General features: G+C 45.1%; 5 protein-coding genes across 18 annotated transcripts in view; 1 reads left to right on the top strand and 4 right to left on the bottom strand.

The window, feature by feature from the left end:
- Positions 1 to 30,128: 30,128 nt before the first annotated feature.
- Positions 30,129 to 44,061, bottom strand: LOC110490816 (glucoside xylosyltransferase 1). The gene is made up of 7 exons (XM_036945234.1): positions 43,739 to 44,061; positions 37,882 to 38,068; positions 36,502 to 36,633; positions 36,025 to 36,276; positions 35,583 to 35,706; positions 34,764 to 34,936; positions 30,129 to 30,720 (listed from the first exon to the last, which is right to left on the bottom strand). The coding sequence occupies exons 1-7, from the start codon at positions 43,957 to 43,959 to the stop codon at positions 30,553 to 30,555; spliced, it is 1,257 nt and encodes a 418-aa protein (XP_036801129.1). The 5' UTR covers positions 43,960 to 44,061; the 3' UTR covers positions 30,129 to 30,552.
- Positions 44,062 to 45,388: 1,327 nt separating this feature from the next.
- Positions 45,389 to 70,661, bottom strand: LOC110490815 (YY1-associated factor 2-like). Of its 3 annotated transcripts, XR_005036201.1 has the most exons (5): positions 70,504 to 70,661; positions 69,996 to 70,121; positions 50,494 to 50,649; positions 46,187 to 47,365; positions 45,389 to 46,118 (listed from the first exon to the last, which is right to left on the bottom strand). XR_005036201.1 is itself a non-coding variant. In XM_036945232.1 (4 exons), the coding sequence occupies exons 1-4, from the start codon at positions 70,527 to 70,529 to the stop codon at positions 47,086 to 47,088; spliced, it is 588 nt and encodes a 195-aa protein (XP_036801127.1). In that variant the 5' UTR covers positions 70,530 to 70,661; the 3' UTR covers positions 45,389 to 47,085. The 3 variants fall into 3 exon arrangements, 2 of the variants coding, with proteins under 2 accessions (XP_036801127.1, XP_036801128.1); XM_036945232.1 differs by having other exon boundaries at positions 45,389 to 47,365; XM_036945233.1 differs by lacking the exon at positions 70,504 to 70,661 and having other exon boundaries at positions 45,389 to 47,365; positions 69,919 to 70,033.
- A 979-nt stretch (positions 70,662 to 71,640) lies between these two features.
- LOC110490715 (zinc finger CCHC-type and RNA-binding motif-containing protein 1) lies at positions 71,641 to 74,373 on the bottom strand. The gene is made up of 8 exons (XM_021564175.2): positions 74,220 to 74,373; positions 73,955 to 74,068; positions 73,581 to 73,609; positions 73,206 to 73,317; positions 73,009 to 73,116; positions 72,782 to 72,891; positions 72,478 to 72,550; positions 71,641 to 72,346 (listed from the first exon to the last, which is right to left on the bottom strand). The coding sequence occupies exons 2-8, from the start codon at positions 74,036 to 74,038 to the stop codon at positions 72,194 to 72,196; spliced, it is 669 nt and encodes a 222-aa protein (XP_021419850.2). The 5' UTR covers positions 74,039 to 74,068; positions 74,220 to 74,373; the 3' UTR covers positions 71,641 to 72,193.
- Positions 74,374 to 74,388: 15 nt separating this feature from the next.
- Positions 74,389 to 120,952, top strand: LOC110490714 (periphilin-1). Of its 11 annotated transcripts, none has more exons than XM_036945221.1 (11): positions 74,389 to 74,463; positions 75,068 to 75,138; positions 75,666 to 75,730; positions 77,941 to 78,159; positions 83,412 to 83,488; positions 89,672 to 89,809; positions 94,012 to 94,145; positions 94,920 to 94,952; positions 97,887 to 97,948; positions 102,476 to 102,607; positions 120,382 to 120,952. In XM_036945221.1, coding segments are annotated over exons 2-11 (1,065 nt in total). In that variant the 5' UTR covers positions 74,389 to 74,463; positions 75,068 to 75,137; the 3' UTR covers positions 120,586 to 120,952. The 11 variants fall into 11 exon arrangements, with proteins under 11 accessions (XP_036801116.1, XP_036801124.1, XP_036801126.1 ...); XM_036945229.1 differs by having other exon boundaries at positions 74,390 to 74,463; positions 89,675 to 89,809; XM_036945222.1 differs by having other exon boundaries at positions 74,417 to 74,512.
- Positions 120,953 to 123,220: 2,268 nt separating this feature from the next.
- The window catches only part of LOC110499701 (prickle-like protein 1), a 55,320-nt gene continuing 34,361 nt past the window's right edge, over positions 123,221 to 144,179 (bottom strand). For both annotated transcript variants that reach the window (XM_036945220.1, XM_036945219.1), the window contains exons 2-8: positions 143,325 to 143,795; positions 133,390 to 133,503; positions 131,846 to 131,983; positions 128,373 to 128,576; positions 126,431 to 126,617; positions 125,310 to 126,251; positions 123,221 to 125,040 (exon numbers count right to left, since the gene is read on the bottom strand). In XM_036945220.1, coding sequence (XP_036801115.1) covers positions 124,115 to 125,040; positions 125,310 to 126,251; positions 126,431 to 126,617; positions 128,373 to 128,576; positions 131,846 to 131,983; positions 133,390 to 133,503; positions 143,325 to 143,783 — 2,970 coding nt within the window. In that variant the 5' untranslated portion in view covers positions 143,784 to 143,795 and the 3' untranslated portion in view covers positions 123,221 to 124,114. The remainder of the gene's footprint in view (positions 125,041 to 125,309; positions 126,252 to 126,430; positions 126,618 to 128,372; positions 128,577 to 131,845; positions 131,984 to 133,389; positions 133,504 to 143,324; positions 143,796 to 144,179) is intronic.

The raw sequence follows: 144,179 nt of genomic DNA, 5'->3' as shown, positions 1-144,179 counted from the left end.
TCTCTTTTCCTCGCCTTCTCTTTTCCTCGCCTTCTCTTTTCCTCGCCTTCTCTTTTCCTCGCCTTCTCTTTTCCTCACCTTCTCTTTCCCTCGCCTTCTCTTTCCCTCGCCTTCTCTCTCCCTCGCCTACTCTTTCCCTCGCCTTCTCTTTCCCTCACCTTCTCTTTTCCTCGCCTTCTCTTTTCCTCACCTTCTCTCTCCCTCGCCTTCTCTTTCCCTCGCCTTCTCTTTTCCTCGCCTTCTCTCTCCCTCGCCTTCTCTTTTCCTCGCCTTCTCTTTTCCTCGCCTTCTCTTTCCCTCGCCTTCTCTTTCCCTCGCCTTCTCTTTTCCTCGCCTTCTCTCTCCCTCGCCTTCTCTTTTCCTCGCCTTCTCTTTTCCTCGCCTTCTCTTTCCCTCGCCTTCTCTTTCCCTCGCCTTCTCTTTTCCTCGCCTTCTCTTTCCCTCGCCTTCTCTTTTCCTCGCCTTCTCTCTCCCTCGCCTTCTCTTTTCCTCGCCTTCTCTTTTCCTCGCCTTCTCTTTCCCTCGCCTTCTCTTTCCCTCGCCTTCTCTTTTCCTCGCCTTCTCTCTCCCTCGCCTTCTCTTTCCCTCGCCTTCTCTTTTCCTCGCCTTCTCTTTCCCTCGCCTTCTCTTTCCCTCGCCTTCTCTTTCCCTCGCCTTCTCTTTTCCTCGCCTTCTCTTTCCCTCGCCTTCTCTTTCCCTCGCCTTCTCTTTCCCTCGCCTTCTCTTTTCCTCGCCTTCTCTTTCCCTCGCCTTCTCTTTTCCTCGCCTTCTCTCTCCCTCGCCTTCTCTTTTCCTCGCCTTCTCTTTTCCTCGCCTTCTCTTTCCCTCGCCTTCTCTTTCCCTCGCCTTCTCTCTCCCTCGCCTTCTCTTTTCCTCGCCTTCTCTTTTCCTCGCCTTCTCTTTCCCTCGCCTTCTCTTTCCCTCGCCTTCTCTCTCCCTCGCCTTCTCTTTTCCTCGCCTTCTCTTTCCCTCGCCTTCTCTTTCCCTCGCCTTCTCTTTCCCTCGCCTTCTCTTTTCCTCGCCTTCTCTTTCCCTCGCCTTCTCTTTCCCTCGCCTTCTCTTTCCCTCGCCTTCTCTCTCCCTCGCCTTCTCTTTTCCTCGCCTTCTCTTTCCCTCGCCTTCTCTTTCCCTCGCCTTCTCTTTCTCATCTCTTACTAAGAGGAAGAAGCAAACAGCTCCATTGTAGACTAATGAACACTGGGTGAATATTTTATGAACAGTACAGTTATCAAATGGAAGCCTCCGATTAGCATTCATGCTAACTACCTGAGGTAATGCTAGAAAGGTTAGCCGTTTCCTTTTCAAAAAAAAAAAATAAATAAAATTGTCACATGAGCCGAATACACCAGGTAGACCTTACAGTGAAATGCTTACTTACAAGCCCTTAACCAACAGTGCAGTTATAAGAAAAAAAATAAGTGTTAAGTGTTAATAAGTAAAAAATAGATAAGTAACAGTAACAAATAATTAAAGAGTAGCAGTAAAAAAAACAATAGTGAGGTTATATACAGGGGGTACCGGTACAGAGTCAATGTGGAGGCTATATACAGGGGGTACCGGTACAGAGTCAATAGTGAGGTTATATACAGGGGGTACCGGTACAGAGTCAATGTGGAGGCTATATACAGGGGGTACCGGTACAGAGTCAATGTGGAGGCTATATACAGGGGGCACCGGTACAGAGTCAATGTGCAGGGGCACCGGTTAGTCGAGGTAATTGAGGTAATATGTACATGTAGGTAGAGTTAAAGTGGACGCGACACAAAGTGGATGTGAGAGAACGTAAAGCCTGTAGAAATCTAAAGGATATTTTCTGAATCCCAATTTTCCAATTACAAATGATCATTGTGGGCGCAATCTGTTTGCCAATCTCACACATCCAAGGGGACAATACATCAAAATCACTAATTAGGAAATCTCCCCGTTCTCTTTCAATTTCCCTCCGCCACTGATGAGATAACAGAAGTTAACAGAATTAAACCGCTTATCTGTCCGGAACCAGGACAATTGTTATTTTGGTAAATAAATGCGGTAGAAAGGGTGAAGGCGTAAGAAGGAGGCCATTGTGACAAGCTGTGCTGTGAGCCTGATAAAGTGAGAGGGGGAGGACCACAAAGAGGAACTGCTATCAATTACCTTGCTATTGTTTCCCATTCATCCATAATTAAACGTGGACAAAGACATCCGTCCTCACTACCGGCAGAGGAAAACAAAAGGTTGGAAGACAGTGGTTTGTGTGTGTGTGTGTGTGTGTTTGGCATCGCTGCCTAGGAGAACAGAAGTCATGAATATTATAGACAAACAGCATTGAACATCACAACAGATAAACAAAAGCCCTGTTGTCATCTGTGGGCTTGTAAAGAGGTGGGAGTAAAAACTGAGAAACACAGAGACACAGATGAAGATATATCTACACATGTCTCTGAGGCAATGGCCGTTTCATTACATGCTTGATTTATACTATGTGTTGCATTGTGGGCCATAAGAGTGGCATAAATAATAATGTCGTCACACTGACAATGAGGAGTCACTCACAGAGTTAGAGGTTTAGACATACATTCTACTATCCTAGAAGTATAGAACAGAATATAATATACTATCTGAAATACATCGCTGCCGGCTCACCTGACAGGTACTCGCCACCCTGTGCCTTGTGAGTCGGATGACACTGCAATCACTGCTCCTCCTCCAAGGCACTCAGAATCACATTTATACACCAAATACATTTGCAAGGACTGTAGAGGAATTTGACTCAGTGAAATGATGCCGGAACAAAAAAACAGAACACACAGACGATAAACAAATGGAACATACAGACAAGGTATATAAACACAGAACATACAGACAAGGTATATAAACACAGAATATACAGACAAGGTATATAAACAGAGAATATACAGACAAGGTATATAAACACAGAACATACAGACAAGGTATATAAACACAGAACATACAGACAATATATATAAACACAGAACATACAGACAAGATATATAAACACAGAATATACAGACAAGATATATAAACACAGAACATACAGACAAGATATATAAACACAGAACATACAGACAAGATATATAAACACAGAACATACAGACAAGATATATAAACACAGAACATACAGACAAGATATATAAACACAGAACATACAGACAAGATATATAAACACAGAACATACAGACAAGATATATAAACACAGAACATACAGACAAGATATATAAACACAGAACATACAGACAAGATATATAAACACAGAACATACAGACAAGATATATAAACACAGAACATACAGACAAGATATATAAACACAGAATATACAGACAAGATATATAAACACAGAATATACAGACAAGATATATAAACACAGAACATACAGACAAGATATATAAACACAGAATATACAGACAAGATATATAAACACAGAATATACAGACAAGATATATAAACACAGAATATACAGACAAGATATATAAACACAGAATATACAGACAAGATATATAAACACAGAACATACAGACAAGATATATAAACACAGAATATACAGACAAGATATATAAACAGAGAATATACAGACAAGGTATATAAACACAGAACATACAGACAAGGTATATAAACACAGAACATACAGACAATATATATAAACACAGAACATACAGACAAGATATATAAACACAGAACATACAGACAAGATATATAAACACAGAATATACAGACAAGATATATAAACACAGAATATACAGACAAGATATATAAACACAGAATATACAGACAAGATATATAAACACAGAATATACAGACAAGATATATAAACACAGAACATACAGACAAGATATATAAACACAGAACATACAGACAAGATATATAAACACAGAACATACAGACAAGGTATATAAACACAGAACATACAGACAATATATATAAACACAGAACATACAGACAAGATATATAAACACAGAACATACAGACAAGATATATAAACACAGAATATACAGACAAGATATATAAACACAGAATATACAGACAAGATATATAAACACAGAATATACAGACAAGATATATAAACACAGAATATACAGACAAGATATATAAACACAGAACATACAGACAAGATATATAAACACAGAACATACAGACAAGATATATAAACACAGAACATACAGACAAGGTATATAAACACAGAACATACAGACAATATATATAAACACAGAACATACAGACAAGATATATAAACACAGAACATACAGACAAGATATATAAACACAGAACATACAGACAAGATATATAAACACAGAACATACAGACAAGATATATAAACACAGAATATACAGACAAGATATATAAACACAGAATATACAGACAAGATATATAAACACAGAACATACAGACAAGATATATAAACACAGAACATACAGACAAGATATATAAACACAGAACATACAGACAAGGTATATAAACACAGAACATACAGACAATATATATAAACACAGAACATACAGACAAGATATATAAACACAGAACATACAGACAAGATATATAAACACAGAACATACAGACAAGATATATAAACACAGAACATACAGACAAGATATATAAACACAGAATATACAGACAAGATATATAAACACAGAATATACAGACAAGATATATAAACACAGAATATACAGACAAGATATATAAACACAGAATATACAGACAAGATATATAAACACAGAACATACAGACAAGATATATAAACACAGAACATACAGACAAGATATATAAACACAGAACATACAGACAAGATATATAAACACAGAACATACAGACAAGATATATAAACACAGAACATACAGACAAGATATATAAACACAGAACATACAGACAAGATATATAAACACAGAACATACAGACAAGATATATAAACACAGAACATACAGACAAGATATATAAACACAGAATATACAGACAAGGTATATAAACACAGAACATACAGACAAGATATATAAACACAGAACATACAGACAGACGTTAAACAAATAGAAAATACAGACAAAATGATGAATTATGAAGTTAAATGCTGAATTATAAATAAAGTCAAATGTTAAATAAAGTAACATTTTGAATCATAAATTAAGTTAAATGTTGAATTATAAAGAATGATAAAGTTAAATGTGTAATGATAAATAAAGTTACATTTTGAATGACAAATAAAGTTAAAAGTGTAATGATGAATAAAGTTATACGATGAATGATAAATGTAAATGTTGAATGACAAATAAAGTTAAAAGTTGAATGTTAAATAAATGTTGAATGCCGACTGCAACAGAACACATCACTAATTAATGGAGAAATGTAAACTCCATGGATATTAAGTCCAATCAGAAGTTAATGAATGGATAAACACAAAATGATGAACATGAAATTATGAGGGCCTCCCTTGTAGAGATCTTAGAAACATGATTTACATCCCACTACATTAGGCTTTTATAGGGTGCTTCCCAAATGGCACCCTATTCCCCAGAGTGCACTACTTTTAACCAGGTCCCTGGTCTAAAGTAGTGCACTACATAGTGAATAGGGTGCCATTTGGGACACATGTGCACAGTACTTAATTTTTTTAATCCAGCTATAATCTGTCATAGTTTATTTGTGATGCCATGTTGAGTCCCATGGGGTTTAGGTTAGCATAATTACAATGACTTCTTGGACAACAATTAAACAATGTAATTATTCTCCACCCTGCACTGTACATCTAGACCATCCATATCTGTCATCTGGAAATCCCCGTGGCAGTCCTCTAGTGTCAGAGGTAACAATGATTAACTGATATATACTGTTGAACACCAAATACTGGATCCATTTGTAATCACCACTTTACAGTGTGTGTGTGTGTGTCTATGAACAGTCATCATGTGGTGGGGTTTGATTTGTTAACCACCATCAGATTTATTGCACCCTGGTGATGTTAAATCACTGAGAGTTATGTCCCTGGTAATGTTAAATCACTGAGAGTTATGTCCCTGGTGATGTTAAATCACTGAGAGTTATGTCCCTGGTGATGTTAAATCACTGAGAGTTATGTCCCTGGTGATGTTAAATCACTGAGAGTTATGTCCCTGGTGATGTTAAATCACTGAGAGTTATGTCCCTGGTAATGTTAAATCACTGAGAGTTATGTCCCTGGTGATGTTAAATCACTGAGAGTTATGTCCCTGGTGATGTTAAATCACTGAGAGTTATGTCCCTGGTAATGTTAAATCACTGAGAGTTATGTTCCTGGTGATGTTAAATCACTGAGAGTTATGTCCCTGGTGATGTTAATTAAATCACTGAGAGTTATGTCCCTGGTGATGTTAAATCACTGAGAGTTATGTCCCTGGTGATGTTAAATCACTGAGAGTTATGTCCCTGGTGATGTTAAATCACTGAGAGTTATGTCCCTGGTGATGTTAAATCACTGAGAGTTATGTCCCTGGTGATGTTAAATCACTGAGAGTTATGTCCCTGGTGATGTTAGGTCACTGAGAGTTATGTCCCTGGTGATGTTAAATCACTGAGAGTTATGTCCCTGGTGATGTTAAATCACTGAGAGTTATGTCCCTGGTGATGTTAAATCACTGAGAGTTATGTCCCTGGTGATGTTAGGTCACTGAGAGTTATGTCCCTGGTGATGTTAAATCACTGAGAGTTATGTCCCTGGTGATGTTAAATCACTGAGAGTTATGTCCCTGGTGATGTTAGGTCACTGAGAGTTATTATTTTTTTTTATTTTTTTGTTTATTTCACCTTTATTTAACCAGGTAGGCAAGTTGAGAACAAGTTCTCATTTACAATTGCGACCTGGCCAAGATAAAGCAAAGCAGTTCGACAGATACAACAACACAGAGTTACACATGGAGTAAAACAAACATACAGTCAATAATAAAGTATAAACAAGTCTATATACAATGTGAGCAAATGAGGTGAGAAGGGAGGTAAAGGCAAAAAAAGGCCTTGGTGGCAAGGTAAATACAATATAGCAAGTAAAACACTGGAATGGTAGTTTTGCAATGGAAGAATGTGCAAAGTAGAAATAAAAATAATGGGGTGCAAAGGAGCAAAATAAATAAATAAATTAAATACAGTTGGGAAAGAGGTAGTTGATAGGGCTAAATTATATGTGGGCTATGTACAGGTGCAGTAATCTGTGAGCTGCTCTGACAGTTGGTGCTTAAAGCTAGTGAGGGAGATAAGTGTTTCCAGTTTCAGAGATTTTTGTAGTTCGTTCCAGTCATTGGCAGCAGAGAACTGGAAAGAGAGGCGGCCAAAGAAAGAATTGGTTTTGGGGGTGACTAGAGAGATATACCTGCTGGAGCGTGTGCTACAGGTGGGAGATGCTATGGTGACCAGCGAGCTGAGATAAGGGGGGACTTTACCTAGCAGGGTCTTGTAGATGACATGGAGCCAGTGGGTTTGGCGACGAGTATGAAGCGAGGGCCAGCCAACGAGAGCGTACAGGTCGCAATGGTGGGTAGTGTATGGGGCTTTGGTGACAAAACGGATTGCACTGTGATAGACTGCATCCAGTTTGTTGAGTAGGGTATTGGAGGCTATTTTGTAAATTACATCGCCAAAGTCGAGGATTGGTAGGATGGTCAGTTTTACAAGGGTATGTTTGGCAGCATGAGTGAAGGAAGCTTTGTTGCGAAATAGGAAGCCAATTCTAGATTTAACTTTGGATTGGAGATGTTTGATATGGGTATGTCCCTGGTGATGTTAAATCACTGAGAGTTATGTCCCTGGTGATGTTAGGTCACTGAGAGTTATGTCCCTGGTGATGTTAAATCACTGAGAGTTATGTCCCTGGTGATGTTAAATCACTGAGAGTTATGTCCCTGGTGATGTTAAATCACTGAGAGTTATGTCCCTGGTGATGTTAAATCACTGAGAGTTACAGTGCATTTGGAAATTATTCAGACCCCTCGACTATTTTCACATTTCAGGCTTATTCTAAAATTGATTAAATCGCCCCCCCCCCCCCCCCCCCCCCCCATCAATATACACACAATACCCCATAATAAGGAAAGGAAAAACATAAGGAAAAACAGTTACATTTTTGGAAATGTATTAAAAATAAAAAACGGAAATATAACATTCACATAGGTATTCAGACCCTTTACTCAGTACATTGTTGAATGACATTTGGCAGCAATTACAGCCTCGAGTCTTCTTGGGTATGACGCTACAAGTTTGGCACACCTGGAGAGTTTCTCCCATTCTTCTCTGCAGATCCTCTCATTCATCCTCCTCCTCTCCCCTGTAACTATTCCCCAGGTCGTTGATGTAAATGAGAACGTGTTCTCAGTCAACTTACCTGGTAAAATAACGGATAAATATATATTTAAAAAAAATTAAAAGGACATTCAGAGACTTGTCCCGAAGCCACTCCTGCATTGTCTTGGCTGTGTGCTTAGGGTCGTTGTCCTGTTGGAAGGTGAACCTTCACCCAAGTCTGAGGTCCTGAGTACTCTCGAGCAGGTTTTCATCAAGAATCTCTCTGTACTTTTCTCCGTTCATCTTTCCCTCGATCCTGACTAGTCTCCCAGTCCCTGCCACTGAAAAACACTCGCACAGCATTATGCTGTGGACCAAAAGGCTCCTTAACAGCTTCTGTACACTGCTGACTCCTCGCTGTTTATCATCTATGCATAGTCACTTCACCCCACACCTACATGTACAAATTACCTCAATTAACCTGTACCCCCGCACACTGACTCGGTACCAGTACCCCCTGTATATAGCCTCCACACTGACTCGGTACCAGTACCCCCTGTATATAGCCTCCACACTGACTCGGTACCAGTACCCCCTGTATATAGCCTCCACACTGACTCGGTACCAGTACCCCCTGTATATAGCCTCCACACTGACTCGGTACCAGTACCCCCTGTATATAGCCTCCACACTGACTCGGTACCAGTACCCCCTGTATATAGCCTCCACACTGACTCGGTACCAGTACCCCCTGTATATAGCCTCCACACTGACTCGGTACCAGTACCCACTGTATATAGCCTCCACACTGACTCGGTACCAGTACCCCCTGTATATAGCCTCCACACTGACTCGGTACCAGTACCCCCTGTATATAGCCTCCACACTGACTCGGTACCAGTACCCCCTGTATATAGCCTCCACACTGACTCGGTACCAGTACCCCCTGTATATAGCCTCCACACTGACTCGGTACCAGTACCCCCTGTATATAGCCTCCACACTGACTCGGTACCAGTACCCCCTGTATATAGCCTCCACACTGACTCGGTACCAGTACCCCCTGTATATAGCCTCCACACTGACTCGGTACTAGTACCCACTGTATATAGCCTCCACACTGACTCGGTACCAGTACCCCCTGTATATAGCCTCCACACTGACTCGGTACCAGTACCCACTGTATATAGCCTCCACACTGACTCGGTACCAGTACCCCCTGTATATAGCCTCCACACTGACTCGGTACCAGTACCCCCTGTATATAGCCTCCACACTGACTCGGTACCAGTACCCCCTGTATATAGCCTCGTTATTGTGTGACTTTTCATAATTTTTTTACTTTAGTTTATTTGGTAAATATTTTCTTAACTCTTCTTGAACTGCACTGCTGGTTAAGGGCTTGTAAGTAAGTGTTTCACGGTAAGGTCTACACTTGTTGTGTTCGGCGCATGTGACAAATAATGTTTGATTTGCTGCCTCCACCATGCTTCACCGAAGGGATGGTGCCAGGTTTCCTCCAGAAGTGACGCTTAGCATTCAGGCCAAAGAGTTTATTCTTGATTTCATCAGACCAGAGAATCTAGTTTCTCATGGTCTGAGAGTCCTTTAGGTGCCTTTTGGCAAACTCCAAGCGGGCTGTCATGTGCCTTTTACTGAGGAGTGGCTTCTGTCTGGCCACTCTACCATAAAAGCCTGATTGGTGGAGTGCTGCAGAGATGGTTGTCTCCCATCTCCACAGAGGAACTGTGAGGGTTCTTGGTCACCTCCCTGACAAAGGCCATTCTCCACCAATTGCTCAATTTCGCCTGGCGGCCAGCTTTAGAATAATGGAGGCCACTATGTTCTTGGGGACCTTCAATGCTACAGATATTTTTTGTACCCTTTCCCAGATCTGTGCCTCGACACAATCCTGTCTCGGAGCTCTACAGACAATTCACTCTACCTCATGGCTTGGTTTTTGCTCTGACAATCACTGTCAGCTGTGGGACCTTATATAGACAGGTGTGTGCCTTTTCAAATCATGTCCAATCAATTAAATTTAACACAGGTGGACTCCAAGTTGTAGAAACATCTCAAGGATGATTAATGGAAACAGGATCCACCTGAGCTCAATTTCGAGTCTCATAGTAAAGGATCTGAATACTTATGTAAATAAGGTATCCGTTTTTTATTTGCAATAAATGTGCACAAATTTCTAAAAACCTGTTTTCGCTTTGTCATTATGGTGTATTGTGATGTCATTATGGGGTATTGTGATGTCATTATGGGGTATTGTGTGTAGATCGATGAGGAAAAAATGATTCAATACTTTTTAGAATAAGACTAACTTAACAAAATGTGGGAAAAGTCAAGGGGTCTGAATACTTTCCGAATGCACTGTATGTCCATGGGATCTTAAAATAATTGAGAGTTATGGGATCTTAAAATAATTGAGAGTTATGGGATCTTAAAAGAATTGAGAGTTATGGGATCTTAAAATACTCTGGATATCGTTATTTCTCCAGCTGAGAGTTACAGTAGTAGATAACTCCCTTCCAATCAATACAATAACATGAAAGCCCTGACCTTAGACAAATTATAAGTCTTAGTTTTACTGCCTTTAATTTCCCATCTCCTCATATCAAACATCATAACTATATCTTGCTAGCTGTGGTATTTAAGATATGAGAGGAGCTTTCTGGCCTCCTAAATGTTAATTAAATTATATAATTTGGATCGAGCCATGAAAAAAAGCCAACTGCAATTTCTATGATTAGGTTTAGCGGAAATGGAGTGTGATGCCGTGCTGATTTTATTCATCTTGGCTTTGAAGAAGAACACTAAGTAGGTGGTGTACATCGTCTGTCCCAAATGGCAACCTATTCCCTATGTAGTGCACTACTTTTGGCCAGAGCCCATATTCTGTGTCCCAAATGGCACCCTATTCCGTAGGGATAGAACACCTTCCCTGGACCATACAGTATAGGGATCTCTCTCTTTTTCTCTAAGCCTCTTCTTTCCTCTCCTCTCTTTCTCTCACTCTCCCCCCTTTCTCTCTCTCGCTCTTGGTCTCTCTCTCCCTCCTTTCTCTCTGTCTCTCTCGCTCACTTTCTCCCGAGTCCTGAGGGGTCCATCAGCATCAGAGCTGAGATACAGGAAGATGGAAACAGTCTGATTATGACCTTGGAACATCACAGATCTATCTGAGTTACATTTGACATCCTTCAGGTTTGTCTGTGTTCCTTTTCCATTTTTAACTGAGATTTTGGGTTAGGTACAGGCAGCCCTTTCAGTGTGCCACTCAGTGTCTGTCTCCTCTCTCCGTCTCTTCCATCTTTTACTTTATGTCAGTCTGACTGTCTCTACCTCTCTTTTTCAAAAAGTTATTCTTCCTCTTGTCAAGACGCTGTGTTCTGAGAAGCTGGGAGTATGTTTGTGTGTGTGTGTGTGTATGTATGTGCTGCTATCTTATATAATGTGTCAGGGTGACGGGATATTCAAAGGCCTCCCAGATCAAAGAGCACAGATCGCCCTGAAGTACTGAGGAGACCTCAAACACTAACTGAAGTACTGAGGAGACCTCAAACACTTTAACTGAAGTACTGAGGAGACCTCAAACACTAACTGAGGTACTGAGGAGACCTCAAACACTAACTGAAGTACTGAGGAGACCTCAAACACTAACTGAAGTACTGAGGAGACCTCAAACACTTTAACTGAAGTACTGAGGAGACCTCAAACACTAACTGAGGTACTGAGGATACCTCAAACACTAACTGAGGTACTGAGGAGACCTCAAACACTTTAACTGAAGTACTGAGGAGACCTCAAACACTAACTGAGGTATTGAGGAGACCTCAAACACCTTAGTTGAAGTACTAATGTGTCCTCACTAACTTTACCTACAGTAGGTGGATATAGGATCCAGTCTCCTAGAGACCGTCTCATTAGTGTACCAACACTTGAAGCCTGCCTGCCTGCCCTGCCTGCCTGCCTGCAAAATGAGCTGTAGATTGCTAACCTAAGTCCCCTAAAAACAGAATCTCTATATGGACGATAATTGGGTCTATCCTAATTATGCCCGTTCCATTTCCATTCCAATTCCCAGTATCCCCTCGTTAAGAACCTCGTTAGTCCTCAATGTCATTCGACGCTGCTGATAACGATTAATCTGACCGATATCACATCCTGAACATTACAATGTTGAAACATGATAACATCACTGATATCACTGGTGAGTGCATTGGATTACACACAGGGGCTTGGCACAGTGCCAAACATGCCATCTAGAATCCATTTAACCATTGACATCATTTAGCTCATTTGCATGATCAGGGATGCGTGGTTATGATGTACAAGCACCTCCTCTTAAAGCCATACTGTCGAGCCTGTTTGACAAACATCACCATTCACCTTGAACCTGAAAGACTCAGTAGTCAACAGTGATGTTATAGAAGGGAAAGGGGGAGACCTAGTCATCTGTACAACTGAAATGTGTCTTCCTCATTTAACCCAACCCCTCAGAATCAGAGAGGTGCGGAGGGGCTGCCTTAATGGACGTCCACGTCATCGACGCCCGGGGATCAGATGTTGTTGGGAGTTAACTGCCTTGCTCAAGGGGAGAACGGCAGATTGTTCCACCTTGCCGGCACAGGGATTCGAACCAGTTACTTTTTGGTTACTGGCCCAAGGCTCTTAACCGCCAGGGGATGTGGTGTAATATGAGACAAGCCCATGGATGGAGAGTAAAACCTAATGGTGATGTGTCAGATTGAACCTGTCCATCACTGTCTGCAACCAGGAAGTCGAAGCGGTTTAATTGATGGAGGTAGATCCTTATCGCCATGGGAACAGTCGTGGCAGGCGTATTGACACGTGTTGCCACCCTCGAGGCTCGACGCTCATTTATGTGGGAATTCTCACTCACTCACACAAGCATGCACACACACAAACACACACACACACACACACCTCTACCTCCAATCTCTCCCTAGCAGGCAGAAATCTGCATTGACTTCACAGATCTTCAGAACGTTACAGGTGTCCAGAAGGACAATCAATACCCAGCACAATAAAGGGAACCCAGGTGTAAATTAGCCTACTAGGGAGTCAGAGAGCCGTTTATTCTCAGTCAGAGGGGATCATTTACTAGTATTTAGTCTAACACACTGAATAATGTGTGTGTTTTAGGATATAGACTATCATTTGTTTAAGTTGAACAAGATGTGAAGTGAACACCCCACAGAAATAGCTGAGGATCACATTCAATGAATGAAACATGGTTGTGAAATGGATTGTTTGCCCTGCATGCTACAGCTACGTTGTAGTCATCATCACTCTACCATGTCTATATAGATGAACGTCTTCTAGATAGATAATAGAGAGATTAGAAACAGGCAGCATGAAAACATGTCAACAAGCAAACAAACGGATGAAAATAACCCTGTTGTCATGTCTCTGTGTTACCATCCTCTTCTACAACCCAGAATCCCCGTTTCCTCCCCTGCCTCCGTCCCTTCATCCATCCCTCCATCTATCTATCAGTCCCTTCATTCATCCCTCCATCTATCTATCAGTCCCTTCATTCATCCCTCCATCTATCAGTCCCTTCATTCATCCCTCCATCTATCTATCAGTCCCTTCCTCCCCTGCTATGTCCCTTCATTCATCCCTCCATCTATCTATCAGTCCCTTCATTCATCCCTCCATCTATCTATCAGTCCCTTCATTCATCCCTCCATCTATCTATCAGTCCCTTCATTCATCCCTCCATCTATCTATCAGTCCCTTCCTCCCCTGCTATGTCCCTTCATTCATCCCTCCATCTATCTATCAGTCCCTTCATTCATCCCTCCATCTATCTATCTATCAGTCCCTTCCTCCCCTGCTATGTCCCTTCATTCATCCCTCCATCTATCTATCTATCAGTCCCTTCCTCCCCTGCTATGTCCCTTCATTCATCCCTCCATCTATCTATCAGTCCCTTCCTCCCCTGCTATGTCCCTTCATTCATCCCTCCATCTATCTATCAGTCCCTTCCTCCCCTGCCTCTGTCCCTTCATTCATCCCTCCATCTATCTATCAGTCCCTTCCTCCGTCCCTTCATTCATCCCTCCATCTATCTATCAGTCCCTTCATTCATCCCTCCATCTATCTATCAGTCCCTTCCTCCGCCCCTTCATTCATCCCTCCATCTATCTATCAGTCCCTGCCTCCATCCCTTCATTCATCCCTCCATCTATCTATCAGTCCCTTACTCCCCTGCCTCCGTCCCTTCATTTATCCCTCCATCTATCTATCAGTCCCTTCCTCCCCTGCCTCCATCCCTTCATTCATCCCTCTCTCTATCTATCAGTCCCTTCATTCATCCCTCCATCTATCAGTCCCTTCATTTATCCCTCCATCTATCAGTCCCTTCATTCATCCCTCCATCTATCTATCAGTCCCTTCCTCCGTCCCTTCATTCATTCATCCCTCCATCTATCAGTCCCTTCATTTATCCCTCCATCTATCAGGCCCTTCATTCATCCCTCCATCTATCTATCAGTCCCTGCCTCCGTCCATTCATTCATCCCTCCATCTATCTATCAGTCCCTTCCTCCCCTGCCTCCGTCCCTTCATTCATCCCTCCATCTATCTATCAGTCCCTTCATTCATCCCTCCATCTATCTATCAGTCCCTTCATTCATCCCTCCATCTATCTATCTATCAGTCCCTTCCTCCCCTGCCTCCGTCCCTTCATTCATCCCTCCATCTCTATCAGTCCCTTCATTCATCCCTCCATCTATCTATCAGTCCCTTCCTCCCCTGCCTCCGTCCCTTCATTCATCCCTCCATCTATCTATCTGTCCCTTCCTCCCCTGCCTCCGTCCCTTCATTCATCCCTCCATCTATCTATCAGTCCCTTCATTCATCCCTCCATCTATCTATCAGTCCCTTCCTCCCCTGCTATGTCCCGTCATTCATCCCTCCATCTATCTATCAGTCCCTTCCTCCCCTGCCTCCGTCCCTTCATTCATCCCTCCATCTCTATCAGTCCCATCATTCATCCCTCCATCTATCTATCAGTCCCTTCCTCCCCTGCTATGTCCCTTCATTCATCCCTCCATCTATCTATCAGTCCCTTCATTCATCCCTCCATCTATCAGTCCCTTCCTCCCCTGCTATGTCCCTTCATTCATCCCTCCATCCATCTATCAGTCCCTTCCTCCCCTGCCTCCGTCCCTTCATTCATCCCTCCATCTATCTATCAGTCCCTTCCTCCCCTGCTATGTCCCTTCATTCATCCCTCCATCTATCTATCAGTCCCTTCCTCCCCTGCCTCCGTCCCTTCATTCATCCCTCCATCTATCTATCAGTCCCTTCCTCCCCTGCCTCCGTCCCTTCATTCATCCCTCCATCTATCTATCAGTCCCTTCCTCCCCTGCTATGTCCCTTCATTCATCCCTCCATCTATCTATCAGTCCCTTCATTCATCCCTCCATCTATCTATCAGTCCCTTCCTCCCCTGCTATGTCCCTTCATTCATCCCTCCATCTATCTATCAGTCCCTTCATTCATCCCTCCATCTATCTATCAGTCCCTTCCTCCCCTGCTATGTCCCTTCATTCATCCCTCCATGTATCTATCAGTCCCTTCATTCATCCCTCCATCTATCTATCAGTCCCTTCCTCCCCTGCTATGTCCCTTCATTCATCCCTCCATCTATCTATCAGTCCCTTCCTCCCCTGCCTCCGTCCCTTCATTCATCCCTCCATCTATCTATCAGTCCCTTCCTCCCCTGCCTCCGTCCCTTCATTCATCCCTCCATCTATCTATCAGTCCCTTCCTCCCCTGCTATGTCCCTTCATTCATCCCTCCATCTATCTATCAGTCCCTTCATTCATCCCTCCATCTATCTATCAGTCCCTTCCTCCCCTGCTATGTCCCTTCATTCATCCCTCCATCTATCTATCAGTCCCTTCATTCATCCCTCCATCTATCTATCAGTCCCTTCCTCCCCTGCTATGTCCCTTCATTCATCCCTCCATGTATCTATCAGTCCCTTCATTCATCCCTCCATCTATCTATCAGTCCCTTCCTCCCCTGCCTCCGTCCCTCCATCTCTATCAGTCCCTTCATTCATCCCTCCATCTATCTATCAGTCCCTTCCTCCCCTGCCTCCGTCCCTTCATTCATCCCTCCATCTATCTATCAGTCCCTTCATTCATCCCTCCATCTATCTATCAGTCCCTTCCTCCCCTGCTATGTCCCTTCATTCATCCCTCCATGTATCTATCAGTCCCTTCATTCATCCCTCCATCTATCTATCAGTCCCTTCCTCCCCTGCCTCCGTCCCTCCATCTCTATCAGTCCCTTCATTCATCCCTCCATCTATCTATCAGTCCCTTCCTCCCCTGCCTCTGTCCCTCCATCTCTATCAGTCCCTTCATTCATCCCTCCATCTATCTATCAGTCCCTTCCTCCCCTGCCTCCGTCCCTTCATTCATCCCTCCATCTATCTATCAGTCCCTTCATTTATCTCTCCATCTATCTATCAGTCCCTTCCTCCCCTGCTATGTCCCTTCATTCATCCCTCCATCTATCCATCAGTCCCTTCCTCCCCTGCTATGTCCCTTCATTCATCCCTCCATCTATCTATCAGTCCCTTCATTCATCCCTCCATCTATCTATCAGTCCCTTCATTCATCCCTCCATCTATCTATCTATCAGTCCCTTCATTCATCCCTCCATCTATCTATCTATCTATCAGTACATTCCTCCCCTGCTATGTCCCTTCATTCATCCCTCCATCTATCAGTCCCTTCCTCCCCTGCCTCCGTCCCTTCATTAATCCCTCCATCTATCTATCAGTCCCTTCCTCCCCTGCTATGTCCCTTCATTCATCCCTCCATCTATCTATCAGTCCCTTCCTCCCCTGCCTCCGTCCCTTCATTCATCCCTCCATCTATCTATCAGTCCCTTCCTCCCCTGCCTCCGTCCCTTCATTCATCCCTCCATCTATCTATCAGTCCCTTCCTCCCCTGCTATGTCCCTTCATTCATCCCTCCATCTATCTATCAGTCCCTTCATTCATCCCTCCATCTATCTATCAGTCCCTTCCTCCCCTGCTATGTCCCTTCATTCATCCCTCCATCTATCTATCAGTCCCTTCATTCATCCCTCCATCTATCTATCAGTCCCTTCCTCCCCTGCTATGTCCCTTCATTCATCCCTCCATGTATCTATCAGTCCCTTCATTCATCCCTCCATCTATCTATCAGTCCCTTCCTCCCCTGCCTCCGTCCCTCCATCTCTATCAGTCCCTTCATTCATCCCTCCATCTATCTATCAGTCCCTTCCTCCCCTGCCTCCGTCCCTTCATTCATCCCTCCATCTATCTATCAGTCCCTTCCTCCCCTGCTATGTCCCTTCATTCATCCCTCCATGTATCTATCAGTCCCTTCATTCATCCCTCCATCTATCTATCAGTCCCTTCCTCCCCTGCCTCCGTCCCTCCATCTCTATCAGTCCCTTCATTCATCCCTCCATCTATCTATCAGTCCCTTCCTCCCCTGCCTCCGTCCCTCCATCTCTATCAGTCCCTTCATTCATCCCTCCATCTATCTATCAGTCCCTTCCTCCCCTGCCTCCGTCCCTTCATTCATCCCTCCATCTATCTATCAGTCCCTTCATTTATCTCTCCATCTATCTATCAGTCCCTTCCTCCCCTGCTATGTCCCTTCATTCATCCCTCCATCTATCTATCAGTCCCTTCCTCCCCTGCCTCTGTCCCTCCATCTCTATCAGTCCCTTCATTCATCCCTCCATCTATCTATCAGTCCCTTCCTCCCCTGCCTCCGTCCCTTCATTCATCCCTCCATCTATCTATCAGTCCCTTCATTTATCTCTCCATCTATCTATCAGTCCCTTCCTCCCCTGCTATGTCCCTTCATTCATCCCTCCATCTATCCATCAGTCCCTTCCTCCCCTGCTATGTCCCTTCATTCATCCCTCCATCTATCTATCAGTCCCTTCATTCATCCCTCCATCTATCTATCAGTCCCTTCATTCATCCCTCCATCTATCTATCTATCAGTCCCTTCATTCATCCCTCCATCTATCTATCTATCTATCAGTCCTTTCCTCCCCTGCTATGTCCCTTCATTCATCCCTCCATCTATCAGTCCCTTCCTCCCCTGCCTCCGTCCCTTCATTCATCCCTCCATCTATCTATCAGTCCCTTCCTCCCCTGCTATGTCCCTTCATTCATCCCTCCATCTATCTATCAGTCCCTTCCTCCCCTGCCTCCGTCCCTTCATTCATCCCTCCATCTATCTATCAGTCCCTTCCTCCCCTGCCTCCGTCCCTTCATTCATCCCTCCATCTATCTATCAGTCCCTTCCTCCCCTGCTATGTCCCTTCATTCATCCCTCCATCTATCTATCAGTCCCTTCATTCATCCCTCCATCTATCTATCAGTCCCTTCCTCCCCTGCTATGTCCCTTCATTCATCCCTCCATCTATCTATCAGTCCCTTCATTCATCCCTCCATCTATCTATCAGTCCCTTCCTCCCCTGCTATGTCCCTTCATTCATCCCTCCATGTATCTATCAGTCCCTTCATTCATCCCTCCATCTATCTATCAGTCCCTTCCTCCCCTGCCTCCGTCCCTCCATCTCTATCAGTCCCTTCATTCATCCCTCCATCTATCTATCAGTCCCTTCCTCCCCTGCCTCCGTCCCTTCATTCATCCCTCCATCTATCTATCAGTCCCTTCCTCCCCTGCTATGTCCCTTCATTCATCCCTCCACGTATCTATCAGTCCCTTCATTCATCCCTCCATCTATCTATCAGTCCCTTCCTCCCCTGCCTCCGTCCCTCCATCTCTATCAGTCCCTTCATTCATCCCTCCATCTATCTATCAGTCCCTTCCTCCCCTGCCTCCGTCCCTCCATCTCTATCAGTCCCTTCATTCATCCCTCCATCTATCTATCAGTCCCTTCCTCCCCTGCCTCTGTCCCTTCATTCATCCCTCCATCTATCTATCAGTCCCTTCATTTATCTCTCCATCTATCTATCAGTCCCTTCCTCCCCTGCTATGTCCCTTCATTCATCCCTCCATCTATCCATCAGTCCCTTCCTCCCCTGCTATGTCCCTTCATTCATCCCTCCATCTATCTATCAGTCCCTTCATTCATCCCTCCATCTATCTATCAGTCCCTTCATTCATCCCTCCATCTATCTATCTATCAGTCCCTTCATTCATCCCTCCATCTATCTATCTATCTATCAGTCCCTTCCTCCCCTGCTATGTCCCTTCATTCATCCCTCCATCTATCAGTCCCTTCCTCCCCTGCCTCCGTCCCTTCATTCATCCCTCCATCTATCTATCAGTCCCTTCCTCCCCTGCTATGTCCCTTCATTCATCCCTCCATCTATCTATCAGTCCCTTCCTCCCCTGCCTCCGTCCCTTCATTCATCCCTCCATCTATCTATCAGTCCCTTCATTCATCCCTCCATCTATCTATCAGTCCCTTCATTCATCCCTCCATCTATCTATCAGTCCCTTCCTCCCCTGCCTCCGTCCCTTCATTCATCCCTCCATCTATCTATCTATCAGTCCCTTCCTCCCCTGCTATGTCCCTTCATTCATCCCTCCATCTATCTATCAGTCCCTTCATTCATCCCTCCATCTATCTATCAGTCCCTTCCTCCCCTGCCTCCGTCCCTTCATTCATCCCTCCATCTATCTATCAGTCCCTTCATTCATCCCTCCATCTATCTATCAGTCCCTTCATTCATCCCTCCATCTATCTATCAGTCCCTTCCTCCCCTGCCTCCGTCCCTTCATTCATCCCTCCATCTATCTATCTATCAGTCCCTTCCTCCCCTGCTATGTCCCTTCATTCATCCCTCCATCTATCTATCAGTCCCTTCATTCATCCCTCCATCTATCTATCAGTCCCTTCCTCCCCTGCCTCCGTCCCTTCATTCATCCCTCCATCTATCTATCAGTCCCTTCCTCCCCTGCTATGTCCCTTCATTCATCCCTCCATCTATCTATCAGTCCCTTCATTCATCCCTCCATCTATCTATCTATCCGTCCCTTCCTCCCCAGGCTATTGATGGAAGACCAGGCCTGCTGAATACGCCTCTCCCTGGACGCTGGCTGGGTCGCTGGCAGCACGGAGGACACAACACAATGTTCTTATCTTCTCTCTCTCCCCCTGTCCTCTCCTATCCCTAATCTCTCTCCTCTTCCTGTCTCCCCTCCCTCTTCTCTGTCTCCCCTCTTGCTCTCCCTCCATCTCCCTCCTCTCCTCTTCCAGTCTCCCCTCCCTCCATCTCCCTGTCTCCCCTCCCGCTCTCTCTCCCTCTCCTCTTCCCCCCTCTCCCTTCCCGCTCTCTCTCTCCCTCCCTCTCTTCTCTCTCTAGTATGGCAGGTAATTGCAGTCTGGGGAGGGACAGGTGCTCTCACAATAGAACCCCAGTGTCCAGGCTGTCTCCTTTCAAGAGCCATGTAATTACCTAATTGAAAAGCTCACAGGAGAGACAGAGGGAGACACACGGGAGACTGTGGGAGAGAGAGGGAGCGTGGAGGAGAGAGAGAGTGATAAGGTCGCTGGATGGAGAAGAGCAAAGGATGTTTCTATGTTGATCCAGAACCACCACCCCTCCTCCTCTTAACTCAGATCACGACAGAGGCAAACATTGTTGAGCAGGGATGGAGGGTGGGATGAATGGAGATGGGGGATTGTAATGAGAAATGTATTGTTAAATGATGAGGATGGTCACGGAAGAGTGAAACACAAAAGAGGCGTGGGGTCACTCCATTTCTGATGTCACTGCTCTTTTTCACCACAACACTTCTGTTGTGTTCACTTGACGAGGGCCCTATTGAGTCGGATGGAGAGGGATATGGAGAGATGCTGTCACAGTCTTCTTTAAAAGACCTCCTCATTTTTCTGTCCCTCACACACTGTTTCCACAAACTGAACGTCGAGTTGCCTTGAGGGGAGGGAGAGTGGCACGGCAACGTTCTGTGGTGGTGTTCTGTAAAGGCCCTGTTATATTTGATTCTACGTCTGTCCTACACAAACTGTCCTGCTTTGAGTGGCACCTGAGGAGAACTGATGGCTTCTATCACATAGATGTAGAGGGGTATAGATCAGAACGTTGCTTCTGTTGACTCTCGTACGTTTGTGTTTTCACTGTACAAAGAGATCCACAAACTGCCTTGAAGACTAAAAACATTGAAAAGCCCCATTTGGCTGAAAGTTTGGAGCTTTGAAGAAAGTTGAAAGCTTTGAAACAAGGACGTGAGAACTTACTCTCCCTTTGTCCTTGGAAGAGATTCTAGCGCTCATAGTCAGGTGCCATTTTTACTTCTGTTTGTCTTTGTATCAGACGTCTGTGGTTCTTGGTTCAAACGAGAGGAAAGATATTTCCCAAGGCTAGCATATTTAACTACCGCGGACTCAAGCTGCTTCCATTTAATGTTTGAGGCAAAACATTTTGTAATAATTGTCCTCTCTGGAAAGACAGATGTCTCACTCGCTTTTTTGATTGGCAACAGGCGCCGGAATCTTTAAATATTGTGAAAATGCTTGCCGACTTCATTGACAAAGTTATGTGAGTCACGGGAGCCAGACGCTGAATGATGGGGAAAGAGGCAGTAACACTGTGAGATGTGAAAGCATGTTTCCACCTATAATCACTGAACGCAATGACAACATAATCAGAGTGGCGTTAATGAGGCCCCGTTGACTGCAGTACCAGTCTCAATATCAGGAGGAAGCTGACATCACCATCTTGTTGAAGACCAAGCCATCCACCGACATGGAAATAAGCAACCGATGGGGTGCCATTTGGGTCACACCCTATTCCCTAAATAGTGCACTACTTTAGACGAGGGCCCATAGGCCTCTGGTCAAAAGTACATGCAGTACACTACATAGGGAATAAGTTGCAATTTGGGACTTACATATATCTATGAAGGAAACTCCCTCCCTCCCTTCGTTAGTTGTATCTCCATCTCTAATCCCCTGTCCCTAATAGCTGGGACAGAATCCATTTCCTCATGTACATCTAGAGACGGCATATGACAAGTACTTCAAATGCTATGTGAGGAAGTCATCCTATCAAATATGTTACATTTACTTCACAGCCAAGGGAGTCGAGTTGGGCGGGAAGGATGAATGGGGGTTGGCATGGAGGGAGGGACGGAGGGAGGAAGGGAGTTGGCATGGAGGGACAGAGGGACGGAGGGAGGGGGTTGGCATGGAGGGAGGGACGGAGGGAGGGAGGGAGTTGGCATGGAGGGACAGAGGGACGGAGGGAGGGGGTTGGCATGGAGGGAGGGACGGAGGGAGGGAGGGAGTTGGCATGGAGGGACAGAGGGAGGGAGGGAAGCTGGTAGCCTGTCCTCTTCATGAGCCCCTATCTTCAATGATTGATTGACAAAATACAGACAAAATGTCCCTCTGACTTCATTCATATTAATCCAGTCTTTAAGCTTTTCTGTCTTGACAGCCGACACTTATGATTAGACACTTGGCATCTAATCATAGGATGTGCTCCTGGGTAGGTACATGTGTATCCCTTATATCAACACTGTAATTACAGATCTGGTTGTTAACTTCAGGATCGGTGGGTCCCCCTACGAGACGGTTGAGCTAACGTAGGCTAATGCGATTAGCATGAGGTTGAGCTAACGTAGGCTAATGCGATTAGCATAAGGTTGTCAGTAACAAGAACATTTCCCAGGACATAGACATATCTGATATTGGCAGAAAGCTTAAATTCTTGTTAATCTAACCGCACTGTCCAATTTACAGTAGCTATTACAGTGAAGTAATACCATGCCATTGTTTGAGGAGAGTGCACAGTTTTGAACTTGAAAAGGCACATTTGGGCAGTCTTGACATAACATTTTGAACATTGAGAAAATTGAAAAAAGGGACGGATCCTTTCAAAGATTGTAAGTAGAATGTAACAAATGTAACTAACAGGGTTATACCTCATTTTCTCCTACATTAAAAAAAAATGGATTTCCTAATTTATCCTGGTAGCCTATTGTCTACAAAGGTTGTAGAGTCATTATAAAGGTTATACTCTACAGGGTTTCTTTTCACATGAAGTTGCTTGTTCCTAATTACAATATATTCTATGTAACTACATTGTTCAGATGACACTTGATTCATTATAGCCTTTGAGCCAGGTCATAACATAGAAACAAACTAATTGAACATGACGGGGTAAGCTGATGACAGGGTAAACTGATGACAGGGTAAACTGATGACAGGGTAAACTGATGACAGGGTGAACTGATGACAGGGTGAACTGATGACAGGGTAAACTGATGACAGGGTAAACTGATGACAGGGTAAGCTGATGACAGGGTAAACTGGTGACAGGGTAAACTGATGACAGGTAAAACAGGGTAAACTGATGACAGGTAAAACTGATGACAGGGAAAACTGATGACAGGGTGAACTGATGACAGGGTGAACTGATGACAGGGTGAACTGATGACAGGGTAAACTGATGACAGGGTGAACTGATGACAGGGTAAACTGATGACAGGGTGAACTGATGACAGGGTAAACTGATGACAGGGTGAACTGATGACAGGGTGAACTGATGACAGGGTGAACTGATGACAGGGTAAACTGATGACAGGGTAAACTGATGACAGGTAAAACAGGGTAAGCTGATGACGGGGTAAACTGATGACAGGGTAAACTGATGACAGGGTAAACTGATGACAGGTAAAACAGGGTAAGCTGATGACGGGGTAAACTGATGACAGGGTAAGCTGATGACAGGTAAAACAGGGTAAACTGATGACAGGGTAAACTGATGACAGGGTAAACTGATGACAGGGTAAGCTGATGACAGGGTAAGCTGATGACAGGGTAAACTGATGACGGGGTAAACTGATGACGGGGTAAACTGATGACGGGGTAAACTGATGACGGGGTAAACTGATGACAGGGGAAACTGATGACAGGGTGTGCCTTGTTACAATTGTTGTTACCAGGTCCTAGTCTATTTATCAACATGCCATGTGTAACACGGTCAGATGTTGGTTTAAATTATTAACATGGTAATTCACAGATTACGTTCAAACGTGTCATTACAAAACATTAGTTACATTGTGGAACCAGAATAACATCAGTAGCTACACATGTGGAATAACCTTCAGCAAGTGAATGTGTAATTACACATTCCTTGTTCCAATTGTGTATTAGCTGATTCCATAACAACCCTATGACCTTATAATGACATAGTAGTTCCATAGTTTTTACTATGTCATTACGTTATTACTGTTTTAGCTACATAGTAACAGGGGAAACGTAATGTAGAGAGTTAACAAGGTTATTACTGTTTTAGCTACATAGTAACAGGGGAAACGTAATGTAAAGAGTTAACAAGGTTATTACTGTTTTAGCTACATAGTAACAGGGGAAACGTAATGTAGAGAGTTAACAAGGTTATTACTGTTTTAGCTACATAGTAACAGGGGAAACGTAATGTAGAGAGTTAACAAGGTTATTACTGTTTTAGCTACATAGTAACAGGGGAAACGTAATGTAAAGAGTTAACAAGGTTGGTAATGTTTTAGCTACATAGTAACAGGGGAAACGTAATGTAAAGAGTTAACAAGGTTATTACTGTTTTAGCTACATAGTAACAGGGGAAACGTAATGTAAAGAGTTAACAAGGTTGGTGATGTTTTAGCTACATAGTAACAGGGGAAACGTAATGTAAAGAGTTAACAAGGTTGGTGATGTTTTAGCTACATAGTAACAGGGGAAACGTAATGTAGAGAGTTAACAAGGTTGGTAGTGTTTTAGCTACATAGTAACAGGGGAAACGTAATGTAAAGAGTTAACAAGGTTATTACTGTTTTAGCTACATAGTAACAGGGGAAACGTAATGTAAAGAGTTAACAAGGTTATTACTGTTTTAGCTACATAGTAACAGGGGAAACGTAATGTAAAGAGTTAACAAGGTTATTACTGTTTTAGCTACATAGTAACAGGGGAAACGTAATGTAAAGAGTTAACAAGGTTATTACTGTTTTAGCTACATAGTAACAGGGGAAACGTAATGTAGAGAGTTAACAAGGTTATTACTGTTTTAGCTACATAGTAACAGGGGAAACGTAATGTAAAGAGTTAACAAGGTTATTACTGTTTTAGCTACATAGTAACAGGGGAAACGTAATGTAAAGAGTTAACAAGGTTATTACTGTTTTAGCTACATAGTAACAGGGGAAACGTAATGTAAAGAGTTAACAAGGTTATTACTGTTTTAGCTACATAGTAACAGGGGAAACGTAATGTAAAGAGTTAACAAGGTTATTACTGTTTTAGCTACATAGTAACAGGGGAAACGTAATGTAGAGAGTTAACAAGGTTATTACTGTTTTAGCTACATAGTAACAGGGGAAACGTAATGTAAAGAGTTAACAAGGTTATTACTGTTTTAGCTACATAGTAACAGGGGAAACGTAATGTAAAGAGTTAACAAGGTTATTACTGTTTTAGCTACATAGTAACAGGGGAAACGTAATGTAAAGAGTTAACAAGGTTATTACTGTTTTAGCTACATAGTAACAGGGGAAACGTAATGTAAAGAGTTAACAAGGTTATTACTGTTTTAGCTACATAGTAACAGGGGAAACGTAATGTAAAGAGTTAACAAGGTTATTACTGTTTTAGCTACATAGTAACAGGGGAAACGTAATGTAAAGAGTTAACAAGGTTATTACTGTTTTAGCTACATAGTAACAGGGGAAACGTAATGTAGAGAGTTAACAAGGTTATTACTGTTTTAGATACATAGTAACAGGGGAAACGTAATGTAGAGAGTTAACAAGGTTATTACTGTTTTAGCTACATAGTAACAGGGGAAACGTAATGTAAAGAGTTAACAAGGTTGGTAATGTTTTAGCTACATAGTAACAGGGGAAACGTAATGTAGAGAGTTAACAAGGTTATTACTGTTTTAGCTACATAGTAACAGGGGAAACGTAATGTAAAGAGTTAACAAGTTTATTACTGTTTTAGCTACATAGTAACAGGGGAAACGTAATGTAAAGAGTTAACAAGGTTATTACTGTTTTAGCTACATAGTAACAGGGGAAACGTAATGTAAAGAGTTAACAAGGTTATTACTGTTTTAGCTACATAGTAACAGGGGAAACGTAATGTAAAGAGTTAACAAGGTTATTACTGTTTTAGCTACATAGTAACAGGGGAAACGTAATGTAAAGAGTTAACAAGGTTATTACTGTTTTAGCTACATAGTAACAGGGGAAACGTAATGTAAAGAGTTAACAAGGTTATTAATGTTTTAGCTACATAGTAACAGGGGAAACGTAATATAAAGAGTTAACAAGGTTGGTAGTGTTTTAGAAGATTTTCAAGTATCACAGCCTTGTCCTGTCCTGCTGTTCTCCACCTCATGGTCTCTGTGTTCCTCTCTATATAACTCTCAAGCTGTAGAATAATAGACAACCTCTCTTCTTGAGATAACCAAGGCTTCCACAGGACAAACTCGTTACCTTGTCAACCATTGAAAAGAAATGTGTTTATTTTAGATGGATAACACACACACACACACACACACACACACACACGCGTCCCTCTATTAGAGCATTGACCAGCAGTACTGACTGCTTGAGGTCATGTATTTATCTGGACCAGCTCCATCCCTAACCCCTGGTGAGAAATGAAATCATAGTTATTTATGAGGATATAAAACTTAAGAGTTTCAGGGAAGTAAAAACTAGCTGATAGAAAATATTGAATTTCTAACATTGTGCTCAAGCCCCTCCCCTTGTCTTCATCCCCTGGGAACCAGGGTGTTACTTGGTACGTTGGACCACAAAAGGTCAAAGTGATTGATAACCTCTTATAGATGAAGTGGTAAATGAAGCTTCTTCACGTTATGAATCAGACCACAGCAGTAAAGGGGTTACATACCAAATGGCTCTTCCTGGTTACAGGGTTGGACTAGTAACCCAAAGGTTTCTGGATCCAATCCCAGAGCTGACAAGGTAAACATCTGTGGTTCTGCCCCTGAACAAGGCAGTTAACCCACTGTTCCCCTGAACGAGGCAGTTAACCCACTGTTCCCCTGAACAAGGCAGTTAACCCACTGTTCCCCTGAACGAGGCAGTTAACCCACTGTTCCCCTGAACGAGGCAGTTAACCCACTGTTCCCCTGAACGAGGCAGTTAACCCACTGTTCCCCTGAACAAGGCAGTTAACCCACTGTTCCCCTGAACGAGGCAGTTAACCCACTGTTCCCCTGAACGAGGCAGTTAACCCACTGTTCCCCTGAACAAGGCAGTTAACCCACTGTTCCCCTGAACGAGGCAGTTAACCCACTGTTCCCTGGTCGCCGAAGACCAGGATGTGGAATAAGGCAGCCCCCCGCACCTCTCTGATTCAGAGGGGTTGTGTTAAATGCAGAGTACCCCCCTTTACTTTCCCTTTCTATCCCCCATTTAGCGCACTACCATTCACCAGGGCCCATGGGAACATGCTCAATAATAGTGCACTGCATAGGGAATAGGGTGGCATTTGGGATGAACTCATGACTATATAGATGGGAAGCTGCATTACACTAACACCATTCAATATGGTCAATGCCATGGCAGTAGAGCTGGGCGCCCTACAGCGTTATGTTAACGGCCCATCAGTTCCAGGTTATGAGCAGCTCAAAGCAGAGACAGACACCAGGGCCCCACACGGCCGGGTCACTGGGTATTTACTGTTACATTGATCTGTGAGGAACAGCTACAGAAACAGGCCATCAATCTGGCTCAAGTCCCTGACCTTCGCAGAATAAATGAAAAAGATGCTGAGTATCAGTGGAAATCTGATCATCTCATAAGGAACAGTCCCGGCGGTTAGGAGTTTGTTCCATCGTTTGCTTGAAGTGGAGGTGATGTGACACAATCAATGGAGACAATAGAGAAGCCGCAAGCCAAGCACAAGTTCACAAGAGTTATTAGGGCGATGGCAGGGAATATCAGGCATTCATATTGACATAGTGAATAGTTGTAAATACTACCTCCACTACGTAGCTGTTAACTGTAAGGACAATCATAAAGAATTTATACTTGATTTATTGACAGATTGACTCCCATCTGAACCACACAGGCAGCGCCCCATAACATTATTGCTGCATAGATATTTTGACGGCATACATTTAGTTACCGGTGTATATTTGTCCCACATTTAGTCATGAATCCCCCTCCATGTGAACCTGACAGTCTCTCCTCTGGTCCAGCTAACTGCTGTTCATGATGCAGCAATGCTGCCATCTGGTGGCAAGATATCAAATTGTGTACTACTGGATTTAACAGAATACAGTACGTGTTGGTTAAGATACAGTGACAGACATATTCAAAAAGGTGAGTACTACCTTTCTGCTACAAAATATACTGCATTTAATACACAAAGTAATCATTAGGAAGATAAGTATTGTAAAAATGACTAAACAATTTCAAGATCATTCTATGACGACAGAAGGAAGTTGTCTGTTTTGACGGTCAATGTTTCAAATATACATTCAACAGTGAAAAGAACTTTGGCATTAGCTATAAAACACAACGCAAATGAATGTACCGAAGACGATCTGTCGCCTGAACAACACATGAAAACTGACTGACTGCAGAGTGAAGTGGTTCTTCAAAGACAATGTTCCAGCATGTTTAAAGGAGGGAATTGAGCAGAACATCAGAGTAATAAAGACTGGTATGAATGTCTGACAATGTGTCTGAAACTGATCAGTGCAGAACGTACGGACGGCTTCATCCAGACCACATCTAATAAAACCCTTCACAAACAAAATAACACACAAAGAGAAGTACTGGTTGTAACTATTTCTCAAGTAAACAAATTGACACAAAAACTAAAGAACGACAATAAACTGTCAACATCCAGAACTCACATTAATCCGTATCTTGTTCCTCTTATCTTAAAATAGAAAGGGGAAAGACTGCCATTGAAAAAAGGGCATTTTCAATCAAGCAAACTCCAAAATAGCTTCCTGTCTGTGCCTCCTTCTTCTCCCATGGCACTATGCTGTTCACATTATGGCAGAGGGCTCAGTAGCTCTTTGTCAATAGGAGAGGTACCATTTAGCTTAGGAAGGCTGATTGAGTTTAGTCATGTTCTGCTGGCCGGATAAGACCAAATTCTCCAATATGGAGAGCAAGGCCTCTTGAATACAGCAGACAGCACTATTAAAGAAGAGCCTCGTCAGCATTGGAAATGTCATATAGCCTCCTAAACAGATGACTATGACCAGAGAAACGCTGAACAAGATGTGGGATCTGTAGTGATGACAGCGACATCATTCTTCACACTGTATGTATCTCCTGCATATGAAGTCCCCAACGTCCATCTAGTCTCTTCCTCCCGAGTGGCGAAGTGGTCTAAGACACTGCATCTCAATGCTAGAGGCGTCACTACAGACCTTGGTTTGATTCCGGGCTGTATCACAACCGGCCGTGATCACAACCGGCCGGGAGTCCCATAGGGTGGCCCACAACCGGCCGTGATCAGGAGTCCCATAGGGTGGCCCACAACCGGCCGTGATCAGGAGTCCCATAGGGTGCCCACAACCGGCCGTGATCAGGAGTCCCATAGGGTGGCCCACAACCGGCTGTGATCAGGAGTCCCATAGGGTGGCCCACAACCGGCCGTGATCAGGAGTCCCATAGGGTGGCCCACAACCGGCCGTGATCAGGAGTCCCATAGGGTGGCCCACAACCGGCCGTGATCAGGAGTCCCATAGGGTGGCCCACAACCGGCCGTGATCAGGAGTCCCATAGGGTGGCCCACAACCGGCCGTGATCAGGAGTCCCATAGGGTGGCCCACAACCGGCCGTGATCAGGAGTCCCATAGGGTGGCCCACAACCGGCCGTGATCAGGAGTCCCATAGGGTGGCCCACAACTGGCCGTGATCAGGAGTCCCATAGGGTGGCCCACAACTGGCCCAGCATCGTCCGAGTTAGGGGAGGGTTTGCCCGGGGTAGGCTGATATTGTAAAATTTACATTTGTTCTTAACTGACTTGCCCAGTTAAATAAAAATGTATAAATAAATTCCTTCAGCCATGTAGCTACATGGTGCCAAGTAGTCATGAAACAGAAGACGACAAAATGAAACAGAGTAGGCACTAGCTCAACTTGTCCAATAAGAAACACCCATTTTAGTTATCCGTTGCAAAATGTTTTGCTACAGTGTGCTCTAATGAACAGAACCCAGGCCACCACCTCTCTGAACATGACAACACTATAGGACAGCCTGGAGGCCCAGGACTTCAGACTACCGTCCATGTGGAGGCTGAGCATCTCTGTTGACGTTGGCCAGGCTGTGAGCCAGTCTCTTAGTGAACAGAACATGTGATTTACCACAGTATGAACGGGTCGTCTTCAACAGCTCTTCTTCCAGTGGGACCAGCAGAGAGCTCACAGGATCCTCCCTAAATGAGTACTGAGACATAGAGCATTCTGTTATCAAACAGGCACTACGTGAAGTCCACACTTCTAGATATCTACTGCAGCTGTGGCCAGAAATTCATTACATTTTAGTCATTTGGCAGAAGCTCTTATACAGAGCGTCTTACAATCAGTACAATTCACCATTTTACAATTCACATCATTGCCTGTTTTTAATGTGTGATCAAATAGACAGGGAGTGAAACATGTTTAATAGTTGTATAAAGCCTAAGAAAGACTTCCAACCTTTCTTTTCATTGGAATAAATGTCCATGAAGCTGCTGAGGTGATGTAGAGAGAGAAAAATCCCACCTTATTATCCTCCTCGGTCCAACTACAGACACAATCAGTCTCCTCTTCCCAATAATGGAAGTACCTTTACAGCTCTCACAGGAAATCAAAGGGGATGACTATTTTACGTCCTCTCGTTTGGTTTAGTCCCTGATATTGGGTTACTAAAAGTTAAGCCCCCCCCTCCGCTCATGAAGCTCCATTTCCAATGTGTGTGTTGTTTTTATGAGGATGACGGAGCACTGTGCCAGTGGAGGCTCTACATGAACCATCAGCACTAAAACTTTACTGCTCTTTCCTGAGCCTTGGTTTAACTGCGGCTTTAATACTCTCACATATTATGTATGAGGTGTGTGTGTGTGTCAGGCGTACTGAGAGGCAAGGACGAAATATTGACCAGGCATCTTTCTGATGGACGCTCGACCCTTAGTTATAGGAAAGCAATACGAACCTGGACATTGATGATGTCATTAAACACATGCCCAGTGTCATCGATATCATTAAAACAACTGTGATCAGTTAGAACACATCCTGATGAGGAAATCTGTTTCGCTCACCACTAAAACGTGTGGAGATCTGCATAGACGTGGTCTGGACGCACAAACAAACATTTCCTTACACACCTAATACACAATCAATGAAAGACAATCACGTTGTTTTACCATCTGTAAACCCTTATCTGTGATCGTTGAGTTGACCTGTCGTATGGCATCGTAGACAACACTGATCTGTGATCGTTTAGCCTACCTGTCGTATGGCATCGTAGATGGCCCAGAAGGCAGGCTGAAATACTGCTCTGTGATCGTTTAGCCTACCTGTCGTATGGCATCGTAGATGGCCCAGAAGGCAGGCTGAAATACTGCTCTGTGATCGTTTAGTTGACCTGTCGTATGGCATCGTAGATGGCCCAGAAGGCAGGCTGAAATACTGATCTGTGATCGTTTAGCCTACCTGTCGTATGGCCTCGTAGATGGCCCAGAAGGCAGGCTGAAATACTGCTATGTGATCGTTTAGTTGACCTGTCGTATGGCATCGTAGATGGCCCAGAAGGCAGGCTGAAATACTGCTCTGTGATCGTTTAGCCTACCTGTCGTATGGCATCGTAGATGGCCCAGAAGGCAGGCTGAAATACTGCTCTGTGATCGTTTAGTTGACCTGTCGTATGGCATCGTAGATGGCCCAGAAGGCGGGCTGAAATCCTGCTCTGTGATCGTTTAGTTGACCTGTCGTATGGCATCGTAGATGGCCCAGAAGGCAGGCTGAAATACTGCTATGTGATCGTTTAGCCTACCTGTCGTATGGCGTCGTAGACTACACTGATCCGTGATCGCTTAGTTTACCTGTCGTACGGCTTCGTAGACTACCCTGATCTGTGATCGCTTAGTTTACCTGTCGTACGGCTTCGTAGACTACCCTGATCTGTGATCGCTTAGTTTACCTGTCGTACGGTGTCGTAGACTACACTGATCTGTGATCGTTTAGTTTACCTGTCGTACGGAGTCGTAGACTACACTGATCTGTGATCGTTTAGTTTACCTGTCGTACGGTGTCGTAGACTACACTGATCTGTGATCGTTTAGTTTACCTGTCGTACGGCGTCGTAGACTACACTGATCTGTGATCGTTTAGTTTACCTGTCGTACGGCGTCGTAGACTACACTGATCTGTGATCGTTTAGTTTACAGTGCCTTGCGAAAGTATTCGGCCCCCTTGAACTTTGCGACCTTTTGCCACATTTCAGGCTTCAAACATAAAGATATAAAACTGTATTTTTTTGTGAAGAATCAACAACAAGTGGGACACAATCATGAAGTGGAATGACATTTATTGGATATTTCAAACTTTTTTAACAAATCAAAAACTGAAAAATTGGGCGTGCAAAATTATTCAGCCCCTTTACTTTCAGTGCAGCAAACTCTCTCCAGAAGTTCAGTGAGGATCTCTGAATGATCCAATGTTGACCTAAATGACTAAAGATGATAAATACAATCCACCTGTGTGTAATCAAGACTCCGTATAAATGCACCTGCACTGTGATAGTCTCAGAGGTCCGTTAAAAGCGCAGAGAGCATCATGAAGAACAAGGAACACACCAGGCAGGTCCGAGATACTGTTGTGAAGAAGTTTAAAGCCGGATTTGGATACAAAAAGATTTCCCAAGCTTTAAACATCCCAAGGAGCACTGTGCAAGCGATAATATTGAAATGGAAGGAGTATCAGACCACTGCAAATCTACCAAGACCTGGCCGTCCCTCTAAACTTTCAGCTCATACAAGGAGAAGACTGATCAGAGATGCAGCCAAGAGGCCCATGATCACTCTGGATGAACTGCAGAGATCTACAGCTGAGGTGGGAGACTCTGTCCATAGGACAACAATCAGTCGTATATTGCACAAATCTGGCCTTTATGGAAGAGTGGCAAGAAGAAATCCATTTCTTAAAGATATCCATAAAAAGTGTTGTTTAAAGTTTGCCACAAGCCACCTGGGAGACACACCAAACATGTGGAAGAAGGTGCTCTGGTCAGATGAAACCAAAATTGAACTTTTTGGCAACAATGCAAAACGTTATGTTTGGCGTAAAAGCAACACAGCTGAACACACCATCCCCACTGTCAAACATGGTGGTGGCAGCATCATGGTTTGGGCCTGCTTTTCTTCAGCAGGGACAGGGAAGATGGTTAAAATTGATGGGAAGATGGATGGAGCCAAATACAGGACCATTCTGGAAGAAAACCTGATGGAGTCTGCAAAAGACCTGAGACTGGGACGGAGATTTGTCTTCCAACAAGACAATGATCCAAAACATAAAGCAAAATCTACAATGGAATGGTTCAAAAATAAACATATCCAGGTGTTAGAATGGCCAAGTCAAAGTCCAGACCTGAATCCAATCGAGAATCTGTGGAAAGAAGTGAAAACTGCTGTTCACAAATGCTCTCCATCCTACCTCACTGAGCTCGAGCTGTTTTGCAAGGAGGAATGGGAAAAAATTTCAGTCTCTCGATGTGCAAAACTGATAGAGACATACCCCAAGCGACTTACAGCTGTAATCGCAGCAAAAGGTGGCGCTACAAAGTATTAACTTAAGAGGGCTGAATAATTTTGCACGCCCAATTTGTCAGTTTTTGATTTGTTAAAAAAGTTTGAAATATCCAATAAATGTCGTTCCACTTCATGATTGTGTCCCACTTGTTGTTGATTCTTCACAAAAAAATACAGTTTTATATCTTTATGTTTGAAGCCTGAAATGTGGCAAAAGGTCGCAAAGTTCAAGGGGGCCGAATACTTTCGCAAGGCACTGTACCTGTCGTACGGCGTCGTAGACTACACTGATCTGTGATCGTTTAGTTTACCTGTCGTACGGCGTCGTAGACTACACTGATCTGTGATCGTTTAGTTTACCTGTCGTACGGTGTCGTAGACTACACTGATCTGTGATCGTTTAGTTTACCTGTCGTACGGCGTCGTAGACTACACTGATCTGTGATCGTTTAGTTCACCTGTCGTACGGCGTCGTAGACTACACTGATCTGTGATCGTTTAGTTTACCTGTCGTATGGCGTCGTAGACTACACTGATCTGTGATCGTTTAGTTTACCTGTCGTACGGAGTCGTAGACTACACTGATCTGTGATCGTTTAGTTTACCTGTCGTATGGCGTCGTAGACTACACTGATCTGTGATCGTTTAGTTTACCTGTTGTACGGAGTCGTAGACTACACTGATCTGTGATCGTTTAGTTTACCTGTCGTATGGCGTCGTAGACGGCCCTGAAGGCAGGCTGTTTGAGGTCATGGTACACTCCTCTGTTCCCGTGCAGGATAAAGATACCCTCCTCCTCCGCGGAGCCACAGTTACTGCCGTAGATACAGTGGTCTGGACGGTAGTTCCAGTGGCAGGGGACTTCCAACAGACACTCTGGAGAGGGAGAGACAAGGGCTAGTTTAGAGGGGCACAAAGCCAATACGTCTGGTTGTCTTCTGGCCCTGGAGCTTAGTTGATCATCTCGACACACACCTTATTACCCAGGTAAACAATAAGACAAGACACTGCTGCCCTGCAAGGCTGGAGCTGGGATACCTGCCACAGCTATTACATTTAAAAGGTTCATGTTTCTAATCAAATCACATTTCATTTGTCACGTGCCGAATACAACAAGTGTAGTAGACAGTGAAATGCTTACTTACAAGCATATAACCAACAATGCTTTAAAAAAGTGTTATAGAAAATAAAATGAACAAATAATTAAACAGCAGCAGTAAAATCATATTGAATGGTGTGTTAAACAGCTGTGTGTTGAGAGTTGAGTCTCTCCAAGGTTGGGCCTCCTTTCTAGGGAATTGTTCCTAGCCACCGTCCTTCTACATCTGCATTGCTTGCTGTTTGGGGTTTTAGGCTGGGTTTCTGTACAGCACTTTGAGATATCAGCTGATGTAAGAAGGGCTTTATAAATACATTTGATTTGATGTTTCTACTATAACAACCATATACACTGGTATATGACTATATGTAATGTGTCTCATCATGTGGTGTAATAAGGGAGGTACTGAGCTGTGAGTCTCACCAGGGTTGTGATGGAAGATGATGTTGAGCAGGTCCTGGTCTCCCCAGGTCATGTTTAGTTTATATTTCTGCAGCAGGGGCATCAGCAGCTCCTCCCACCTCAGACCCACTGACGTCATGTCATTCTGATCACACAGAACAGGATAGAGGGTGTGTTACATTGTGGAAAACAAGCTAAGTGTCAAATCAAAGTGCCTGTGCAAACATCTTAAATTATGATGTTTGTTTGTCATTCATTCAACAAGGATACATTTATTGCAGAAAATCTCGATTCTCCCATCTCTGGATGACATTATATCTGAATATATTGCAAAGGGGACCTCTGCTGGTCAAAGTTTATATTACATCTGACTGTATTGCAATGGTGACCTCTGCTGGTCGAAGTTTATATTACCCCTGAATGTATTGCAATGGTGACCTCTGCTGGTCAAAGTTTATATTACCTTGAAGTATGTGGCCCTGATGCGTGTCATGTTCATGAGCATGACTCCAGAGTTGATGCCCGTCCTGCCATAGTAGGGGTGGCGGGCGAAGCGGCTGTACCAGGCGATGCGTGGCTCCTCGTGCTCCGGCGCCATGGCGGCCAGCTGGGTAGCGTTGAAGTGAGCTAGCAGGGACCACAGAGCGTCTACAGGCTGGAGGAACAAGATGTCCGAGTCCACGTAGACTAGAGAATCCACCTCCTTTAGGATGAGCTGGGGAACAGAAACAGAGGTTAGAGGTCAGGAACAAGATGTCTGAGTCCACCTCCTTTAGGATCAACTGAAGACAAGAGAGAATCAGAAACAGACAACCCATTTAGCAGTGTACACATGTACAGTAACATTTTTACTCCAAGATATTATTCTGAGGCCATGGAAACCATCATCACGCTAATATTTAATTAAACAAAATGGAATTTCTCCAGCTACGAAACTCACAGGCAGGAATAGTCTCTGAGAAGCACATGGTTTGAAGAGCTTCTTCCACTCTCCAGCATTCTCACGGGGGAAGGTGATGGGGTACAGAGTGTAGTTAAACCTGGAACGGAATGAACCTGGCCACGACTCTAACTAAACACAGAACAAAGCAAACAGACAAGTGTTATTACACAGAGGTTTTAAAAAGAGGTAAATACTCAGTTTATAGACAGGATAGATAACCTCTAGGCCACGGAGGTCTGAGTGTCGGCAGGTTTTCGCTCCTCCCTTGTACTTGATTGACGAATTCAGGTCACTAATTAGTAAGGAACTCCCCACACCTGATTGTCTAGGCCTTAATTGAAAGGAAAAAACAAAAACCTGCAGAACCTGGGCCCTCCATGGAGTTAGTTATTCACCCCTGGTCTAGGTTATACACTGAGTACACCAAACATGAGGAACACCTTCCCAATATTGAGTTACATCCCCCTTTTCCTTCAGAACAGCCTCAATTTGTCAGGGAATGGACTCTAAGAGGTGTGGAAAGCATTCCACAGGGAGGCTGGCCCACGTTGACTCCAATGCTTCCCACAGTTGTGTCAAGTTGGCTGGATGTCCTTTTGGTGGTGGATCATTCTTGATATACACAGGAAACTGTTTAGCGTTTTAATTTGATTTATTTAACCTTCATTTAACTAGGCAAGTCATTTAAAAACAAATTCTTATTTTACAATGACGGCCTACCCCGGCCAAACCCTCCCCTAACCTGGACGACGCTGGGCCAATTGTGTGCTGCCCTATGGGACTCCCGATCAGTCGGTTGTGATACAGCCTGGGATCGAACCAGGGTCTGTAGTGACGCCTCTAGCACTGAGATGCAGTGCCTTAGACCGCTGCGCCACTCGGAAGCCGTAAGCTCATCATATTAGCATTGCGGTTCTTAACACAAACCAGTACGCCTGGCATCTACTACCGTTCCCAATTCAAAAGGCACTTCAATCTTTTGTCTAGCCCATTCACCCTCTGAAGGCCACATATACACAATTCATGTCTCAATGCTTAAAAATCCTTCTTTAACCTGTCTCCTCACCTTCATCTACACTGATTGAAGTGGCTTTAACAGGTGACATCAACAAGGGATCATAGCTTTCACCTGGATTCACCTGGTCAGTCTGTTATGGAAAGAGCAGCTGTTCAGTGTTTTCTATTCTGTGTGTATCATGTACACTGGACCAAATGGGACTTTATTGAAGCCTATATGTTAGAGTTGTGATGTAGATGCTATTACATTATCATAGTAGGACATGATATTACAACGTCATTATCACATCTCATTACTACCACATTATTATGCTTCCAATCACAGGCTATAGGCCTTGTAGTGCATCCAGTCCAACTCACAGCTTCTATAAAGCTGGCGTGCAGCTGGTCTTCAGCGAAGATGTGTAGGCACAGTGGTTTGATGCTGAGCATAACAGCAGACTTCAGCATGGTGAGAGTCTCCTCTAGTCTCTGTCCGCAGGCCACGACAGCCAGGTGCATGGCTGCAGCCGTCCTCACACGGCCCTCTGCTTTCCTCATGATGTACCTGCCAATAAAGACAAGTATGCTACAGTCAAACCAACGTTTGTTTCATTTAAAAGGTTAAAACCTTTGTCAATGATTTGTGCCAGGTTCACCAACTGGTTCGGAGGATTTGAAAAGGCTATTCTTCTCCTCTCATCACACAGCAATCCAGATGCCTGTCACCGCCAGCTAAACCTGACAGCCGACAGAGATCCCTTGCTTGACTGAAGAGAGACAAAGCAGCAAGGTGAGCATTTAAAAGTTGTTGTAGGAGAGAAGGGGGTGTGTTCGTCTAGGCAACCGGATTATCTTGTTTGTCATTCACACTAGTTTGTTGACTGTAACAAACTGTTAAAGGCCATAAGCACCCGTTTAATTGCATATCCTGTTGCTTAGCAATCCAGCAGAGACCACTGAAGTTGGCCAACAGATATTTAACTTCCATTTCAACAACTGGGGCCTGTTGCACAAAAGTAGAATTAAGACATCCGGGATAAATGACTCAGCTGAGCTCAATGAAGCCAAAACATGTGCGTCCAGGCTTAATTGGTTGCACAAAGACCAAGCCAGGATGAGCAGACACGGATTCATTAAGCCAGGTGAAACCAATCCTGGATAGGTGCGCGCTCACGGCTCACTCAAATAGACCCCGCCACAGATCACAGATTAACTGATTTACCATGGCAACTAGAGCCGCGTACTTTTCCCCGTCGGAAGCACAAATCCTCATGGAGGCATACGAGGAGGTAAAAGATATAATTAAGAAGAAAGGCAACACCGCCACAGTGATAAAGCAAAGAGAAAAAGCGTGGCAAAGTATTGCAGACCGCCTGAATGCGTAAGTAGTGCACAATTACACACTCACCGCTCCGCTGAAACATCACAATTACAATTCAAATATTTAATTCACATCTCCAAAAATGCAGTTGTACTGTAATTATGAAACGGTTAATTTTTTTTATTGAAATGCACTGCAGATATGAGTGAAATTGTGTAAAGTAACTCCATCACACTGTATAAAGCTATGATAAAATTTTTGATATTTTTACTGAAAACAAGACAAAAATACCAAGTAATTTTTTGCAGTGTGACTCCATTAAGTGTGTGTGTGTGTGTGTGTAGATTAAACATGAACGGGCCAAAACGGACATGGCAGCAGGTCAAAATCAAATACAAGAACATTCTGCAGAATGGTATGGTCCCTGACTAATATTTAACAAAGCACAAGCATATATTGTACCCAGAAGGTGCCTGCTCACACATTGTCTGTACTGTTTTAGCAGTGAAAAAGAATACCCACAGACATGGCACGGGTGGTGGGTCACCAAAGGCTGACCTTACCCCAGCAGAGGACATGGCCTTGGAGCTAAATAAAGGCAGGCCCGTCTTAGAGGGGATCCCTGGGGGGAAAGAGACGAGCATAGGTTCCTCCCAAGATGCCACCCGCTTCATTCAAGGTATGTCCTTCCATCTCTACATGGGATACAACCACATTCATATTGAATCAATTTGGACTGTCTGACTTTGGTTTACCTATTGCCTTGCAGTGTCTGGCAGCACTGTGTTCCTGTTAGAGCCACCAGCACAAGCACCAGACGATGCTGATCCAGTGAGTACTCCATCAAAGGCATACTGTAGGCCTGGCATGTCTTGTCTACTAGCTTCAATATGAATCCGATTAAATGTGATAGGGTGAAGGCCCCAGTGCAGCAGCAACAGCACATGATGGAGACGATGATGAGGAGGAGACCATCTCTCTGGATTCCAGAAGGCATGAGGTATCATGTTAAGACTGTGAAAGTACTATTTACTCTACAATGGTGAGGAGTCCTCATCAAAATCAAAAAATCGAATTTCTTTTACAGGACCCAGATGCTATACAGTGGGAAAACCAGCCTGGCAACATAGTGCGTATTAATAAAAGGACACCACATCCTGCCAAATTCCAGCTGCGCTAATTGTATTGTGTTCACAGAGCTCACAAGCTATCAGAAAGTTGTATGGCAACCACCTCCGGTGCCAAATAGAACTGGCAGACATAGACATTCAGTACAAGAAGAAAAAGATGGAAAATCTTGCACTGGAGTTCGAAATAAAAAAGAGGACAATTAGGAAACTGGACCTTGAAATAAAAAAACTTGAGAGGGAGGTGAGATATGCCTTCAATGTACACTGTATGCTAACTGTAACACAAATGTATTAATCATTATTTTTCTTTCCTCCCCCAGCTCCAAGAAGATGACACAGCTCAAAATAAAAATTAGGTATATTCTCGTAAAGTCAAGTGAGCCATGACATATGAGCTCTTATTGTGAGCACACAGGACGGTGGCATCTTTCTAAGGTTTTTTTTATTTTCCCAGCAATCAGTACAACCAAGTCATCGTTATAAGGCATCGCCCTCTTTTGCCCACCCCCCCCCAGCACCAGGTGTGGCCACTAGCCTATATGAAGGCCCAAAATTGTGTGTTCCTTTCTGCTCTGACAATGGCATGCCCATTCGTGCGAGATGTGGTGGATGAAGAAGCACTTGTGCTGAGGAGAGCCTTCAGGTGAGAAAGGGTCTTCAGGGACCGGTTGGACCCACTGGCCTTCCCTGATGACCATCTATATGAAAGATACAGGTTTTCTGCAGATGGCATCAGGTATCTATGCAGACTACTGGGTCCCAGGATTAAGCACCGCACTGCACGGAGCCATGCACTGAGTGTGGAGCAAATGGTTTGTGTGGCCTTGCGCTTTTTTGCTAGTGGAGCCTTCCTGTACTCAGTGGGGGATGCAGAACAGCTGAACAAGGCCACAATTTGCCGCACAATAAGGAGTGTGTGTCTGGCTATCAAAGCATTAGCAGATGTCTTCATCTCCTTCCCTGGCCACAGAAGACTCTGTGACATCAAAGAGGAGTTCTATAGGATTGCAGGTAAGAGGATCTACAAATTACAGGACAACTGTTAACACATAGTAGGATACTCATTACTTTGTGTGACAGGTTTCCCCAATGTCATTGGTGCAGTGGACTGCACACACATAAGGATAAAAGCCCCCTCAGGTGCCCATGAGGCCGATTTTGTGAATAGGAAATCCTTTCACAGCATTAATGTTCAGGTGAACATAACTTTTTGATATTGTCCATTGACGAACACTCTGCATTGCCAGTGATGTGCATTGATTGGTGTAATATTCCTCATCTTATGATTTCAGATGGTCTGCAATGCTGACTGTGTGATCAGCAATGTTGTGGCAAAATGGCCTGGCTCAGTCCATGACTCCAGAATCTTTCGGGCCTCTGAAATCTATCAGTGCCTATCACAAGGTAAGCCACACAACCCCTATTTATAACCATCATGGCTGTGTCAAGAATATCACTGTGTTTATGAGGTAGTAATGATGAGATTTTGTGTTGACAGGTGAATTCTCTGGTGTGTTGCTGGGAGACAGGGGGTATGGCTGCCAGCCTTTTCTCCTGACACCTTTCACAGACCCCCAGGAAGCACAGCAGGCCTACAACCATGCCCATGCCAGGACCAGGGCCAGAGTTGAAATGACCTTTGGCCTCCTGAAGGCACGCTTTCACTGCCTTCACAAATTAAGGGTCAGCCCTGTTAGGGCATGTGATATTACTGTGGCTTGTGCTGTCCTCCACAATGTGGCCTGCCTGAGGAAGGAGAGGGCCCCCAGAGTGCCACCAGCCATGGACTGGGACAATCCGGCAATCTTCCCTGATGACGACAGTGGTCGGCTGCTGAGGGACCAATATGTGTTGAATTATTTTAGTTAGTATGTGTGCTTTCAATTTTGGTTAAATATGTCCTGCGGTGGCAGAGGAATTTGGGTTTTTTTGGGTTCGTTTTTTTGACGAATTTGGCCTCTTATGATGTTTGTGCGGTATACTGTGTGTAATACAAGGCTGCAGGGAGGCTACTGCATCCATTCATTTGTCTGTTCAGTTGATGTGTATGGATTTGTCCTGCATTTATTTTAGTGTGCAGACATGCAGGGTGTGTTATACACATTCAAAGGTCTGTATATGTATCATTTTGTATAATATGCTTAGATTCTGTGCTTTCCATCTTGTAGAGTCACTGTGACTTCAGTTTTGAAAGGAGCTGATGGTTTACCTGCTTTGTTTTGTCCTTATTCAATAAAGGAACATAATGTTACACATTGTGTTTTTATATTCATATGGAATGTGTATTTGTTTATATGACAGAGTACTAGGGCCACACTGAAGAAAAAGGATAAAGTCATAAATTTATGAGGCTGGTTCTTTCTGCAGAAAAGCTACATATTGTTTTTACAGTTTTGATACTTATGACAATGTGATACTTAATATTCTGGCACATCAGCATGTCTTTGTTTATGAAACCATACTGAAGTACAATTTCACGAAATGCCCCACATCTGTCATTTTAACAACTGTCCTCCTTTAAAACAACTGGTTACAATATTATGACTTGTGTTTTTCCCCTCTGTGGCCCTAATATTCTAGCATTTTATATATAGCCTTATAGTCTATGGGAAACTGTAAATTATCTAATGATAGCAACATCATCTAAAAATCATTTTTTATCCAAAATCATTGAAATTAATGATCACAAACGTTTAAATAACAGTGGGTCTAGTTATATGTGATAACAATGTATAGTGAGCAGTGAAATAACTATTGGTTTCCATTTGTGGTGACTGCTGACTGACATTAGGGATGAGATTAAATAGATCCTGGAATTTAGCCTGGTCTGGAGCAGGCTAGCTCCACAGAATAAATCTCCATGGTAATTTATACCATAACATATCCTCCTGCCCCCTATCCATCTTTAGTGCAACCGGATTACGGATCAATTGAGCCAGGATCACCAAGATATCCTGGCTTAATCCCTTATCCTAGTTTTGTGCAACAGGCCCCTGCACTCTGTTTTCCTGTTATTATTATTATTATTATTATTATTATTCAGTGGTAATGCTTTTCTGTTGTAGACTACCGACTCATGCCCACATGTGTTTGTCTCAAAACATCTGCAACTAGTATTTCTTTTTATTTAACCTTTATTTAACTAGGCAAGTCAGTTAATTAAGAATACTTTCGTATTTACAATGTCGGTCCCCTAGTAGGTCAGCCAGCACCACCACAAAGTGTTGGTCAAAAGGGTGAAGGAAAACCAATCAGCTATGAAAATAAATCTCTTGATGTTGTGGAAATAACTCAACAGTCAAGTCACGAAGAAATATATGTTATTGAACCTCCATGCGCGCTAGTGAACCTCATTCAACCAGTCAACTTTCCCGCAGAAAAATGCGTATGTTTCTTTATTACAGGTACATACACGCTATATTGAGCTTGTTTCGCTATATTGAGCTTGTTTCGCTATATTTACATTTCTTTGCGAGAAGCAATTGATCCTAATGTTGTTGTTTGGGCTGGAACTGCAAGTACACAGTGTCCATGACCATAGTGAACGTGGGAAGGATGCAGAAAGTTAACCAGAGGAATTGTTACAATTAGTCTTGTCGCAGTATATTTGTTGATACTGATACTATTGTGGAGACACATCTGTCAATGGTGCACATTCCAATACATTACTTGCAGAGGAAATATTTGTTCACCAAGAAAGTTATGCATTCGTTTAGTTTGAAGCCTTTTGAAGTGTATTACAATCTAGCTATATAATAAGCAGTGTAACTATCAGCCAGTGTACCAGTGTTGATCGCCTGGTTCTGCTTCGTCTGGGCCTCGCCTGGTTTCTTGTCCAATGTCGCTTCGCTTAGAGGCCGCGGCTCGATGGAGGAAAGTCTTCTCACCCAGTCCTCCTCCTCCTCCGACCGACAGATCTGAATAAAATAGTTTACTATACACGTACAAGGCCGAGAACACGGCAAACAACATGCACACGAGGAATGCACGAATGTAGCGGCGCATTATTAAAAGTAAAAGCGCTTTCAGAACTCGACGTCATGACACAGAACGAAGCTGGCTGCTACCATTCACACTGCAGGCAAGACACTGTTCTGTGAGAACCATTGGGGGAAGGGAGGGGTATAAATAACAGTGAATCCCTTTCCCGGTCTGTGTGTGACTCTGAGAAGTAGGCTACACAATAAATATACTTTTCAAAACCACATTCATGAGGAAATATCAGAGCATCCTTCTGATATTACTGATATGTTTTAATTGTCGACCTATAATAAACGAAACTGCATTGTATTTGATGTGGGTTAGAGGTTATCCACTAGATGGCGCTATCGGTATGTAAAAAGGCTGGCTTTTCATCCTCGGTAGCCACCGGAGGGCCAGACAAAGGAAAGATCTACTCTGCGCCTTCAGAAAGTATTCACACCCCTAGACTTTTTCCACATTTTGTTGTGTTACAGCCTGAATTTAAAATGGATTAAATTGAGATGTTGTGTCACTGGCCCACACACAATACCCCACAATGTCAAAGTGGAATTTAAAAAATTAAAGCTAAAATGTCTTGAGTCAATAAGTATTCAACCACCCTGTTATGACAAGCCTAAATCAGTTCGGGAGTAAAAAATGTGTTTAACAAGTCATCTAATAAGTTGCATGGACTCACTCTGTGTGCAATAACAGTTGTTAACATGATTTTTAAATGACTACCTCATCTCTGAACCCGACACATACAATTATCTGAAAGGTCCCTCAGTCAAGCAGTGAATTTCAAACACAGATTCAACCATAAAGTTTAGGGAGGTTTTCCAGTGCCTCGCAAAGAAGGGTACCTATTGGTAGATGGGTAAACAATCAAATAAAAAAACAGAAATGTAATATCCCTTTGAGCATGGTGAAGTTATTAATTACACTTTGGATGGTGTGTCAATACACCCAGTCACTACACAGATGTAGGCCTCCTTCCTAACTCAGTCGCCAGAGAGGAAGAAATTGAATTCTAACATGTATTGACTCAGGGGGTTGAATATTTATCTAGATCGTTGACAACAAAAAAAATACAATTTCATCCATTTTAATCCCACTTTGTAACAAAATGAGGAAAAAGTCAAGGTGTGTGAATACTGTACATCAGGCCAATTGTGTCGGTCGAACACTGTGGCTAGAATTGCTTTCACTACTTACCCATTATTGTTCATCAATGACCATCCAAACATACGTTCCCTAGAACCCTGGTTCATATCCAGGACAAGCTGTTAAAAGTCTAGAACCCTGGTTCATATCCAGGACAAGCTGTTAAAAGTCTAGAACCCTGGTTCATATCCAGGACAAGCTGTTAAAAGTCTAGAACCCTGGTTCATATCCAGGACAAGCTGTTAAAAGTCTAGAACCCTGTTGTTATAGAAACACGAACAACAGACAGAAAGCAGAACTCTTTTCCAATACATAATGCCATTATTTATATCTTTCTTTATAGACATTGAACCATGTAATCAACCAAGTCGTCCATACATTTCTAAACAGCAAAGCTTGGTAGAAACAAAACAAAGGATAGAAAATGTAACAGTGAATGTTGTGACACGGTTATGATCAACCATTTGAGGTGGTGTTAAAACGGACACAATTCAAAAACAGACGCTGTTTTGAAGAACATTTTCTCATGAATGATAAAACCACACCAGGTCCCGGCTGATGTGAGTCAATGACAATACAATTCAGTCTCCAACACATTCAATCAATAAATGACACTTTACAACTGAGAGACAAGTACCAAAAGAGAGCCCATAGGTTTTCCATCCTCTCCACATGTCCCTCGTGTTTTCTCCCATAATGCAACACAAACTGAAGAACTCTGAACCATAATCATCATGTCACGACAGTTGTCATTGGACAGGAGGTTGGAAGTTCCGATGTTGACATGGATACGAACACTGACGTGATGTTATAACACATTAAAACAGAGCTGTACAATGGGCTAAGATAAGCTAAATGTAATGACATTACTTCATGTTTAGAACACAGGTTTCAAAAAATACTTTTTAAAAGTCAGTTAAATTGGCCTAAAGTTAATCAGAGAAATTTCATTAAAACAAGACTTCAGATTGTGGTGGTTTTTTTTGTCCAAAAGCAAACCACAACTCAAGGTTGGTAGTAGTAGTGCTAGCTATAAACTGTAGCTGCTAAATGTGTTGATCCAGCTGTAGCCTGTAGCTGCTAAATGTGTTGATCCAGCTGTAACCTGTAGCTGCTAAATGTGTTGATCCAGCTGTAGCCTGTAGCTGCTAAATGTGTTGATCCAGCTGGAGCCTGTAGCTGCTAAATGTGTTGATCTAGCTGTAACCTGTAGCTGCTAAATGTGTTGATCTAACTGTAGCCTGTAGCTGCTAAATGTGTTGATCTAGCTGTAACCTGTAGCTCCTAAATGTGTTGATCTAGCTGTAGCCTGTAGCTGCTAAATGTGTTGATCTAGCTGTAACCTGTAGCTGCTAAATGTGTTGATCTAGCTGTAACCTGTAGCTCCTAAATGTGTTGATCTAGCTGTAACCTGTAGCTAGTACTACAGTAAATGTGCAAGTCCAGAGATAACATTACATATCAGAGTTGAGGACAGAGGAGTGAGGTTAGAGTGGCCTATGTTAAGCCATGAGTAGTCATAGCCAAGGTCTAGGGGTCGGGGATCCAGGCCAAGGTCTAGGGGTTGGGGGTCCAGGCCAAGGTCTAGGGGTTGGGGATCCAGGCCAAGGTCTCAGTGTCGGGGATCCAGGCCAAGGTCTAGGGGTTGGGGGTCCAGGCCAAGGTCTAGGGGTTGGGGATCCAGGCCAAGGTCTCGGTGTCGGGGATCCAGGCCAAGGTCTAGGGGTTGGGGGTCCAGGCCAGGGTCTAGGGGTTGGGGGTCCAGGCCAGGGTCTAGGGGTTGGGGATCCAGGCCAAGGTCTCGGTGTCTGGGATCCAGGCCAAGGTCTAGGGGTTGGGGATCCAGGCCAAGGTCTAGGGGTTGGGGATCCAGGCCAAGGTCTAGGGGTTGGGGATCCAGGCCAAGGTCTAGGGGTTAGAGGTCTGAGGGTCTGTTGGGCTAGGAGTTTGGTGGTCCAGGGCCTCCAACTTGGGGAGGGGGGCTGGGGTTCCAATTGGGGTGGTCTAGTGGGACTCTGTCCCGACTAAGAAGCCCTCTCCCCGGGGTGAAGATGACCGTGAGACCCCTCTCTCAGTGTTGTTGTCTGAGCTGGAGCCACTGTGGTGTTCTGCAGACACAGACACAGTGCTGGAGGGGGTGGTAGAGGTGGGGGGTGTGGTGGTGGTGGAGGAGGAGGGGGGAGGTTTGGTTTTCTCCTTAAAGTCTGTGATGATGACAGTCAGGTCTCCAACCGTGACCTCTAGGTGCTGAGCGCTGCTCCTGTCAATGTTTTTTAACCTGGGCCTGATGGAGGGAGAGGAGACAGATGGATGTTATAAGCCTTTGACAGAGAGAGAGAGGATAGGGGTAAACCACACAAACTGGAGCGCTTATGAAATATGTGGAAACCATATACAGTTGAAGTCAGAAGTTTACATACACTCAATTAGTATTTGGTAGCATTGCATTTAAATTGTTGAACTTGGGTCAAACGTTTCAGGTAGCCTTCCACAACCTTCCCACAATAAGTTGGGTGAATTTTGGCCCATTCCTCCTGACAGAGCTGGTGTAACTGAGTCAGGTTTGTAGGCCTCCTTGCTCGCACACGCTTGTTCAGTTATGCCCACAAATTTTCTATGGGATGGAGGTCAGAGCTTTATGACGGCCACTCCAATACCTTGACTTTGTTGTTCTTAAGCCATTTTGCCACAACTTTGGAAGTATGCTTGGGGTCATTGTCAATTTGGAAGACCCATTTGCGACCAAGCTTCAACTTCCTGACTGATGTCTTGAGATGTTGCTTCAATATATCCACATAATTTCCCTGCCTCATGATGCTATCTATTTTGTGAAGTGCACCAGTCCCTCCTGCAGCAAAGCACCCACACAACATGATGCTGCCACCCCCGTGCTTCACGGTTGGGATGGTGTTCTTCGGCTTCCCCCTTTTTCCTCCAAACATAACGATGGTCATTCTGGCCAAACAGTTCTAATTTCCTTTCATCAGACCAGAGGACATTTCTCCAAAAGTACGATCTTTGTCCCCATGTGCAGTTGCAAACGGTAGTCTGGCTTTTGTATGGCGTGTTTGGAGCAGTGGCTTCTTCCTTGCTGAGCGGCCTTTCAGGCTATGTCGATATAAAACTTGTTTTACTGTGGATATAGATACTTTTGTACCAGTTTCCTCCAGCATCTTCACAAGGTATTGCTGTTGTTCTGGGATTGATTTGCACTTTTGCACCAAAGTACGTTCATCTCTAGGAGACAGAACACCTCTCCTTCCTGAGCAATATGACAGCTGCATGGTCCCATGGTGTTTATACTTGTGTACTATTGTTTGTACAGATGAACGTGGTACCTTCAGGCGTTTGGAAATTGCTCCCAAGGATGAACCAGACTTGTGGAGGTCCACACATGTTTTTTCTGAGGTCTTGGCTGATTTCTTTTGATTTTCCAATGATGTCATGCAGAGTCATTGAGTTTGAAGGTCGGCCTTGAAATACATCCACATGTACACCTCCAATTGACTCAAATGGTGTCAATTAGCCTATCAGAAGCTTCTAAAGCCATGACATCACTTTCTGGAATTTTCCAAGCTGTTTAAAGGCACAGTCAACTTAGTGTATGAAAACTTCTGACCCACTGGAATTGTGATACAGTGAATTATAAATGAAATAATCTGTCTGTAAACAATTTTTGTAAAAATAATGTGTCATGCACAAAGTAGATGTCCTAACCAACTTGCCAAAACTATAGTTTGTTAACAAGACATTTGTGGATTGAGTTTTAATGACTTCAACCTAAGTGTACGTAAACTTCAGACTTCAACTGTACCTTTCTACTATCATACTACTTTGATACTGCTACACTGACACTAATAATACTAGTAATAATCCCACTATCATACTAATAATAAACACTATCATGCTGATACTACTATTAAATCACACTATCATACTACTAAACACTATCATGCTGATACTAATCACACTATCATGCTGATACTAACCACACTATCATGCTGATACTAATCACACTATCATGCTGATACTAATCACACTATCATACTACTACTACTAATCACACTATCATGCTGATACTAATCACACTATCATACTACTACTACTAATCACACTATCATGCTGATACTAATCACACTATCATGCTGATACTAATCACACTATCATGCTGATACTAATCACACTATCATGCTGATACTAATCACACTATCATGCTGATACTAATCACACTATCATGCTGATACTAATCACACTATCATGCTGATACTAATCACACTATCATGCTGATACTAATCACACTATCATGCTGATACTAATCACACTATCATACTACTACTACTAATCACACTATCATGCTGATACTAATCACACTATCATACTACTACTACTACTAATCACACTATCATACTACTACTACTAATCACTATCATACTACTACTAATCACACTATCATACTACTACTAATCACACTATCATACTACTACTACTACTACACACTATCATACTACTACTACTACTACACACTATCATACTACTACTACTACTTATCACACCATACTACAACTACTACTAAACACTATAATACTACTACTACTAATCACACTATCATACTACTACTAAACACTATAATACTACTACTACTACACACTATCATAATACTACTACTAAACACTATAATACTACTACTACTAAACACTATCATACTACTACTACTAAACACTATCATACTACTACTACTAAACACTATCATACTACTACTACTAAACACTATCATACTACTACTACTACTACACACTATCATAATACTACTACTAAACACTATCATAATACTACTACTAAACACTATCATACTACTACTACTAAACACTATCATACTACTACTACACACTATCATACTACTACTACTACTACTACACACTATCATACTACTACTACTACTACACAATATCATACTACTACTACTATTACTACTACACACTATCATACTACTACTACTACTACACACTATCAAACTACTACTACTACACACTATCATACTACTACTACTACTACACACTATCATACTACTACTACTACACACTATCATACTACTACTACTACTACACACTATCATACTACTACTACTACTACTACACACTATCATACTACAACTAATCACACCATACTACTACTACACACTATCATACTACTACTACTACTACACACTATCATACTACTACTACTACTACTACTACTACTACTACTACTACTACTACTACTACACACTATCATACTACTACTACTACTACACACTATCATACTACTACTACTACTACACACTATCATACTACAACTAATCACACCATACTACTACTACTACAGGTTAAATGCAACAGGTTCATGATAAACAGTTGTTTATCTGTGAATGTTTACCTCATCTTCTTGTGGTTGTTCTTCTTCACTGTGGGCTCTTTGTCATTCTTCTCCTGGTCCGTTCTGTCCTTCTTGTCCTTCTTGGGCAGCAGCGTGGGCGAGGCGAACTGCGGCGCTACCCGCTGAGCAACCAGCTGGGAGACAGGACGAGGCTTCCTGTAGGAGCACACCGTACCATTAGTGAGACAGGGAAGCGTTTAGCGAGCAAAACCAATGTGTTATATTTACAAACTATCTAGTAATTAGCCGTTTCTAAGCCATTTATAAAGTACACCTTAATGTAGAGTGTCGACAATAATGTTTGAAAAAGCTGGAAACTTGGATACAGCAATCAACAATGACGTCACTTATGGGAAAAACAGAACTAGGCCAACATATCAAGTGAAAAGGCCGAAGCAGTGACCACGAACCACCCAGCTTTATACTTAAAAGAACATACAGCATTGAATGCCATCTGTGGGTGTAGTCAAACCTACTCCCTGAAGAAGCAGCTACCCCATGTCCTCCTCCTCTGTCGAAATGCTTCACAAAAACATGCATTATGCAATTATTCCAGTAGCACTGTGTACATGAGCTGTCTGGTCCTGTACTCTGCTACTTTAGGGACGGACAAATCACTAGTGTGAATGCCAGCCCAGCCCACAGTGCTGACAGACCCATCTGCTGTTCTGCCATGGTGAGATTACTACACCATACAGTCACTGTGTGTGTTGTGTGTGTGTGTTGTGTTCTGCCATGGTGAGGTTACTACACCATACAGTCAGTGTGTGTGTTGTGTGTGTGTGTGTGTTGTGTTCTGCCATGGTGAGATTACTACACCATACAGTCAGTGTGTGTGTTGTGTGTGTGTGTGTGTGTTGTGTTCTGCCATGGTGAGGTTACTACACCATACAGTCAGTGTGTGTGTTGTGTGTGTGTGTGTGTTGTGTTCTGCCATGGTGAGATTACTACACCATACAGTCAGTGTGTGTGTTGTGTGTGTGTGTTGTGTTCTGCCATGGTGAGGTTACTACACCATACAGTCAGTGTGTGTGTTGTGTGTGTGTGTGTGTTGTGTTCTGCCATGGTGAGATTACTACACCATACAGTCAGTGTGTGTGTTGTGTGTGTGTGTGTGTGTGTTGTGTTCTGCCATGGTGAGATTACTACACCATACAGTCAGTGTGTGTGTTGTGTGTGTGTGTGTGTGTTGTGTTCTGCCATGGTGAGGTTACTACACCATACAGTCAGTGTGTGTGTGTGTGTGTGTGTGTGTTGTGTTCTGCCATGGTGAGGTTACTACACCATACAGTCAGTGTGTGTGTGTTGTGTGTGTGTGTGTGTGTGTTGTGTTCTGCCATGGTGAGGTTACTACACCATACAGTCAGTGTGTGTGTGTGTGTTGTGTTCTACCATGGTGAGATTACTACACCATACAGTCAGTGTGTGTGTTGTGTGTGTGTGTTGTGTTCTGCCATGGTGAGATTACTACACCATACAGTCTCTGTACTGACTGCAGAGTGATCTTTCCTTTCAGTGGTTCCCTCTAGAACAAAACGCACACACGCTGACATTTCACAGATGAGCCCTCGAGGCAGAAACTCAACCAGCACATTTTGTACGAAATTCACCACCATGAGAGTAATTGTCATCAGCTTGTCTCTAGTCAGTTCCAATCACGCTGTAGTAAGTTTAGCCTAGAAAATTCTCCTTGTTTCTGCAGTGCTAATAATCAGTATGCTTATCTGTGATGGATCCGTTTATCTTCTGAATACTCTCAAACAGAAGAGTACTTGACTCTCTGACACACAGAAACCATGACAACTATAGCTGGACCGAGTCGCTAAGGGAAGAGGAAGGCATTGTTTAGATGACCATAACGGCCTCAATTACACTACAGCCTGAAAAAGCTACATTCAAGTGTTGTTCTGAAAATCCCCTTACAGTAACTGCATCAAGGCCAGCCAGCATGGACATGTATCACATGGCCTATATACTGCCAGAGACACAGAGAGAGAGGGAGCGAGAGAGAGAAAGAGAGAGAGTCACAGCACAGCCCACCACGGAACTAACCAATGCTGACAACTTTAATCAGCCGGAGAACAATCTCTCAGTAATAACATAATTCATGTTGTTGTGTGTGTTGAAAATCATCTCCGTCCCGACTCCCCAAACACATTGGGATGGATGACAGGAGCGGCTGCAAGGTGACAGAGGAGCCTGCTGACAGGACTGATACTGTCATGTTGTACAGAGGTGGAGTGGTTAACAGAGCACAGCAGTTAACCCAATCAGAGGTCATTAAGAAAGCACGTGCTATAGGTCTCCAGTGTGTGTGTGTGTGTGTGTGTGTGTCCCATATTGGCCTAGCATGTACACACCACATCAGGCCGGGCTGGGACAGGGACAGTAACTGAGGCATTGATTCCAATAGGATGATTTTCCTCAGTGTCTGGCTCGGCGTGCTAGCCTATGTTCTGACAGTAATGTTGTGTGTTGGAACCACTGTGTGGGAGTGTGATTTTCAATCAATAGCCCACTCCTGGAATCTGTTCTAGAATGGCTAATGGAGTCTGCCACTATGAAACTAGGACATCAAGGAGGGGTTTAAATAAACGCACCAAACAGCAGCCAGACAGAGTGGATTTCCTTTCAGCCAGAAAAGATAAATAATGAGGAGGTGCCTTTAGATCTTACATCACCGTCTCTAGTCTCTACCTTGCCCTGACGCTTCACATTATTCACCAATCAATTGGTATGTATTTCATTGAAATGACTAATGAACAGAAGTACCCTAAGTCTCTCTCTCTCTCTCTGGTAGGGCATTTCACCCAATAGATATGTGAGCTATTTTCAAATTCTTTGTGGTCTGTGTAATCTGAGGGAAATATGTGTCTCTGATATGGTCATACATTTGGCAGGAGGTTAGGAAGTGAAGCTCAGTTTCCACCTCATTTTGTGGGCAGTGGGCACATAGCCTGTCTTCTCTTGAGAGCCAGGTCTGCCTACGGCGGCCTTTCTCAATAGCAAGGCTCTCTCTCTCTCTCTGGATGACTGCACATCCTGTTCTTCCCACTCTTCCCTCCCCCTGTCTGTCAGCCTCTCTAATGAGGGTGTTGTGTTTTACAGTTATGTTAAAACAGAGAGACAACAGGACCTGCCTTTATCAACACCGTGGGTCCTGATGACTCATTGACCCAGGCATAACACTGGTGTCTCACAGGGCTGCTGTTAGACCACAGCTGGCTGAAACGGTCAGCTCTCAGTGTTGTCCTGCTGCAGTATGTCTCAGGGCTGCTGTTAGACCACAGCTGGCTGAAACGGTCAGCTCTCAGTGTTGTCCTGCTGCAGTGTGTCTCAGGGCTGCTGTTAGACCACAGCTGGCTGAAACGGTCAGCTCTCAGTGTTGTCCTGCTGCAGTACGTCTCATGGCTGCTGTTAGACCACAGCTGGCTGAAACGGTCAGCTCTCAAAGTGTTGTCCTGCAGCATTATGTCTCAGGGCTGCTGTTAGACCACAGCTGGCTGAAACGGTCAGCTCTCAAAGTGTTGTCCTGCTGCAGTATGTCTCATGGCTGCTGTTAGACCACAGCTGGCTGAAACGGTCAGCTCTCAAAGTGTTGTCCTGCTGCAGTATGTCTTAGGGCTGCTGTTAGACCACAGCTGGCTGAAACGGTCAGCTCTCAAAGTGTTGTCCTGCAGCATTATGTCTCAGGGCTGCTGTTAGACCACAGCTGGCTGAAACGGTCAGCTCTCAAAGTGTTGTCCTGCTGCAGTATGTCTCAGGGCTGCTGTTAGACCACAGCTGGCTGAAACGGTCAGCTCTCAAAGTATTGTCCTGCTGCAGTATGTCTCAGGGCTGCTGTTAGACCACAGCTGGCTGAAACGGTCAGCTCTCAAAGTGTTGTCCTGCTGCAGTATGTCTCAGGGCTGCTGTTAGACCACAGCTGGCTGAAACGGTCAGCTCTCAAAGTGTTGTCCTGCTGCAGTATGTCTCATGGCTGCTGTTAGACCACAGCTGGCTGAAACGGTCAGCTCTCAAAGTGTTGTCCTGCTGCAGTATGTCTCAGGGCTGCTGTTAGACCACAGCTGGCTGAAACGGTCAGCTCTCAAAGTGTTGTCCTGCTGCAGTATGTCTCAGGGCTGCTGTTAGACCACAGCTGGCTGAAACGGTCAGCTCTCAAAGTGTTGTCCTGCTGCAGTATGTCTCATGGCTGCTGTTAGACCACAGCTGGCTGAAACGGTCAGCTCTCAAAGTGTTGTCCTGCTGCAGTATGTCTCAGGGCTGCTGTTAGACCACAGCTGGCTGAAACGGTCAGCTCTCAAAGTGTTGTCCTGCTGCATTATGTCTCAGGGCTGCTGTTAGACCACAGCTGGCTGAAACGGTCAGCTCTCAAAGTGTTGTCCTGCTGCAGTATGTCTCAGGGCTGCTGTTAGACCACAGCTGGCTGAAACGGTCAGCTCTCAAAGTGTTGTCCTGCTGCAGTACGTCTCAGGGCTGCTGTTAGACCACAGCTGGCTGAAACGGTCAGCTCTCAAAGTGTTGTCCTGCTGCAGTATGTCTCAGGGCTGCTGTTAGGTCACAGTTGGCTGAAACGGTCAGCTCTCAAAGTGTTGTCCTGCTGCAGTATGTCTCAGGGCTGCTGTTAGACCACAGCTGGCTGAAACGGTCAGCTCTCAAAGTGTTGTCCTGCTGCATTATGTCTCAGGGCTGCTGTTAGACCACAGCTGGCTGAAACGGTCAGCTCTCAAAGTGTTGTCCTGCTGCAGTACGTCTCAGGGCTGCTGTTAGACCACAGCTGGCTGAAACGGTCAGCTCTCAAAGTGTTGTCCTGCTGCAGTATGTCTCAGGGCTGCTGTTAGACCACAGCTGGCTGAAACGGTCAGCTCTCAAAGTGTTGTCCTGCAGCATTATGTCTCAGGGCTGCTGTTAGACCACAGCTGGCTGAAACGGTCAGCTCTCAAAGTGTTGTCCTGCTGCATTATGTCTCAGGGCTGCTGTTAGACCACAACTGGCTGAAACGGTCAGCTCTCAAAGTGTTGTCCTGCTGCAGTACGTCTCAGGGCTGCTGTTAGACCACAGCTGGCTGAAACGGTCAGCTCTCAAAGTGTTGTCCTGCTGCAGTATGTCTCAGGGCTGCTGTTAGACCACAGCTGGCTGAAACGGTCAGCTCTCAAAGTGTTGTCCTGCAGCATTATGTCTCAGGGCTGCTGTTAGACCACAGCTGGCTGAAACGGTCAGCTCTCAAAGTGTTGTCCTGCTGCAGTATGTCTCATGAGGTCAACCTGAGATCATCTGATGTCGTTTTTGCTCTTTCTTTAACACAGTCCACACAAAAACACCAGTTCCCCTTAGACAACATAGTGCAAGTCATTCAATTGAAATATTAGCCCCTGATCTGTTGGAGCTTTGGCCACCTGACTATCATTGTCATGCCATAGACAGCGAGAGGAGTTGGCACATACAGATCTGGGATCAGCCCAGTGTAAGCTGAATAATACAGTGTTAATCAGAGCAGAGTCCTCTGTCCTCCCACAGATCAGTCAACCTACAACCTCAGTGTTCGGTGTGTGTGTGTGTGTGTGTGTGTGTGTGTGTGACTCCTCCTCCTGGGATCCAGTGACATGATTAATGTCTCTCCCTGCCAGAACTTGCTACTGCTATGCTGCTCTCCATTGGAGCTGTGTGTGTGTGTGTGTGAAAGAGATTGCTCTCTGCTTCCTATAGTTTATGGCACCTCCACAGCATTTGGCCCACTACGCCCTAGACCCCGCCTCCTCTGGGAGTCCTATAGAGTCATTTTCTCACTTTATAGTTATATACAGTTATATACACACACACACACACATTTGCATTCTATTCCATGTTGCATCACAGCGTACTGTACAGTTTAGTATGGTGTAGGTGTAGGGATAAAAAGATGGCTTACATGCACTGTGTGGAGGATATTTGTAAGTATGCCCCATGATTGGTGGAGGCAGATGCCCACGCAGTGTACTGTACAATTTACATAATATAACATTCACTGCTGAAAGTCTGAAATAGGCATGGGTAAACAGTATCCACATGACAACTGTATTTTCAGTACAACAGACCTTTTCTCCAGAGAGGTCCTGCAAAAGCCTACATGGAGTGTGTGTGTGTGTTCACTGCTCACACACTTGAGCAGTTCCCCCATCATTCAAGCTGTCATATGAGGCCTCAGGTGAAGTTCAGTAAATATCCGTCTGAACTTGTGGAAATATTCTGGCACAATACTGGCTACAGTAGAATGATGACTGTTCCTTCCCTTGGGCTGAAAGTGTCAGAGAACTCATTAGTGGACAGCTGGTGGGTTGGAAGGTCAAATACAACTTGGTCTTCACACACCCAGTTATTAGACTGCTAGCCGGACGGATAATGTTTGGAACGCGCTGTTTCTAACAGTTGTCTAGCAGCAGTTCACCCTTCATGAAGAGTGTTATATTGTTTTCTAATGACTAGAAGCCAGAGCAGTGAAAGCAGTGGAATAACTTGGTGTCTCCTCTCCAATGGCTGTAAAATACCTGAACGCAGAGTGGGATAATCATTAAAGAATGGTGTGTAATTTGCCTTCCTGTATTCATCTCATAATGTGGCTAATGGCGTGTCTTTAATGGCCCGGCAGTAACGCGTGGCGGAGTGTTTACTGCCGTGCCAATTCAACTGCACGTCACAAGCTCTTTTGTCATGTTCGTTTTGGTTACCCCCTCCTCTCTCCCTCGTCTCCTCTCTCTTCCCTCTGTCCTTCCTCCCTCTCATCTCCCTCTACACTCCTTTCTTCCTCCCTGGCGTCTGTTGCCATCCTCCCATCCTGGAGACAGTACAGCCTCGTTGACAACGTGCTTTCAATTCTGGTTCTATCTTCTCAAGCAGCATCAGAGAGAGCAGCTCTGCTAAACCTCAGTTTTGTAAAACATTCATCTTAATCTAACTGCTGGCTGCACGCAACCCAACCATCTCTCTCTCTCCCCTGTCCCCCTCTCCCGGTGTCTCTCTCTCTCTCCCCATGTCTCTCTCTCCCTCCCCGTATCTCTCTCTCTCTCCCCGTGTCTCTCTCTCTCCCCGTGTCTCTCTCTCTCTCCCCGTGTCTCTCTCTCTCTCCCCGTGTCTCTCTCTCTCCCCGTGTCTCTCTCTCTCCCCATGTCTCTCCCTCTCCCCGTGTCTCTCCCTCTCTCCCCGTGTCTCTCTCTCCCTCTCTCTCTCCCTCGTGTCTCTCTCTCTCCCTCGTGTCTCTCTCCCTCGTGTCTCTCTCTCCCTCGTGTGTCTCTCTCTCTCTCCCTCGTGTCTCTCTCTCTCTCTCTCCCCCTCGTCTCTATCTCTCTCCCTCGTCTCTCTCTCTCTCTCCCTCGTCTCTATCTCTCTCCCTCGTCTCGCTCTCTCTCTCCCCCGTGTCTCTCTCTCCCCGTGTCTCTCTCTCTCCCCCCATGTCTCTCTCTCCCCGTGTCTCTCTCTCTCTCCCCGTGTCTCTCCCTCTCCCTCTCTCTCTCTCTCGTGTCTCTCTCTCTCTCCCCGTGTCCCTCTCTCTCCCCATGTCCCTCTCCCCGTGTCTATCTCTCCAGCTCTCTTTCTACCTCCATCTCTCTCCTCCCCTCTTCTATCCCAAATGAGCTCAGTACCAACTCATTCATCTGGGAGTAAAGTTAGGCCTGTTTGACACAGATACAGGTAACTTTAGACCTATGTAACTAATTCCATATTAAAACCTGATTACAAATGACAGTGACCATGCAATGATCTTACATAGGTCTACATTATTGTTCAAGCTAAAATAATCTTTGAGATATATATATATAATATCTCAAGCTAAATGAAGCCAGAGGGAAACAGAAAGGTCATATTAATATCCTCCATAATCCATGTCCTACATTAGACTTAGTACACCAGCTGTCTGGCTCTTTCCCCACTGGAAGAGCCCTCCTCCCTCCCTGGAAGAGCCCTCCTCCCTCCCTGGAAGAGCCCTCCTCCCTCCCTGGAAGAGCCAGCCAACCCCCTGGAGTGTGCTGTGTGTGGACGGGCGGGAGACGCGGGTCGAGTCATGTTGCTATTGGCCCTTCATTAACTACCGCGACCTCCTTTGTTGGCCATCTTGCTAGCATCACCTCTGGTAGGAGCTGTGTTGTTGTTGCTGTAGAGGGCAGAGGGTTAGCGCTTGGCCTTGCTGAAGTAGACTGTCTCTCTGAGAGGAGAGGAAAGGAAGAGAGGAAAGAGATGAGCGGAAAGGAAGAGGAAGGGAGGACAGCACTGAGATCTCTTCCTGTCTCTCTTGAGAATACATCTCACTGAATGATAGTCTACCGTTTGTCTGCCGTTCAGTCGCTGACAGCGCAGTGTTTTTTGAAGGTGTCTGAGTGCCGGCATTTTCGTCCATTTCTACACGTAAAATCGGTTCGCACTCGGTTGCCAAATTACGGCCGGCACTTTGTTCAGAGACGCTAAGTACCATCAGCTGGCAAACGTGAACTGTGTTGCTGTTCTGGGCAGATGGCAAGTGCTTGGCCCTGCTGGAGCAGAGGTCTCAGACTCTCTCTCTCTCAGCCCCTTATCTTCTGTGTGTGGAGGGAATTTGATGTCTCTCTCTCCTCTCCCTCTTATCTTCCTGTGTGTGTGCAGTGGTGGTTGAGTTGTTTGTAATGGTGGTGACCCCCTGCCTGCTTTAAGACTGTTGTCCTGATGAAAATCTCTGTTCCACTGATGACATCACACTGATTAAGCCCTAGCATACTAATGAGCCTCGCTCTGGGTGTCTGGCAGCTGCTGTAGCAGCCTCAATTCAGAGACTAGACACACAGGGGCGAACACACACACACACACACAGGCGCAGACACACACAGGCGCACACTCAGGGGCGCAAACAAACATACACACACACGGGCGCAGACACACACAGGCGCGCAAACACACACACAAATGACATACACACAGACCCGTGTACACACAACATTCCAGTCACAGAGGCAATGGAGACAATTGGGTCTGCCTCCACACTGTTAGCTGGCTCATTTGAAAACTGCTCTTTAAACCAGGATAATTGGTTTTGCATGAAGGGGAAGGATAATGTTCAACCTTTGGTAATAAAACCACACACACACACACACACACAGACATAGAAAGAGAAAGACAGAGCGACAGAGAGAGAGAGAGAGAGAGAGAGAGAGCTAGCTATTCTTGCATGGCTTTGTTTCTCTTGTTGTCCATGAAACCAAGATGTCACTCAGGGACAACACCAGGGTGGCAGCCATTTCCTGACTGTGAATCAATAACACTGACATCATGGTGCCAGGCTCTGGTCAAAAGTAGTGCACTATATAGGGAATAGGGTACCATTTGGGATGTGGACACACCTACTCATTGAAGGGTTTTTCTTTATTTATTATTTTCTACATTGTAGAATAATAGTGAAGACATCAAAACTATGAAATAACACATGTGGAATCATGTAGCAACCCAAAAACTGTTAAACAAATCAAAATATATTTTAGATTCTTCAAATAGCCACCCTTTGCCTTGATAATAGCTTTGCACACTCTTGGCATTCTCTCAACCAGCTTCCTGAGGAATGATTTTCCAACAGTCTTGAAGGAGTTCCCACATATGCCGAGCACTTGTTGGCTGCTTTTCCTTCACTCTACGGTCGTACTCATCCCAAACCATCTCAATTGGGTAGAGGTAGGGTGATTGTGGAGGCCAGGTCATCTGATGCAGCACTTCATCACTCTCCTTGGTCAAATAGCCCTTACACAGCCTGGTGGTGTGTTGGGTCATTGTCCTGTTGAAAAACAAATTATAGTCCCACTGATGGGATGGCATATTGCTGCAGAATACTGTAGTAGTCATGCTGGTTTAGTGTGCCTTGAATTCTAAATAAATCAGACAGTGTCACCAGCAAAGAACCCCCACACCATCACACCTCCTCCTCCATGCTTCACGGTGGGAACCACACATGTGGAGATCATCCATTCACCTATTCTGCGTCTCATTGAGACACAGTGGTTGGAACCAAAAATCTTAAAATTTGGACTCATCAGACCAAAATGACAGATTTCCACCAGTCTAATGTCCTTCGGTCGTGTTTCTTGGCCCAAGCCAGTTTCTTCTTCTTATTGGTGTCTTTTAGTGGTGGTTTCTTTGCAGCAATTTGACCATGAAGGACTGATTCACGCAGTCTCCTCTGAACAGTTGATGTTGAGATGTGTCTGTTACTTGAGCACTGTGAAGCATTTATTTGGGCTGCAATATCTGAGGCTGGTCACTCTAATGAACTTATCCTCTGCAGCAGAGGTACCTCTGGGTCTTCCTTTCCTGTGGTGCGCTAATTAGAACCAGTTTCATCATAGCGCTTGATGGTTTTTGTGACTGCACTTGAAAAAACTTTAAAAGTCCTTGAACTGTTCCGGATTGACTGACCTTCATGTCTTAAAGTAATGATGGACTCGTTTCTCTTTGCTTATTTGAGCTGTTCTTGCCATAATATGGATTTGTTCTTTTACCAAATAGGCCTATCTTCTGTATACCACCCCTACCTTGTCATGACACAACTAATTGTCTCAAACGCATTAAGAAGGAAAAAATGACAACAAATGTAATTTTAACAACAACCTGTTAATTGAAATGCATTTCAGGTGACTACCTCATGAAGCTGGTTGAGAGAATGCCAAGAGTGTGCAGAGCGGTCATCAAGACAAAGGGTACTTTGAAGAATCTAAAATATATTTTGATTTGTTTAACACTTTTTTGGTTGCTACATGATTCCATATGTGTTATTTCATAGTTTTGATGTCTTCACTATTATTCTACAACTTAGAAAATAGTAGAAATAAAGAAAAACCCTTCAATATTTAAGTGTATCCAAACATTTGACTGGTACTGTACATTCACAGTCAGCTAGGCTTTGGCAGATGTCCCCTGGACAACCTTACCCACCATGACGTAAGATTAGGGATATATAACGTGCATACCTATATAACGTAGGTAGATGACGTGCATACCTATATAACGTAGGTAGATGACGTGCATACCTATATAACGTAGGTAGATGATGTACATACCTATATAACGTAGGTAGATGACCTACATACCTATATAACGTAGGTAGATGACGTGCATACCTATATAACGTAGGTAGATGATGTACATACCTATATAACGTAGGTAGATGATGTGCATACCTATATAACGTAGGTAGATGATGTACATACCTACAGTATATAACGTAGGTAGATGACCTGCATACCTATATAACGTAGGTAGATGATGTACATACCTACAGTATATAACGTAGGTAGGTGACGTGCATACCTATATAACGTAGGTAGATGATGTACATACCTATATAACGTAGGTAGGTGACGTGCATACCTATATAACGTAGGTAGATGATGTACATACCTATATAACGTAGGTAGATGACGTGCATACCTATATAACGTAGGTAGATGATGTACATACCTATATAACGTACATACCTATATAACGTGCATACCTATATAACGTAGGTAGATGACGTGCATACATATATAACGTAGGTAGATGACGTGCATACCTATATAACGTAGGTAGATGACGTGCATACCTATATAACGTAGGTAGATGACGTACATACCTATATAACGTAGGTAGATGACGTGCATACCTATATAACGTAGGTAGATGACGTGCATACCTATATAACGTAGGTAGATGACGTGCATACCTATATAACGTAGGTAGATGACGTACATACCTATATAACGTGCATACCTATATAACGTAGGTAGATGATGTACATACCTATATAACGTAGGTAGATGACGTGCATACCTATATAACGTAGGTAGATGACGTGCATACCTATATAACGTAGGTAGATGACGTGCATACCTATATAACGTAGGTAGATGACGTGCATACCTATATAACGTAGGTAGATGGCTTAATGACGGCACGATAAATACAGAGCTACACAGAACAAACGCAGAACAATACTAAGTGCACACCTTCCAACAACTAAACAAGTTCAAGTCCAGCAGTCATTTGAAAAGAGTGAAAAAAAGAAATTCAGAGAGACAACTCAAAGGCGAAATCCACGAATGTCAAGATAATGGAATTCATAGTCCTTGATAATCAACTGTTCTCTGTCGTGGATGATGTTGGCTTTCGCCGACTGGTCGAGCATCTTGAGCCCTGGTACACACTATCAAGTAGGCGCTATTTTTCAGATGTTGCCCTACCAGAGTTACACAGTATTGTTGAAATGCACATCTATGAGCTACTTGCTATGGGCGTCACTGCTATTAGCTTCACGACTGACATTTGCACCAGCGATCTCAGCCCCGTGAGCATGCGGAGTGTGACAGCACAGTGGATCGACGAGGATTTCGTACTGGAGGAAAGCCGTATTGCTCAAGAATGTGCTGGTTCTCATACCGCTGCTGCCATTTCAATGGCATTTGAGAACATTTTTGAAACATGGAAACATGAACACACTAGCTAGCTCCATTCAAACAACTGACTGGAGAAATAAGCTACTCAACTGTGTCTGCAGCAGACGTGATACCCTCTGTCATGGCAGTGACACGCCTGCTCAACACAACTGCCCACACAGACGTGATACCCTCTGTCATGGCAGTGACACGCCTGCTCAACACAACTGCCCACACAGACCGTGGGGTTAAACTTACTAAAGTACTCAAAGCTGTGAACAAGCGATTCTGTGGCATTCTCTCTGAGCCTCTTTCCTGTGTCGCCAACATGCTGATGCTAGGTACAAGGACCGCTACTTTGATGCAGAACAGGAAAACAGGGTTTACGGAAAATGTTACAGACACAGCTGGACAAGATGGAAACGGACACAGTGACAGTGGGCACCGAGGAAGAGAGGCCACGGACAGACACAGCTGGACAAGATGGAAACGGACACAGTGACAGTGGGCACCGAGGAAGAGAGGCCACGGACAGACAGAGCTGGACAAGATGGAAACGGACACAGTGACAGTGGGCACCGAGGAAGAGAGGCCACGGACAGACAGAGCTGGACAAGATGGAAACGGACACAGTGACAGTGGGCACCGAGGAAGAGAGGCCACGGACAGACACAGCTGGACAAGATGGAAACGGACACAGTGACAGTGGGCACCGAGGAAGAGAGGCCACGGACAGACACAGCTGGACAAGATGGAAACGGACACAGTGACAGTGGGCACCGAGGAAGAGAGGCCACGGACAGACAGAGCTGGACAAGATGGAAACGGACACAGTGACAGTGGGCACCGAGGAAGAGAGGCCACGGACAGACAGAGCTGGACAAGATGGAAACGGACACAGTGACAGTGGGCACCGAGGAAGAGAGGCCACGGACAGACACAGCTGGACAAGATGGAAACGGACACAGTGACAGTGGGCACCGAGGAAGAGAGGCCACGGACAGACACAGCTGGACAAGATGGAAACGGACACAGTGACAGTGGGCACCGAGGAAGAGAGGCCACGGACAGACACAGCTGGACAAGATGGAAACGGACACAGTGACAGTGGGCACTGAGGAAGAGAGGCCAAGGACAGACAGAGCTGGACAAGATGGAAACAGACTCAGTGACAGTGGGCACCGAGGAAGAGAGGCCACGGACAGACAGAGCTGAAACTTCACTGCTTGACATGTATGATGAAATCCTGGTTGAGACTCTGAACAAATGAACAACAAAACAGCACAGCAAGTAAGTGAAAGAAATAGGTTTGATTATGTTTTACTAGTTATGGGGACATACATAAATGCCAACAAAATAACTTTTTGGTCAGAGTGTGTGTGTGTGTGTGTAACCTTTATTTAACCTGGACCACTAGATCCTCTACCACCATGACATAAGATGGATGATGTCCCCTGGACCACTAGATCCTCTACCACCATGACATAAGATGGATGATGTCCCCTGGACCACTAGATCCTCTATCACCATGACATAAGATGGATGATGTCCCCTGGACCACTAGATCCTCTACCACCATGCCATAAGATGGATGATGTCCCCTGGACCACTAGATCCTCTACCACCATGACATAAGATGGATGATGTCCCCTGGACCACTAGATCCTCTACCACCATGCCATAATATGGATGATGTCCCCTGGACCACTAGATCCTCTACCACCATGACATAAGATGGATGACGAGAGCCGTGATGATTAAATACCAACCTGCCTCCTGCCCTCCATTCCCCCTCCCCTTTTCCCCTGACTTCATCAACACCACCATGACATAAGATGGATGACGAGAGCCGTGATGATTAAATACCAACCTGCCTCCTGCCCTCCACTCCCCCTTTCCCCTGACTTCATCAACACCACCATGACATAAGATAGATGACGAGAGCCATGATGATTAAATACCAACCTGCCTCCTCCACTCCCCCTCCCCTTTTCCCCTGACTTCATCAACACCACCATGACATAAGATGGATGACGAGAGCCATGATGATTAAATACCAACCTGCCTCCTGCCCTCCACTCCCCCTCCCCTTTTCCCCTGACTTCATCAACACCACCATGACATAAGATGGATGATGTCCCCTGGACCACTAGATCCTCTACCACCATGACATAAGATGGATGATGTCCCCTGGACCACTAGATCCTCTACCACCATGCCATAATATGGATGATGTCCCCTGGACCACTAGATCCTCTACCACCATGACATAAGATGGATGACGAGAGCCTTGATGATTAAATACCAACCTGCCTCCTGCCCTCCATTCCCCCTCCCCTTTTCCCCTGACTTCATCAACACCACCATGACATAAGATAGATGACGAGAGCCATGATGATTAAATACCAACCTGCCTCCTGCCCTCCACTCCCCCCCTGACTTCATCAACACCACCATGACATAAGATGGATGACGAGAGCCATGATGATTAAATACCAACCTGCCTCCTGCCCTCCACTCCCCCCCTGACTTCATCAACACCACCATGACATAAGATAGATGACGAGAGCCGTGATGATTAAATACCAACCTGCCTCCTGCCCTCCACTCCCCCCCTGACTTCATCAACACCACCATGACATAAGATAGATGACGAGAGCCATGATGATTAAATACCAACCTGCCTCCTGCCCTCCACTCCCCCCCTGACTTCATCAACACCACCATGACATAAGATAGATGACGAGAGCCGTGATGATTAAATACCAACCTGCCTCCTGCCCTCCACTCCCCCCCTGACTTCATCAACACCACCATGACATAAGATAGATGACGAGAGCCATGATGATTAAATACCAACCTGCCTCCTGCCCTCCACTCCCCCCCTGACTTCATCAACACCACCATGACATAAGATGGATGACGAGAGCCGTGATGATTAAATACCAACCTGCCTCCTGCCCTCCACTCCCCCCCTGACTTCATCAACACCACCATGACATAAGATAGATGACGAGAGCCGTGATGATTAAATACCAACCTGCCTCCTGCCCTCCACTCCCCCCCTGACTTCATCAACACCACCATGACATAAGATAGATGACGAGAGCCGTGATGATTAAATACCAACCTGCCTCCTGCCCTCCACTCCCCCCCTGACTTCATCAACACCACCATGACATAAGATAGATGACGAGAGCCATGATGATTAAATACCAACCTGCCTCCTGCCCTCCACTCCCCCCCCTGACTTCATCAACACCACCATGACATAAGATAGATGACGAGAGCCGTGATGATTAAATACCAACCTGCCTCCTGCCCTCCACTCCCCCCCTGACTTCATCAACACCACCATGACATAAGATAGATGACGAGAGCCATGATGATTAAATACCAACCTGCCTCCTGCCCTCCACTCCCCCCCTGACTTCATCAACACCACCATGACATAAGATGGATGACGAGAGCCGTGATGATTAAATACCAACCTGCCTCCTGCCCTCCACTCCCCCCCTGACTTCATCAACACCACCATGACATAAGATAGATGACGAGAGCCGTGATGATTAAATACCAACCTGCCTCCTGCCCTCCACTCCCCCCCTGACTTCATCAACACCACCATGACATAAGATGGATGACGAGAGCCGTGATGATTAAATACCAACCTGCCTCCTGCCCTCCACTCCCCCCCTGACTTCATCAACACCACCATGACATAAGATGGATGACGAGAGCCGTGATGATTAAATACCAACCTGCCTCCTGCCCTCCACTCCCCCCCTGACTTCATCAACACCACCATGACATAAGATAGATGACGAGAGCCATGATGATTAAATACCAACCTGCCTCCTGCCCTCCACTCCCCCCCTGACTTCATCAACACCACCATGACATAAGATAGATGACGAGAGCCGTGATGATTAAATACCAACCTGCCTCCTGCCCTCCACTCCCCCCCTGACTTCATCAACACCACCATGACATAAGATAGATGACGAGAGCCATGATGATTAAATACCAACCTGCCTCCTGCCCTCCACTCCCCCCCTGACTTCATCAACACCACCATGACATAAGATAGATGACGAGAGCCATGATGATTAAATACCAACCTGCCTCCTGCCCTCCACTCCCCCCCTGACTTCATCAACACCACCATGACATAAGATAGATGACGAGAGCCATGATGATTAAATACCAACCTGCCTCCTGCCCTCCACTCCCCCCCCTGACTTCATCAACACCACCATGACATAAGATAGATGACGAGAGCCGTGATGATTAAATACCAACCTGCCTCCTGCCCTCCACTCCCCCCCTGACTTCATCAACACCACCATGACATAAGATAGATGACGAGAGCCGTGATGATTAAATACCAACCTGCCTCCTGCCCTCCACTCCCCCCCCTGACTTCATCAACACCACCATGACATAAGATGGATGACGAGAGCCGTGATGATTAAATACCAACCTGCCTCCTGCCCTCCACTCCCCCCCTGACTTCATCAACACCACCATGACATAAGATAGATGACGAGAGCCGTGATGATTAAATACCAACCTGCCTCCTGCCCTCCACTCCCCCCCTGACTTCATCAACACCACCATGACATAAGATAGATGACGAGAGCCGTGATGATTAAATACCAACCTGCCTCCTGCCCTCCACTCCCCCCCTGACTTCATCAACACCACCATGACATAAGATAGATGACGAGAGCCGTGATGATTAAATACCAACCTGCCTCCTGCCCTCCACTCCCCCCCCTGACTTCATCAACACCACCATGACATAAGATAGATGACGAGAGCCGTGATGATTAAATACCAACCTGCCTCCTGCCCTCCACTCCCCCCCTGACTTCATCAACACCACCAGCCTTATCAAAGCGTGTCTTTTTGTTTCTTTTCTTTTTTTTATACCTTTATTTAACTAGACAAGTCAGTTAAGAATAAATTCTTATTTTCAATGACGGCCTACCGGGGAACAGTGGGTTAACTGCCTTGTTCAGGGGCAGAACAACAGACTTTTACCATGTCAGCTCGGGGATTCGATCTTGCAACCTTTCGGTTACTTGTCCAACGCTCTAACCACTAAGCTACCTGCCACCCCAGTGTGTGAGTGTCTGCAGTGTGTGTGTGTGTTGTCTGCAGTTTGTGTGTGTCTGCAGTGTGTGTGTGCGTAGTGTGTGTGTGCGCAGTGTGTGTGCTGCTCTAGAAGACTAATGTTCTCTCTCTCTCTCCACTCAGATGAGGTGTTAAGGTCATTTTAACCCCAGACAGGATGTGAGCATATCAACTAGCTTCTGTTCATGACCATCTACGTCTCTTATCTAAGACTTTGGCGATGTCATTTACAAAATAGCCTCCAACACCCTACTCAACCTATATGCTCTCGTTGGCTGGCCCTCGCTTCATACTCGTTGCTAAACCCACTGGCTCCAGGTCATCTACAAGACCCTGCTAGGTAAAGTCCTGCCTTTTCTCTGCTCGCTGGTCACCATAGCTGCACCCACCAGTAGCACGCATTCCAGCAGGTATATCTCTCTGGTCACCCCCAAAGCCAATTCCTCCTTTGGCCGCCTCTCCTTCCAGTTCTCTGCTGCCAATGACTGGAACGAACTACAAAAATCTCTGGAAATGTAGTGCACTACATGGAATAGGGTGCCATTTGGGATGCCCACACATTACACTCTAATGGGTTTCATCATTATAACATGAAAGACACAAAACCTGAGATATTCCATCCTTGTTATTCCAATCCCCATGGCTGTGAGCATACTTTACATGTTTTGTTTCACCTTTATTTATTAACCAGGTAGGCAAGTTGAGAACAAGTTCTCATTTACAACTGTGACCTGGCCAAGATAAAGCAAAGCAGTTCGATAGATACAACAACACAGAGTTACACATGGAGTAAAACAAACATACAGTCAATAAAACAGTAGAAAAATAAGTCTATATACAATGTGAGCAAATGAGTTGAGATAAGGGAGGTAAAGGCAAAAAAAGGCCATGGTGGCGAAGTAAATACAATATAGCAAGTAAAACACTGGAATGGTAGATTTGACAGTAGATGAGTGTGCAAAGTAGAAATACTGGGGTGCAGAGGAGTAAAATAAATAAATAAATAGAGTAGGGGAAGAGGTAGTTGTTTGGGCTATTTATAGATGGGCTATGTACAGGTGCAGTGAGTGATCTGTGAGCTGTTGACAGCTGGTGCTTAAAGCAGGTGAGGGAGAAAAGTGAGATAAAGTAGTGCACTACATAGGGAATAGGGTGCCATTTGGGACACCACCATGCTATGCCTTTCTAGTCTGGAAGGAAAGTTGCAGTTCAAGTTTTCAAAGGAAGCTATGAATCAGAGTGAAACTCGAACTACCTGTAACCTTTTTTCAATTAACACATCGGACCTGGCTCCACATCCTTCTTCAAACAACGACGACACGTGATTACAGAGCATTTTTCATGATTAGTTTCAAGGCAAGGGTAGCCTAGTTTCAGGGGAAGGACCTACTGTGACATGATTTGTATTTATTTCATCTTTATTTATTCAGGTAGTCTCATTGAGATAGCATCTCTTTCAAGAGAGACCTGGTAACTACTCTATAATGACTGCATAATAGCTGGTCATGTCACTTCACCTCTCTATTGTAGATAAAGACTTACACGTATTATTGCCGATTGTCCTTCCTAGTATCAACTAGGAACATTAATTTAAAACATGTTTTTGCATTGTGCTTGACTATGCGTACAAATAGAGGTTGTTTTTCTAACTACAATAGGTTATAGTGATGACCATGTTTTTTTTAAGGATACTCCCTGTGTTCTTAGATGCACTCCATTTCATAATAAGCATCCATGCTGTTCCATGGAACACAATACAAATGAGGTTACTAGACAATCGCACACTGCACACACTGTGCAGCATAAAATACATCCAGATTTCTCATGTTTACATGCATCATTTCATAAACTAAAATTAATGGACACAACCTGATACAACAATACTTACAAATACGCGTGTAGACTATCCATTTGCACGAACATAATAGCATTTATCATCGAGCAAAATGAATCGTATCCACGTACCGTGTTGACGTCCCTTTCCTTACATCGCACATCATGCACTTGAAAGCCTCCGCGGTGTTCTTGTATGTGCAAACGCTACAGTCCCAATTTCCCTCTTCCGCCGAAGGCTTTGGTTGACGCTTCGGCCTTCGAACAAAACAAAAAGGACATAAAGCACATCAGTTTCACATCCCCAGTTAAGGGTGCTGCGTGTGCATCATGTGTAGGCTATAAGCTCGCGTTGTCAAACATCTGGGAAGATGATCCATTCAGTGTTCCGAAATTGTTCTGTTTTACGAGCTCGCGCTATGATTTGACACCGCAATAAAACAGACAGTCCGCCATGGTTGCTACACCGCGGCTACCACCCACACACACACACACGCACGCACGCGCACACACACACACACACACACACACACACACACACAGACACACACACACAGAGAGAGGATTGTTTCAATTATGTGTCATGGTGTCCACTTCCAAGCATCAATGTCATCAGCGCAATGAATGAGTCAGACATTACCTGGTTGGACTCTTCTTGTCTCCCATGCCGCCAAAAGTTTGTTTGCGGATGTTGAAATAAGGACAGTCCCTACGTATTCTTTAAGAAAGCAATACGCGAGGAGGTATCGCACGGCTCCCAGCTGTCGTGGAAACTCCAGTTGGAGGATGGTCACATGACGCGGTTTGTCCAATCACATTTGAAGCCATTTCCTGAGGATATAGCGCAGACAGGAACAGACATTCCTGATTCGAATTGATACATTTGTAATAACACTCGTCTTTGTAACACATACGCTAATGTAACAGTAATTATGCATTATTAGGGTCTAATGAGGTGTCATTTGACATTTTATCATAAACTTCTTGAGATTGTTCAATGTCTTCGACGGGTGAATTCCCAATCATTATTGCGGCGGTGGAGAAAATGAGATTCCATCCTTTTGATTTATGATGATCTGACATTTAACGCAGTAGACAGACATAGTGCAAATGACATTAACATTATTGCATAGTTGAATGTTAAGCCCTATTCATGTTTCCTACTGTGATGGAGAGGCTACAGATTATGTACATAGTTAATAACTGGGGTTAGAAAAATGAATGACAGAACTGAAAAGTGAATTATGTATTTCACCTTGTATTTTAGTTGTCAAACATTTCTAAACCATAAATCTTTATAACGTAACTTCAGTGGCTCTCCTCCCATCCCACCTCATTGCTTTAAAAGGTAGCTCTTGAAGATGACCTGCCTAACAGACAGACGTGGCCTTGCAGGTATAAATCAGAATGTGCCAGGGCTGAGAGTTGCAGCCTGTACCGCCTGGCTTCCTGTCAGGACACTCCATCACATGGAGCTCTTGCTCTCTGATAGGGAACACGTCGTATATGAGAGGTGCACACTGCACTCATCAGGACAACATCCACCTTACTGTACTGTCAACAGCTATTGGAGGGGAAGAGTAGCCCCCACAGAATGGAAGATTAATATTGAAATACAGGAAGGAATGTTGCCTTGCTAGAGAACATGGAATATGGTGAGAAGCCCGGTGGACACATTAGGGTAACACTACAGTACACACACCTTACTACACCTTGCCTCTGGTTAGCAGCTGGTGGATGGGGAGCTGTGATCAATATTGAAATGCGGGAAGGAATGTTCATGACTTGAATGTTCTTTATTCCTATTTATCAGCAAAAGTGTGGTTCATTATTGTGAAAGACCACATGCCATCTGTGGTGTTCTACTCTTTCACTGGTGTTTCAATACCCTTTTCAAATAAATTGTGCATTCACCTAAAGATGGGGAAGGCTATCTTTAAACCGAATAGTTCTATTTCCCCTAATATTGACATACATAGGAAGGGTGAAAGACAGTAAAACAACTATGGTGTATTTACACAGCTGTTGAAAAGAAAAGCGCAGAAACACAGTTACTCTCCAATCACATTGTCCCAATGCCTGCGAAGAACAGTGGCGGAGTCCTCATTATAAAAAGGACACTAAGGATCAGAACAAATACTGATACAGAAACAGTTGTGGACTTCAACTAAACAATGGTACACTGTAACCCTTTTCATCAAACACATCTTTTCTCTTTTCTTTTCTCAGGTCGATGATGCCCTTGCAGATCTTGACAAACAGAATGTCCCCCCTCGTTCATTTTCAAATATTTGCTACTCAAGAGTCTGAATTATATCTGTGAAATCCCCTCAGTCGCTCAGTTCTTCCTCGTCACTGAAGTAGACACTCTTTTTGATCCTGGGTTTCTTGGAGTCGTCCGATGTGGAAGCCTCCTGACCGGCCTCCTCAGCCACAAAGGCCGTCTGCTGTCGCCTATGCTGCTCCTCCTCAAGTCGTGCTTGCTGTGGAACACATGATCCCATGTGTGATTTTAAAAGAGGGGTCAGATAAGGACAAATACCAAGTAAATAGAGGGTTTCAAGTAATACAATAGCCTACTAACTTCCCCCTTGAAGTACATTTGTGCACTTACCTGGAATGCTATGGCTTGACTTAAGCTGTCAAGAGCAGGGTCCTCTCCCTCTTCCTCACTTTCCTCCTCTTCTCTGTAAACGACAGAGGAAAAAGTAGAAAAGTCATAGAAACAAAAAACACACACAGAGGACTTCACAAACAATGACAAATACGACACCACAATCAAACAAAGAATCTCTGAACTAAAGTCCATCCGAAATAGAACAGTTACTGTTAATATCAAGGACACGCTGCTGTTGACCACGATCATAGCCGTTTGCAAACACGGTAGAGTGGCATCAATGTCCTGATAAGACACTTACACTTCATCAGGCTCTTCAACCTTTTTCTTCTTCTTCTTCTCTTTCTTCTTCGGGGGTTCTCGTTCACCAAGCAAGTTTTTGGGGCATGCATAGCTTAAGTGCCCTGTATCCTATGACGTGAAAAGGACAGAAATGTTGTATAAATAGCACTAACATCCGGCTACACATTCCGGATGGATGAAGAGGGAAATGGAGATGGCTTATCTAGGTAGAGAGTATCAACTTACCCCACATTCATAACATTTGGACTTGTCTGTGTAGTTTCGCCTCCTGATAAATTCAGTTGCTCGCCCGTTGTCGATTGCAATGCTCGCTTTCACCGTTCTTCCAAACAACTGCAGGGCGAAAAAGATGGGGACTTTAACACAAAAACAACACATCAGATGTAACTTTTTATGAAAACAGGGAGAGGAAAAATGCCCACCTGTTTATTGTTGAGCGATCTAAAGCAGCTCTGTGCAGACTCTTTGTCCAGGAAGAGCACAAAAGCCACACCTTTACTTTTGCGTGTTTCTTTATCTTTGACTATTGTCACCCTGAAAGCATGAGACCATCATTATCTTCTCTGATCACCACAATACCAACATAGCTGTAGATTTTGATATAGACTTTTAGTTATTCACTATGTATTTATTAATCGTGTCACTATTTAAAAAAAAAACATCTTTATCTTTAACTCTGCATTATTGGAAACAGACCCATAACTAGGAAGTTCACTGTTAGTTTACGAAGCATGTGACCATTTTTTGGTTTGTATTTGAGCTTTGTATAGCTCATTATTTTGAAACCAGTAACTTACTTCACAACTTTGCCATATTTGGTGAAAAGCTGAAATGAAAAGATCCAAGACATTATTTGAGGTCATTTTTCCAAATGGCATAAACAGCAGGATCATGAACTTGTGAAATAGTGGTAGGGAGGGGTTAAGTAGTTCTATTCCATTACTCTATATATGAAGATATTACAGCGGGTAGCCTTGTGGTTAGAGTGTTGGACCTGTAACCGAAAGGTTGCAAGCTCGAATCCCTGAGCTGACAAGGTAAAAATCTGTCGTTCTGCCCCCTAGCATTAGTTAACCCACTGTTCCTAAGCTGTCATTGAAAATAAGAATTTTTTAGTTAGTTAAATACTTTATTTAATACTAGTTAAATAAAGGTTTAAAAACGGTTTTACCTTGTGTAGATCACTGTTGGTTAGAGAGAAGGGCAGGTTGGACACATAGACTGTGCTTCTACTGGGAGCCAAACCACCACTCATCTTGACTTCACCATCAGAGTGAGACAGTCACTGAAAACAGATTCATGGTGATGAATATTCAGATTGAAGCTAGTTAGTTATCTATTTCATTGAGCGATATGCAAGCTAGCCGTGATGCTAGCTCGAATCCGATGTATATTACCTGGAAATACACATTCAAGGAATCGAATAAATCCCTTACCTAAATAGACAACATTGGTGACGTATAGTTATTGAGTAGAGTGGGCAAAAACATTGGTAAATATGTTGCTTTCTATTAGTTATTCAATCTCAGTAACATGTGTTTGCGATCTAGCTGCCAAAAACAAACGAGAACTGTTCGTCGTCACAGGAATATGACGTTTCACGTGACAGACTTTTTGTCAATCCAATCCAAATTCAGTGTGTACATGCGCCAACCGGAAGAAGGTAAAAAGTAGGCTATGGTGAGCTTGTTTTCATATCTTTTGTGAAGACGACTTTATTTTCTCCAACGTGCGTATTGTTTATAGCGTGTCTAAATGTTCGTGTTAGTAAATATGTATTTGTTCGAAATACTGATTTCGTTTTGAGCGAATTAACTCAGCATGGACTGTGGACTAGCTTGAGCATGTAGCTAGCTAACGTAAGCATACGTAGCTAGCAGTTAAATCCACACAACCTGCGAAATATATTTTAGAACAACGTTATGTGCTAAATACGGTAGCTAATTAGAAAACCAGTAGAAATAGGTGTTTTCATATCACTAATCTCAGTGGTTGAAGGTTTGCTTGAAAGAAGAGGAGGAGTAGTAGTAGTTAGCTAGGAGTTAGTGCGGTTTTCTAACGCTGAACCAAAGATTATGGCTGAGCCTCAGAGGAACGCGCGCTAACATCCTGCCAGTACTTCTGGATCAGAGCTAGCTATTAGCTACAGTAGTTTCCTTACTATCACACATACTGATTTGACATATCTCTATGCTTGGGATTTCCTAACCTACATTGTTAATAGCTAATGTGCACGCCATGCAGTATTGTCAAACTAATACGTAACATCTTCTCTTTTCCCCAGTTAGTATTGACTGTCTCTATTGGCATAACCAACTCCCAATACTACTACATAGACTTGTCCAGACAAAACAAGTAAGTGGAAAATATCTTGCTTTCTTCCCAAAAAAGGTTTCTGGTTCTGCATACTAAACAATTCCACCAGGTCCACATGTAGGCATATTCATGAACACCTACCACAACTGTGATTGTCATTAACTGTGTAAAACTCTGGGTGGGTGTCATTTGTGGAACGTTCCAACAGGAATCTGTTCCAAAAACTTAGTAAATAACAGGGTTGCCAACAAACAACGCATACGAAGTTGTATAGTGGCAGAATAAGATACCGGGTAGGGGGTGGGCTATTTCGTTTTTCAGTCACCATGTTTGTTCTGAAAAATGTCTGTTCTCACTCTGGTAGCCTATGGACAAACATTAAGAATAAGCTGCGTGGTGAGTTGATGCTTTTTCGACAGCTAGTTAGCTAGGTGAATTGATCATGATACTTTGTATACGTTGTTTGTTGGCATCCTTGTACTTTACAATGTTTTTGGAACAGATTCCTGTTGGAACGTTCCACAAATGATACCCACCCTAAACCTCCCCTGCTGTCTACTTTGCAGTGGCTTACAGGAGAGACAGAAACATGAGGGATGTCTACGATGAACGCTTCCTACCAGACAGACCGGTGAGAGTTTCTGCCTGTGGAAAATGTTGTTTGGTTTATATATTTATAATTGTACTAATTTACTTTCCATTATAATACTTAACAGAACTTAACTGAGGAACGCTCAACTCCGTTCTCTTGTACAGAGGCGGAGGTGAGCATTGATAACTGGTCGCACGATTTGCTAGCAACAACATGGTCTCGCTGTCATTTGATACTTGTGAATATTTCTGAAAACACTTACCGTTCCTTCTGTGAGGTGCTGAAATTCTAGTTCTAGTGGCCTTGACGGACTAATCAGCTGAGATTCAATTGGCGCAAAAGTTGATCGACACAAATGTGGTGGTTGTATTAAATAAAAGCTGTTATTAAACGTATGAACTTCAGCACCTGCAGTTGTCCAGCGTTTTCAGAATGAACATTTGTTCAAGTATCAACTGATGGGGACTCAATGGCGTTGCTAGCAAGTCATGTGACTAGTTATCAATACTCAACTCCGCCTTGATATTAGAGGTCAACCATTAGGATTTTTCAACGCCGATACCGATTTATTGGTGGACCCCCAAAAAAAGCAGATACCGATTAATCGGCCGATTATTTTTTTAAAATATATATTTGTAATATTGACAATTACAACAATACTGAATGAACAATGAACCCTTTTGTTTGAGCTTAATATAATGCATCAAATCTATTTAGTCTCTAATGAAACATGTTCGATTTGGTTTAAATAATGCAAAAACACAGTGTTGGAGAAGAAAGTTAAAGTGCAAAATGTGCCATGTAAAAAAGCTAACGTTTGAGTTCCTTGCTCAGAACATGAGAACATATGAAAGCTGTTGGTTCAATATTCCCAGTTAAGAAGTTTTAGGTTGTAGTTATTATAGGAATTATGACTACTTCTCTCTATACCATTTGTATTTCATATATCTTTGACTATTGGATGTTCTTATAGACACTTTAGTATTACCAGCCTAATCTCGAGAGTTGATAGGCTTGAAGTCATAAACAGCGCTGTGCTTTAAGCATTGTTAACAGCTGCTCGCAAATGCAGGAAAGTGTTTGAATGAATGCTTACGGGCCTGCTGCTGCCTACCTCCGCTCAGTCAGACTGCTATATCAAATATCAAATCATAGACTTAATTATAATAAACACACAAAAATACGAGCCTTTGGTCAATAATATGGTCAAATCCAGAAACAGTCATTTAGAAAACAAAACGTTTATTCTTTCTGTGAAATACGGAACCATTTAGGTCCATTTGGAAGACCCACTGGTGGCATCCCTAAGTCTAAATATTGCTGTTACATTGCACAACCTTCTATGTAATGTCGTAATTATGTAAAATTCTGGCAAATGTAATTCGTTTTTGTTAGGAAGAAACACAGTTCGCAACGAGCCAGGCGGCCCAAACTGTTGCATATACCCTGACTCTGCTTACACTGAAAACAAGAGAAGTGACACAATTTCCCAAGTTAATATTGCCTGCTAACATACATTTATTTTAACTAAATATGCAGGTTTTAAAAAATATATATACTTCTGTGTATTGAGTTTAAGAAAGGCATTGATGTTTATGGTTGGGGACATTTGGTCAACGAATGTGCTTTTTTCACGAATGTGCTTTTGTTAAATCATCACCCGTTTGGCAAAGTTGAAGTAGGCTCTGATTCGATGATAAATTAACAGGCACCACATTATTTATATGCAACGCAGGACAAGCTGGTTAACCTAGTAATATCATCATCCATCTGGAGTTAACTAGTGATTATGTAAAGATTGATTGTTTTTTATATAAGATGAGTTTAATGCTAGACAGCAACTTACCTTGGCTCATTGCAGCCACAAGGTCCTTTTGACACTGTACTCATGTAACAGGCGGTCAGGTCAGCCTGCCACGCAGTTTACTCATGGATTACATTGTAATCGGCCATAATCGGCGTCCAAAAAGGCAGATTACCAATTGTTATGAAAACTTGAAATCGTCCCTAATTAATCGGTCAACCTCTTGATATAAGAGAAGAGTTGTGTTCCTGAGCTCCACAGAACAACGGTGCCTTGTTTCCATCCTGAAAATTACATACATTCTATGATTCACTGAGAATTACAATACATCGTTTTTTCTAAAATAGACCTTTTCATCTAGAAATAAAAATAGTAAATGGCTTTCTAGAGGACATAACCCTAATCTTGTTTCTCTTCTTTCCCATCAAAATGTAATTAATTGTAGGCCCCATATCCCAGATCAGCTGGAGCAGGGCCTGTAGAGAGGAGGCCGGCTGGTTTCGGAAGGCCAGACGAGGAGTACAATCGAGGGTTTGAGTACGACGGGCCTCGCTTTTATCCAAATGGAGGCCCTCGAGGTTACCATGGCGAGGATCAAAGAGGCTACCATGGCGACAGCCTTCATTTTCCTAATGAGCGCAGAGGTATCCCACCTTCCCGGAGAGTAAGTGGCGCAGACAATGAATAAACCATTATTGTATACGCACAATTTAAGCCTCATGCCAAGGAAGCATAATATCTGACCATCGATCTACTGTACATGCTGGGTTTACAAGCACAAAAGAATGTGCCCCATATCAAATCAAATGTATTTATAAAGCCCTTCGTACATCAGCTGATATCTCAAAGTGCTGTACAGAAACCCAGCCTAAAACCCCAAACAGCAAGCGATGCAGGTGTAGTTAGTATGATTTGAGAAACTGCAAGAAATATTTCTCTAAAGTGCTTCTACATCTTCATTGCTTGCTCTTTGGGGTTTTAGGCAGGGTTTCTTTATAAGCACTTTGTGATATCTGCTGATGTAAAAACGGCTGTATAAATGCATTTGATTGAAGTACTGAATTTAGCTCATAGTACAGTCAATGCTGAAGTTATAGGGTATATGATTATAGTACAGCTACAAATCCATTATATACACAGCCAACTGTATGAGGAGTTTATTTCAACCTCTGACGCCACTTGGTGTTCAGATAAAGAATTACATGTTGAGTAGAAGATGCTCTGTCAATCACTTTCATTGGTGCATGGACCCCAAGAAGAGTAGCTGTGGGCCCCAGGAAGAGTAGCTGTGGGCCCCAGGAAGAGTAGCTGTGGGCCCCAGGAAGAGTAGCTGTGGGCCCCAGGAAGAGTAGCTGTGGGCCCCAGGAAGAGTAGCTGTGGGCCCCAGGAAGAGTAGCTGTGGGCCCCAGGAAGAGTAGCTGTGGGCCCCAGGAAGAGTAGCTGTGGACCCCAGGAAGAGTAGCTGTGGACCCCAGGAAGAGTAGCTTTTGCAACAGCTAATGGGGATCCTAATAAAATACCAAATACAGAGGATTGGAATATAATATTTTAGAAATACTGTCTAATCAACAGCAGCATCATTGTGTGTTTCTCAGGATAGGACACCTGTAGATAAAGTTGAAGTCAGAAGTTTACATCCACTTAGGTTGGAGGCATTAGAACTTGTTTATCAACCACTCCACACATTTCTTGTTAACAAACTATAGTTTTGGCAAGTCGGTTAGGGCATCTACTTTGAATGACACAAGTCATTTTTCCAACAATTGTTTACAGACCGATAATTCACTGTGTCACAATTCCAGTGGGTCAGAAGTTTACATACACTAAGTTGACTGTGCCTTTAAACAGCTTGGGAAATTCCAGAAAATGATGTCATGGCTTTATAAGCTTCTGATAGGCTAATTGACATAATTTGAGTCAATTCTAGGTGAACCTGTGGATGTATTTCAAGGCCTTCCTTCAAACTCTTTGCTTGACATGGGAAAATCAAAAGAAATCAGCCAAGACCTCAGAAAAAAAAATTGGAGACCTCTACAAGTCTGGTTCATCCTTGGGAGCAATTTCCAAATGCCTGAAGGTACCATGTGTACTATTGTTTGTACAGATGAACAAGTATAAACACCATGGGACCACGCAGCCGTCATACCGCTCAGGAAGGAGACACGTTCTGTCTCCTAGAGATGAATGTACTTTGGTGTGAAAAGTGGAAATCAATCCAAGAACAACAGCAAAGGATCTTGTGAAGTTGCTGGAGGAAACAGGTACAAAAGTATCTATATCCACTGCAAAACACGTCCTATATCGACATGACCTGAAAGACCGCTCAGCAAGGAAGAAGCCACTGCTCCAAAACCACCATTAAAAGAGCCAGACTACGGTTTATAACTGCACATGGGGACAAAGATCATATTTTTTTGAGAAATGTCCTCTGGTCTGATGAACCAAAAATTAGAACTGTTTGACTTTAATGACCATCGTTATGTTTGGAGGAAAAAGGGGGAAACCGAAGAACACCATCCCAACCGTGAAGAACGGGGGTGGCAGCATCATGTTGTGGGGGTTGCTTTGCTGCAGGAGGGACTGGTGCACTTCACAAAAGAGATGGCATCATGAGGCAGGAGAATTATATGGATATATTGAAGCAACATCTCAAGACATCAGTCAGGAAGTTAAAGCTTGGTCGCAAATGGGTCTTCTAAATGGACATTGACCCCGAGCATACTTCCAAAGTTGTTGCAAAATGGCTTAAGAACAACAAAGTCAAGGTATTGGAGTGGCCATCACAAAGCCCTGACCTCAATCCTATAGAATATTTGTGGACAGAACTGAAAAAGTGTGTGCGAGCAAGGAGGCCTACAAACCCGACTCAGTTACACCAGCTCTGTCAGGAGGAATTGGCCAAAATTCAGCCAACTTATTAAGGGAAGCTTGTGGAAGGCTACCCAAAACGTTTGACCCAAGTTCAACAATTTAAATTTAATGCTACCAAATACTAATTGGGTGTATGTAAACTTCTGACCCACTGGGAATGTGATGAAAGAAATTAAATCTGAAATAAATAATTCTCTCTACTATTATTCTGACATTTCACATTCTTCAAATAAAGTGGTGATCCTAACTGACCTAAGACAGGGATTTTTTACTATGATTAAATGTCAGGAATTGTGAAAAACTGAGTTTTAAATGTATTTGGCTAAACTTCCAACTTCAACTGTATGTTGTTCAGTACTGTCTAATCAACAACATCACAGGGTTTCTCAGGATGGGACACCTGTAGATATGTTGTTCAGTACTGTCTAATCAACAGCATCACAGTGTTTCTCAGGATGGGACACCTGTAGATATGTTGTTCAGTACTGTCTAATCAACAGCAACATCACAGTGTTTCTCAGGATGGGACACCTGTAGATATGTTGTTCAGTACTGTCTAATCAACAGCATCATCAGTGTTTCTCAGGATGGGACACCTGTAGATATGTTGTTCAGTACTGTCTAATCAACATCACAGTGTTTCTCAGGATGGGACACCTGTAGATATGTTGTTCAGTACTGTCTAATCAACAGCAGCATCAGTGTTTCTCAGGATGGGACACCTGTAGATATGTTGTTCAGTACTGTCTAATCAACAGCATCACAGGGTTTCTCAGGATGGGACACCTGTAGATATGTTGTTCAGTACTGTCTAATCAACAGCATCACAGTGTTTCTCAGGATGGGACACCTGTAGATATGTTGTTCAGTACTGTCTAATCAACAGCAACATCACAGTGTTTCTCAGGATGGGACACCTGTAGATATGTTGTTCAGTACTGTCTAATCAACAGCATCATCAGTGTTTCTCAGGATGGGACACCTGTAGATATGTTGTTCAGTACTGTCTAATCAACAGCATCACAGGGTTTCTCAGGATGGGACACCTGTAGATATGTTGTCCAGTACTGTCTAATCAACTGCATCACAGGGTTTCTCCGGATGGGACACCTGTAGATATGTTGTTCAGTACTGTCTAATCAACAGCATCATCACAGGGTTTCTCAGGATGGGACACCTGTAGATATGTTGTTCAGTACTGTCTAATCAACAGCATCACAGTGTTTCTCAGGATGGGACACCTGTAGATATGTTGTTCAGTACTGTCTAATCAACAGCATCATCACAGTGTTTCTCAGGATGGGACACCTGTAGATATGTTGTTCAGTACTGTCTAATCAACAGCAACATCACAGGGTTTCTCAGGATGGGACACCTGTAGATATGTTGTTCAGTACTGTCTAATCAACAGCATCACAGTGTTTCTCAGGATGGGACACCTGTAGATATGTTGTTCAGTACTGTCTAATCAACAGCATCACAGGGTTTCTCAGGATGGGACACCTGTAGATATGTTGTTCAGTACTGTCTAATCAACATCACAGTGTTTCTCAGGATGGGACACCTGTAGATATGTTGTTCAGTACTGTCTAATCAACAGCATCATCAGTGTTTCTCAGGATGGGACACCTGTAGATATGTTGTTCAGTACTGTCTAATCAACAGCATCACAGGGTTTCTCAGGATGGGACACCTGTAGATATGTTGTTCAGTACTGTCTAATCAACAGCATCATCACAGTGTTTCTCAGGATGGGACACCTGTAGATATGTTGTTCAGTACTGTCTAATCAACAGCATCATCAGTGTTTCTCAGGATGGGACACCTGTAGATATGTTGTTCAGTACTGTCTAATCAACAGCATCAGTGTTTCTCAGGATGGGACACCTGTAGATATGTTGTTCAGTACTGTCTAATCAACAGCATCATCACAGTGTTTCTCAGGATGGGACACCTGTAGATATGTTGTTCAGTACTGTCTAATCAACAGCATCAGTGTTTCTCAGGATGGGACACCTGTAGATATGTTGTTCAGTACTGTCTAATCAACAGCATCATCACAGTGTTTCTCAGGATGGGACACCTGTAGATATGTTGTTCAGTACTGTCTAATCAACAGCAACATCACAGTGTTTCTCAGGATGGGACACCTGTAGATATGTTGTTCAGTACTGTCTAATCAACAGCATCAGTGTTTCTCAGGATGGGACACCTGTAGATATGTTGTTCAGTACTGTCTAATCAACAGCAACATCACAGTGTTTCTCAGGATGGGACACCTGTAGATATGTTGTTCAGTACTGTCTAATCAACATCACAGTGTTTCTCAGGATGGGACACCTGTAGATATGTTGTCCAGTACTGTCTAATCAACAGCATCACAGTGTTTCTCAGGATGGGACACCTGTAGATATGTTGTTCAGTACTGTCTAATCAACAGCAGCATCAGTGTTTCTCAGGATGGGACACCTGTAGATATGTTGTTCAGTACTGTCTAATCAACAGCAACATCACAGTGTTTCTCAGGATGGGACACCTGTAGATATGTTGTTCAGTACTGTCTAATCAACAGCAACATCACAGTGTTTCTCAGGATGGGACACCTGTAGATATGTTGTTCAGTACTGTCTAATCAACAGCAACATCACAGTGTTTCTCAGGATGGGACACCTGTAGATATGTTGTTCAGTACTGTCTAATCAACAGCATCATCAGTGTTTCTCAGGATGGGACACCTGTAGATATGTTGTTCAGTACTGTCTAATCAACAGCATCATCACAGTGTTTCTCAGGATGGGACACCTGTAGATATGTTGTTCAGTACTGTCTAATCAACAGCATCACAGGGTTTCTCAGGATGGGACACCTGTAGATATGTTGTTCAGTACTGTCTAATCAACAGCATCACAGGGTTTCTCAGGATGGGACACCTGTAGATATGTTGTTCAGTACTGTCTAATCAACATCACAGTGTTTCTCAGGATGGGACACCTGTAGATATGTTGTTCAGTACTGAAACAATAAAAGTAGTTGTCTGTGTTCTAGCCGGAGGAGCCGTACCCCTACCCTTCTAGACCACCTCCTAGAGAGGACCCCCATACAACACGCCAGATGGAGTTCAGGTAGGCTCAACTCTCTCACACACTCCTGGATATTTATTTTGAAACTTTCATCAGGAGAATTGGAGTTTAATGTTCAAGCAGTGTAACCTTGTATAACCAAACTGATCACCATTCTGTTTCACTACAAGTAGCTCTCCTGAACCCCCCCCCCCCCCAGGGAAAAATTATGCACTGTCATTATCTAAGTGACCAGAAGATGGCATTGTTGCACCACTTGTTTACCATGACAACCCGTCTTTTTGACACAGCCTCCCCAATCAGCCCTGTAGACTGAAGCCCATGTATATCTGTCTGTCTGTCTGTCTGTCTGGTGTAACCTGACATGATAGAGGTGAAGGAAGGTACAGGGTTAACAATGGCGTCTACTGAGTCACCCTCCGGACAGCACCATCACTATGACAGGAGTCATAACAGGACATAGGTCTTGTCACAACTGTGTAAGGCAGTCCGTACACTACGACGTTGTAAGGTGATGGCCAGAGTGTGACAGAGCAGGGTTCTGTGACTGTCCCGGGGTCAGGAGAGGTACATGCAGCAGCAGGACCCGTCTGTTATTTTAAGGGCCAGGTGTTCAAGGTTCTTTCTTCTCACCTTCTTCAGTTCCTCAGGTGAAATAATAGAGAAAGTAATTACTGCCATAAATCAAGTTAATGTTGAGAGGTTATGATAGTCACACACGCCCCGAGGCCCCCTGTAATCCGGTTAGTTAGGTCTGGCCGTTGTTGTTTGTCTTGGCGTATTTACCTGTCGTGATGGTGGAACGGTAAGGATGCATGAAGAGACTGAGAGATTACTTGGTCTGATTCAACCTGAAGTTGACTGATGTTCAAACTGTATTTCTCATGCAGTTGTACTCTTGACCTGAACTCTAATCACCAGGACTAAAGTCATTAGATTGAGTTCTCCTTTTAGTGATCACTGATAATGTACATTTTAGGTAGTCATTTTGAGGTCCGTTCAGACACATGATTTAAAGACTGCAATATATATATATAATACAGTAACCACAGGTTTGGGTGTGAGGGCAACCACCTTACTTAATCAACACAGCAGCAATATATATATATATAATACAGTAACCACAGGTTTGGGTGTGAGGGCAACCACCTTACTTAATCAACACAGCAGCAATATATATAATATATAGAATACAGTAACCACAGGTTTGGGTGTGAGAGCAACCACCTTACTTAATCAACACAGCAGCAATCTAAATATATAATACAGTAACCACAGGTTTGGGTGTGAGGGCAACCACCTTACTTAATCAACACAGCAGCAATATAAATATATAGAATACAGTAACCACAGGTTTGGGTGTGAGAGCAACTGCCTTACTTAATCAACACAGCAGCAATATAAATATATATATATATATATATATATATATAGAATACAGTAACCACAGGTTTGGTGTGAGAGCAAACACCTTACTTAATCAACACAGCAGCAATATAAATATATAATACAGTAACCACAGGTTTGGGTGTGAGAGCAAACACCTTACTTAATCAACACAGCAGCAATATAAATATATAGAATACAGTAACCACAGGTTTGGTGTGAGAGCAAACACCTTACTTAATCAACACAGCAGCAATATAAATATATAATACAGTAACCACAGGTTTGGTGTGAGAGCAACCACCTTACTTAATCAACACAGCAGCAATATAAATATATAATACAGTAACCACAGGTTTGGGTGTGAGAGCAAACACCTTACTTAATCAACACAGCAGCAATATATATATAGAATACAGTAACCACAGGTTTGGTGTGAGAGCAACCACCTTACTTAATCAACACAGCAGCAATATAAATATATAGAATACAGTAACCACAGGTTTGGTGTGAGAGCAAACACCTTACTTAATCAACACAGCAGCAATATAAATATATAATACAGTAACCACAGGTTTGGGTGTGAGAGCAACCACCTTACTTAATCAACACAGCAGCAATATAAATATATAATACAGTAACCACAGGTTTGGGTGTGAGAGCAACTGCCTTACTTAATCAACACAGCAGCAATATAAATATATAGAATACAGTAACCACAGGTTTGGGTGTGAGAGCAACCACCTTACTTAATCAACACAGCAGCAATATATATATAGAATACAGTAACCACAGGTTTGGGTGTGAGAGCAACCACCTTACTTAATCAACACAGCAGCAATATAAATATATAATACAGTAACCACAGGTTTGGGTGTGAGAGCAACCACCTTACTTAATCAACACAGCAGCAATATAAATATATAATACAGTAACCACAGGTTTGGGTGTGAGAGCAACTGCCTTACTTAATCAACACAGCAGCAATATAAATATATAGAATACAGTAACCACAGGTTTGGGTGTGAGAGCAACTGCCTTACTTAATCAACACAGCAGCAATATAAATATATAATACAGTAACCACAGGTTTGGGTGTGAGAGCAAACACCTTACTTAATCAACACAGCAGCAATATAAATATATATATATATATAATACAGTAACCACAGGTTTGGGTGTGAGAGCAAACACCTTACTTAATCAACACAGCAGCAATATAAATATATATATATATATAATACAGTAACCACAGGTTTGGTGTGAGAGCAAACACCTTACTTAATCAACACAGCAGCAATATAAATATATAATACAGTAACCACAGGTTTGGGTGTGAGAGCAAACACCTTACTTAATCAACACAGCAGCAATATAAATATATATATATATATATATATAGAATACAGTAACCACAGGTTTGGGTGTGAGAGCAAACACCTTACTTAATCAACACAGCAGCAATATATATATAGAATACAGTAACCACAGGTTTGGTGTGAGAGCAACCACCTTACTTAATCAACACAGCAGCAATATAAATATATATAATACAGTAACCACAGGTTTGGGTGTGAGAGCAACCACCTTACTTAATCAACACAGCAGCAATATATATATATATATAATACAGTAACCACAGGTTTGGGTGTGAGAGCAAACACCTTACTTAATCAACACAGCAGCAATATATATATAGAATACAGTAACCACAGGTTTGGGTGTGAGAGCAACCACCTTACTTAATCAACACAGCAGCAATATAAATATATAATACAGTAACCACAGGTTTGGGTGTGAGAGCAACCACCTTACTTAATCAACACAGCAGCAATATAAATATATAATACAGTAACCACAGGTTTGGGTGTGAGAGCAACTGCCTTACTTAATCAACACAGCAGCAATATAAATATATAGAATACAGTAACCACAGGTTTGGTGTGAGAGCAACCACCTTACTTAATCAACACAGCAGCAATATAAATATATAGAATACAGTAACCACAGGTTTGGGTGTGAGAGCAACTGCCTTACTTAATCAACACAGCAGCAATATAAATATATAATACAGTAACCACAGGTTTGGGTGTGAGAGCAAACACCTTACTTAATCAACACAGCAGCAATATAAATATATATATATATATAATACAGTAACCACAGGTTTGGGTGTGAGAGCAAACACCTTACTTAATCAACACAGCAGCAATATAAATATATATATATATATATAGAATACAGTAACCACAGGTTTGGGTGTGAGAGCAAACACCTTACTTAATCAACACAGCAGCAATATAAATATATAATGCAGTAACCACAGGTTTGGGTGTGAGAGCAACCACCTTACTTAATCAACACAGCAGCAATATATATAATATATAGAATACAGTAACCACAGGTTTGGGTGTGAGAGCAACCACCTTACTTAATCAACACAGCAGCAATATAAATATATAATACAGTAACCACAGGTTTGGGTGTGAGACCAACCACCTTACTTAATCAACACAGCAGCAATATAAATATATATAATACAGTAACCACAGGTTTGGGTGTGAGAGCAACCACCTTACTTAATCAACACAGCAGCAATATAAATATATAATACAGTAACCACAGGTTTGGGTGTGAGACCAACCACCTTACTTAATCAACACAGCAGCAATATAAATATAGAATACAGTAACCACAGGTTTGGGTGTGAGAGCAAACACCTTACTTAATCAACACAGCAGCAATATAAATATATAATACAGTAACCACAGGTTTGGGTGTGAGAGCAACCACCTTACTTAATCAACACAGCAGCAATATAAATATATAATACAGTAACCACAGGTTTGGTGTGAGAGCAAACACCTTACTTAATCAACACAGCAGCAATATATATATAGAATACAGTAACCACAGGTTTGGGTGTGAGGGCAACCACCTTACTTAATCAACACAGCAGCAATATAAATATATATATAAATATAATACAGTAACCACAGGTTTGAGTGTGAGGGCAACCACCTTACTTAATCAACACAGCAGCAATATAAATATATATATATATATATATATATAATACAGTAACCACAGGTTTGGGTGTGAGGGCAACCGCCTTACTTAATCAACACAGCAGCAATATAACAAAATATGTTCTGATTGAACAACCGTCTCTAATTCAACACCTAGACTTTTCATTTCACCCCGTGGGTCAGTTAGAGCCCAGTGTTAAACAGCCAGGGGTCACAGTTCCAGCTCAGAAGAGGGAGGGGAAAGTAGCAGGCTAATATTTAGGGGTAATATCGGCAGTAAAGACGTGGCCATTTCCTTTGAGCACAGATGGGGTCAGACGAGGTCAGGTACCCTTCAAACAACACCCTGGCTGCGTTCCAAACGGTACCCATTCCCCTGTGTAGTGCACCCCTTTTAACCAGAGCCCACAGTGCAGTATGTAGGGGATAGGGGGCCATTTGGGATGCATCCCCTGGGTCATTAAAGTTTTGTGAGGTCGGTCACTCCAAGCTGCTGGTTGGTTGGTTGGAGGACGGGGGGAGATGAGGTTCAGGCTGGGGTCGCTGAGACCAGGTGCCTTTCATTTGTTTATAGCCCCTCCTGCCCCTTGGCCTGCCTGGCTGCCTGGCTGGGTCATTCTACTGCCTGTCGTATAGGAGGCACATCATCAGCGAGGGCAACAAACCAGAGAGGATCAACAATCCCAACAGGAGAGGAGAGAGAGGGCTGGAGGGTAAACTAATGTTCCTGGTTTTACTGCTGCTAACACAGATGTGTGTTTAGGAAGATAAAACTACTAGGGCTTAGCCTTTGCACAGAGAGCAACGGTAGAGTTTTAACAGAGTCATTAAAACCTCTTAGAAATACCATTTAGCCTGAAGATATTTAGATAAATATGTAGTTGGTTAGGTTTCTGTCCCAATTAATTTTGGAAGAAGCATTGATTCATGATGTGATGTTCTTGTGGACTTTCAGTCCTGATCTGTAGCAGAACTTTTCCCTCATTTTATAATGTCAGACATGAGAGGAAATGTGCAGATTATTCATGTTTGGTGCTCAGATTGTGACCAGGGTGGTGTCCTGTTGCTGTGGTGGTATGTCCTCTCTACGGTACCTCATCTGTACACCATCTACCTCGGCCCGGTGCTCCCCTGTCTAGGAGCCTGTCTCACCGGTCTCCGACCTTCACCCCTGCGACCACGGGGTCACCCCTCTCCCTCCTGTCCGTGTCTGTCCTGGCAGCACGACAGGCTCCAGTGCTGATCCACCGTGGCCAGGGGAGGAGTTATCTAAATAAACCCTTCAACATCTTGACAGGAGTGTCTTGTGTCCAGGAACGGCCCTTCTTAACCCAGATGTAGCAGAAGGTGGAGATCAACAGAGGAGGTTAATGGTTTCTCTGAGTGGAGTCGGACTCCTGGATACTTAGTGCTCAGTGACCGCCGTCAAATGACAGTTGGAGCAGTCTTGTTGAGCAGTCTTGTTGAGATGTCTTGTTGAGCAGTCTTGTTGAGCTGTTTTGCTGAGCAGTCCCTCTAAAGTCAGGCCTAATCGCTCTGACACAGTTCAGGCGGAAAGCTTTGAGGAACAGCAGATGTAGGCTAGTGACCAAGACTCCAAGACATTCCCCTCCTACCTTTTTATATACCAGTATGCAAAGTGATGGTGACCTTTGGTTAGATATAGTCCACTGCTTCCACTGATTTACTGTTTTTTAACCTCTTAGTTTACCTTAGTCCTTTAAAGGCCAAGTACCTCCAGTATTAAAGCTGATGTGTACAGTCTGCTGATGAGATGTGGTCCTTGATGTGTGATTGTCTTTCCACCCAGAAGCAGTGGCCGTGCAGCACCCCCTCCCCCCAGCGTCAGGGCTCAGGGGATGTACCCTGCACCCCGCTCCCTGTCTGCTGTGGTCCCAGAGGGGGGTGATGACACCCTGATGCAGGCCATCCTAAACCTGGACAGAGGGTATGTATCTGTCTGGTACTACTATCCATTACTAACTAGACAGAGGGTATGTATCTGTCTGGTACTACTATCCATTACTAACTAGACAGAGGGTATGTATCTGTCTGGTACTACTATCCATTACTAACTAGACAGAGGGTATGTATCTGTCTGGTACTACTACTATCCATTACTAACTAGACAGAGGGCATGTATCTGTCTGGTACTACTATCCATTACTAACTAGTCAGAGGGTATGTATCTGTCTGGTACTACTACTATCCATTACTAACTAGACAGAGGGTATGTATCTGTCTGGTACTACTATCCATTACTAACTAGTCAGAGGGTATGTATCTGTCTGGTACTACTACTATCCATTACTAACTAGTCAGAGGGTATGTATCTGTCTGGTACTACTATCCATTACTAACTAGACAGAGGGTATGTATCTGTCTGGTACTACTACTATCCATTACTAACTAGACAGAGGGTATGTATCTGTCTGGTACTACTACTATCCATTACTAACTAGACAGAGGGTATGTATCTGTCTGGTACTACTACTACTATCCATTACTAACTAGACAGAGGGTATGTATCTGTCTGGTACTACTATCCATTACTAACTAGACAGAGGGTATGTATCTGTCTGGTACTACTATCCATTACTAACTAGACAGAGGGTATGTGTCTGTCTGGTACTACTATCAATTACTAACTAGACAGAGGATATGTATCTGTCTGGTACTGCTACTATCCATTACTAACTAGACAGAGGGTATGTATCTGTCTGGTACTACTATCAATTACTAACTAGACAGAGGATATGTATCTGTCTGGTACTACTATCCGTTACTAACTAGACAGAGGGTATGTATCTGTCTGGTACTACTACTACTATCCATTACTAACTAGTCAGAGGGTATGTATCTGTCTGGTACTACTACTATCCATTACTAACTAGACAGAGGGCATGTATCTGTCTGGTACTACTATCCATTACTAACTAGACAGAGGGTATGTATCTGTCTGGTACTACTATCCATTACTAACTAGACAGAGGGTATGTATCTGTCTGGTACTACTATCCATTACTAACTAGTCAGAGGGTATGTATCTGTCTGGTACTACTACTATCCATTACTAACTAGACAGAGGGTATGTATCTGTCTGGTACTACTATCCATTACTAACTAGTCAGAGGGTATGTATCTGTCTGGTACTACTACTATCCATTACTAACTATTCAGAGGGTATGTATCTGTCTGGTACTACTATCCATTACTAACTAGACAGAGGGTATGTATCTGTCTGGTACTACCACTATCCATTACTAACTAGACAGAGGGCATGTATCTGTCTGGTACTACTATCCATTACTAACTAGACAGAGGGTATGTATCTGTCTGGTACTACTATCCATTACTAACTAGACAGAGGGTATGTATCTGTCTGGTACTACTATCCATTACTAACTAGACAGAGGATATGTATCTGTCTGGTACTACTATCCATTACTAACTAGACAGAGGGCATGTATCTGTCTGGTACTACTATCCATTACTAACTAGACAGAGGGTATGTATCTGTCTGGTACTACTATCCATTACTAACTAGACAGAGGGTATGTATCTGTCTGGTACTACTATCCATTACTAACTAGACAGAGGATATGTATCTGTCTGGTACTACTATCCATTACTAACTAGACAGAGGGTATGTATCTGTCTGGTACTACTATCCATTACTAACTAGTCAGATGTTATGTATCTGTCTGGTACTACTATCCATTACTAACTAGTCAGAGGGTATGTATCTGTCTGGTACTACTATCCATTACTAACTAGACAGAGGGTATGTATCTGTCTGGTACTACTATCCATTACTAACTAGACAGAGGGTATGTATCTGTCTGGTACTACTATCCATTACTAACTAGACAGAGGGTATGTATCTGTCTGGTACTACTATCCATTACTAACTAGACAGAGGGTATGTATCTGTCCATTACTAACTAGTCAGAGGGTATGTATCTGTCTGGTACTACCACTATCCATTACTAACTAGACAGAGGGTATATATCTGTCTGGTACTACTACCACTATCCATTACTAACTAGTCAGAGGGTAGGTATCTGTCTGGTACTACCACTATCCATTACTAACTAGACAGAGGGTATATATCTGTCTGGTACTACTACCACTATCCATTACTAACTAGTCAGAGGGTATGTATCTGTCTGGTACTACTATCCATTACTAACTAGACAGAGGGTATGTATCTGTCTGGTACTACTACCACTATCCATTACTAACTAGTCAGAGGGTATGTATATGTCTGGTACTACTACTATCCATTACTAACTAGACAGAGGGTATGTATATGTCTGGTACTACCACTATCCATTACTAACTTATTCAGTTGGATATATAGTGTTAGTTTTAATGTCACATACACAAGTACAGTGAATGCCTTTCTTGCGGCTCTAACCCCAACAATGCAGTAATCAATATCAATGTATTACTGAAAACATGAGGTAGGACAAAAACACACAATAAATAAGTAAGTAAGCATACTATATACAGGGTCGGTTCCAGTAGCATATTTACAATGTGCAGGGATACTGGAGTAATGGAGGTAGATATGTATAGTGGTAAGGTGACAGGGATACTGGAGTAATGGAGGTAGATATGTATAGGGAGACAGGGTTACTGGAGTAATGGAGGTAGATATGTATAGGGAGACAGGGTTACTGGAGTAATGGAGGTAGATATGTATAGGGAGACAGGGTTACTGGAGTAATGGAGGTAGATATGTATAGAGGTAAGGTGACAGGGATACTGGAGTGATGGAGGTAGATATGTATAGAGGTAAGGTGACAGGGATACTGGAGTAATGGAGGTAGATATGTATAGGGAGACAGGGTTACTGGAGTAATGGAGGTAGATATGTATAGGGAGACAGGGTTACTGGAGTAATGGAGGTAGATATGTATAGGGAGACAGGGTTACTGGAGTAATGGAGGTAGATATGTATAGTGGTACGGTGACAGGGATACTGGAGTAATGGAGGTAGATATGTATAGTGGTACGGAGACAGGGATACTGGAGTAATGGAGGTAGATATGTATAGTGGTACGGAGACAGGGATACTGGAGTGATGGAGGTAGATATGTATAGTGGTACGGAGACAGGGACACTGGAGTGATGGAGGTAGATATGTATAGGGTAAGGTTACTATATACAGGGTCAGTTCCAGTAGGGATACTGGAGTGATGGAGGTAGATATGTATAGAGGTAAGGTGACAGGGATACTGGAGTGATGGAGGTAGATATGTATAGGGGGGAGGAGACAGGGATACTGGAGTGATGGAGGTAGATATGTATAGAGGTAAGGTGACAGGGATACTGGAGTGATGGAGGTAGATATGTATAGGGGTAAGGTGACAGGGATACTGGAGTAATGGAGGTAGATATGTATAGGGGTAAGGAGACAGGGATACTGGAGTGATGGGGGTAGATATGTATAGGGGTAAGGTTACTATATACAGGGTCAGTTCCAGTAGCATATTTACAATGAGCAGGGATACTGGAGTGATGGAGGTAGATATGGTAGATATGTGTAGGAGTGTGTCAGTGTGTAGGGCCCTGTGAGTGTGTAGGGCCCTGTGAGTGTGTCGGGCCCGGTGAGTGTGTCGGGCCCGGTGAGTGTGTCGGGCCCGGTGAGTGTGTCGGTAGGGCCCTGGTAGTGTGTCTGTGTGTAGGGCCCTGGGAGTGTGTCGGTGTGTCAGTGTGTGTAGGGCCCTGGGAGAGTGTAGGGCCCTGGGAGAGTGTTGGTGTTTCAGTGTGTGTAGGGCCCTGGGTGTGTGTAGGGCCCTGGGTGTGTGTAGGGCCCTGGGTGTGTGTAGGGCACACTGTGTATAGAGACAAAAATAAGAATACAATACAAGGGTCAACTCAGTCTGTGTAGACATTTAGTTAGCTATGTATCAGTCATGGCATGGGGATAGAAGCTGTTCTGGAGCCTGTTGGTGTCAGACTTGATACATCGGTACCACTCAGACTCTAGATATGTGAAGATGCTGATCTGATCTCTGTGTATCTTCTGTCTTGTCTTCTGTTATTTGACCCTTTACCATCTTTAGTTGAATGTACCGATTATATGTCACTCTAAGAGCATCTACAGGTGACTAAAATCCCCCTTGTCTCTCACACACACAGAAGGAAAGGCCCCTTGCCTCCCCTGAGAGCAGACGTCCCCCCCTCCCCCCACAGCCGGTCCGGCTCCACTGTCAGTAGCAAGAGCTACTCTCCTGACAGAGCCAAGGGTCTCCCCCACCCCGCCCAGCAGAAAAGTAAGTACCTCCCCCACCACTCACTCCCCACCAATCATGTTCCTCTTGGGTTGCATTTAGATCAGCAGCTTATGAAGAGCTGGGATTCCAGCTGAACTTGTCCAATAGACAGATGATAGCCCTGTGAATTGACATTTTGACCCCACTACATTATTGGAACCAGGGGGGAATCCTCAGCCTCTGTAGTTTAATCTTGTCGTCCCCATCTGATGATGTCATGGCGTGCTTTTAGGTGTGGACTATCCTGAAGCGTTCTCTGGTACCCCTGTGGCTGAGCAGCCCTGGGGTGGATGTCTGTTCCCCAAACATGCCCGTGGACAAGTACCCATGGGTCAGTGGTGCCCTGTGCTGTGTTACAGGCCCAGCTTTAGGAGTCCACTACTCCATAGTAGCATGCAGTGTGGAGCATGGACAACTAACTCTCTTTACACTCCATACGGTGCTACCTGATTCACAATCTAGGGTCCAACTGGGACGGCTCGGTTTCACATCCACATTAGTCTCTGGAACCGAGCTGGAAAGGACATTCTGGAGCCAGCAGCGTCCAGTTTGGGTCGCCCCTATAGTGTGAATCAGTCATAGGTGTGATTGTCTCTTCCGCTGAAAGAAAGCTGAGCATGTTGATTCTGCTCCTCCTCATCCGTGTATTGGTTCTAACAGCCATAATGATGGTCTATAGTAGCTCATTAGTCAACAGGAGCCGTTCCCAGCCGGCTGGCGGCCTGTGTGATTATAGTCTCAGTGACGTCCATGTTCTCTTCTCCATGGTCTCAGGGTGTGAGGAGTTTTGTCAGAGCGGGATGTCTGGTAAGTACAGGGAACAGAGGAAACTAGGATGGCTTCTAGAGACTATAGTGTGTGTTTTAGTCTAGAGAATGAACCGTTTCTGTAGCTAATATCATGAACAGAAATGTGTCTGCCGAATCAATGCTGGATTACTGTTGTTTCATCATAAGACTTCTGTCCTGTGTTTTTAATGACACACTATCGATCTAACCAAGGACGAAGTATGGAGAAATGGCTCTTTAGCTCCGTGGTCAAACACCAACTCCCAAAAGGTTGAACCTCAACGTTGAATTGAGATATAGAATGAGGTTTAACAGTGAACCAACGTTCCCACCCTACGTCCAGCTCCGCCCATAAAAAAGAGATCTAGGTTTGACGTTTTCTGTGAAGGTCTTTGTCCTGCTGGGTCTTTTTCAGCTGAGGTAACCTGAGGGAGAGGTTTCTGTGAAGGTCTTTATACTGCTGGGTCTGTTTCAGCTGAGGTAACCTGAGGGAGAGGTTTCTGTGAAGGTCTTTATACTGCTGGGTCTGTTTCAGCTGAGGTAACCTGAGGGAGAGGTTTCTGTGAAGGTCTTTATACTGCTGGGTCTGTTTCAGCTGAGGTAACCTGCGGGAGAGGTTTCTGTGGAGGTCTTTATACTGCTGGGTCTGTTTCAGCAGAGGTAACCTGAGGGAGAGGTTTCTGTGAAGGTCTTTATACTGCTGGGTCTGTTTCAGCTGAGGTAACCTGAGGGAGAGGTTTCTGTGAAGGTCTTTATACTGCTGGGTCTGTTTCAGCTGAGGTAACCTGAGAGAGTTTTCCGTGAGGGTCTTTATACTGCTGGGTCTGTTTCAGCTGAGGTAACCTGAGGGAGAGGTTTCTGTGAAGGTCTTTATACTGCTGGGTCTGTTTCAGCTGAGGTAACCTGCGGGAGAGGTTTCTGTGAGGGTCTTTATACTGCTGGGTCTGTTTCAGCTGAGGTAACCTGAGGGAGAGGTTTCTGTGAAGGTCTTTATACTGCTGGGTCTGTTTCAGCTGAGGTAACCTGAGGGAGAGGTTTCTGTGAGGGTCTTTATACTGCTGGGTCTGTTTCAGCTGAGGTAACCTGCGGGAGAGGTTTCTGTGAGGGTCTTTATACTGCTGGGTCTGTTTCAGCTGAGGTAACCTGAGAGAGAGTTTTCCGTGAAGGTCTTTATACTGCTGGGTCTGTTTCGGCTGAGGTAACCTGAGAGAGAGCGTGGCTAATTGGTCGGCTGGCCTGCCGTCTTCACGCTCTCTCTGCCACTTTGTTATGGATCATAAAAACGCTGTCAGCTTGTGTGTGTAGAGACATGGAGGAAGGAGTAGGGTGTCGACTCTCTCTAATGGATATAACTGCTGTGTGGGTCGACATGTTAGTGTGGGAGATGGATGTTACTGCCCACCATGTTGGCTCTGTCAACCCTTTTCCAGGGGCAAGACCAAGCTAATATCCTCCACCCACAGGTTCTCTCTCTCTGGTCTTTCTCAATCCCACTTTCACATTCAGTTATGGAGTGTTTTTGATAACATGGAAATGAATTCTGTTCAACCCACAAAGTCGGCCAAGGGATTTGACACAGTCACACATCTCTCCACTAGAGATGTCATTCAGAACGTATCGTCCATCAGAGTTGAGTTCAGCAGTTTATCTGAATAATGGTATGTGGTGCAGGGAGAAGGGGCCCTCTTAATTAAATATGGAACCAGCACCTCATTTGAATTTCTCCTGGGAGTGTCTGAGCATGGTGTTTGAAGAACACAGACATGGACCTAATGGGTAATTGACCATGGCACCCGCGGTGGTGCCCACTGGGCATCGATGCTGCTTGGGCATCAAGCCTCTGGCAACACAGGTCAGAGAGAGCGAGAGACGGAAAGAGGAGAGTGCCAACTGACGAATGAGAGCATGCAATTCAGTCTGACTAGCCTGCAGGGTGTCTCCTAATGCAGGCTTATTCTGCAACCATCCACAGGATCTGATCAGTGCAGAGGGGATAGGAGGGGACAAGCCTGGCTGGAGAGGACTACAGAGGTTTAAACACATCCCAAATAATAACAGGAGCTGGACAAAGATCCAATGCAATGGTGGATGGAGACTGTCTGGCGGGGTGTCGGATGGAGACTGTCTGGCGGTGTGTCGGGTGGAGACTGTCTGGCGGTGTGTCGGGTGGAGACTGTCTGCCGCTGTGTCGGGTGGAGACTGTCTGGCGCTGTGTCGGGTGGAGACTGTCTGGCGCTGTGTCGGGTGGAGACTGTCTGGCGCTGTGTCGGGTGGAGACTGTCTGGCGCTGTGTCGGGTGGAGACTGTCTGGCGCTGTGTCGGGTGGAGACTGTCTGGCGCTGTGTCGGGTGGAGACTGTCTGGCGCTGTGTCGGGTGGAGACTGTCTGGCGCTGTGTCGGGTGGAGACTGTCTGGCGCTGTGTCGGGTGGAGACTGTCTGGCGCTGTGTCGGGTGGAGACTGTCTGGCGCTGTGTCGGGTGGAGACTGTCTGGCGCTGTGTCGGGTGGAGACTGTCTGGCGCTGTGTCGGGTGGAGACTGTCTGGCGCTGTGTCGGGTGGAGACTGTCTGGCGCTGTGTCGGGTGGAGACTGTCTGGCGCTGTGTCGGGTGGAGACTGTCTGGCGCTGTGTCGGGTGGAGACTGTCTGGCGCTGTGTAGACCGCCAAACCCCCCCCCCCCCCCCCTCCACAGGAACCTACCTGGCGGTGTGGTGTATCCCCCCCCCCCCCCCCCTCCACAGGAACCTACCTAGCGGTGTGGTGTATCCCCCCCCCCCCTCCACAGGAACCTACCTGGCGGTGTCAGAACATGTCAGACACCTTTGTTACCCCCAATAAGATCACACTATACACTGAGTGGTCTTTTTCATTGTACTGGCTCGAGGTGTTGTTCTGAATGAATCCCTCCTCCTCCATCCCTCAGACTCTGTGTTCTTTCTCTCTCCCTCTCCAGACAAAGACAGGCCCCCTGGTCATTCTCAGGACGGGTCACCTCAGAGCATAGCGTCCACTAAGGTGAGTCCTGCTGACGAAGTGTTTTACACATTAAAAACAGGGGGGAGGGGGCTGGACAAAAAGGAAGAGTCACCACTATAGTTAGCTGTTCATGCTTTAATTCATGTCAGTGTGTGATTTATTTAAGCAATAAGGCCCAAGGGGGTGTGGTATATGGCCAATATACCGCGGCTAAGGGCTGTTCATACGCACGACGCAACGCGGAGGTGCCTTATTGCTATTTAAAAACTGTGAGGAGAGAGAGACTGGCTGGCTGGCTGGCTGACTGGCTTGCTGCCTGGTGCTCCACCTTACTGAATACACACAGCTGCCTGATGCTCCACTGTACTGAATACACACAGCTGCCTGATGCTCCACCGTACTGAATACACAGAGCTGCCTGATGCTCCACCTTACTGAATACACAGAGCTGCCTGATGCTCCACCGTACTGAATACACACAGCTGCCTGATGCTCCACCGTACTGAATACACAGAGCTGCCTGATGCTCCACAGTACTGAATACACAGAGCTGCCTGATGCTCCACAGTACTGAATACACAGAGCTGCCTGATGCTCCACTGTACTGATTACACAGAGCTGCCTGATGCTCCACTGTACTGAATACACAGAGCTGCCTGGTGCTCCACTGTACTGAATACACACAGCTGCCTGATGCTCCACCGTACTGAATACACAGAGCTGCCTGATGCTCCACTGTACTGAATACACAGAGCTGCCTGGTGCTCCACTGTACTGAATACACACAGCTGCCTGATGCTCCACCGTACTGAATACGCACAGCTGCCTGATGCTCCACCGTACTGAATACACAGAGCTGCCTGATGCTCCACGTTACTGAATACACAGAGCTGCCTGATGCTCCACCGTACTGAATACACAGAGCTGCCTGGTGCTCCACTGTACTGAATACACAGAGCTGCCTGGTGCTCTACTGTACTGAATACACAGAGCTGCCTGATGCTCCACCGTACTGAATACACAGAGCTGCCTGATGCTCCACCGTACTGAATACACAGAGCTGCCTGATGCTCCACCGTACTGAATACACAGAGCTGCCTGATGCTCCACCGTACTGAATACACACAGAGCTGCCTGATGCTCCACCGTACAGAATACACACAGCTGCCTGATGCTCCACCGTACTGAACACACAGAGCTGCCTGATGCTCCACGTTACTGAATACACAGAGCTGCCTGATGCTCCACCGTACTGAATACACACAGCTGCCTGATGCTCCACCGTACTGAATACACAGAGCTGCCTGATGCTCCACTGTACTGAATACGCACAGCTGCCTGATGCTCCACCGTACTGAATACACAGAGCTGCCTGATGCTCCACGTTACTGAATACGCACAGCTGCCTGATGCTCCACGTTACTGAATACACAGAGCTGCCTGATGCTCCACCGTACTGAATACACACAGCTGCCTGATGCTCCACCGTACTGAACACACAGAGCTGCCTGATGCTCCACGTTACTGAATACACAGAGCTGCCTGATGCTCCACCGTACTGAATACACACAGCTGCCTGATGCTCCACCGTACTGAATACACAGAGCTGACTGATGCTCCACTGTACTGAATACGCACAGCTGCCTGGCACGCTAGTGACGCTACATTATCTCTGTTTCATCATATCATCTCTAACAAACAAACCTCTTGACAAAGTATTCTGGAACATCTTAGAAGTGTTAAAGTGCTGTGAATCATCTGATGCCAGTTGTGTTGGTAAATATTTTCTGTAGACTCTGGGTAGAATCATCCTTTTGATTTGGGCTGACATTTAGACAACCGTTTGAACCTAGCCAGACACTTTCTGAAACTTTATCCTCCGAGAGATCGGAAGGCGCACCGGTACCTCCCTTGGAGATCGTGTGTGTGTGTGTGTGTGTGCGTGCACCAATAAACCCTCTGTGATGAAAGTATTTTTTTTTAGTGAGAGCCCCGCCGCGACCTCCTCCAACCCTCTGTTTGATCTGGTCACGACAGGCAGGCGGGCGGTGTGTTCCCCTCCTCCACTCTCTCCCTGGTTTAGAACCCAGAACCTTAGTCAAGATCAAAGAGCTCTGCCATTAGTAAACTCATTTTATTGGGAGAGCGTGTAGGTTCAACAAACACTCTTGCTTTTGGGAGTTATCCTTAGGAGAACACAGACGCACACAGGCACCATGTCTCCCTGGGTACCTGCTCAGGCTTACACAGATCTGGGATGTTTAGGGTGTGTTCATGATGTGTTCTTAAAAGGCTAGACATTGAAGTGGGACTGGGAGAGAAAGAGAGCCTGACTGTGCTTACACAGGCAGACCAATTCTGATATTTTTCCCACTAATTGGTGTTTTGGCCAATCACATCAGATATTTTTTAGAGCCCCACTCTCTCTCTTCCTGGTTGCCCCCTCCCCCTCCCCTACACGCTTGGCTCTGTGATTGCCCCCCCCCTACACGCTTGGCTCTGTGATTGCCCCCCCCCCCCTCCCCCTACACGCTTGGCTCTGTGATGCCCCCCCCCTCCCTACACGCTTGGCTCTGTGATGCCCCCCCCTCCACCTACACGCTTGGCTCTGTGATGCCTCCCCCTACACGCTTGGCTCTGTGATGCCCCCCCCCTCCCTACATGCTTGGCTCTGTGATGCCCCCCCCCCTCCCCCTACACGCTTGGCTCTGTGATGCCCCCCCCCTCCCCCTACACGCTTGGCTCTGTGATGCCCCCCCCCCCCCCCCCCCTACACGCTTGCCTCTGTGATGCCCCCCCCCCCTCCCCCTACACGCTTGGCTCTGATGCCCCCCCCCCCCCCCCCCCCCCCCCCTACACGCTTGGCTCTGTGATGCCCCCCCCCCCTCCCCCTACACGCTTGGCTCTGTGATGCCCCCCCCCCTCCCCCTACACGCTTGGCTCTGTGATGCCCCTCCCCCTACACGCTTGCCTCTGTGATGTCCCCCCCTCCCCCTACACGCTTGGCTCTGTGATGCTCCCCCTACACGCTTGCCTCTGTGATGCCCGTTTTCATATATTTGTCTTGTTTTTGAATGACTTAGGGTCACTAATGCGACTTGACTCTCTAACTTGCTTCCTCTCTCCAGAATGTTTAATCAAGCATAGCCAGCTCTCTGCATCCCCAGTCCCCTAGCTAGCCCCTTAAAGGACAATACGAAATGAGGACTGAGCGATGCAGAGGGAGAGGGGTAGAGAGAGCGAGAGACGGAGAGGGGTAGAAAGAGAGATGGAGAGAACCAGAGGGAGAGGGGTAGAGAGACTGAGAGAGGGGTAGAGAGACTGAGAGAGGGGTAGAGAGACTGAGAGAGGGGTAGAGAGACTGAGAGAGGGGTAGAGAGACTGAGAGAGGGGTAGAGAGACTGAGAGAGGGGTAGAGAGACTGAGAGAGGGGTAGAGAGACTGAGAGAGGGGTAGAGAGACTGAGAGAGGGGTAGAGAGACTGAGAGAGGGGTAGAGAGACAGAGAGGGGTAGAGAGACAGAGAGGGGTAGAGAGACTGAGAGAGGGGTAGAGAGACTGAGAGAGGGGTAGAGAGACTGAGAGAGGGGTAGAGAGACTGAGAGAGGGGTAGAGAGACTGAGAGGGGTAGAGTGACAGAGAGGGGTAGAGTGACTGAGAGAGGGGTAGAGCGACAGAGAGGGGTAGAGCGACTGAGAGAGGGGTAGAGCGACTGAGAGAGGGGTAGAGCGACTGAGAGAGGGGTAGAGCGACTGAGAGAGGGGTAGAGCGACTGAGAGAGGGGTAGAGAGGGGTAGAGAGGGGTAGAGAGGGGTAGAGAGGGGTAGAGAGGGGTAGAGAGAGACTGAGAGAGGGGTAGAGAGAGTGAGAGACAGAGAGGGGTAGAAAGAGAGATGGAGAGAACCAGAGGGAGAGGGGTAGAGCGAGCGAGGCGAAGAGGGGTAGGGAGAGGGGTAGAGAGAGAGAGATCCAGCAGTATAGAAGCAATGATCTAAGTTGGCCTCATTTTCTCCTCGTTTCTCCCTGTCTTAGTCTCTGACACATGGGGGGCCAGCGCTGGGGGGCCAGACTGTTATACCCAGTGGGGGGAGGGATAATGCTGTTGGCTGGCTGATCTCTCTCTATTAAAGAGGGTTAATTGGAGCTCTGCTGTGTGATTTGATCACCGTACTTAATGCAATGTTAACATCTCATTTTGTTTTGGGGTTTATTTGAACTTTTCCCATGATGCACATATGCAGAGTCTAGCTGAGCCCTAAAAGTAGGGAACGCTCCACTTCGATGCTGACCAGAGTACTGTGTGTGTTTTGACTCTCTGGACATGACCACACTGTTTGAGGGGATCACCCATATCGATTCACTGGTATTGATAGCAGAGTGGACAATGTAAAAGGACTTTATGCTTACAAAAGTAAAAATGTTGTCTTAAATTGATCACTTAAAATAGACACTTGAATAATAATGAAATAAATGAACATAAAAGCTTGGGATGAATCGGTTTTCAGAAATCCTTCTTCCAGCCAGCGGAGCGACCCAGGACACCATCTCTCTCTGTCTCTCTCCCCAGGAGGAGGCTCATGTCCTAGAGTGGGACCGTGAGGAGGGCCTGCCCCCCATCGATGAGACCCCCAAGACCCAGGATGACTTCCAGGAGCGCCGAGCGCAGGCCATCGGAGCCAAGGCCCGGGAAATAGAGCAGGTACCCAACACAGCCATGTCTGTGGCGTGGTGAGCCCACATTTCAGCCCAACACAGCCATGTCTCTGGCGTGGTGAGCCCACATACACACTTCAGCCCAACACAGCCATGTCTCTGGCGTGGTGAGCCCACATACACACTTCAGGTTTTTTATCATATGTATAATGATACAGAGACGTCACATTAAACAGTCAGGTCATGTGGTCTGGAAAAGTGGAATTCGGGCCTGGAATTTTTCCTTATCCTGTCATCTGAAGCAGGAGAAACTCCTGGGCCGAGTCATGGTTTCTTATCAGTGTATTACTGCAAACAGCCAGATGCCCATACATACCAGGTTTATATACCACCCCCACCTGGCCTAGTTCTACCCAGGTTAATATACCACCCCCACCCGGCCTAGTTCTACCCAGGTTAATATACCACCCCCACCCAGCCTAGTTCTACCCAGGTTAATATACCACCACCACCCAGCCTAGTTCTACCCAGGTTAATATACCACCACCACCCAGCCTAGTGCTACCCAGGTTAACATACCACCCAGTCTAGTGCTACCCAGGTTAATATACCACCACCACCCAGCCTAGTGCTACCCAGGTTAACATACCACCCAGTCTAGTGCTACCCAGGTTAATATACCACCACCACCCAGTCTAGTGCTACGCAGGTTAATATACCACCACCACCCAGCCTAGTTCTACCCAGGTTAACATACCACCACCACCCAGCCTAGTGCTACCCAGGTTAACATACCACCACCACCCAGTCTAGTGCTACCCAGGTTAACATACCACCACCACCCAGTCTAGTACTACCCAGGTTAACATACCACCACCACCCAGCCTAGTGCTACCCAGGTTAACATACCACCACCACCCAGTCTAGTACTACCCAGGTTAACATACCACCCAGTCTAGTACTACCCAGGTTAACATACCACCCCCACCCAGCCTAGTGCTACCCAGGTTAACATACCACCACCACCCAGTCTAGTGCTACCCAGGTTAACATACCACCACCACCCAGCCTAGTGCTACCCAGGTTAACATACCACCACCACCCAGTCTAGTTCTACCCAGGTTAACATACCACCACCACCCAGCCTAGTTCTACCCAGGTTAATATACCACCCAGTCTAGTTCTACCCAGGTTAACATACCACCACCACCCAGTCTAGTGCTACCCAGGTTAATATACCACCACCACCCAGTCTAGTTCTACCCAGGTTAACATACCACCACCACCCAGCCTAGTGCTACCCAGGATAACATACCACCACCACCCAGTCTAGTGCTACCCAGGTTAACATACCACCACCACCCAGTCTAGTACTACCCAGGTTAACATACCACCCAGTCTAGTACTACCCAGGTTAACATACCACCCCCACCCAGCCTAGTGCTACCCAGGTTAACATACCACCACCACCCAGCCTAGTGCTACCCAGGTTAACATACCACCACCACCCAGTCTAGTTCTACCCAGGTTAACATACCACCACCACCCAGCCTAGTTCTACCCAGGTTAATATACCACCCAGTCTAGTTCTACCCTTGTTAACATACCAACACCACCCAGTCTAGTTCTACCCAGGTTAACATACCACCACCACCCAGCCTAGTGCTACCCAGGATAACATACCACCACCACCCAGTCTAGTACTACCCAGGTTAACATACCACCACCACCCAGCCTAGTGCTACCCAGGTTAACATACCACCCAGTCTAGTGCTACCCAGGATAACATACCACCACCACCCAGTCTAGTGCTACCCAGGTTAACATACCTCCACCACCCAGTCTAGTGCTACCCAGGTTAACATACCTCCACCACCCAGTCTAGTGCTACCCAGGTTAACATACCACCACCACCCAGCCTAGTGCTACCCAGGTTAACATACCACCACCACCCAGCCTAGTGCTACCCAGGTTAACATACCACCACCACCCAGTCTAGTGCTACCCAGGTTAACATACCACCCAGTCTAGTGCTACCCAGGATAACATACCACCACCACCCAGTCTAGTGCTACCCAGGTTAACATACCTCCACCACCCAGTCTAGTGCTACCCAGGTTAACATACCACCACCACCCAGTCTAGTGCTACCCAGGTTAACATACCTCCACCACCCAGTCTAGTGCTACCCAGGTTAACATACCACCACCACCCAGTCTAGTACTACCCAGGTTAACATACCTCCACCACCCAGTCTAGTGCTACCCAGGTTAACATACCTCCACCACCCAGTCTAGTGCTACCCAGGTTAACATACCATCACCACCCAGTCTAGTACTACCCAGGTTAACATACCTCCACCACCCAGTCTAGTGCTACCCAGGTTAACATACCACCACCACCCAGTCTAGTGCTACCCAGGTTAACATACCTCCACCACCCAGTCTAGTACTACCCAGGTTAACATACCACCACCACCCAGTCTAGTACTACCCAGGTTAACATACCTCCACCACCCAGTCTAGTACTACCCAGGTTAACATACCACCACCACCCAGTCTAGAAGGGATAGAAAGCACCTGAGGCGTATGTTTTTATTTTATTTATTTATTTATTTAACCAGACAAGTCAGTTAAGAACAAATTATTATTTACAATGACGGTCTAGTAACAGTTACTGGCCGTTGTTCACCTTGTCAACTTTGGGATTCAATCTAGCAATCTTTCGGTTAGTGGCCCAATACTCTCCCCACTAGGCTACCTGCCGCCCCATGTGTGTGTATGTGTTGTCCTATGCTCCCAGTGAGCTAATTAAGGGCATCTGTGCTATTCTACTGAGTTCATTAAATCTGAGTGTCCTCCTGGGGTAGAGACCTAACACACACAGAGCCCTTCTGTAGAGCTGCACCTCAGAGCATGACCCTTACAACAGCCATTTGATGTCCTCTTCCCTCAGAGGAAAAAAAGCATGTTTGAGGGGCCATAGTAAGGATCCTGTCGTTAAACATAGCTCTCCTCTAGGTCTAGTCGGGGAACACATCTGGTCAGCTCTCCTCTAGGTCTAGTCGGGGAACACATCTGGTCAGCTCTCCTCTAGGTCTAGTCGGGGAACACATCTGGTCAGCTCTCCTCTAGGTCTAGTCGGGGAACACATCTGGTCAGCTCTCCTCTAGGTCTAGTCGGGGAACACATCTGGTCAGCTCTCCTCTAGGTCTAGTCAGGGAACACATCTGGTCAGCTCTCCTCTAGGTCTAGTCGGGGAACACATCTGGTCAGCTCTCCTCTAGGTCTAGTCGGAGAACACATCTGGTCAGCTCTCCTCTAGGTCTAGTCAGGGAACACATCTGGTCAGCTCTCCTCTAGGTCTAGTCGGAGAACACATCTGATCAGCTCTCCTCTAGGTCTAGTCGGAGAACACATCTGGTCAGCTCTCCTCTAGGTCTAGTCGGAGAACACATCTGGTCAGCTCTCCTCTAGGTCTAGTCGGGGAACACATCTGGTCAGCTCTCCTCTAGGTCTAGTCAGGGAACACATCTGGTCAGCTCTCCTCTAGGTCTAGTCGGGGAACACATCTGGTCAGCTCTCCTTTAGGTCTAGTCGGGGAACACATCTGGTCAGCTCTCCTCTAGGTCTAGTAGGGGGACACATCTGGTCAGCTCTCCTCTAGGTCTAGTAGGGGGACACATCTGGTCAGCTCTCCTCTAGGTCTAGTCAGGGAACACATCTGGTCAGCTCTCCTCTAGGTCTAGTCAGAGAACACATCTGGTCAGCTCTCCTCTAGGTCTAGTCAGAGAACACATCTGGTCAGCTCTCCTCTAGGTCTAGTCAGAACACATCTGGTCAGCTCTCCTCTAGGTCTAGTCAGAGAACACATCTGGTCAGCTCTCCTCTAGGTCTAGTCAGAACACATCTGGTCAGCTCTCCTCTAGGTCTAGTCGGGGAACACATCTGGTCAGCTCTCCTCTAGGTCTAGTCGGGGAACACATCTGGTCAGCTCTCCTCTAGGTCTAGTCAGGGAACACATCTGGTCAGCTCTCCTCTAGGTCTAGTCAGAGAACACATCTGGTCAGCTCTCCTCTAGGTCTAGTCAGGGAACACATCTGGTCAGCTCTCCTCTAGGTCTAGTCGGGGAACACATCTGGTCAGCTCTCCTTTAGGTCTAGTCAGGGAACACATCTGGTCAGCTCTCCTCTAGGTCTAGTCAGAGAACACATCTGGTCAGCTCTCCTCTAGGTCTAGTCAGAGAACACATCTGGTCAGCTCTCCTCTAGGTCTAGTCAGAGAACACATCTGGTCAGCTCTCCTCTGGGTCTAGTCGGGGAACACATCTGGTCAGCTCTCCTCTAGGTCTAGTCAGAGAACACATCTGGTCAGCTCTCCTCTAGGTCTAGTCGGGGAACACGTCTGGTCAACTCTCCTCTAGGTCTAGTCAGGGAACACATCTGGTCAGCTCTCCTCTAGGTCTAGTCGGGGAACACATCTGGTCAGCTCTCCTCTAGGTCTAGTCGGGGAACACATCTGGTCAGCTCTCCTCTAGGTCTAGTCAGAGAACACATCTGGTCAGCTCTCCTCTAGGTCTAGTCGGGGAACACATCTGGTCAGCTCTCCTCTAGGTCTAGTCAGAACACATCTGGTCAGCTCTCCTCTAGGTCTAGTCAGAACACATCTGGTCAGCTCTCCTCTAGGTCTAGTCGGAGAACACATCTGGTCAGCTCTCCTCTAGGTCTAGTCGGGGAACACATCTGGTCAGCTCTCCTCTAGGTCTAGTCAGAACACATCTGGTCAGCTCTCCTCTAGGTCTAGTCGGGGAACACGTCTGGTCAGCTCTCCTCTAGGTCTAGTCAGAACACATCTGGTCAGCTCTCCTCTAGGTCTAGTCGGGGAACACATCTGGTCAGCTCTCCTCTAGGTCTAGTCGGGGAACACATCTGGTCAGCTCTCCTCTAGGTCTAGTCAGAACACATCTGGTCAGCTCTCCTCTAGGTCTAGTCAGAACACATCTGGTCAGCTCTCCTCTAGGTCTAGTCGGAGAACACATCTGGTCAGCTCTCCTCTAGGTCTAGTCGGGGAACACATCTGGTCAGCTCTCCTCTAGGTCTAGTCAGAACACATCTGGTCAGCTCTCCTCTAGGTCTAGTCGGGGAACACGTCTGGTCAGCTCTCCTCTAGGTCTAGTCAGAACACATCTGGTCAGCTCTCCTCTAGGTCTAGTCGGGGAACACATCTGGTCAGCTCTCCTCTAGGTCTAGTCGGGGAACACATCTGGTCAGCTCTCCTCTAGGTCTAGTCAGAACACATCTGGTCAGCTCTCCTCTAGGTCTAGTCAGAACACATCTGGTCAGCTCTCCTCTAGGTCTAGTCGGGGAACACATCTGGTCAGCTCTCCTCTAGGTCTAGTCAGGGAACACATCTGGTCAGCTCTCCTCTAGGTCTAGTCGGAGAACACATCTGGTCAGCTCTCCTCTAGGTCTAGTCGGGGAACACATCTGGTCAGCTCTCCTCTAGGTCTAGTCAGAACACATCTGGTCAGCTCTCCTCTAGGTCTAGTCGGGGAACACGTCTGGTCAGCTCTCCTCTAGGTCTAGTCAGAACACATCTGGTCAGCTCTCCTCTAGGTCTAGTCGGGGAACACATCTGGTCAGCTCTCCTCTAGGTCTAGTCGGGGAACACATCTGGTCAGCTCTCCTCTAGGTCTAGTCAGAACACATCTGGTCAGCTCTCCTCTAGGTCTAGTCAGAGAACACATCTGGTCAGCTCTCCTCTAGGTCTAGTCGGGGAACACATCTGGTCAGCTCTCCTCTAGGTCTAGTCAGAACACATCTGGTCAGCTCTCCTCTAGGTCTAGTCAGAGAACACATCTGGTCAGCTCTCCTCTAGGTCTAGTCAGAACACATCTGGTCAGCTCTCCTCTAGGTCTAGTCAGAACACATCTGGTCAGCTCTCCTCTAGGTCTAGTCAGAACACATCTGGTCAGCTCTCCTCTAGGTCTAGTCAGAACACATCTGGTCAGCTCTCCTCTAGGTCTAGTCAGAACACATCTGGTCAGCTCTCCTCTAGGTCTAGTCGGGGAACACATCTGGTCAGCTCTCCTCTAGGTCTAGTCAGGGAACACATCTGGTCAGCTCTCCTCTAGGTCTAGTCAGAGAACACATCTGGTCAGCTCTCCTCTAGGTCTAGTCAGAGAACACATCTGGTCAGCTCTCCTCTAGGTCTAGTAGGGGAACACATCTGGTCAGCTCTCCTCTAGGTCTAGTCAGAACACATCTGGTCAGCTCTCCTCTAGGTCTAGTCAGAGAACACATCTGGTCAGCTCTCCTCTAGGTCTAGTCAGGGAACACATCTGGTCAGCTCTCCTCTAGGTCTAGTCAGAACACATCTGGTCAGCTCTCCTCTAGGTCTAGTCAGAGAACACATCTGGTCAGCTCTCCTCTAGGTCTAGTCAGAACACATCTGGTCAGCTCTCCTCTAGGTCTAGTCAGAACACATCTGGTCAGCTCTCCTCTAGGTCTAGTCAGAGAACACATCTGGTCAGCTCTCCTCTAGGTCTAGTCAGAACACATCTGGTCAGCTCTCCTCTAGGTCTAGTCAGAACACATCTGGTCAGCTCTCCTCTAGGTCTAGTCAGAACACATCTGGTCAGCTCTCCTCTAGGTCTAGTCAGAACACATCTGGTCAGCTCTCCTCTAGGTCTAGTCAGAACACATCTGGTCAGCTCTCCTCTAGGTCTAGTCAGAACACATCTGGTCAGCTCTCCTCTAGGTCTAGTCAGAGAACACATCTGGTCAGCTCTCCTTTAGGTCTAGTCAGGGAACACATCTGGTCAGCTCTCCTCTAGGTCTAGTCAGGGAACACATCTGGTCAGCTCTCCTCTAGGTCTAGTCAGAGAACACATCTGGTCAGCTCTCCTCTAGGTCTAGTCAGAGAACACATCTGGTCAGCTCTCCTCTAGGTCTAGTCGGGGAACACATCTGGTCAGCTCTCCTCTAGGTCTAGTCAGAACACATCTGGTCAGCTCTCCTCTAGGTCTAGTCGGGGAACACATCTAGTCAGCTCTCCTCTAGGTCTAGTAGGGGGACACATCTGGTCAGCTCTCCTCTAGGTCTAGTCAGAACACATCTGGTCAGCTCTCCTCTAGGTCTAGTCAGAGAACACATCTGGTCAGCTCTCCTCTAGGTCTAGTCAGAGAACACATCTGGTCAGCTCTCCTCTAGGTCTAGTCGGGGAACACATCTGGTCAGCTCTCCTCTAGGTCTAGTCGGGGAACACATCTGGTCAGCTCTCCTCTAGGTCTAGTCAGGGAACACATCTGGTCAGCTCTCCTCTAGGTCTAGTCAGGGAACACATCTGGTCAGCTCTCCTCTAGGTCTAGTCAGAGAACACATCTGGTCAGCTCTCCTCTAGGTCTAGTCAGAGAACACATCTGGTCAGCTCTCCTCTAGGTCTAGTCGGGGAACACATCTGGTCAGCTCTCCTCTAGGTCTAGTCAGGGAACACATCTGGTCAGCTCTCCTCTAGGTCTAATCGGGGAACACATCTGGTCAGCTCTCCTCTAGGTCTAGTCAGAACACATCTGGTCAGCTCTCCTCTAGGTCTAGTCAGAACACATCTGGTCAGCTCTCCTCTAGGTCTAGTCGGGGAACACGTCTGGTCAGCTCTCCTCTAGGTCTAGTCAGAACACATCTGGTCAGCTCTCCTCTAGGTCTAGTCGGGGAACACATCTGGTCAGCTCTCCTCTAGGTCTAGTCGGGGAACACATCTGGTCAGCTCTCCTCTAGGTCTAGTCAGAACACATCTGGTCAGCTCTCCTCTAGGTCTAGTCAGAACACATCTGGTCAGCTCTCCTCTAGGTCTAGTCGGAGAACACATCTGGTCAGCTCTCCTCTAGGTCTAGTCGGGGAACACATCTGGTCAGCTCTCCTCTAGGTCTAGTCAGAACACATCTGGTCAGCTCTCCTCTAGGTCTAGTCGCGGAACACGTCTGGTCAGCTCTCCTCTAGGTCTAGTCAGAACACATCTGGTCAGCTCTCCTCTAGGTCTAGTCGGGGAACACATCTGGTCAGCTCTCCTCTAGGTCTAGTCGGGGAACACATCTGGTCAGCTCTCCTCTAGGTCTAGTCAGAACACATCTGGTCAGCTCTCCTCTAGGTCTAGTCAGAACACATCTGGTCAGCTCTCCTCTAGGTCTAGTCGGGGAACACATCTGGTCAGCTCTCCTCTAGGTCTAGTCAGGGAACACATCTGGTCAGCTCTCCTCTAGGTCTAGTCGGAGAACACATCTGGTCAGCTCTCCTCTAGGTCTAGTCGGGGAACACATCTGGTCAGCTCTCCTCTAGGTCTAGTCAGAACACATCTGGTCAGCTCTCCTCTAGGTCTAGTCGGGGAACACGTCTGGTCAGCTCTCCTCTAGGTCTAGTCAGAACACATCTGGTCAGCTCTCCTCTAGGTCTAGTCGGGGAACACATCTGGTCAGCTCTCCTCTAGGTCTAGTCGGGGAACACATCTGGTCAGCTCTCCTCTAGGTCTAGTCAGAACACATCTGGTCAGCTCTCCTCTAGGTCTAGTCAGAGAACACATCTGGTCAGCTCTCCTCTAGGTCTAGTCGGGGAACACATCTGGTCAGCTCTCCTCTAGGTCTAGTCAGAACACATCTGGTCAGCTCTCCTCTAGGTCTAGTCAGAGAACACATCTGGTCAGCTCTCCTCTAGGTCTAGTCAGAACACATCTGGTCAGCTCTCCTCTAGGTCTAGTCAGAACACATCTGGTCAGCTCTCCTCTAGGTCTAGTCAGAACACATCTGGTCAGCTCTCCTCTAGGTCTAGTCAGAACACATCTGGTCAGCTCTCCTCTAGGTCTAGTCAGAACACATCTGGTCAGCTCTCCTCTAGGTCTAGTCGGGGAACACATCTGGTCAGCTCTCCTCTAGGTCTAGTCAGGGAACACATCTGGTCAGCTCTCCTCTAGGTCTAGTCAGAGAACACATCTGGTCAGCTCTCCTCTAGGTCTAGTCAGAGAACACATCTGGTCAGCTCTCCTCTAGGTCTAGTAGGGGAACACATCTGGTCAGCTCTCCTCTAGGTCTAGTCAGAACACATCTGGTCAGCTCTCCTCTAGGTCTAGTCAGAGAACACATCTGGTCAGCTCTCCTCTAGGTCTAGTCAGGGAACACATCTGGTCAGCTCTCCTCTAGGTCTAGTCAGAACACATCTGGTCAGCTCTCCTCTAGGTCTAGTCAGAGAACACATCTGGTCAGCTCTCCTCTAGGTCTAGTCAGAACACATCTGGTCAGCTCTCCTCTAGGTCTAGTCAGAACACATCTGGTCAGCTCTCCTCTAGGTCTAGTCAGAGAACACATCTGGTCAGCTCTCCTCTAGGTCTAGTCAGAACACATCTGGTCAGCTCTCCTCTAGGTCTAGTCAGAACACATCTGGTCAGCTCTCCTCTAGGTCTAGTCAGAACACATCTGGTCAGCTCTCCTCTAGGTCTAGTCAGAACACATCTGGTCAGCTCTCCTCTAGGTCTAGTCAGAACACATCTGGTCAGCTCTCCTCTAGGTCTAGTCAGAACACATCTGGTCAGCTCTCCTCTAGGTCTAGTCAGAACACATCTGGTCAGCTCTCCTCTAGGTCTAGTCAGAACACATCTGGTCAGCTCTCCTCTAGGTCTAGTCAGAACACATCTGGTCAGCTCTCCTCTAGGTCTAGTCAGAACACATCTGGTCAGCTCTCCTCTAGGTCTAGTCAGGGAACACATCTGGTCAGCTCTCCTCTAGGTCTAGTCGGGGAACACATCTGGTCAGCTCTCCTCTAGGTCTAGTCAGAACACATCTGGTCAGCTCTCCTCTAGGTCTAGTCAGAACACATCTGGTCAGCTCTCCTCTAGGTCTAGTCAGAACACATCTGGTCAGCTCTCCTCTAGGTCTAGTCAGAACACATCTGGTCAGCTCTCCTCTAGGTCTAGTCAGAACACATCTGGTCAGCTCTCCTCTAGGTCTAGTCAGAGAACACATCTGGTCAGCTCTCCTCTAGGTCTAGTCAGAACACATCTGGTCAGCTCTCCTCTAGGTCTAGTCAGGGAACACATCTGGTCAGCTCTCCTCTAGGTCTAGTCAGAGAACACATCTGGTCAGCTCTCCTCTAGGTCTAGTCAGGGAACACATCTGGTCAGCTCTCCTCTAGGTCTAGTCAGAGAACACATCTGGTCAGCTCTCCTCTAGGTCTAGTCAGGGAACACATCTGGTCAGCTCTCCTCTAGGTCTAGTCAGAGAACACATCTGGTCAGCTCTCCTCTAGGTCTAGTCAGGGAACACATCTGGTCAGCTCTCCTCTAGGTCTAGTCGGGGAACACATCTGGTCAGCTCTCCTCTAGGTCTAGTCAGAACACATCTGGTCAGCTCTCCTCTAGGTCTAGTCAGGGAACACATCTGGTCAGCTCTCCTCTAGGTCTAGTCAGAGAACACATCTGGTCAGCTCTCCTCTAGGTCTAGTCAGAACACATCTGGTCAGCTCTCCTCTAGGTCTAGTCAGAGAACACATCTGGTCAGCTCTCCTCTAGGTCTAGTCAGGGAACACATCTGGTCAGCTCTCCTCTAGGTCTAGTCGGGGAACACATCTGGTCAGCTCTCCTCTAGGTCTAGTCGGGGAACACATCTGGTCAGCTCTCCTCTAGGTCTAGTCGGGGAACACATCTGGTCAGCTCTCCTCTAGGTCTAGTCGGGGAACACATCTGGTCAGCTCTCCTCTAGGTCTAGTCAGGGAACACGTCTGGTCAGCTCTCCTCTAGGTCTAGTCAGAGAACACATCTGGTCAGCTCTCCTCTAGGTCTAGTCAGGGAACACATCTGGTCAGCCCTCCTCTAGGTCTAGTCAGGGAACACATCTGGTCAGCTCTCCTCTAGGTCTAGTCAGGGAACACATCTGGTCAGCTCTCCTCTAGGTCTAGTCAGGGAACACATCTGGTCAGCTCTCCTCTAGGTCTAGTCAGAACACATCTGGTCAGCTCTCCTCTAGGTCTAGTCAGAACACATCTGGTCAGCTCTCCTCTAGGTCTAGTCAGGGAACACATCTGGTCAGCTCTCCTCTAGGTCTAGTCAGAACACATCTGGTCAGCTCTCCTCTAGGTCTAGTCGGGGAACACATCTGGTCAGCTCTCCTCTAGGTCTAGTCAGAACACATCTGGTCAGCTCTCCTCTAGGTCTAGTCAGGGAACACATCTGGTCAGCTCTCCTCTAGGTCTAGTCAGAACACATCTGGTCAGCTCTCCTCTAGGTCTAGTCAGAACACATCTGGTCAGCTCTCCTCTAGGTCTAGTCAGAACACATCTGGTCAGCTCTCCTCTAGGTCTAGTCAGGGAACACATCTGGTCAGCTCTCCTCTAGGTCTAGTCAGGGAACACATCTGGTCAGCTCTCCTCTAGGTCTAGTCAGAACACATCTGGTCAGCTCTCCTCTAGGTCTAGTCAGAACACATCTGGTCAGCTCTCCTCTAGGTCTAGTCAGGGAACACATCTGGTCAGCTCTCCTCTAGGTCTAGTCAGGGAACACATCTGGTCAGCTCTCCTCTAGGTCTAGTCAGAACACATCTGGTCAGCTCTCCTCTAGGTCTAGTCAGAACACATCTGGTCAGCTCTCCTCTAGGTCTAGTCAGAACACATCTGGTCAGCTCTCCTCTAGGTCTAGTCAGAGAACACATCTGGTCAGCTCTCCTCTAGGTCTAGTCAGAACACATCTGGTCAGCTCTCCTCTAGGTCTAGTCAGGGAACACATCTGGTCAGCTCTCCTCTAGGTCTAGTCGGAGAACACATCTGGTCAGCTCTCCTCTAGGTCTAGTCAGAACACATCTGGTCAGCTCTCCTCTAGGTCTAGTCAGAACACATCTGGTCAGCTCTCCTCTAGGTCTAGTCAGGGAACACATCTGGTCAGCTCTCCTCTAGGTCTAGTCAGGGAACACATCTGGTCAGCTCTCCTCTAGGTCTAGTCGGGGAACACATCTCGTCAGCTCTCCTCTAGGTCTAGTCAGGGAACACATCTGGTCAGCTCTCCTCTAGGTCTAGTCAGAACACATCTGGTCAGCTCTCCTCTAGGTCTAGTCAGAACACATCTGGTCAGCTCTCCTCTAGGTCTAGTCAGGGAACACATCTGGTCAGCTCTCCTCTAGGTCTAGTCAGGGAACACATCTGGTCAGCTCTCCTCTAGGTCTAGTCAGAACACATCTGGTCAGCTCTCCTCTAGGTCTAGTCAGAACACATCTGGTCAGCTCTCCTCTAGGTCTAGTCGGGGAACACATCTGGTCAGCTCTCCTCTAGGTCTAGTCAGGGAACACATCTGGTCAGCTCTCCTCTAGGTCTAGTCAGAACACATCTGGTCAGCTCTCCTCTAGGTCTAGTCAGAACACATCTGGTCAGCTCTCCTCTAGGTCTAGTCAGAACACATCTGGTCAGCTCTCCTCTAGGTCTAGTCAGAACACATCTAGCATTAAATTAATAATACAATTTTACGTTTATGTTGAAAGCAGTATCTTTGTGTGGCGTTGCTTATTGAAGCGTAGTATGTCTTGTCCTCACTGTAAGCAGACAGTGAGATAGACAGTGAGATTTCAATAGAAAGCTCATTTTTGTGTGTTTGAAGCATAGGAGGTATGTGATGTGCTGGCCTAAGCTGTCAGATAACACCAAAGACACATCCCAAACCAGTACTTCAAAGCCAAGTGTTCAAACCTGTTTCTATCTGCATAAAGAAGCGTTGCTTCAGAGAAACTATTCCTGAGCGCACTGGGCCTCCCTCAACAACATCTGTTGATTTCCTCTGAGGTTTCACCTTGCTGCTCTTTCCACATCAAGTGATTGAAGTGTGTGTTTAGGTCCTCAGATCATGCATAGTTAAGTGACCCAGCATGGAAGCCTTTCAAGAAACAACCTCCTTATTTCACATTAGAAAGGTCTGTGAAGTGGGACTCTCCACTGCAGTAATGGTTAGCCGCTCAACAAGTGTCAAGCAGATGCCAACCACACACACACACACACACACACACACAGAGCGAGATGTTTATTTTCCTTCCACAATCTGGTCTAGCCATCTCTTCCATTGTACACTTACACTGGCTCCCTCTACCCTTTTTACATATCACCTGTCGTCCCATATAGCCTACTGTGTTTGTGTAGCAAAGTGAAATTGGACTAAATTCCACCTCCATGGCCTTCTCACTGTAGAGGAGGAGGAAGATGAGGCATATGAATGGCGTTGACTTTGGCAGAGCTACCAGCTTAGCTCACTTCCATGGACTGGTTAAAAGGCAGAAAGGCATGGCTGGCATCCAACTTCTATAGGGCCTATTCATCATCGTCTGGAATGTGGCACCAGACTAGGGCCCTATTCCCTTTAAAGTGCACTACCAGGGAGCCATTTGGGACACTGCTTTGAGGTCGAGCATACCCCTCATAACCTGGAAAGCTGGGAGCATGTTTTGATTCATTAGCAACCCTTTAAGCTCCAGAGCCACACTGTGTGGCCTCTCCTCCTCCTCCTCAGCCCCCAGGCTCTAATCAGAGCGGGGCTGTGGCCCCTGTCTCCGTGTCCCGGCTGGATCCCCTCCCTGTCTTTCCGGTATGCAGTATCTCTCTGATCCACAGCCCAGAGATCAGACCCTGCACTCCTACCAGTCGCCGACTCCATGCTCAAAGCAATAGGCTCAACAACAGGACCCAAACCCACAGCCACCCACACCTCCAGTGGTCAAGAGCAACTTCCTCCCTGTTTGGGTAATGGGTTTAAGGGTCACACAGGAAGTATGTGAAAGTACAGCGTGCTCTATGAAATGCGTTGTTAGGAGTTGGAACATGGCACTTCCTGCTTTGGACTGATTGGCTCCTCCTGTTATGAACAACTTGATTCCGTACACTTTCAGTGTAGCCTACCTATGAATCTAAACCGCTCATGGTAACTAGGGAGTTGAGGTTGGAAATACAGTCACTATGTTGCCTGCCCATCTCTGTTACTATAGAACTAACAATACAGCCTTAATCAGCACTGCATTGTGTTATCACAGTCATGTATGTACGTGTGTGAATGGGTAGGGCTCTTGACTAACATACATATGATATCGGGCGGCAGGATAGCCTAGTGGTTAGAGTGTTGGACTAGTAACCGGAAGTTCAAATCCCCGAGCTGACAAGGTACAAATCTGTCGTTCTGCCCCTGAACAGGCAACCCACTGTTCCTAGGCCGTCATTGAAAATAAGAATTTGTTCTTAACTGACTTTCCTAGTTAAATAAAGGTAAAATAAAAATATCATAGCCATTAGAGGTTTCATGCGATGTCATTATCATGGCCTCTGCCTTCCTTACAGAGCCTGGCTCTAGTCCACAACCAGCAACATTGTGATTGGCTAAAAATAGCCAGGAAGTGAAAATGCCTAGCAGTACAGTAGCAACTGTTAATGGGGTTGGGTTGGGTGGAGGACTGAGGATGTGTCACAAATGGCACCCTGTTCCCTACTTGGCCCTATGGGTCTTGGTGTAAAGTAGTGCACTGGATAGGGTGCCATTTGGGATGCATCCTGACTGTAACCTGGCTTAGATGTCCTCATCTGACCCCCCCACCCCAACCTTCACATTCCTGCCCAGCCAAACTCAGCTGTGGTTCGTCTTCAACTCCAGCACGCACCCACTCACTCCCCCAGGCCTGTTAGCTTCCTGTATCGGCCTGGCGTATCGAGCCCTAGAATCCAGATAATTAATAATCTAGTTTAAATTGGACTAAATCTATATTTGACCTAAACTCAACCTTGTGTCCTGATGACTTTCTGCTTGGTCTAATGAGCGTTAGTGAATGAATGAATGCCATTTTATTTTAGAAGATTAGTGATAGTTCACCTCACTGTTCACACAGGACAGGAGCCAGTAGGAGAGAGAAGATTAGTGGTAGTTCACCTCACTGTTCACACAGGACAGGAGCCAGTAGGAGAGAGAAGATTAGTGATAGTTCACCTCACTGTTCACACAGCACAGGAGCCAGTAGGAGAGAGAAGATTAGTGATAGTTCACCTCACTGTTCACACAGGACAGGAGCCAGTAGGAGAGAGAAGATTAGTGGTAGTTCACCTCACTGTTCACACAGGACAGGAGCCAGTAGGAGAGAGAAGATTAGTGATAGTTCACCTCACTGTTCACACAGGACAGGAGCCAGTAGGAGAGAGAAGATTAGTGGTAGTTCACCTCACTGTCCACACAGCACAGGAGCCAGTAGGAGAGAGAAGATTAGTGATAGTTCACCTCACTGTTCACACAGGACAGGAGCCAATAGGAGAGAGAAGATTAGTGGTAGTTCACCTCACTGTTCACACAGGACAGGAGCCAGTAGGAGAGAGAAGATTAGTGATAGTTCACCTCACTGTTCACACAGGACAGGAGCCAGTAGGAGAGAGAAGATTAGTGGTAGTTCACCTCACTGTTCACACAGGACAGGAGCCAGTAGGAGAGAGAAGATTAGTGATAGTTCACCTCACTGTTCACACAGGACAGGAGCCAGTAGGAGAGAGAAGATTAGTGGTAGTTCACCTCACTGTTCACACAGGACAGGAGCCAGTAGGAGAGAGAAGATTAGTGGTAGTTCACCTCACTGTTCACACAGGACAGGAGCCAGTAGGAGAGAGAAGATTAGTGGTAGTTCACCTCACTGTCCACACAGGACAGGAGCCAGTAGGAGAGAGAAGATTAGTGATAGTTCACCTCACTGTTCACACAGGACAGGAGCCAGTAGGAGAGAGAAGATTAGTGGTAGTTCACCTCACTGTTCACACAGGACAGGAGCCAGTAGGAGAGAGAAGATTAGTGGTAGTTCACCTCACTGTTCACACAGCACAGGAGCCAGTAGGAGAGAGAAGATTAGTGATAGTTCACCTCACTGTTCACACAGGACAGGAGCCAGTAGGAGAGAGAAGATTAGTGGTAGTTCACCTCACTGTTCACACAGGACAGGAGCCAGTAGGAGAGAGAAGATTAGTGGTAGTTCACCTCACTGTCCACACAGGACAGGAGCCAGTAGGAGAGAGAAGATTAGTGATAGTTCACCTCACTGTTCACACAGGACAGGAGCCAGTAGGAGAGAGAAGATTAGTGGTAGTTCACCTCACTGTTCACACAGGACAGGAGCCAGTAGGAGAGAGAAGATTAGTGGTAGTTCACCTCACTGTTCACACAGGACAGGAGCCAGTAGGAGAGAGAGATGATTACACAGATCCACAAAGAATTCAATAGAAATAAATGTTTTTGATAAACTCCCATATCTACTGGGTGAAATACCACAGTGTGACATCACAGCAGCAAGATTTGTCATCTGTTTCCACAAGAAAAGGGCAACCAGTGAAGAACAAACACCATTGTAAATACAACCCATATTTATGTTTATTTATTTTCCCGGTACTATAACTATTTTCACATAATAAGACATTTTATGTCTATTATTTTGGAACTTTTGTGAGTGTAATGTTTACTGTATATTTATTTGTTTATTCAACTTTTCTTTATTATCTATTTCACTTGCTTTGGCAACGTTGACATATGTTTCCCATGTCAATAAAGCCCTTGAATTGAATTGAGAGAGAGACATAAAAAGAGATAAGAGAGCGAGTAGGGGAGAAAGGGAAAATAGAGTGACAGGTCTGTTTCCTAAAGGCCTTGACAGTGACTCACCTCTTATAGCTGCAGACTCAGAGGCCCTGGGAAAAGGACTGTAGCTGGAAGCTAAACTACTCTGGACGGCACAGCCCCGTGCTGTCTGAGACGGCTCACAGTGTGCAGTGGAGCGCTGTCAGGGTGTGGTAACCAAGGGCTAGTGAGTGGACCATGTTGGAATGTCCATAATGATCTTGACTGCATGTGTTCTCTGCTCCCATGTTGGTCTGTAGAAGGTCACAATTCTAAACAGGCCACTTTTCCACTTTTCTCTCTCCTTCTGCATGTTTATGATGAGAACCTTTTCCAGGTGTCACCCTGGGGCCATGGGGTGGACTGTTTTTCATCTTAATGACAGTTCAACAGTGTCTTCTCTTGGTGTTTTCCCTCCGTTATTTAAATCTTTCCTTGTCAGTGCATGTTTCCATTTGTGATTTATCGCGACGGGAAAGATTACAGATTTAAGGCCTTCTTTTATTCATCTCTTGTAATCCAAATGTTGATGTTGGATTGAATTCATTTTAGATAAACTAGACAAATCCTCCTCTGATCAAATCATTAGACTGTGCACTAGGGCTGACCTTGTATGACATCCGCAGTGTATTTGCTGTATGGTCTGTGTGAGCCATTGAAGACTAGGTGTGGGGTCAGCAGTTCTCATCAAGGTTTTAACACCTCTCCTCTCATTGTTCCCCTCACACCTGTTACAAGCCCTAGAGCCTCAACTCCTCTACTTTACTGGGTTTTTATTGGCTCCGGGGCCAGGCTAGCCAATAAGAAGGCGTGTGTGCTGACAGGAGACCTGTGTCTACGTGTTAACACAATGAAGTGTGTGTTCACACCAGAGTGTTCTCTTCTCCCTTCGCAGGGCTATTGAACGAGCATGTAGATGTGAGCTAGCTCTGGGCTCATCAGGAAATAGTTTCTAAAACCAGACCCATTTTCCAAGGAAGTACTGATGTTCCTAATCTCTGAAGAGCTAGTACTGTTCATTTGTTCCAGCTCTGTAGTTGATGTTCACTACTTGTTGATCATGTTGTATTGTGATTGTTGTATTAGATTGCACTGACTGAAATTCCTTGTGATAAGAGCATCTGCTGAATGACCAAAATGAAGTATTATTGGCTCCTGTTTCTGATGTTGTGTTGTTTTCCAGGTGTACCGGCAGGACTGTGAGACGTTTGGCATGGTAGTGAAGATGCTGGTTGCTAAGGACGCCAATCTGGAGAAGCAGCTGCAGACTCCACTCCGAGAGAACCTGGGAGAGATCAGGGAGCGTTGCCTTGACGACCTCAAGCACTTCATCACCGATCTGGATCAGGTGATTGAGGTCGTACGGCAACCGGAACCCTCCACCTGAGACAGACAGCCAATCGCGTCCCATCTTACTGTAAGGGAGCCAAACAGGTCCAGTCTTTTTTTTGGGCCTCCGGCATACAGTGAGGGCAGGACTCCCAGGGGTCTGCCATGTGTTAAGACTGTGGATATCTTGAGCAGTATTGGCCCCATGTTTTCCCATCTTTCTGGGTTTCAGGCCAGACGTGCACCAGGTGACCCATATGTACTGATAATGTCCAGCAGTAATTAGTCAAAGTTGTAAAAAACAGTGTTCAAAGTTCTGTTCAGCTACTTCCTCACCACCCGATCAGGGTATTGGTTCTACAATGTCCTTAACAAGTAGAACTGGTATGTCAATTTAGGCTAATAGTTCATCTGGGATTTACTGATTTTAAAACTGTTGTTAACCAGTGTAACCATAGGGACTGGTCATCAGTGTTTTTTACTGAACTGGTAATCTAATGATGATGTGTGACATGTTATAGGTCAGTATCCACTGGTACCACAAACAATGCTCTGCTACTACAGTATCAGTCAAAGGTTTGGACACACCTACTCATTCAAGGGTTTTTCTTTATTTTTACAATTTTCTACATTGTAGAATAATAGTGAAGACATCAACACTATGAAATAACACATATGGAATCATGTAGCAACCAAGAAAGTGTTAAACAAATAAAAATATATTTTATATTTGAGAATCTTCAAAGTAGCCACCCTTTGCCTTGATGACAGCTTTGCACACTCTTGGTATTCTCTCAACCAGCTTCACCTGGAATGCTTTTCCAAAAGTCTTTAAGGAGTTCCCACATATGCTGAGCACTTGTTGGCTGCTTTTCCTTCACTCTGCGTTCGTACTCATCCCAAACCATCTCAATTGGGTAGAGGTCGGCTGATTGTGGAGGCCAGGTCATCTGATGCATCACTCCTTCTTGGTCAGATAGTCTTTACAGAGCCTGGAGGTGTGTTGGGTCATTGTCCTGTTGAAAAACAAATGATAGTCCCACTAAGTTCAAACCAGAGGATGGCATTCGTAGCAGAATGCGATGGTAGCCATGCTGGTTAAGTGTGCCTTGAATTCTAAAATCGCAGACAGTGTCACCAACAAAGCACCATCACACCACCTCCTCCATGCTTCACGGTGGGAACCACACATGTGGAGATCATCCGTTCATCTACTCTGCGTCTCACAACGACACGGCAGTTGGAGCCAAAAATCTCACATTTGGACTCATCAGACCAAAGGACAGATTTCCACCAGTCTAATGTCCATTGCTTGTGTTTTTTGGCTCAAGCAAGTCTCTTCTTCTTATTGGTGTCTTTTAGTAGTGGTTTCTTTGCAGCAATTCTACCATAAAGGCCTGATTTCACGCAGTTGATGTTGATGTGTCTGATTCTTGAAGCATTTATTTGGGCTGCTATTTCTGAGACTGGTAACTAATGAATTTATCCTCTGCAGCAGAGGTACCTCTGGGTCTTCCTTTCCTGTGGTGGTCCTCATGAGAGCCAGTTTCATCATAGTGCTTGATGGTTTTTGCGACTGCACTTGAAGAAACTTTTTAAAAGTTCTTGACGTTTTCCGGATTGACTGACCTTCATGTCTTAAAGTCGTTTCTCTTTGCTTATTTGAGCTCTTCTTGCCATACTATGGACTTGGTATTTTACCAAATAGGGCTATCTTCTGTATACCACCCCTACCTTGTCACAACACAAATGATTGGCTCAAACGCATTAAGGAAAGAAATTATACAAATGTACTTCTAACAAAGGCACATCTGTTAATTGAAATGCATTCCAGGTGACTACCTCGTGAAGCTGGTTGAGGGAATGCCAAGAGAGTGCAAAGCTGTCAGAATTGCAAATATAAAATATATTTTTTAACACTTTTTTGGTTACTACATGATTCCATATGTGTTATTTCATAGTTTTGATGCCTTCGCTATTATTCTACAATGTAGAAAATGGCAAAAATAAAGAAAATCCCAGGAATGAGTAGGTGTGTCCAAACTTTTGACTGGTATTGTATGAGTCCAGTTCTTGTTTTATGAACTCTTCCTGCTAGGTACATTTGATTTGAGATTGCTGAAGCAAGACTTTTGGTGCTACTGCCTGGGAGTAGGATTGTGCTACTTGTGTAAAGTCTTGTATGGTCTGAGAATATTCATGTTCTCGCTTTTCTTTTGTATGGAAAATGTGTTCATCTGACTATGTTCTACTTCAGCCAGTATGGCACTGGCCTGCTAAGTGTGATTTACATTTTGTGTTTCCTGGCAGAGTGTTGTATTCACCACCAGTGCTAATTTTCTCTGGCTGGGAGAAGAAGAAAAACACTTTCTAAACGTCAGATGCTCAACTCAACTTTCTATATGTGGAACTGACACGTCTTTGATGATTTGTGGTTTAAAACGATTTTTGAGTGTAACAATAATAAAGATGGTTTTTATTATGTAAACGGTCTAGTAGACGGTGTAGTATCTACCATTCACGTATCAGGTTTGGTGCCATCCGATGATACTGTGTGGGTCAGTGTTTGGTTTAGGTGCACTGCTGAAACACCAAGTTATTTGCATTATATATTTGAATATTTACTATGTCTAAAAACGCTATCAAATCAGTTATTCTAGTACATACAAAAAACTGAAACATTTTCTGAAACGTTTGGTAAGAATATTTATTAAAAGCTTCTTTACATCACATAACAGTTAAGTATTCATAGTACAATGACTTGCGCTGTATAAAGGGCATGTATGGAGAAGAGCACTGTAATGTAACTGAATCTGGACAGGTTGGTTTTACGTTGTATTTTACACCCTGAGGGACAAGCGTGTTAGAGAATTAACATTGGAATACAGCGAAGACTCAGGGTATCACTTTGAAGTTGAGATGTTTAAGAGCAACTTCATGTAAATTGTTACCAGAAACCAGATATTATGGCATTTTGATTTGAGTAAGCAGATGGTTTGTATTCTGGCAATAGTTGGTTTGTTTTTTGTAAAGCCTTGATTGGTTGACAAGTGATGCGTGCAAAATAGCTCTGCTTGTTACTACGACAACAGCTTGTCCCGCCTCCCTACGCCAACTTTGTTTACATCAAAACCAGAAAAATCTTAGTTAAAACTCAGGGATATAAAAATACCAGTATTAACATTTTAACTTAATATACACATTCATATTTTGTACTATTAAATAATTATGTTGGTTAGTCCCTAGAAGTCTACTTTACTAACTATTCCTTTCCCTGTCAGCAATAACAATAGTGCATAATTGCCATTTAATGCACACAATGGTGTTGCTGGAATACTTTCAATGGTTTATCATACAATGTAAAAACAAAAAAAGTGTTTTTTGATGGATTTTATAAAAAGAAAAGGAGAAAATGTCTTTTTTTTTTTTTAGGTCTTCTGGCATGGTTTGAGTTTTAGACATGACCCATAATAAGAAGTCCAATAATATGGACAATGTTTTGTCCAGCAAGTCCAACTACAAAGAACTGGTCTCACCTGTCCACAAATGATTAGTGCTGGAAGTAAAACAGAGAATGTACATCTAGATTATGAAATGATGCAGTTCTTGCCTCTGTGACCCTTCTTTCTGGATTTAGTCCGTGAATCATTGGGCGACATGGCCGTAACGCGTGTTGGGAAGTCCTCAGTGTAGTATTGATACCTGCTAGGAACCCTGGGCTGGGGAATGAGCTGCCCCAGGAAGTAGCCTTCCTCCTCAGAGTCTGAGGAAGAGGAGGAGCAGGTGGAGCACCAGTCTTCCTCGTCAGCGTACAGGCCACCCAGGAAGCGGTCGCGATCCCGGTCACCCCGAGCCTGGAGGGAGTAGTCTGAAGTGGTGTGGGGATAGGTTGGTGGCCTGTGAGCACCAGGGCCAGGTTGGTTGAAGAGGGCCGCGTGGTGTTCCTGAAGGGAACTCAGACCATGTCCCTCGTAGGGCCTCTGCACCCGTTCCTTAGGCAGGAGGTTAAGAGCGTTGTCCGAGCGGGTTCTACGGTTGTGGTGGCGGCCGTGGTGGTGCCGGTGTGGCCTTTCGGGGTCCTCGTGGTGGTACACCCTCCGACGCGTCCTCTCACTCTGAGGAGGCTGACGCACCGCCAGGTTCTGGCAAGACCCGTTATCCACCGTGTCCTCAGAGAACTTGACCATCTGCTGGCCAGGTGGCCGTGTGGACTGGGACCTGCTCCTCCTCAACACTGGCAGCTGAAGGTGAGGTGGTGGAACCTCCTGTTTAGGAGGGAGGGGTGGGAGGGGCAAAGACACCGGGCCCTGTACCCTCTGCGCCCCCCTCCGCACCTCCTCTTCCTCCTGGTCTGCTGCCCCCTCCTGGTGATCCAGAGAGTTGGTGCTGCGGTGGAGCATGGAGGAGTTGAGGGTGCCCATGAGGCTCATCTTCTCACAGTCTTCTGGGTCCAGCAGGTTGTGGAGAGAGTAGAGGATCTGACCCTCCTTACTGTCTCCATCCGCTGACGCACCTGGGAGGACAGGACAATATAAAGCTGTGTTACTCGACAGAAGCAGGAAAACAAGAGTTATTTACTGTAGCTAATTACTGTAGTTATTTACTGTAGCTATTTTGTTAAATGGCTTTTCATACTATCTTTTCCTGTTCCATGTAAATCTCCATTATTAGACTGGAATGAATAACTGATCGCCGACTGCCTTTACCAGACTACTTTCACCAGAAGTTCACCAAACACTGTTTTACAGTGAACAAAGAAGCACATGTGATATGAACTCTTACCAGTGATGTTAGAGAGGGCTAGAGAGTCCATGGAGTCTCCGACACTGTGCTCAGTCTTCCTCAGCTCGTCTGTGATACACTCCAGAGAGTCTTCACACCACTGCCTGGGGTCCAGCATCCATAACCCTGCTCCCCCAGCGCTAACCCTCTGGTCCATCAGCCCCTGGTCCAGCTCCAGATCATGGATCTTTCTGGCACTAGCAGGGCCCGGATGGCTTCCGTAAGCCGAATCCCCAAGCCCGTCTTGGGACTGTGCCCAGTACATCTCAGGCAGGTGCTTCTTACTGACCAGCCCATCCTGGGACTGGGCCCAGTACATCTCAGGCAGGTGGCTCTGGTTTGTGGGACTGGTGGTGGTGGAGGCTGGTTTAGTCTCAGGCTTCAGCCAGGGTTCGGCTGACCTACTGGTGCCGGGTTCCTCTGAAGGCTGCGTCTGGAACACCCCGGCGCGGTCCCCGAACTTGAGCAGGAGCTGTGTCATGTAGTCCTCGTGTTCGGCCCACTCCTCTGGATCCTCCGGAGCGTCCTCTCGGCCCCTCCAGGTGTGCTCCTCAGTGAAGCCCATGTGGGACAGCTTTTGACCCACAATATCCATTTCTCTGTCCCCTCTATCTCCATATAGACTAGGAGTCTTGTTATAGTCAGCCACTGCAACCGGGTTGAAGAGCTGGGACTGCCTCCACTGTTCAGCCACCGGGTGGCTGCTCTTGCCCATGTGACTCTGGCGGGATTCACGAGAGCCGGCGGACTGGAAGACCGAGTCGGAGGAGTCTGAGGCGTAGACGTCCTCTCCCAGGCTGCAGGCCTTGGAGCAGTAGATACGGCCCTGCTTGGGAAGGAAGGGACAGCCCAGCAGGGAGCTCTTACACTGGGCACAGCAGAAACACGTGTCTGTAGCGTGCCAGTGGACACCCTCGTAGGTCATCTGGGCATGGTCCACTCCTGGTGGAGGCAAGAAGGGAGGGAGAGAGGAATGGAGGGAAGAGAGGAAGAGGTGGTGAATGTAGAGCAACATCTTTAAAAGGCTTCAGCAACAGGCTACACATTATGTCAACAACTCTTTATTTATTCCAGTAATCAGGCATAGATTGACCACATATGAACCAGAGATATTGACTCACCTATATTCTCCCCGCAGGCTTCACAGTACTCTGCGTACAGAGACTCGAAGCAGCCGCAGCAGTAGGGGCGGCCATCTTTCATGATGTATCGCTGACCGCCGAGCACCGTCTCACACTCGAAACAGGCAAAGTGCTTCATGTGCCAGTGACGCCCCTCGGCCTCCGTGCACTCATCAGAAAAAATAATCTGGGGGGGGATAAACAGACATGTTTAAATACTGTCTGCTACTTATAGAATAATTAGGAAACAGACAAACACAAGATGAATTCAACTTCAGTTACTAAATGTGCAATAAGTTTATTGGTCATGTCATGACGTTGGCCTGTGGGTAAGGTTTATGACCCCCCCCCCCCCCCCCCCCCACCATGAACACCTTTCTCCCTTCCCTCTCTCTTGACTCTATAGAGGGACTCTTGAATAGCCTTTGTTAAACAGAGATTCTGGGAACATCAGAAGGTGGGGGGAAATGAACCATATTTTGGTAATCCAACCAGTTGAACATATGCGTTGGTACTTAATGAATATGATGTCAGTTCGGTTGTCATCTGAGACATTCTCATCAATGATAGGATGACATAAACGATACAGTGGAAAGTCTACACATTATAGTTATCAGATTCACATGGAATTGTTGTGCAATTTAAATGTTTAAATATGAAATTATTGGTGAAAAGATTAAATGCAATTTTAGCTTCCAAATGAGAGATTTGGGTTTTCATAAGGTTAGGGCTCTGCTCAATCAGTGGCCCGCCCCTGTAAAGAGACATGGGCTATAAACTATGAAACACACCCTTCTCCCTCCACTGTATAAAAGCCCTTGACGAAAATGTAACCTCCTGTTCCGGGTACATTAGGATGAAGGTCCGATGTCAGAAGGGTTCAGATAATAACTACAGAACGAAGCCAACCTCAGCGTGAGCTTTGGTTGCGAATGGTTATTCACTACAGAAGTGATACCTCCTAGCCGTTGAGTTAGCAACAGCAGCTGCAAACGTGGGCTAGGAAAGAACAGACAGAGTATCCCATCTACTACAAAACGACGGTACCATAACGTATCCAATTTACCACCAGAAACATTCTTCAAAGGACTCTGTTGGGCAACACGTCCTTCCATCTACCACCTACCTACCGAAGTGCAGCTCAGAGTAAATATTTATTGCATTTTCCTTTTCCAAATGGGCGGTAATTTAGAATGCATAAGATTCTGTCTTTACGATAGAGTAGCTGCCTACGGCCCGATAGAGACATCGCTTCTCCCTTTGTTCTTCAGTCTTCCTGCTCTTTCACTCAAACCCAGTCCCCTTTTCTTTGGGTAACCAGCTGTCATATCTGTTCCGTCCGCAAGGGGCATTTTCCTTTATGACATCATTTGTAATCAAGGTATGACTCCTTCTGTGTATATTTAATTCTGTGTGATTAGTTAGGTATTTAGTAAATAAATAATTAAACCCAATTTTGTATTGCTGATTCAACTTGTTAGCCAGGGTTCGTGAAGATAACCAAGAATTTACAACTTTCAAATGAGACTGAAATAGGATTAATATTGACTGCTATTGATATAAAATATTTAAGAGTCTTTAAGAGTTTATTCGGAAGATAACAGCTCTATAAATATTATTTTGTGGTGCCCCGATTTTCTAGTTAATTACATTTACCTGATTAGCTCAATCAGGTAATTTTAATTACAGAGAAAGGATTTTATAGAATAGCATGTCGTATCACTTAATCCGGCATAGCCAAAGACACGACAGTCACATCGCTTCAGTAGGCTACTGTCTATCTCCAGTGTTTAATGAGCAGACTGACTAAAGCCTAACTACTGTACTGTATGTTGAAAAAAAAAGTCTGCTATTGTTTCAAGCCAACACTTCAATGTTTCATGTCTGCAATGAGTTAACCTCATCACAGGTTATGGATCACACACACACACAGTGATCTCACCTCATCGCAGGCTGAGCATCGTGGTTTCAGCAGCTCAGCGTGGTGTCGTCCACAGTGGATCTTTCCATCCTGGTGGAAGTAGATAAGGTCTACCAGCAGCTCCTGACACGTGGCGCACGCAAAGCATGCTGGGTGCCAGCACGGCCCCGGACCCGCCCGCGATGCAAAGATGGCCATCTCTCCTCCACTAATGCCCTCACCACACTGTGGATAAAACAACATGTTTTAAACGATGGGTCCTCAGTCCACACAAAACACCAAGGAATGAGTCAATTGTTATGGTGTTTGTGTCCTTGTGTCTGTGTTGTTTTGTTCTGTACATGTTTAAGTAAAACCAAACAATATAATATAGTCTCATCCCTTCAGATTGTATGATTCCAGAAAGCTCACCAGAGCATGTCTGAACGTACAGTCATCAGTCTTTAAATAACTACTGCCAGACCTGGGTTCAAATACTATTAGAAATCTTTCAAATACTTTAATTGCTTGCTTTAACCTGCCTAGAGTGACAGATGGGCAGTGGTCCCATTGTGCTAGGCTAGCTCAATCAAGCCAGGCTAAAGTATTTGAAATTATTTCAAATATTATTTGAACCCAGGTGTGAGCACTAGGACCACAGGACACCACAGCTGTTGTCCATTATTACCAAGCCACCATCGGCCTTGGAAACCGGGGTGTTGTGTGTCCCCTGAAGGTACAGCAATCAAAACTACAGCTATGGGCAAAGCCACGCCGCTTTGTGAGTCTCTCTCTCGCTCTCTCTCTCTGTCGTGCTCTCTCTCGCTCGCTCTCTCTTTCTATGTCTCTATGTCTGTCTGTCTGTCGCTCTCTCTCTCTATGTCTATGTCTCTCTCTCTGTCTCTGTCTGTACAGGTAGTATTCCAACATGCCAGTACTCAGTCACTCAAACCAGCCATGCCTTTACAACATGCCAGTCACTAGTCTAATAGGATGTGGTCACTAGTCTAATATGATGTGGTCACTAGTCTAATAGGATGTGGTCACTAGTCTAATAGGATGTGGTCACTAGTCTAATAGGATGTGGTCACTAGTCTAATAGGATGTGGTCACTAGTCTAATATGACGTGGTCACTAGTCTAATATGATGTGGTCACTAGTCTAATAGGATGTGGTCACTAGTCTAATAGGATGTGGTCACTAGTCTAATATGACGTGGTCACTAGTCTCATAGGATGTGGTCACTAGTCTAATAGGATGTGGTCACTAGTCTAATAGGATGTGGTCACTAGTCTAATAGGATGTGGTCACTAGTCTAATATGACGTGGTCACTAGTCTAATATGATGTGGTCACTAGTCTAATAGGATGTGGTCACTAGTCTAATAGGATGTGGTCACTAGTCTAATAGGATGTGGTCACTAGTCTAATAGGATGTGGTCACTAGTCTAATATGACGTGGTCACTAGTCTCATAGGATGTGGTCACTAGTCTAATAGGATGTGGTCACTAGTCTAATAGGATGTGGTCACTAGTCTAATAGGATGTGGTCACTAGTCTCATAGGATGTGGTCACTAGTCTAATATGATGTGGTCACTAGTCTAATAGGATGTGGTCACTAGTCTAATAGGATGTGGTCACTAGTCTAATAGGATGTGGTCACTAGTCTAATAGGATGTGGTCACTAGTCTAATATGATGTGGTGACTAGTCTAATAGGATGTGGTCACTAGTCTAATAGGATGTGGTCACTAGTCTAATATGATGTGGTCACTAGTCTAATAGGATGTGGTCACTAGTCTAATATGACGTGGTCACTAGTCTAATAGGATGTGGTCACTAGTCTAATAGGATGTGGTCACTAGTCTCATAGGATGTGGTCACTAATCTAATAGGATATGATGTGGTCACTAGTCTAATAGGATGTGGTCACTAGTCTAATAGGATGTGGTCACTAGTCTAATAGGATGTGGTCACTAGTCTAATATGACGTGGTCACTAGTCTAATAGGATGTGGTCACTAGTCTAATAGGATGTGGTCACTAGTCTAATAGGATGTGGTCACTAGTCTAATAGGATGTGGTCACTAGTCTAATAGGATGTGGTCACTAGTCTCAGGATGTGGTCACTAGTCTAATATGACGTGGTCACTAGTCTAATAGGATGTGGTCACTAGTCTAATATGACGTGGTCACTAGTCTAATAGGATGTGGTCACTAGTCACATAGGATGTGGTCACTAGTCTAATAGGATGTGGTCACTAGTCTAATAGGATGTGGTCACTAGTCACATAGGATGTGGTCACTAGTCACATAGGATGTGGTCACTAGTCCACAGTGATCAGAAAGGACTTATGGGATGTGGTCACTAGTCCACAGTGATCAGAAAGGACTTATGGGATGTGGTCACTAGTCCACAGTGATCAGAAAGGACTTATGGGATGTGGTCACTAGTCCACAGTAATCAGAAAGGACTAAATTAGTTTTTAAGGCCCTTTAACATGCCAAACTATGACCATTACATTTCACAAGCTGGAACTAAATCTATTGTACAGCACTAAGTCTTTTTAAACAGGATCTGAAGTCTTTCAACAAGCCAAACTGTGATCAATTCTATTCACAAGCTTTGGCAATATAAAAATGTGTTTCCCATGCCAAAAAAAAGCCCATTGAATTGAGAGGGAGGGAGCGAGAGAAAGAAAGAGAGAGTTTATTGTACAGTCTGTAGAGCACTGGGTTAACGGGTGCCTGCTGACCAGTGGTACAGTTAACCTTGTTAACCTTGTTAACATTTCTTTTTGACTGCAGGAAATTGGGCCCATTCTTTTTCCTGGAATAACTTCCACGCTCGGGTTGAGCATGAGCTCCTAATGTCCACACTTCCTCCTCTCTGCTCCTTCTGAGTGGGTTAGTTGTTAATGAGACAGACTCTGCCCTTGATTAAATCCTCACATTATCACTTGAGCTTTAGGGTCCCAAATGGCACCCTATTCCCTACATCGTGGCCTACTTCTCTCTGGGCCCTGGTCAAAAGAAGTGCACTATGTAGTGAATAGGATGCCATTTAGGACGCATACATTTAGAATAGAACAGAGCGAGGCCAAAGGGGGTCGGTAAGTCTTGAAATAAACAACTAATGTACTGCCCTGTGTTGTTAGCTTGTTGTCGTTTCCTGCTCTGCCTAGCAGGAAGAGCTTCAGGAGGAAGAAGCAGCTCTATATAGGATTGCTGCTCTGCCTACAGGAAGAGCTTCAGGAGGGAGAAGCAGCTCTTTATAGGATTGCTGCTCTGCCTACAGGAAGAGCTTCAGGAGGGAGAAGCAGCTCTTTATAGGATTGACATGTAATGAGGAAGGGAGAGACATATTTACTGGCTTTAACGTCATTTGGGAGAGATTTTCTTACTCGCCTCCCAGACTTGTATTGAAATGTTTTATAAGATATCGATAGAGTTTGTACTCGCAGTGTGGGTGGGTGTGCATGTGTACGAACGTGTGTGTGTGTGTATGTGAACATACATGTTCACAGAGGGTGTGTTGCAGGGCTCGGGGGAGCATCCTGGGGGTTCCTCTCCCCAGAGCCTCTCTCTTTCTCTGGACACTGAACATGTGGAGCTCCCTCTTCTCCTCCTCACTGAGAGAGTGGCAGTACCGTACCTGGGAGGGAGGGAGAGAGAGAGAGAGCGGGAGGGAGAGAGAAAGAGAGAGAGAGAAATAACACCAACTCAGATTTTACCCAACAGATAAAACCTAAACCCTCACTGCTTCCACCACAGATGTATTTTATGGTTATGTTATGGAAGGTGTTCTTCCCCTGGAGGCTCACCCCAAGGTTGGCATGAACGTGCACACATCAAGCCTGATGTTTAGAGCAGACAATTACCACACAGATAAATAAAAACGAGCGGAAGACTAACAACCAACAATGGGCCTTGTGGTTCCCTAACAACAGCAAACAACGCTGGTACACAACGAGAGCCCTCGGAGCGCCGCTCTCTAAACGTTCTCTGGTGTGTGTGTGTGTGTGTGTGTGTGTGTGCCCTACTTTACGGAGGCCTTGTAAACCACAGCTATGCCTGGAATCTCCCCTTCTCCCCTGCTGCAGTATGCCGCTCTGCTCTGAGCCTGGCAGCAAACATCATAAAGTCACTCAGTCAGACGCTTTATTGTTCCAAGGAACAAACGCCTGCCCACCTACAGGACTGGAGCAGAGCAGTCAAAGATGCCCTCTGTGATAGCCTCACATAGCCCCTCTGCACATCTCCCAGGGTAAACTGTGCTGACTAAAGGCGTGGTTTACAATGTGGGTCCAAGGAGTGCTGGTTTACAATCTAGAAAGACATTACAAGGATCCGGTTGTGTTTAAATGCAGTTATGCACCATATGTTACTATGGCGATCGTAGTAGGCGATGTGAGTGGTTTGTCTTTACTAGAATACCTCCACTGTGACGAGGTGACATTCTTTAGTCACCATTAACCTGGCCCGATCCCAAATCTGTGTGGTTAAAGCCATCTCCGCTGACTATCACTGTCTGGGTGAAGCACATTCAGATCTGGGACCAGGGCCTGTATTCACAAAGAGTGTCTAGGATCAGGTTTGTGAATACTAATCTCTCATGGACAGATGTATGTGAATTGAACTGGTACTGTAGAATCTGTTGGAATTGGAATGTGATCTGTGGGATAACGAGGAGCAGTAGGTGTTTTGCAGGTTATTCGGACTAATCACGATTTTGCAGGTGTTAGCATCCTTCGAATTTGGAAGGGGAGGGGACATTCAACCCGTAACTTGCACCGAGAGAGGGTGGAGCTCCTCGTTCTGGTTCCGTTCCTCGTTCTAGCATCTCTTAATTCCTTCTCTTAACACTTATGGACCCAGAACCTAATCAAGCAGCTGACCCATTACCTGAGACTTTAGTTCTGGGTTAACCGAGACTATGTGAATACAGACTCAGTAGATTAACTCTCTGTCCTGGGTTCAGTTCTTACCTCATTGTCATGAGGGGGCAGCTGGTAGAGCAGACCCAGTAGATTAACTCTCTGTCCTGGGTTCAGTTCTTACCTCATTGTCATGAGGCGGCAGCTGGTAGAGCAGCTGTCTGATCCTGTGTTTCTCTCCAGGACTGTTGACGTAGGGGACCTTGTCCTCCGGAAGACAGGAGAAATACTGCTGTACCTGGGGATGGGGGGACGGAGGGATGGGGGGAATGGTTAGAACAGTCTTAGTTCTGTCATACTGCAAATCCACCTTCAATCACACATGTTCCAGGTTGGTCTTAATGGTTCAGTAGTTCAGTTGGAGGGTGATGCTCACCCTAAAAGACCAGGCATACCTCCAGGATCTGTACTGCCCTGCAACATAAATACCCCACTGGGCTCCAGGACAAGAGCACAATCACAGCTGCTTAAAGAGCTTTGTTCGGGCCAGATCCACCATGGTATGCCAACAAAGGCCAGGGTCAGTCAGTCAGTCACAGTCAGTCAGTGGAAAATCACTCAGGTCACAGTTCATACAAGACTGGTGCTTCCGTTGACTGATTGACCATTTTTACAATAGTTATCCCACCAACCAACTACCTTCTCTTGATGAATGTCTCCATCTCTCCACCATGAGTTCATGACTATCTATGAATATGAAGACCCTGTTTTGCCTCCACACATTCTAGAGGTGTAGAGAGTGAAGGGCTGGGAAACATGGGGGACTGGTTGGGGGGGGAGTAAGGTTACAAAAACAAGGTATTTGGCTTGGGAGGCCTCCTGTTGATTTCAGACCTTCATTACTTCCATGTGTGCTCATAGTTAATGAGAGGGTGGGGGAGAGATAGAAGGAAGAGCGAGAGAGAGAGAGAGAGAGAGACAAGAGTTTTTGGGAAAGAGAGAGAGAGAGCTTTGGGAAAGTGCCACATAGCCTGGAGTCAGAGGCCAGCACTGTTTGCAGTCGGAGCTGAACTGTAAAGAAAGCAGCCAGTGTTAATGATGCTACAGCCACACAGTCAGTATCACTAGGAAGGAGGCATAAAACACTCTCAACCACTCTAGCCCCACAGGCTAACAGGCCACAGTAACGATCTGCTGAGGTTGCATGTTACTGCACTAACTGAAACAGGATGTGAACATGTTTTTATAATAGCTTGTACACTCTTAGAACCCTTTTAGGTTCTACACAGCACCTTCGGCTGTCCCCGTAGGATGATCCCTTGAAGAACCCTTTTGAGTTCCATGTAGAACCCTCTTCTACATGGAACTCAAAATGGTTCAACCTGGAACCGAAAAAGTTTATTCTAAGGATTGAACCTACCTGGAACCAAAAGGGGTTCTCCCATGGGGGCAGCTGTAGAACTGTTTTGGAACCTTTTTTTGTAAGAGTGTATAGTTGATGCCACATTGGGACTTAATAGACTTCCGGTGCCGACAGAGATGGCCGCCTAGGTTCCTAGGAAACTATGCAGTATTTTGTTTTTTTACGTGTTATTTCTTACATTGGTACCCCAGGTAATCTCAGGTTTCATTACATACAGTCGGTAGGATAAGAGCAACGTCAACTCAACATCATTATGACCAGGAATACGACTTTCCCGAAGCGGATCCTGTGTTTTGCCCACCACCCAGGACAATGGATCGGATCCCATCCGGCGAACCAAAACAACGTCACCGTAAAAGGGGCAAACGAAGCAGTCTTCTGGTCAGGCTCCGGAGATGGGCACATTGCGCACCACTCCCTAGCATACTACTCGCCAATGTCCAGTCTCTTCACAACAAGGTTGATGAAATCCGAGCAAGGGTAGCACTCCAGAGAGACATCAGAGACTGTAACGTTCTTTGCTTCACGGAAACATGGCTCACTCGAGTGACGCTATCGGAGTCGGTGCAGCCAGCTGGTTTCTTCACACATCGCGCCGACAGAAACAAGCATCTTTCTGGTAAGAAGAGGGGCGGATGGGTATTCCTTATGATTAACGAGATGTGATGTGATCATAACAACATACAGGAACTCAAGTCCTTCTGTTCACCTGACTTAGAATTCCTCACAATCAAATGTCAACAGCATTATCTACCAAGAGAATTCTCTTCGATTATAATGACAGCCATATATATTCCCCCCCAAGCAGACACATCGATGGCCCTGAACAAACTTTATTTGACTCTATGTAAACTGGAAACCACATATCCTGAGGCTGAATTCATTGTAGCTGGGGATTTTAACAAGGCTAATCTGAGAACAAGACTCCCTAAATTCTATCAGCATATCGATTGTGCAACCAGGGCTGGTAAAACCCTGGATCATTGTTATTCTAACTTCCGCGACGCATATAAGGCCCTCCCCCGCCCTCCTTCCAGAAAAGCTGACCACGACTCTATTTTGTTGCTTCCAGCCTATAGACAGAAACTAAAACAGGAAGCTCCCGCGCTCAGGTCTGTTCAACGCTGGTCCGACCAATCTGATTCCACGCTTCAAGACTGCTTCGATCACGTGGATTGGGATATATGTTTCGCATTGCGTCCAACAACAACATTGACGAATACGCTGATTCGGTGAGCGAACTGAAAGCGCAAACCACTGCTTTTAACCAGGGCAAGGTGACCGGAAACATGACCGAACAGTGTAGCTATTCCCTCCGCAAGGCAATCAAACAAGCTAAGCGTTAGTATAGAGACAAAGTAGAGTTGCAATTCAACGGCTCAGACACAAGTGGCAGGTTCTACAGTCAATCATGGATTACAAAAAGAAAACCAGCCCCGTCACGGACCAGGATGTCTTGCTTCCAGACAGACTAAATAACTTCTTTGCTCGCCTTGAGGACAATACAGTGCCACTGACACGGCCCGCTACCAAAACCTGCGGACTCTCCTTCACTGCAGCCGAAGTGAGTAAAACATTTAAACGTGTTAACCCTCGCAGGGCTGCAGGCCCAGACGGCATCCCCAGCTGCGTCCTCAGAGCATGCGCAGACCAGCTGGCTGGTGTGTTTACGGACACATTCAATCAATCCTTATCCCAGTCTGCTTCAAGACATGCTTCAAGAGGTCCACCATTGTTCCTGTTCCCAAGAAAGCTAAACGACTACCGCCCGTAGCACTCACTTCCGTCATCATGAAGTTCTTTGAGAGACTAGTCAAGGACCATATCACCTCCACCCTACCTGACACCCTAGACCCACTCCAATTTGCTTACCGCCCCAATAGGTCCACAGACGACGCAATCGCAACCACACTGCACACTGCCCTAACCCATCTGGACAAGAGGAATGCCTACGTGAGAATGCTGTTCATCGACTACAGCTCAGCATTTAACACCATAGTACCCTCCAAACTCGTCATCAAGCTCGAGACCCTGGGTCTCGACCCCGCCCTGTGCAACTGGGTCCTGGATTTCCTGACGGGCAGCCCCCAGGTGGTGAGGGTAGGTAACAACATCTGGGAGGAGGTGAGGGCCCTCGGAGTGTGGTGTCAGGAAAATAAACTCACACTCAACGTCAACAAAACAAAGGAGATGATCGTGGACTTCAATAAACAGCAGAGGGAGCACCCCCCTATCCACATCGTCAGGACAGTAGTGGAGAGGGTAGTACATTTTAAGTTCCTCGGCGTACACATCACGAGCAAACTGAATTGGTCCACCCACACAGACAGCGTTGTGAAGAAGGCTCAGCAGCGCCTCTTCAACCTCAGGAGGCCGAAGAAATTTGTCTTGTCACCAAAAGCACTCACAAACTTTTACAGATGCATAGTCGAGAGCATCCTGTCGGGCTGTATCACCGCCTGGTACGGCAACTGCTCCGCCCACAACCGTAAGGCTCTCCAGAGGGTAGTGAGGTCTGCACAATGCATCACCGGGGGCAAACTACCTGCCCTCTAGGACACCTACACCATCCGATGTCACAGGAAGGCCATAAAGATCATCAAGGACAACAACCACCTGAGCCACTGCCTGTTCACCCCACTATCATCCAGAAGGCGAGGTCAGTACAGGTGCATCAAAGCAGGGTCCAAGAGACTGAAAAACAGCTTCTATCTCAAGGCCATCAGACTGTTAAACAGCCACTACTAACATTGAGTGGCTGCTGCCAACATACTGACTCAACTCCAGCCACTTTAATAATGGAAATTGATGTCAAAATATATCACTAGCCACTTTAAACAATGCCACTTAATATAATGTTTACATACCCTACATTACTCATCTCATATGTATATACTGTACTCTATACCATCTACTGCATCTTGCCATCTGTATGTAATACATGTATCACTAGCCACTTTAAACTATGCCACTTTGTTTACATACCCTACGTTACTCATCTCATATGTACAGTGCCTTGCGAAAGTATTCGGCCCCCTTGAACTTTGCGACCTTTTGCCACATTTCAGGCTTCAAACATAAAGATATAAAACTGTATTTTTTTGTGAAGAATCAACAACAAGTGGGACACAATCATGAAGTGGAACGACATTTATTGGATATTTCAAACTTTTTTAACAAATCAAAAACTGAAAAATTGGGCGTGCAAAATTATTCAGCCCCTTTAGTTTCAGTGCAGCAAACTCTCTCCAGAAGTTCAGTGAGGATCTCTGAATGATCCAATGTTGACCTAAATGACTAATGATGATAAATACAATCCACCTGTGTGTAATCAAGTCTCCGTATACATGCACCTGCACTGTGATAGTCTCAGAGGTCCGTTAAAAGCGCAGAGAGCATCATGAAGAACAAGGAACACACCAGGCAGGTCCAAGATACTGTTGTGAAGAAGTTTAAAGCCGGATTTGGATACAAAAAGATTTCCCAAGCTTTAAACATCCCAATGAGCACTGTGCAAGTGATAATATTGAAATGGAAGGAGTATCAGACCACTGCAAATCTACCAAGACCTGGCCGTCCCTCTAAACTTTCAGCTCATACAAGGAGAAGACTGATCAGAGATGCAGCCAAGAGGCCCATGATCACTCTGGATGAACTGCAGAGATCTACAGCTGAGGTGGGAGACTCTGTCCATAGGACAACAATCAGTCGTATATTGCACAAATCTGGCCTTTATGGAAGAGTGGCAAGAAGAAAGCCATTTCTTAAAGATATCCATAAAAAGTGTCGTTTAAAGTTTGCCACAAGCCACCTGGGAGACACACCAAACATGTGGAAGAAGGTGCTCTGGTCAGATGAAACCAAAATGGAACTTTTTGGCAACAATGCAAAACGTTATGTTTGGCGTAAAAGCAACACAGCTGAACACACCATCCCCACTGTCAAACATGGTGGTGGCAGCATCATGGTTTGGGCCTGCTTTTCTTCAGCAGGGACAGGGAAGATGGTTAAAATTGATGGGAAGATGGATGGAGCCAAATACAGGACCATTCTGGAAGAAAACCTGATGGAGTCTGCAAAAGACCTGAGACTGGGACGGAGATTTGTCTTCCAACAAGACAAATCCAAAACATAAAGCAAAATCTACAATGGAATGGTTTAAAAATAAACATATCCAGGTGTTAGAATGGCCAAGTCAAAGTCCAGACCTGAATCCAACCGAGAATCTGTGGAAAGAACTGAAAACTGCTGTTCACAAATGCTCTCCATCCAACCTCACTGAGCTCGAGCTGTTTTGCAAGGAGGAATGGGAAAAAATTTCAGTCTCTCGATGTGCAAAACTGATAGAGACATACCCCAAGCGACTTACAGCTGTAATCGCAGCAAAAGGTGGCGCTACAAAGTATTAACTTAAGGGGGCTGAATAATTTTGCACGCCCAATTTTTCAGTTTTTGATTTGTTAAAAAAGTTTGAAATATCCAATAAATGTCGTTCCACTTCATGATTGTGTCCCACTTGTTGTTGATTCTTCACAAAAAAATACAGTTTTATATCTTTATGTTTGAAGCCTGAAATGTGGCAAAAGGTCGCAAAGTTCAAGGGGGCCGAATACTTTCGCAAGGCACTGTATATACTGTACTCTATATCATCGACTGTATCCTTATGTAATACATGTATCACTAGCCACTTTAAACTATGCCACTTTGTTTACATACTCATCTCATTTGTACATACTGTACTCGATACCATCTACTGCATCTTGCCTATGCCGCTCTGTACCATCACTCATTCATATATCTTTATGTACATATTCTTCATCCCTTTACACTTGTGTGTATAAGGTAGTTGTTATGGAATTGTTTGGTTAGATTACTCGTTGGTTATTACTGCATTGTCGGAACTAGAAGCACAAGCATTTCGCTACAATCGCATTAACATCTGCTAACCATGTGTATGTGACAAATACAATTAGATTTGTTTTGATTTAATAGTCGACTGGTTTTAACAGAGAAAATAGAGGGAAGCAACTGAGACAAATATATTTCAACAACATTCCAGCAAAAACAAGAGGTAATAGGACGGTAGTACTATGAACCCCTAAACCATGGGATGTATAGCCTAGCCCTAGACTGACTCACTCTGAAACAGAACTCTAAACCATGGGATGTATAGCCTAGCCCTAGACTGACTCACTCTGAAACAGAACTCTAAACCATGGGATGTATAGCCTAGCCCTAGACTGACTCACTCTGAAACAGAACTCTAAACCATGGGATGTATAGCCTAGCCCTAGACTGACTCACTCTGAAACAGAACTCTAAACCATGGGATGTATAGTCTAGCCCTAGACTGACTCACTCTGAAACAGAACTCTAAACCATGGGATGTATAGCCTAGCCCTAGACTGACTCACTCTGAAACAGAACTCTAAACCATGGGATGTATAGTCTAGCCCTAGACTGACTCACTCTGAAACAGAACTCTAAACCATGGGATGTATAGCCTCGCCCTAGACTGACTCACTCTGAAACAGAACTCTAAACCATGAGATGTATAGCCTCGCCCTAGACTGACTCACTCTGAAACAGAACTCTAAACCATGGGATGTATAGCCTAGCCCTAGACCCTAGACTGAGTCACTCTGAAACAGAACTCTAAACCATGGGATGTATAGCCTCGCCCTAGACTGACTCACTCTGAAACAGAACTCTAAACCATGGGATGTATAGTCTAGCCCTAGACTGACTCACTCTGAAACATAACTCTAAACCATGGGATGTATAGCCTAGCCCTAGACTGACTCACTCTAAAACAGAACTCTAAACCATGGGATGTATAGCCTAGCCCTAGACCCTAGACTGACTCACTCTGAAACAGAACTCTAAACCATGGGATGTATAGTCTAGCCCTAGACTGACTCACTCTGAAACAGAACTCTAAACCATGGGATGTATAGTCTAGCCCTAGACTGACTCACTCTAAAACAGAACTCTAAACCATGGGATGTATAGTCTAGCCCTAGACTGACTCACTCTGAAACAGAACTCTAAACCATGGGATGTATAGTCTAGCCCTAGACTGACTCACTCTGAAACAGAACTCTAAACCATGGGATGTATAGCCTCGCCCTAGACTGACTCACTCTGAAACAGAACTCTAAACCATGGGATGTATAGCCTAGCCCTAGACTGACTCACTCTGAAACAGAACTCTAAACCATGGGATGTATAGCCTCGCCCTAGACTGACTCACTCTGAAACAGAACTCTAAACCATGGGATGTATAGTCTAGCCCTAGACTGACTCACTCTGAAACAGAACGGTCATTGTTGGAAAACACTGAAAAACATTGACATGACGACCTGCGTTACCATGATTATTATTTGTCTTAAATCGTATAGATCAGTGTTGACTCCATCCTACTTTCTCCCCGCTCCTCCAGACGAACATTTCCAGGAGATCACAGGCACTCTGCAGGAGGGGCGAATGGCATGTCAGTATGTCTGTATTTATAGACTCCAGACATTAAACATTAAAGCCTGAAGTCTGGCTGCAGTTTGTTTGAGGATTTGTCTCGGATGGCCACACTTCTGTGTTCAGTCAGATCTCAGTGGAAGGCAGTGTGTGTGTGTGTGTGTGTGTGTGTGTGTGTGTGTGGAGGGGGGGGGGGGGGGGGGTTCTGTGTGTGTGTCACAGGAATTCTATGCCTGTGAGGGGTTGTTAGAATATCGAGGGCAGAGAGAGATATAGAATCTGTCAGGAGACATCAGTAGAGTTGGAGAATAGTCCTATTGCTGCTATTCTCTGTGTGCTGTAATGTCCACAGTTTGTGACACTGACAAATAGTGTGACTCTACATCTCACCACCAAAGGGATTTACAAATCAAATCAAATGGATCTATAAAGCCCTTTTTATGTCAGCATTCCTCCTGATCTCCAACAGTTAACATTAGGAGTGGACTGATTCCTCCTGATCTCCAACAGTTAACATCAGGAGTGGATTGATTCCTCCTGATCTGCAACAGTTACCATTAGGAGTGGACTGATTCCTCCTGATCTCCAACAGTTAACATTAGGAGTGGACTGATTCCTCCTGATCTCCAACAGTTAACATTAGGAGTGGACTGATTCCTCCTGATCTCCAACAGTTAACATTAGGAGTGGACTGATTCCTCCTGATCTCCAACAGTTAACATTAGGAGTGGATTGATTCCTCCTGATCTCCAACAGTTAACATTAGGAGTGGACTGATTCCTCCCGATCTCCAACAGTTAACATTAGGAGTGGACTGATTCCTCCTGATCTCCAACAGTTAACATTAGGAGTGGACTGACTCCTCCTGATCTCCAACAGTTAACATTACGAGTGGATTGATTCCTCCTGATCTCCAACAGTTAACATTAGGAGTGGATTGATTCCTCCTGATCTCCAGCAGTTAACATCAGGAGTGGAATGATTCCTCCTGATCTCCAACAGTTAACATTAGGAGTGGATTGATTCCTCCTGGCAGGTCGGGGTCTAGTATTAGCCTATCTATGTGGATGGACATTCAGTTTGCCTGCTGTGTTTTGTGACATTCAGATATGGGTTACAACCAATGGTCACTGTGATGTGATCTGTCACCAACAGCTCCCCGCTACCTCTCCCCAGGAGGAGAGTCATGAACTGTTCCAGGTCCAGAGGCATGGTGAACTGGCCCCTTGTGTTCTACACTCAACGCTGCATCTCAGCCTCACCTCAGGAAGATGGCAACACCCTGTCACTTGGCTTTAAGTCCCTGTGACGTGTGTGTGTGTGTGTGTGTGTGTGTGTGTGTGTGTGTGTGTGTGTGTGTGTGTGTGTGTGTGTGTGTGTGTGTGTGTGTGTGTGTGTGTGAGAGTGAGAGTGAGAGTGAGAGAGAGAGAGAGAGAGAGAGAGATGCCCGTCCCAGTGTCACACCAGCCCTACCAGATGTTCTGTTTCCACCTCGAGCCGAAACTCTGGACTCATCCAACTCAATCCAATGGATGACAACACAGTATTGTCTATTGTCCATCATTATGTATCTCCATCATGTTATATTTACAGTCATATATCTCCATCATGTTATAGTTACAGTCATGTATCTCCATCATGTTATAGTTACAGTCATGTATCTCCATCATGTTATAGTTACAGTCATGTATCTCCATCATGTTATATGTACAGTCATGTATCTCCATCATGTTATAGTTACAGTCATGTATCTCCATCATGTTATAGTTACAGTCATGTATCTCCATCATGTTATAGTTACAGTCATATATCTCCATCATGTTATAGTTACAGTCATGTATCTCCATCATGTTATAGTTACAGTCATGTATCTCCATCATGTTATAGTTACAGGTTATAGTTACAGTCATATATCTCTATCATGTTATAGTTACAGTCATGTATCTCCATCATGTTATAGTTACAGTCATGTATCTCCATCATGTTATAGTTACAGTCATGTATCTCCATCTAATTTGACTGAAGGTGATGATGCTGTTGACCGTCATCTTGACTTAGCAGAGGCACCAAACACATATACACATGCATTAATTTACTGACTTTATGTGATGCCACTGAGGTGGTCGTTGTTAGCGACCGTAGTTACTGGAGAAGCTTGTGGTTGACTATTCAACAGACAAATGAGGATATGATGATGATGATGATGATGCCGTGCTGCTCACCTGTTCAGGTCTGAGTCCAGGCGGTACCCAGGCGTATTCCTCAAGGGCACAACCTGAGTCATCGTCTGACGTAGAGCTCCTCTGGAAGCCCAGGGTCAGTTTCCCCAGCTTCCCCCCCGTCCGCTGCTCCATATCCAGGCCCCGGACACCCCCCGTCCGCTGCTCCACATCCAGGCCCCGGACACCCCCCGTCCGCTGCTCCACATCCAGGCCCCGGACACCCCCCGTCCGCTGCTCCATATCCAGGCCCCGGACACCCCCCGTCCGCTGCTCCATATCCAGGCCCCGGACACCCACCGTCCGCTGCTCCATATGCAGGCCCCGGACACCCCCCGTCCGCTGCTCCACATCCAGGCCCCGGACACCCCCCGTCCGCTGCTCCATATCCAGGCCCCGGACACCCCCCGTCCGCTGCTCCATATCCAGGCCCCGGACACCCACCGGCCGCTCCAGGTTCATCACACGCGGGCGCTGCCCGAGGGAGACAGAAAAGGAGACGAAGTGTTATCAAATGCCCCCAAATTCAACGTTTAGAATAATTCCTCATTCAGTCAGTGGTTCTTCAGACTTTATATATCGGGAGGGACATCTCTATATCAAACGTTGTTGTCTGTTTCTGCTTTCCTGAAAACACTGGTCTGCTCTCGTATAGAAACAGAGCGGCAGGTAGCCTAGATCCTAGTGGTTAGAGCATTGGGCCAGTAACTGAAAGGTTCCTGGACCGAGCTGGCAAGGTAAAAATCTGTCATTCTGCCCCTGAACAAGGCAGTTAACCCACTGTTCCCCGGTAGGCCGTCATTGTAAATAAGAATCTGTTCTTAACTGACTTGCCTAGCTAAAGAAACAACAGTATCT

Source organism: Oncorhynchus mykiss, chromosome 15 (assembly GCF_013265735.2).
Source record: "Oncorhynchus mykiss isolate Arlee chromosome 15, USDA_OmykA_1.1, whole genome shotgun sequence".
In the NCBI taxonomy this organism is placed as follows: domain Eukaryota; kingdom Metazoa; phylum Chordata; class Actinopteri; order Salmoniformes; family Salmonidae; genus Oncorhynchus; species Oncorhynchus mykiss.
This window is presented reverse-complemented; position numbering and strand designations above follow the sequence as displayed.

What these genes read in the sequence shown, in the direction of transcription:
- LOC110490816 (XM_036945234.1), bottom strand. Translation starts at nt 43,959, where the DNA reads ATGCGCCGCTACATTCGTGCATTCCTCGTGTGCATGTTGTTTGCCGTG. An exon ending in CTCAGAGACTATTCCTGCCT is followed by an intron (nt 36,277 to 36,501) that starts GTGAGTTTCGTA and finishes TCTGTTCCCCAG; the next exon opens with CTCATCCTAAAGGAGGTGGA. An exon ending in TCTACGACGCCATACGACAG is followed by an intron (nt 30,721 to 34,763) that starts GTAAACTAAACG and finishes TCTATGTCTCAG; the next exon opens with TACTCATTTAGGGAGGATCC.
- LOC110490815 (XM_036945232.1), bottom strand. Translation starts at nt 70,529, where the DNA reads ATGGGAGACAAGAAGAGTCCAACCAG. An exon ending in GACAAGAAGAGTCCAACCAG is followed by an intron (nt 70,122 to 70,503) that starts GTAATGTCTGAC and finishes TTTTGTTCGAAG; the next exon opens with GCCGAAGCGTCAACCAAAGC. An exon ending in AGGAAAGGGACGTCAACACG is followed by an intron (nt 50,650 to 69,995) that starts GTACGTGGATAC and finishes GTGCTCCTACAG; the next exon opens with GAAGCCTCGTCCTGTCTCCC.
- LOC110490715 (XM_021564175.2), bottom strand. Translation starts at nt 74,038, where the DNA reads ATGAGTGGTGGTTTGGCTCCCAGTAGAAGCACAGTCTATGTGTCCAAC. An exon ending in CCAAATGTTATGAATGTGGG is followed by an intron (nt 72,892 to 73,008) that starts GTAAGTTGATAC and finishes TTCACGTCATAG; the next exon opens with GATACAGGGCACTTAAGCTA. An exon ending in GTTGAAGAGCCTGATGAAGT is followed by an intron (nt 72,551 to 72,781) that starts GTAAGTGTCTTA and finishes TGTCGTTTACAG; the next exon opens with AGAAGAGGAGGAAAGTGAGG.
- LOC110490714 (XM_036945221.1), top strand. An exon ending in AGAGCATAGCGTCCACTAAG is followed by an intron (nt 97,949 to 102,475) that starts GTGAGTCCTGCT and finishes CTCTCTCCCCAG; the next exon opens with GAGGAGGCTCATGTCCTAGA. An exon ending in AGGCCCGGGAAATAGAGCAG is followed by an intron (nt 102,608 to 120,381) that starts GTACCCAACACA and finishes GTTGTTTTCCAG; the next exon opens with GTGTACCGGCAGGACTGTGA.